Source organism: Nicotiana tabacum, chromosome 5 (assembly GCF_000715075.1).
Source record: "Nicotiana tabacum cultivar K326 chromosome 5, ASM71507v2, whole genome shotgun sequence".
NCBI classification, from domain to species: Eukaryota; Viridiplantae; Streptophyta; class Magnoliopsida; order Solanales; family Solanaceae; genus Nicotiana; species Nicotiana tabacum.
Genome location: NC_134084.1, coordinates 138,616,847 through 138,761,025, shown reverse-complemented (window position 1 = coordinate 138,761,025; position 144,179 = coordinate 138,616,847). Strand labels below are relative to the sequence as shown.

General features: G+C 39.2%; 5 protein-coding genes across 18 annotated transcripts; 2 read left to right on the top strand and 3 right to left on the bottom strand.

Moving 5' to 3' along the window:
• Nucleotides 1–66,740: 66,740 nt before the first annotated feature.
• Nucleotides 66,741–69,896, bottom strand: LOC107786886 (uncharacterized). Of its 3 annotated transcripts, none has more exons than XM_075254117.1 (3): nt 69,698–69,896; nt 69,299–69,357; nt 66,741–69,195 (listed from the first exon to the last, which is right to left on the bottom strand). In XM_075254117.1, the coding sequence occupies exon 3, from the start codon at nt 67,521–67,523 to the stop codon at nt 66,819–66,821; it is 705 nt and encodes a 234-aa protein (XP_075110218.1). In that variant the 5' UTR covers nt 67,524–69,195; nt 69,299–69,357; nt 69,698–69,896; the 3' UTR covers nt 66,741–66,818. The 3 variants fall into 3 exon arrangements, with proteins under 3 accessions (XP_075110218.1, XP_016463880.1, XP_016463879.1); XM_016608394.2 differs by having other exon boundaries at nt 66,741–67,924; XM_016608393.2 differs by having other exon boundaries at nt 66,741–67,919.
• On the bottom strand, nt 67,636–68,804 carry LOC142180996 (uncharacterized). The gene is made up of 4 exons (XM_075253106.1): nt 68,719–68,804; nt 68,116–68,582; nt 67,813–68,007; nt 67,636–67,700 (listed from the first exon to the last, which is right to left on the bottom strand). The coding sequence occupies exons 1-4, from the start codon at nt 68,802–68,804 to the stop codon at nt 67,636–67,638; spliced, it is 813 nt and encodes a 270-aa protein (XP_075109207.1).
• Nucleotides 69,897–70,156: 260 nt separating the features above from the next.
• LOC107786885 (uncharacterized) lies at nt 70,157–74,258 on the top strand. 2 transcript variants are annotated; one of them, XM_016608392.2, is made up of 7 exons: nt 70,157–70,362; nt 71,790–72,237; nt 72,319–72,404; nt 72,584–72,730; nt 73,195–73,326; nt 73,461–73,709; nt 73,799–74,258. In XM_016608392.2, the coding sequence occupies exons 1-7, from the start codon at nt 70,333–70,335 to the stop codon at nt 74,111–74,113; spliced, it is 1,407 nt and encodes a 468-aa protein (XP_016463878.1). In that variant the 5' UTR covers nt 70,157–70,332; the 3' UTR covers nt 74,114–74,258. The 2 variants fall into 2 exon arrangements, with proteins under 2 accessions (XP_016463878.1, XP_016463877.1); XM_016608391.2 differs by having other exon boundaries at nt 70,162–70,362; nt 71,790–72,404.
• Nucleotides 74,234–84,312, bottom strand: LOC107786884 (MACPF domain-containing protein CAD1). 2 transcript variants are annotated; one of them, XM_016608390.2, is made up of 7 exons: nt 82,158–84,309; nt 79,496–79,734; nt 79,179–79,374; nt 78,911–78,994; nt 75,854–76,037; nt 75,572–75,735; nt 74,234–75,161 (listed from the first exon to the last, which is right to left on the bottom strand). In XM_016608390.2, the coding sequence occupies exons 1-7, from the start codon at nt 82,422–82,424 to the stop codon at nt 74,529–74,531; spliced, it is 1,767 nt and encodes a 588-aa protein (XP_016463876.1). In that variant the 5' UTR covers nt 82,425–84,309; the 3' UTR covers nt 74,234–74,528. The 2 variants fall into 2 exon arrangements, with proteins under 2 accessions (XP_016463876.1, XP_075110217.1); XM_075254116.1 differs by lacking the exon at nt 78,911–78,994 and having other exon boundaries at nt 82,158–84,312.
• Nucleotides 84,313–102,452: 18,140 nt separating this feature from the next.
• On the top strand, nt 102,453–111,350 carry LOC107786887 (putative disease resistance protein RGA3). Of its 10 annotated transcripts, none has more exons than XM_075254115.1 (8): nt 102,456–106,918; nt 107,513–107,577; nt 108,409–108,477; nt 109,052–109,098; nt 110,062–110,202; nt 110,296–110,431; nt 110,571–110,691; nt 110,873–111,350. In XM_075254115.1, exons 1-2 carry the CDS (start codon nt 103,180–103,182, stop codon nt 107,518–107,520), a joined length of 3,747 nt encoding a protein of 1,248 aa, XP_075110216.1. In that variant the 5' UTR covers nt 102,456–103,179; the 3' UTR covers nt 107,521–107,577; nt 108,409–108,477; nt 109,052–109,098; nt 110,062–110,202; nt 110,296–110,431; nt 110,571–110,691; nt 110,873–111,350. The 10 variants fall into 10 exon arrangements, with proteins under 10 accessions (XP_016463887.2, XP_016463885.2, XP_016463888.2 ...); XM_075254114.1 differs by having other exon boundaries at nt 109,787–110,202; XM_016608403.2 differs by having other exon boundaries at nt 109,627–110,202.
• The last annotated feature ends 32,829 nt before the right edge of the window (nt 111,351–144,179 follow it).

Here is a 144,179-nt window from a genome sequence, read left to right as displayed (position 1 = left end):
AAGAAATAGATGAAGAACAACTCATATTAATTAATTACTAAGATAAACAAGAAGATTCAATATTGAAATATAGATAAAATTGAACAAAATAGCTAAGGAATTCGAACCTACGAGCGCATCTCAGTACTTAAAATATTTGATGACCTAAAAATGGAAAAAGAAGCTATTTATACTATAAATCTGGACAAAAATACCCATGCAGGGTAGTGCGGACCGCACAAAATGAAATGTGGCCATACTAGGGATCTGAACTTGGATTATAGCTCTCTGAACTCGGGCAATATGCACCGCACAGAATGGACTGCGGCCGCAGAGGCTTCTAGTACAGTCCGCATAAAATGGAGTGTGGACTGCATTGGCTTGAAACTTCAAAACTGGCATCTCTCTGATTCTTGGGTCTGCGGACCGCACTAAATCGAGTGTGGCTGCATTAACTCCAGTGCGGACCGCATTAAATTTCATGCGGCCGCATTGCTTGGTGGCCTGAAAATCAACCTCTCCGAATCTCCTTGTGCGAACCGCACAGAATGGTGTGCGGCCGCACTGGGCCTGTTTTGCCTGAGATTTATCTTGTCTTGATACTTGAGAAAGTTTCACTCCTTTTGAGCTGATCTTTGAAATCTTGTCACCTTGTTGATCAAACCTGCAATCAAGCACAACTTGTGAGCCTTTGTGACTATTTCGTCCACATTTCTAGTCAAAATTTAAGCAAGAAGTAGTATAAATGTATCAAAATACCTAGTTATCAAGGACCGCCTCGAAAGTTCTTAGTTGTGGGTTTTATTGGCCAACTTTGTTCATAGATGCAGGTGATTTTATGAAGAGGTGTGAAAGAGCGGGTGGAATTTCGAAAAGAGATGAGATGCCTCTTAATACCATTCTTGAAGTGGATATCTTTGATGTATGGGGCATTGATTTCATGGGTCTATTTGTTAGCTCTTGTGGGAACACTTACATTCTTGTGCCAGTTGATTATGCCTTGAAGTGGGTTGAAGCCGTGGCTTTGCCTAGCAATGAAGCTCGGATTGTTGTTGCATTTCTCAAGAAGAGCATTTTCACAAGGTTTGGCACTCCTCGTGCGATTATAAGTGATGGGGGGTCCCACTTTTGTAATAGAGTTTTTGATTCCTTACTTGCAAAATATGGCGTCAATCACAAAGTCTCTACCCCTATCATCCTCAAGCAAGTGGTCAAGTGTCAGTCTCCAATACGGAAATTAAGAGCATATTGTCAAAGACGGTCAATGCTAATAGGACCTATTGGTCAAAGAAGTTGGATGACGCTCTATGGGCTTATATGACTGCTTACAAGACTCCGATTGGTATGTCTCCGTATTAGTTGGTGTTTGGGAAAGCTTGCCATCTATCGGTTGAGTTAGAGTACAAGGTCATGTGGGCTTTGAGGAAGCTAAATTTTGAATGGGATGTTGCAGCTAATCTTCATGTGGAGCAGCTCAAGGAACTTGATGAATTCAGATTCCATGCCTACTCCAGCTCATCCTTGTATAAGGACAAGATGAAGTACCTTCATGATAAATATGCTTGTGGAAAAGAGTTCAAAGTAGGTGATTTTGTTCTCTTGTTCAACTCTTGGTTACGTCTGTTTCCGGGAAACATTAAATCATAATGGAGTGGACCGACTGAAGTGGTGTTGGTGACCCCTTTTGGTGCTCTTGATTTGAAAAACAAAAATGGAGGGGTCTTCAGAGTTAATGAGCACCAGGTCAAGCATTATCTTGGAAAGTTTGATGACAACCACATGGTGGCGCTTCATCTCAAATGATGTGAAGGTTGTGAGCACGTGATATTTGCTTCACGGAAACTACTCCAAAAGAAATCAATAAAACAAATGTCCTTTAGGTACAATTTTAAGAATTTGCCTGGCATCTTTGGATAATTATTTGTATTTTTGTCTGTGAATGTTTATCTTGTTTTAATTAATTAAAAATATAAAAATATATGTTGCATGCACATTTGGGATTTAATTGTGCACTTAGGAATTAACTGAACCATGTTTTGTTTCTAAAAGAAAGAAAATCACAAAATATGTATTTGTTGCATTTTTGTCGTTTTATTGTCCAACTGTGTGATTTTTTTTAATTAATATTTAATCTTGTGTGTCAATTATTATTTAGGTTTAATTAATATTTTTAATTTAATTTTGGTTTTACAACTTATTTTAGAATTTTTGGTAATTAGGAATTAAAAAGGAAAATAATAGAAAAGAAAAACAAGTGCAATAAGAAACACATTCGGAACTGGGCCATTTTTTTTGGACCCAAAATTAGGCCCAAAACACCCCATTTACCCGGTCCAATATGCCTGATCTCTCAGATGACTCAAACGACGCCGTTTAGGCATCTCAAGTCTGAACCGTTGATCAAACAAATCAAACGGTCCAGTTCAGCCCCAACATTGGTTCAAACGACACCATTTCAGGTGATTAAATCTGAACCATCCGTTCCTTTTGATCTAACGGTCCCAGGCTTCCCCCATAACCTGGTCCATTTCACCCCGGGTCGACCCAGTCTCGTAGCATGGCCAAACGATGTCGTTTCCTATTAGTAAAATGATCCAGGCCGTTGATCGTGATTGATCCAACGGCCAAGATCAAATGCCCCCTCCCGTATCTAACCCTAATCCCTTACCCCACGCCCCCAAACCAAACCCCCCTCACCCCATCGTCTCTCTCTCAAGCTCAGAGACGAACCAGACCAAACCCTAGCCGCCATTGTTACACCTTCGCCTGAAACCCGGCGGCAACAACGCCGCCGGTCACTAAATTAACACCCCTAAGACATCTGACCACCCTCGTTACGAATCCGTTAACCGTTGGCCTCGAATCAACCTCTAGCTTCTCGAATCTTCAATCGAAGATTCGAGCAAAACCTAAACCTACCCCAACTAGTCCCAAACTCACACCATGACACCTCCTGACCTCCCTCGTGCCCAAAATACCTTTGGCCTGGTTCGAATCTTGCTAGAACCATTCGAACCCCAAATGGAACCAAGACCCCTATAAACACCAAACCTGGGTTTTGTCCGAAATTAAAGGAATTTGGGCGTCTAATCGACCTTAGTCGAAGTGTTCTCCGTTGAGAATACTCAATTAAGGTCCGTTCGACCTCAAAAAGTTTGAGTCAAGAGTTCGACCTGGGTTTGTCTAGTTTCTGTTTTGTTAAGGTATTTTTTTCTCCTTTCTTTCTTGTTCTATTTTTGTTACGGTTAATTGTGTTTAGTTTAGTTATAATCCAGTTTTTGTTCATTGCTTCTTCTTTTTCTCCAATCACACCTTTTTATTTGGTCGAGTCTGCTTCTGTTCATGGTCGATTATATGTTATCAGCCATGTAATTTTTTAGTTTATAAGTTCCCTTTTTTTGTCAATACCACTCGAATCACTTGTTGGTCTGTTTATTCTGATTGTTTGTTGTTAACTGCTAAATATTATAGCCTGTGTAATCAATTGAATAAGCATCGTCGATTAGTCTTTTAGGCTTGAATGTTATGTTAACATGATAATAGTTCAACCTTTGGTTCATACCAGTATGTTTACCATCGTGCATCTTGTATATACTTGAATTACAGTTGTGTTTGCTCGTTCCTTGTATTTGGTTTGACCTCATATTCTTTATAGTTGTTCGCATGAACCTCCTTCCTTGATTCATACTGCTTCAATTTTGGCTTGTATTATTGAATCCCTGCTCAATCACTGGGTTTGATTTGATCAGGATTGGTTCCCAATATGATCAACTCATTCCCTTTGATTGATGCCATGTTTGAAATGATCTGGTCTTCTGCTTTGAATCATTGTGTGAATTTGATAGTGGGAATTGGTTTATAGCTGTAGTAATTTAGTGATCAATTAGAAATTAGTTGTTAGGGTTACAACTTATAGAGTTTTAATGACAGATCAATGAAGCTTAGGGCAGGGCAGTAATACACAGAGGTTTCAGGGGTAGTTTTGGGATTTAAAAGTTGGCAAAATGGTCTTGCTAAGTGGGCTGTAAGTAAAGCACTTAATTAATATTAAACTAATGCATTCGTTTAGTGCTAATGGGGAACAAAACATAATGGTAGGGGAAGGCTTAAAAGGGATTGATTAAAATATGTGGTCCATGCCTGTTTGAACATTAAATAAAGGAAAAGACATACTCTAGTGGAATAAAAAGAAGATCATGGGCAGAATTAATGGAAGGATTCTGCCTGAGTGCTTTTGAGAGGGGGGCAAGGTCAGTGTTTGGTATAAATAGGGGTCTGGACAGAGTTAAAGGGGGGATCCTTTTTTAGTCTGGGCTGGCTTTTCTTTTGGGCAGACCTTAGAAAAGGGAAAAAATCTGAGGAGAAGGAGAGAGTTTTTATTGTTGCCTTAATTAATTTTTCAAGATTCTCAGCCAGTAGTCCAGCTCCCTGAGAATCATAAAGAGTTTTAAAACTCTCTGCTTTAAGTTTCAGAGATCACTTTTGAGAGTCTTTAATCAGTTAGAGATGGTCTTGAAAATCAGTTCCTAAAGCTTAAAGACTGGAAAGCTTGAATCTTGGCTTGACTCTAGCTCGGTTGAGTCTGTTTGTGGCTGTTTGGAACTTCAAATTATTGCTGTGAACTGCTGTTGTATTACTGCTCGTATTACTGCTACGGCTGATCTTTCTTCTACTTTATTTCTGTTCTAATTCCAGGTACACTTCCTTGATTTGCTTCCATGTAACTCCAAGTTGAAGTTGAAATGAAAATTGATACCAGATCTCTGCACTTTGGATGCTATCTGATATAGTTTAAGTTGTTTAAATTATTACTTGTTTCTAGTTGATTAAGATGGTATTGATTTGAGCATTGGATTGGGTTGTAATAATATGGACTGTTAATTGAGATTGCCCTAGGTTAATCTGAATTATATGTTGCAACTGACTGTCAGTCAGCTTAAGGATCTCGTGTTTGTTAATTGGTTAGATTGATGAGTGTGGAATGAAATTAGCTGTAGCTAACTTAGTTTGTATGTTTAGTATAGAGTTCTCGAACTGTAGTAATGTGAGCTGAAATTATCCTTAAGTTTTGGCTAGTTTAATTTTGTTCATGATAATTTGATTATTAAAGTCAGAAGGCAGTTGAAATAGGAAACCACTTTGAGTCCTTGAATTCTCATGTGTACTGACAGTAAACTTGCATGAAACCCTGAATCATTTGAGCATTGATTTAACATTCTCAATATATATTTTCTTTCACCTTAATAGTATCCAATAGCTTCCCACCTGGAGAATGAAGGTATTATATTTTAAGAAGTTGTTGAAGTCAGGAGCCCGCCTGGAGAATGGAGGTATTATCTTGTTAAGTCATAGCAGAAGTCAGGAGCCCGCCAGGAGAGCGGAGGGTTGCAACAAATATCCCCAGCATAAATTAAAGTTCAGAAGTCGGAAGGAAGACAACACTAGTCAGAAGAAGGCAGTTCAAGCTACGAAGGAAAAATAATGCGAAGCTCACAAAAAGGAAATAAGCAGTTCAAGTTCGGCAATCAGAGAGAATACAAGTCAAGTCAGAAGTAAAGAAACATCGGAGGAAACACAAGGCAACAAGACAGTGAGGCAACAAGGCAACAACAGTCACAGAACCAAGTTTGAGAATAAACCTTTGTAATTCATAGACTATAGTTTAGTTTAATTTCTTGTTCTCTTTTAGCATGGTGTAATAAGGAAGTCAGTAAGTAGCGGCAGCAGAAGCAACAGCAGTTCCAGTAAACCCACAGCTCTGTGGTAGTCCCAGCTACCAAAACTTCCTGAAGTAGATTAACCCGATTCCCTTTTAGCCAGGGATATGTAGGAAACCTTAGAAGCAAAAGTTCGGTTAAATCTTTCAAAAAATTCTTCACACGGAGTAGTCCAACGGGCAAAAATCGCTCGTATCTGCTCACTTTGTCTTTGCACGAAAACCCTTCGTGTTTTTGGACAAAGAGGGGCAGCTGTGAGTACGTGATTTTTGCTTCACGGAAACTACTCCAAAAGAAATCAAAAAATAAAACAAATGTCCTTTAGGTACAATATTAAGAATTTGCGTGGCATCTTTGGATAACTGTTTGTATTTTTGTCTGTGAATGTTTATCTTGTTTTAATTAATTAAAAATACAAAAATATATGTTGCATGCACATTTGGGATTTAATTGTGCACTTAGGAATTAACTGAACCATGTTTTGTTTCTAAAAGAAAAAAAATCACAAAATATGTGTTTGTTGCATTTTTGTCGTTTTATTGTCCAATTGTGTGATTTTGTTTTTTTTTAATTAATATTTAATCTTGTGTGTCAATTATTATTTAGGTTTAATTAATATTTTTAATTTAATTTTGGTTTTACAACTTATTTTAGAATTTTTGGTAAATTAGGAATTAAAAAGGAAAATAATAGAAAAGAAAAACAAGTGCAATAAGAAACACATTTGGAACCGTTTACTCGGTCCAATATGCCTGATCTCTCAGATGACTCAAACGACGCTGTTTAGGCATCTCAAGTCTGAACCGTTGATCAAACAAATCAAACGGTCTAGTTCAGCCCCAGCATTGGTTCAAACGACACCGTTTCAGGTGATTAAATCTGAACCATCCGTTCCTTTTGATCTAACGGTCCCAGGCTTCCCCCATAACCCGGTCCATTTCACCCCGGGTCGACCCAGTCTCGTAGCATGGCCAAACGATGTCGTTTCCTATTAGTAAAATGATCCAGGCCGTTGATCGTGATTGATCCAACGGCCAAGATCAAACGCCCCCTCCCGTATATAACCCTAATCCCTTACCCCACGCCCCAAACCAAACCCCCTCTCTCCCCATCGTCTCTTCTCTCAAGCTCAGAGATGAACCAGACCAAACTCTAGCCGCCATTGTTACACCTTCGCCTGAAACCCGATGGAAACAACGCCGCTGGTCACCAAATTAACACCCCTAAGCCATCTGACCACCCTCGTTACGAATCCGTTAACCGTTGGCCTCGAATCAACCTCTAGCTTCTCGAATCTTCAATCGAAGATTCGAGCAAAACCTAAACCCACCCCAACCAGTCCCAAACTCACACCACGGCACCCCCTGACCTCCCTCGTGCCCAAAATATCTTTGGCCTGGTTCGAATCTTGCTAGAACCATTCGAACCCCAAATGGAACCAAAACCCCTATAAAGACCAAACCTTGGTTTTGTCCGAAATTAAAGGAATTTGGGCATCTAATCGACCTTAGTCGAAGTGTTCTCCATTGAGAACACTCGATTAAGATCCGTTCGACCTCAAAGAGGTCGAGTCAAGAGTTCGACCTGGTTTTGTCTAGTTTCTGTTTTGTTAAGGTATTTTTTTCTCCTTTCTTTCTTGTTCTATTTTTGTTACGGTTTATTGTGTTTAGTTTAGTTATAATCCAGTTTTTGTTCATTTCTTCTTCTTCTTCTCCAATAAGACCTTTTTATTTGGTCGAGTCTGCTTCTGTTCATGGTCGAATATATGTTATCAGCCATATAATTTGTTAGTTTATAAGTTCCCTGTTTTTGTCAATACCACTCGAATCACTTGTTGGTCTCTTTATTCTGATTGTTTGTTGTTAACTGCTAAATGTTATAGCCCGTGTAATCAATTGAATAAGCGTTGTCGATTAGTCTTTTAGGCTTGAATGTTATGTTAACATGATAATAGTTCAACCTTTGGTTCATACCAGTATGTTTACCATCGTGCATCTTGTATATACTTGAATTAGAGTTGTGTTTGCTCGTTCCCTGTATTTGGTTTGACCTCCTGTTCTTTATAGTTGTTCGCATGAACCTCCTTCCTTGATTCATACTTCTTCAATTTTGGCTTGTATTATTGAATCCCTGCTCAATCACTGGGTCTGAGTTGATCAGGATTGGTTCCCAATATGATCAACTCATTCCCTTTGATTGATGCCATGTTTGAAATGATCTGGTCTTTTGCTTTGAATCACTGTGTGAATTTGATAGTGGGAATTGGTTTATAGCTGTAGTAATTTAGTGATCAAGTAGAAATTAGTTGTTAGGGTTACAACTTATAGAGTTTTAATAACAGATCAATGAAGCTTAGGGCAGGGCAGTAATACACAGGGGTTTCATGGGTAGTTTTGGGATTTAAAATTGGCAAAATGGTCTTGCTAAGTGGGCTGTCAGTAAATAACTTAATTAACATTAAAATAATGCATTTTTTTAGTGCTAATGGGGAACAAAACATAATGGTAGGGTAAGGCTTAAAAGGGATTGATTAAAATATGTGGCCCATGCTTGTTTGAACATTAAATAAAGGAAAAGACATACTCTAGTGGAATAAAAAGAAGATCATGGGCAGAATTAATGGGAGGATTCTGCCTGAGTGCTTTTGAGAGGGGGGCAAGGTCAGTGTTTGGTATAAATAGGGGTCTGGACAGAGTTAAAGGGAGGGGGGATCCTTTTTTAGTCTGGGCTGGCTTTTCTTTTGGGCAGACCTTAGAAGAGGGAAAAAATCTGAAGAGAAGGAGAGTGTTTTTATTGTTGCCTTAATTAATTCTTCAAGATTCTCAGCCAGTATTCCAGCTCCCTGAGAATCATAAGCAGTTTTAAAACTCTCTGCTTCAAGTTTCAGAGATCACTTTTGAGAGTCTTTAATCAGTTAGAGATGGTCTTGAAAATCAGTTCCTAAAGCTTAAAGACTGGAAAGCTTGAATCTTGGCTTGACTCTAGCTCGGTTGAGTCTGTTTGTGGCTGTTTGGAACTTTAAATTGCCGTTGTGAACTGCTGTTGTATTGCTGCTCGTATTACTGCTACGGCTGATCTTTCTTCTACTTTATTTCTGTTCCAATTCCAGGTACACTTCCTTGATTTGCTTCCATGTAACTCCAAGTTGAAGTTGAAATGAAAATTGATACCAGATCTCTGCACTTTGGATGCTATCTGATATAGTTTAAGTTGTTTAAATTATTACTTGTTGCTAGTTGATTAAGATGGTATTGATTTGAGCATTGGATTGGGTTGTAATAATATGGACTGTTAATTGAGATTGCCCTAGGTTAATCTGAATTATATGTTGCAACTGACTGTCAGTCAGCTTAAGGATCTCGTGTTTGTTAATTGGTTAGATTGATGAGTGTGGAATGAAATTATCTGTAGCTAACTTAGTTTGTATGTTTAGTATAGAGTTTTCGAACTTTAGTAATGTGAGCTAAAATTATCCTTAAGTATTGGCTAGTTTAATTTTGTTCATGATAATTTGATTATTAAAGTCAGAAGACAGTTGAAATAGGAAACCACTTTGAGTCCTTGAATTCTCATGTGTACTGACAGTAAACTTGCATGAAACCCTGAATCATTTGAGCATTGATTTAACATTCTCAATATATGTTTTCTTTCACCTTAATAATATCCAATAACTCATCAAAAGATAAGTAGAAATAATCTGAGCTTTAAGCTGAAATCAGAAAGGTTAGTTGTTTCATCAATCTGAATAGGTGAATCACGTTTTTCCTTTGTTGTAAATGGTGAAATACGAGTAATTTGAAGCTGTCCACGAATACTTGAAATTCATTTTGAATGGGCGATCAAGGCTTAACAGCCTATCTCGGATGGACTGGGCTCCGATGCATTTCAGGCAGCCCAAGTTTGGTTTTAATTAAACGCCCGTATAAACCTGGGCTCAAGCCTAAGACTGGTTTGCTCTCGTGTGTGCCTGGATTTTGGTCCACTTAAACGGGTTGTGCTTCAGGCCCAAGCTGGCTGACAGTTCAAGTAGCATGAATCCATTGACCTCAAATATAGTCGTTATTAATTAGGATTTCTTTTCTTTGTTTTAGAGACAAGAATAATTAGAAAAATCATAGTCGCTTTAGGATCAGTCCTTAAAATAAACGAGGTGCGCCGCGCCAAATAAAATCACAAATTACGCGGCCCTCTTTAACTACTTCTTTAAAAATGTTAGACCTCGGGACGTGCCCTTTTGCGAATTTCGTGGCTTTCCTCAAAGTTAATAAAACGCTAGATTGTTTCAGACACGCTTTTAATAATTTACTTTCTTAAACTCGGGTGCACATTTATGTGACCCAAATCTAAATCTCATCGGAGTCGAAATGTGTCAATAACCAAGGGTGCATTGATGTGACATGGTTCGAGATGTGTTTTCACGACGTCGCAATTCTCGTTAAAAAATAATAATAATAAAAGAGGTAAAAAGTTAAAATTTGCACATAGGTTCAACATGTATTAAAATCAGATAAATAAGCCGAATATGACATTTGAGCGACCGTGCTAGAACCACGGAACTCGGGAATGCCTAACACCTTCTCCCGGGTTAACAGAATTCCTTATCCGGGTTTCTGGTTCGCGGACTGTAATACAGAGTCAATCTTTTCCTCAATTCGGAATTCAACCGGTGACTTGGGACACCATAAATCTTCCAAGTGGCGACTCTGAATTAGACAATAAATCCCGTTTCGATTGTCCTTTAATTGGAAAAACTCCCTCTACGCCCCGGCAAGCGCAGGTGAAAAAGGAGGTGTGACAGCTCTGGAAGTTGAGAGAAATAAAATGAGAGAGTCTTATTGGTGAAAACCTTCACAGGCACCATAAGGCGACGAAAGTTGAAAGAAATAAAATGAGAGAGTATTATCGGTGAAAACCTTCACAAGCACCATAAGGCAACGGGAGTTGAGAGAAACGAGAGAGTCTTATTAGTGAAAACCCCTCGAAGGGCACTATAAGACGACAAGGAATTGAAAGTGGACAAACAAGGTAAGGTTTACGGAAATGATCCGTCGAGGCATCAAGCAGAACAAAGATGTTGATTCGGCAAAAGAGTTGGGTTGCGGGACCTTTTGAAATGCAAAGTAAGACCATCAGAAAGATTGAATGATATAATAGACTGGGTTGATTAATCAGAAATGCACGACATGATCATTGAGATCGGTTATACCATTCAGATAAATCCTTTTCCTTTTCTTCTCTTCAAACAATTCTTTAGGAAGATTTTTCTTTTTATCTTTTGAAGTCATCATCTTTCATTTCTTTTGGTTAAAGATTTTTTATAGTAGTTTGTTTTTAAGAAGGATTTTCAAAGCCAACTACCAGTCGCCAACATGGGGCAAGGTAAATGGGGATAAGACAGGCCGAAGATAATGTGACAGGACAAGAAAGACGTCATTATAAGACCAAATGATGGATTGCTCTAAGATGTCGTGGAAAGTATGGAGTACAAGTGGAAAACAACGGTTGAGGAGTTGGAAAATAACAGAAGCATCAAGAAGGTCGAAAGTTATCGGCCAAGTTTCAAGATGGTCGAACAACGCAGAGCATGGAAAAAAGGAAAAAGGGAAAACCATCCCCAGCAGGAACGTCCCCCACGTTTTAAACTAACAAATTTTCTTTGCTTTGAAACAGGGACAGGAAATGCTATTGATGATGGAAAGACATGCCACAAGAAAGATTGTCAAACTGGGGCAGAAAATTTTCTTTCATTTCGAAATTTTTTTGGAAGTCTAACACAAGTTTGTTTAAAAGCGGTATCCCCAGCAACTTTTAGGAGAAGGCAAAACAAGTTTTAAAGAAAGCAATATCAGGGGGAAGATAACACAAGTCTTAAGGGAAGTAGTTTCAGAGGAAGGAAAACACCAGCTTTAAGGAAAGTAGTCTTTGAAGGAGGAGAATAACATATTTTTGAATGAAACACCGGAGTTATCCCCAGCAGTTTTCAGAGGAATGAAACACCAGTTTTGAGGGAAGCAGTTCCGAAAGAAGATTATTCAAGTTAGAAGGAAAATGGTTCAGGAGGCAGGAAAGAACAACGACAATATAACATATTTTTAAGTAGTAGTTGAAGTCAGGAGCCCGCCTGGAGAATGGAGGTATTATATGTTAAGTCATAATAGAAGTCAGGAGCCCGCCTGGAGAATGGAGGTGTTGTATTTTTAGGAAGTTGTAGTTGAAGTCAGGAGCCCGCCTGGAGCATGGAGGTATTATATCTTTAAGTTGTAGTTGAAGTCAGGAGCCCGCCTGGAGAATGGAGGTATTATATGTTAAGTCATAATAGAAGTCAGGAGCCTGCCTGGAGAATGGAGGTGTTGTATTTTTAGGAAGTTGTAGTTGAAGTCAGGAGCCCGCCTGGAGAACGGAGGTATTATATCTTTAAGTTTTAGTTGAAGTCAGAATCCCGCCTGGAGAATGGAGGTATTATATCTTTAAGTTGTAGTTGAAGTCAGGAGCCCGCTTGGAGAATGGAGGTATTATATGTTAAGTCATAATAGAAGTCAGGAGCCCCCCTGGAGAATGGAGGTGTTATATCTTTAAGTTGTAGTTGAAGTCAGGAGCCCGCCTGGAGAATGGAGGTGTTGTATTTTTAAGTTGTAGTTGAAGTCAGGAGCCCTCCTGGAGAATGGAGGTGTTATATCTTTAAGTCATAATTGAAGTCAGGAGCCCGCCTGGAGAATGAAGGTGTTATATTTTATCGAAAGTCAGGAGCCCGCCTGGAGAATGGAGGTATTATCTTGTTAAGTCATAGCAGAAGTCAGGAGCCCGCCCGAAGAGCGGAGGGTTGCAACAAAGATCCCCAGCATAAATTAAAGTTCAGAAGTCGGAAGGAAGGCAACACTAGTCAAAAGAAGGCAGTTCAAGCTTCGAAGGAAAAATAATGCGAAGCTCACAAAAAGGAAATAAGCAGTTCAAGTTCAGCAATCAAGAGAGAATACAAGTCAAGTCAAAAGTAAAGAAACACCGGAGGAAACACAAGGCAACAAGATAGTGAGGCAACAAGGCAACAACAGTCACATGACCAAGTTTGAGAATAAACCTTTGTAATTCATAGACTATAGTTTAGTTTAACTTCTTGTTCTCTTTTAGCATGGTGTAATAAGGAAGTCAGTAAGTAGCGGCAGCAGCAACAACAACAGTACCAGTAAACCCACAGCTCCGTGGCAGTCCCAGCTACCAAAACTTCTCAAACTACATTAACCTGATTCCATTTTAGCCAGGGATATGTAGAAAACCTTCGAAGCAAAGGTTCGGTTAGATCTTTCAAAAAATTCTTCACACAGAGTAGTCCAACGGGCAAAAATCGCTCGTATCCTCTCACTTTATCTTTGCACGAAAACCTTTCGTGTTTTTGAACAAAGAGGGGCAGCTGTGAGCACGTGATTTTTGCTTCACGGAAACTACTCCAAAAGAAATCAAAAAAATAAAACAAATGTCCTTTAGGTACAATTTTAAGAATTTGCGTGGCATCTTTGGATAATTATTTGTATTTTTGTCTGTGAATATTTATCTTGTTTTAATTAATTAAAAATACAAAAATATATGTTGCATGCAAAGTCAGGAGCCAAGTTTCAAGATGGTCGAACAACGCAGAGCATGGAAAAAAGGAAAAAAGGGAAAATCATCCCCAGCAGAGTCGCCAGAGCTGTCACACCTCCTTTTTCACCTGCGCCCGCAGGGGCGTAGAGGGAGTTTTTCCAATTAAAGGACAATCGAAACGGGATTTATTATTTAATTCAGAGTCGCCACTTGGAAGATTTATGGTATCCCAAGTCACCGGTTGAATCCCGAATCGAGGAAAAGATTGACTCTGTATTACAGTCCGTGAATCAGAAACACGGATAAGGAATTCTGTTAACCCGGGAGAAGGTGTTAGGCATTCCCGAGTTCCGTGGTTCTAGCACGGTCGCTCAAATGTCATATTCGGCTTATTTATCTGATTTTAATACATGTTGAACCTATGTGCAAACTTTAACTTTTTACTTCTTTTATTATTATTATTTTTAACGAGAATTGCGACGTCGTGAAAACACATCTCGAACCACGTCACATCAATGCAACTGTGGTTATTGACACATTTCGACTCTGATGAGATTTAGATTTGGGTCACATAAATGTGCACCCGAGTTTAAGAAAGTAAATTATTAAAAGCGCGTTTGAAACAATCTAGCATTTTATTAACTTTGAGGAAAGCCACGAAATTCGCTAAAGGCGCGTCCCGAGGTCTAATATTTTTAAAAAAGTAGTTAAAGAGGGCCGCGCAATTTGTGATTTTATTTGGCGCGGCGCACCTCGTTTATTTTAAGGACTGATCCTAAAGCGACTATGATTTTTCTAATTATTCTTGTCTGTAAAATAAAGAAAAGAAATCCTAATTAATAACGACTATATTTGAGGTCAATGGATTCACGCTACTTGAACTGTTAGCCAGCTTGGGCCTGAAGCACAACCCGTTTAAATGGACCAAAATCCAGGCACACACGAGAGCAAACCAGTCTTAGGCCTGAGCCCAGGTTTACACAGGCGTTTAATTAAAACCAAACTTGGGCCGCCTGAAATGCATCGTAGCCCAGTCCATCCGAGATAGGTTGTTAAACCTTGATCGCCCATTCAAAATGAATTTCAAGTATTCGTGGACATCTTCAAATTACTCGTATTTCACCATTTACAACAAAGGAAAAACGTGATTCACCTATTCAAATTGATGAAACAACTGACCTTTTCTGATTTCAGCTTAAAGCTCAGATTATTTCTACTTATCCTTTGATGAGCTATTGGATACTATTAAGGTGAAAGAAAATATATATTGAGAATGTTAAATCAATGCTCAAATGATTCAGGGTTTCATGCAAGTTTACTGTCAGTACACATGAGAATTCAAGGACTCAAAGTGGTTTCCTATTTCAACTGCCTTCTGACTTTAATAATCAAATTATCATGAACAAAATTAAACTAGCCAAAACTTAAGGATAATTTCAGCTCACATTACTACAGTTCGAGAACTCTATACTAAACATACAAACTAAGTTAGCTACAGCTAATTTCATTCCGCACTCATCAATCTAACCAATTAACAAACACGAGATACTTAAGCTGACTAACAGTCAGTTGCAACATATAATTCAGATTAACCTAGGGCAATCCCAATTAACAGTCCATATTATTACAACCCAGTCTATTGCTCAAATCAATACCATCTTAATCAACTAGCAACAAGTAATAATTTAAACAACTTAAACTATATCAGATAGTATCCAAAGTGCAGAGATCTAGTATCAATTTATTTTTGGACTGACTGGTTGTGAGATGTTACAGGATTGTGTTGGTGTAGTGTAGGACATAGTGGAAAATGTTTTCAGGTCTTTGAAGCTGTCAATGTGGACGCACTACATTTAGTGCGGACCACACTGGTGAAGGATGAAATGTCCAACTCTCTGAAGTTTGCTACCGCGGCCACATTACATTTTGTGCGGTCCGCGGTGGACCACTGCGGCCGCATGACATTTTGTGCGGACCGTAGTGGTTTGCCTTCTCAAAGATGAAACAAGCTGTGTCGTGCGGACCACGGTCAATTCTGTGAGGTCCGAACTGGGTTGGTAAGACTGGGCCCCAGGTCCTTTTCTATAAATAGGGCCTGAGGCCCTCCTGTTACACTTCTTCGATCGTTTACTCTCAGAGCCCCTAAAACACTATTCATCATTTCTTTACTCGCAATTAACTGCTTGGAATTGTTCATCTTCATTGCTTCTCACATCTTGTAACATTACCTTCTTTTTGTGGCTTTAATTTTGTTATTTTTCCTTTACTTTTTGTTTTCTTGTCTATTACTCTTTTCTTCCCGTATTTCTTTCAATTTGGTAGGATTGGGTTAGTTGTTTTCTTGTTTAATATGGACTTAAGTAGTTAAATCACTGGGCAAACACTTAGGTGTTAGATTGGACTTAAAATCAAATTATTTTGAACCCTAAGATTAGTGCCACAATTGGGCACTCAGTACGGTCCGCAATGGTTTTTGTGTAGTCCGCGGTGCCCTTGTGAGGTCCGCAATAACATTTTATGCGGATCGCATTGCTGAAAGTCCTGCAGCCTAATCTTTGAGGACCGCGACCGCATTGCATTTTATGTGGTCCGCGGTGCCTCAATGCGGACCGCATTGCCATTTTATGCGGTCCGCGGAGCAAATGTTCAGAGAGTGGGTAGTTTGAACCCCACCTCTATGTGGACCGCATTGCATTTTGTGCAGTCCGCATTGACCTCTGTACGACCGTACTGCTTAATTTCTGCAACTGTCTGCAAGTTCTTCTTTTCTGTAACTCTGCTCTTAAGTGCTTCTATTGATACTAACAAGCCTAATGGATGATTTTTGCAGACAATGGTGAAAAAAAGAGGCAAGGTTTCTAAACAAGCAGGAAGGGGAGAGTCCTCCCATGGTAGCAAAGGCAAGAAAATGATAAGACTGACTCCTCAAGCCCGACAAAACATTAAAAATGCAAGGAAGCTGATTAAAGCTGTTGATAGAGTCATTGACATGTTTGGGAGTGAGTAAGAGTCCTCCCGGGAGATTTCTTCATACTCCATGCCAGAGCACGTTGAAGACTGGCCGGAGAGAAACAGACTAAGAGACACACCTCCAGCATCACCCACTGGCCAAGCGTCAGTGAATGTATCTTCTGGGTCATTTGAGGGCTCAGTGATCACTGCCAACTCAACGCTACACTAAGGTAGGAAGAGCGGGTTGCAATAGCTTTTACCCGATATGAAGGTCGAGATCGAATTCCTCAAGGAGCTAGTAGTGGAGTTGGATTGTCTATCTATCCTAGAGATGTGTTTGTACTCCTAATGTCACTTCAAACATTTTTGGGTTTTCAAATTATAACTATTTTTGTAAAACTATTAATTAACACTAAATTATGCTACGAGAATATTGCTAGGTTGTATCTAATGGGAAGAAGGGCACTAGGGTCATGACACTACCTAGGTGGCTAATTGACGGGTATATATTACTAGGTTCGATTGACATAATTGGGGCTTATGCTATAACCATTGCACAATTTTACCCGCTCTCACACCTCTCGGGAGAGAAAGTGACTTTGCCCAATTGACTCTCTCGAGACCAAATGGGTAGGCAAATTAGACCAAGCAACTAGGGTTCAAGTAGGGTAATTACTCTCTCGAGGTTTAACCCGTTAATTGAGACTATCATTTTTCAGGAGTCCATCCCAATTCCTTGTTGGGTCAATTTTGGGGTTATACACTCTCTTTATCAAGAAGAGTTAAACTCACAAAGCTTGAATCAGTATTTGCAACCACCAATTCTAGATTAAAATATAAAATCAATCCAAATAGCAAACACCCATAGTCAATCTAACACTAGATGGCAACACCCATCAATTACCCACACTAGGGTTGAGCCACAACCCTAGCTAATGGGTTTAGCTACTCATGCTAGATAAAGAAATTGAAGAAATAGATGAAGAACTAAGCATATTAATTAATTGCTAAAATTTAATTGCAAGAATTTATCATAAATGTAAAGCAAAAGTGCCAAAAATGGCTACAAAATACGTTCTCATGAGCGCAGCTCTCTACTGATGTATCTGATTGCCTAAAAATGGTAAAATGTTCTATTTATACTAAGCTGGAAAAACCGGACAACAATACCCCTGCGGGATCAGTGCGGGCCACATTAAATGGACCGCGTCCGCACAGGGCTGACTCCTGCTTCTCTAAACTTGGACTCCGCGGATCGCGTAGAACGGACCACGGCCGAGGAGGGAGTTGGCGCGGTCCATGCAACCACGACCGCGGACCGCACGACACTAGCTTTGCAAACTCAATCTCTCTGAACCTCATGACCGCGGACCGCACAAAAGAGTAGTGCGGCCGCGGAGCCTTCACCGCGGACCGCGAGATGTGTACCGCGGCCGCGCTTCTTCTAGTACTGATTCACCAACTCTCTGAACCACCTAGTGCGGTCGCATTCCACTTTGCGCGGTCCGCACTAGGCCTTCTTTTCTTAATATTTCTTGGTCTTTGATACTTGAGCAGGTTTCACTTCTTCCTGAGCCGATCTTTGACATTTCGTCACTTTGTCGATCAAACCTGTGATCAAGCTCAACTTGTGAGCCTTTTAGGACTATTTTGTAACAATATATGATCAAAGCATAGGCAAGTAGGGGCATAAAACATGTTAAAATCCTAACTTATCAACTCCCCCCAACTTAAACCTTTGCTTGTCCTCAAGCAAACAAAATAAGACACACCCCTTAAAGGAAAATCCAAGTAATTCTAGATGTTCTAAAGTAACCTCAACAAGCATCAATTGAGACTAGCAATTGCCCTCAATACGATTAGATCATTAACAGAATTCAAACTTTGAAAAACTATGGATCAAGCATGACACAAGAGCATCAAGAATCGACTCATTACATCAAAGAAATCTCTTAATTACTTTGGTCGTTGTGGACCCCAAACTCACACATCCTCAACTCTTCCTAAGCAAACCTCACCTTTTTAGAGTATAAGCACGCAAACTAAGGTTAATGGGAAGACACTCGTCTCTCTCAAGGAAAGGTCACAAGTCCGGCTCTAAGTACCATATGCTTGACCCTCATGTAAGTATCCACTAATGCGAGCGTCATCCAACTCAAGATCATATAGGGCTTTTATGGAGTCAATGTGAAGGCTTTTGGTTCAGGGTAGGAAAAGTTGTTGGTCTATATGGGTTCCATCTTCCCTTAAGCACTTCTTTTGATTCATTCTGGCACAATTCTCTTTGACTCTTTGAGTATTCCACTTCTTTTCAAGGGGTTAGAGAGACACATTGTCACTCTTTCTTATGCAATTCAAAGCATTTCTCCTTTTTCTACTTTTTTCCATAGCTTTTTCACTTTTGTTTTCTTGAATCCTATTTTATTCTTTGCACATTGGGCTTTCTTTTAGTCTTTTTCTTTTCTTTCTTTTTCATCTCCTTCCTTTCCTTCTGCTTTTGTTCCTTTTACCCCTTTGTTTCCTTTCTTGTCTCTCCCCCCCCAAACTTAGACTTTTTCCATTACTTAAGGGACTATTTGGGTGCCAAGAGAGGGTATAATTTAGAATAGGTATAGGCATGTATCATTGGTTCTTGAAAGAAAAAGGTTTAAGGCTCAAAAGGGTTAGCTAAGGATTATATCATTGGTAGGCTATGGAATTGTTCGACTATTGTTTGGATCAAGGAGAGCCATAATCACTTCTCAAATCGAATTTCACTCAAAATTTTGCCTCAACAAACAACCAGGGCAAGTTCTAGACCATTGGCTCGGGACTTGGACTCACAATTCGATTTCTCACCACACACACTCAAGGATTGCTAAAGACATAGAGTCGGGGGCCCACAACAACCTTTGACACGATTGAGCACACAATAGTCCCGAAAGATCACATGATGTTTGTTTGTTCAAAACAAGAGTCTCAAGGTCACTACTTTCACCATCCTAAACACAACCACTTGTATTTGACCATGGGATCAAAGGCAAATGTGTTAGGACCAAGTGAAGCTTCGCTTGAGGTACCCTTAACTATAAACTACTAAAAACGAGGGAAAAATAAAAAATGGACTCAAACCCTTAAGAAGGTTTCACGCCATCCATCATCGGGAAGAGCCACCTGGTTCGCACAATACTCCACCCTTGGAAAGAACCGTGGCATTAAGATAACCAAGGATTTATTAAAAGCACCAAAACCGAAACAAAAAGGCTGTGAGCCTATCTACTAAGCTAAGAATGAAAAATTTGTATGAAAATAGAAAATAGAATGAATATTTACAATAGGGGATTAGAATATACAACGAGGGATGAATATATATACAAAAATGTAACTTTATATACAGACCAAAGAGAAGATAAAAAGTGCGATAAAAGTAACTAAATATAAAGTTATACACAAACCAAAAAAATAAAAAAATCAACAGAAACATAAACTAAGTCAACTAATATATACAATCATCTGGATAAAAAGTAAGGTGCACCCCCACAAATAAAAGTTGGCATTGTCCCCAATGCCAACTAAACAAATAAGCATAAAAAAATCAAGAGGGAAGGATATAGGAGCTCCCTAAGCTTCGTCTGTCTACATGGGAACATGAATGGTCCCCTGGTCCTCTGTATGTATGGGAACCTCAGACTGGTTCCCGGTCTCCTGCTGCTCAGCTGCTGGGACTGGGGCCTAGACCTGTATGGGCTGAATATCAGGAACATCCTGTGGCTGACTGGAGGAAGCCTCTGGTGGATCCGCCAACTGGATGATCGCCTCATCTGTACTGGGGAGCTTCCTCTTCTTCTTTGGAAGTTGTTGTGTCTCTGCTACTGGTGCTGCTGCTGGGGCTGGGTCCTCGAATAGCAAGTCTAAAGGCAGCTGGTCTACCTTCAGTTTGTCAACATCCTCCCTCAGCGCGTTCACAGACTCCTTGGAAGCCCGTATTTTACGCAGTTTCTTGTGATCCCTGGCAAGCTCCTTCAGGGCCTTGCCATTTGAATCCACCGCCTTAGCCAAGGTAGCGTGAGAATCGAGGATCTTTTGCTGGTTGGCAAGAATCTCCTTAAGTGAATCCTCGAGAGACTGGGGCACTTGCACTGGCTGTGGTGCCGACTGAGCCGTAATGGTAGAAGTCAAGGTGGATAACTTGGATGAAGCAGTCGCCATCCAGTTGTTCAAGATATGAAGTGTTTGGCTCAGCTGGTGGGCGGTGATAGGATGGGCCCGGGAAGATGGAATCCCCGGGCCAGCTGAAGTAGAGGGACCAATAGTAGTGGAAGGTCCGGGAGGCATGTGAGCAACTGTGGAAGTAGGCTCACCGCAACCGGCTCTTCAAATTGGACGGTTGGGGCAGAAGCAAGCGACTTGTAATTTTTGTCCTTGGGGTTGTCTGACCCCTTCAAACTGTACCATGAGAATGGAGCCACAGGTTTGAACTTTACGTCAAAAGGTATCGTCTCCACCTCCAGGTCCCGGAAATAGATAGTGAGGGTGCTGGGAAAAGGATAGTTCCGGTCATGCTCAACCCCCACTGCAGAAATGACGCGGTACATCACATTGCCCACGTTGATAGGATATCCTGCCATAATAGAAGCAACAAGAACAACCCGGGCAAGTGGAATAGTCTGATCATGGGTAGTGGGGTCGAGCCGACTGCACACAAAAGTCAACCACCCTCTAGCCTCAAAGTTGAAAGTTCTCCGAAGTATTTTGGCCCCTGCTTACAACCACTCTGGAACTATACCCGGGATTGCCTGGTATAAAGATAACCACGGATGAACCTCCTCGCCCATTGCCAACTTTTCATTATAAAGGGACTCATCTTCATCATTGAACCCCAGGTATTCATTTATTGCCTTCCCGGTAAATACCACATTTTTGTTTCTCACTTTGGTCACCTTAGTGCCCTTCAAGATGTGGGCCACATTCTATAGAACTCCTTGACCATATGCTCATTCGCCTTCACACAATTATCTTTAAAGAACTCCTAACCCGCTCGAGCCTAAAACTGTCTATGTACATTGGGATGTAGGGGTAGGAGGTCTCTATCAATGAAACTCCTCTCAAGAATCAATTTCCGTGCCGGCCACCATTCCCTAAACTTGTGGAACGCCACCTGACTGGTGAATCTATCCTCCCAAACAGCGGGATTCCTAGTCCGGTCAACACCCCCAACCTGCGGCACACCACCCCCGGTAACTCCCCATCTCCCTCATCACCTCTAGCACCCTCTCCAGATATTGATGCTGTGGGAGAGGTAGAGCATTCATCCCCACTACCTACTGCTGAGCCCTCAAACGACCTAGAAGAAATGTTGATTGAGGCTCGAGCATCGAGGGAAGATGGGGGAGTGTCTTTATATATGGCGTTCTCCGGATATGGGATGTATAGAGGGACTGAATCTTAAGAGATCTCCCGGGCTCACTACCCGAGGTGTCAATGGCTCTATCAGCCACTTTGATTGCTTTCCTCATGTCCTTTATGTTTTGTCTAGCCTGGGGAGTGAGTTTTACCATCCGTTGCTTCCCTCCCCGGGAAAAATTACCTCGACCGGGTTGTTTGGCACCTTTACCTCGTTGTTTGACCATTATCTGCAAGCATACACATCTAACATGGTTAGTATCAGCACAGGCAGTGAAACAAGTCTTGAAATTGAATTGCAGACAACAGGTTAAATGTTCCAGAAATAGTTGCAGAACATGGAACTGCGGCCCGCACAAACAGAAGTGCGGCCGCACTAGGGGCACTGCGGACCGCGCAAAGGTGACCACGATTCGCATTGGGACAAGGTCGTGGACACCACCTCTCTGAATCCAACCACCGCGGCCCGCACAAAGTAGCAACGCGGCCGCGATGGACCAGCGCGGACCGCATAAAGTGCAGTGCGGCCGCGCTAGGCATAGGTTCAATTTCAATCACATGGGCACCGCGGTCCGCGCAAAATGGTAATGCAGACCGCGTCAGGGCACCGCAGACCACACAAAGGCGACCGCGAGCCGCGGGGAGTACTTTGAATAGGCACTAAGTTAGGGTTTAAGTTTTTGCTATTTTTGTTCAAGTTTTCCACCTAACTTGTCCCTACTCATTTTACCCAGTTCACAAAGGTCTCTAAACACACAATATCCCACCATTACACTTTCCGAGGCTAACAAATGAAATAAAAACGAGAAGAAGAATAGACTCTAGCTACTGGGCATGAAAAAAAAAATGAAATTATAATATAAAACAAAGAAAGACGATGAAATATTACCAGATTGTGATGATGAGATGCAATTAATCAGGCTAAACAAGAATTACTATCAGAAGAGAGAGTGAACAGTAGCTTTTAGGGGTCTGAGTGTTAAAATTTCGAAAAGTGTAAGTTGTGACCCTTGGGCTCTATTTATAGAAAAATAGTGGGGCCCAGCCTTACCTACCAGCGGGTCCGCACAAAATAAACCGCGGCCGCGGAGGTCCACCGCGATTCCGCACTATATGAAATGCGGCCGCGGTGGCAAACTTCAGAGAGTACCACTTTTCACCATCACCAGTGCGGACCGCACAAAAGCAACCGTGGTCGCACTGGCAATCTTCAAAGACTGTTCAACTCTTTTTTTCAAACTATTTTGCACTGCATCAACTCAATCCCTGCAACATATCACAATCAGTTAGCTTAAAAATCAAACCTACACTACCAAGAAAACACAAAAAACAACAAAAAGGAAAAGATATGGGTTGCCTCCCACACAACACCTGATTTAACGTCGCGGCACGACGCATGTTACCAGCACATTACTTTAGATGAGAAGTGCCACCACGTGGCTATCATCAAATTTCCTAAGATAATGCTTGACCCGATGTCCATTGACTCTGAATACTTCACCATTCTTGTTCCTTAGATCAAGAACACCAAATGGGGTCACGAACACAACTTCAAACGGCCCACTCCACTTTGACTTGAGCTTACCCGGAAACAGACGTAACCGAGAATTGAACAAGAGAACCATATCTCCAATCTTGAACTCCTTGTCCCGAGCATATTTGTCGTGAAGGTACTTCATTTATCCTTGTACAAGGACGAGCCGGAGTAGGCATGGAATCTAAACTCATCAAGCTCATTAAGTTGTTCAACCCGCAGATTTGCCGCAACATCCCATTCTAAGTTCAACTTTCTCAAAGCCCACATGACCTTGTGCTCTAATTCCACCGGAAGATGACAAGCTTTCCCAAACACCAACCGATACGGTGACATACCAATTGGAGTTTTGTAAGCCGTCCGATAAGCCCAAAGAGTGTCATCCAACTTTTTCTACCAATTGGTCCTATTAGCATTGATAGTTTTAGACAAGAAACTCTTAATTTCTCTGTTGGAGACTTCCACTTGGCCACTAGCTTGAGGATGATAGGGGGTCGAAACCTTATGATTGACACCGTACTTGGAAAACAACGTGTCGAAAGCCTTGTTGCAAAAGTGAGACCCCCCATCACTAATGATAGCACGAGGAGTACCAAACCTTGTGAAGATACTCTATTTCAAAAATGCCACAACACTTCGGGCTTCATTGTTGGGCAAAGCCACGACTTCAACCCATTTTGAGACATAGTCTACCTCCACGAGAATGTAATTGTTCCCACAAGAGCTCACAAAAGGAACCATGAAATCGATGCCCCAAACATAAAAAATATCCACTTCGAGAATTGTATTGAGGGGCATCTCAACCCTTTTAGAAATTTCGCCGACTCTTTGGCACTCATCACATCTCTTCACCAAATCGCCCGCATCTTTAAACAAGGCAGGCCAGTAAAATCCACAACTAGGCACTTTAGAAGCCGTTCTCTCCCCACCATGATGGCCACCATAGGGAGAGGAATGGCAAGCCTCCAAAATACCCTATTGTTCCTCCTCCGGGACACATCATCGAATCACACCATCCGTGCAAATATTGAACAAGTATGGTTCATCCCAATAGAAATCCAAAGTATCCCGCTTGAGCTTCTACCTTTGGTTAGAAGAGAGCTCACACGGGATTATTCCGGTCACAAGGTAATTGGAAACATCGGCAAACCATGGTATATCTTTCATTGACACCGCAAGGAGTTGTTCATCGGGAAATGAATGATTGATCTCAAGGCTATCACAAGGCCTCCCCTCGTCCTCCAAACGGGACAAGTGGTCCGCCACTTGATTCTCACTACCCTTCTGGTCAACAATTTCTAGATCAAACTCTTGAAGAAGTAACACCCATCTCATCAATCTCGCCTTGGAGTCTTTCTTGGTCATCAAATACCTAAGGGCGGCGTGATCGGTGTGCACTATAACTTTGTCCCCCATAAGGTAAGGTCGAAACTTTTCCATAGCAAACACAATAGCCAACAATTCTTTCTCGGTGACTGTATAGTTTCTTTGAGCCTCATTCATGGTCTTGTTTGCGTAGTACACTAGATGAAACATCTTGTTGATTATTTGGCCCAAAACAACCCCAACCGTAATATCACTAGCATCACACATGAGCTCAAAAGTCAAGCTCCAATTTAGTGCGGCAATGATGGGGGTAGAAGTCAACTTGAGCTTAAGAAGCTCGAACAACTCTCATTGAACAAGAACTTTGCATCTTTCTCTAGCAACTTGCACAACGGATGTACCACTTTAGAAAAATCTTTTATGAACCTCCGGTAGAAACCCGCGTGCCCAAGGAAACTCCTCACCCCTTTGACAGAAGTAGGGGGAGGGAGCCTCTAAATAACCTCAATCTTGGCCTTATCAACTTCAATTCCTCGCTTCGAGATCTTGTGACCCAATACTATACCTTCTTCTACCATAAAATGACACTTTTCCCAATTGAGAACAAGGTTGGTATCTTCACATCGGGCCAACACTCTATCCAAGTTTACCAAGCACTCCTCAAAAGAATCCCCAACCATGCTGAAATCATCCATGAAGACCTATAAGATATCCTCCACCATGTCGGTGAAAATAGCCATCATGCAACGTTGGAAGGTCGCCGGAGCATTACACAATCCAAATGGCATTCTAGAGAAGGCGAATGTTCTATAAGGACATGTAAAGGTGGTGTTCTCTTGGTACTCTAGGGCAATTAGAATTTGATTGTACCCCGAGTAACCATCCAGGAAACAATAGAAAGCCCGGCCCACAAGACGATCAAACATTTGGTCAAGGAATGACAATGGGAAATAATCTTTTCTAGTCACCTTGTTTAGCTTCCGGTAATCCATACAAACTCTCCACCCGGTGACCGTTCTAGTGGGAATGAGATCATTGTTGTCATTGGTCACCACAGTCATACCACCCTTCTTCGGCACACATTGCACCGGAGAGGTCCACGCACTGTCAGAAATAGGATAAACCACCCCTTCATCTAGCTACTTGCTAACCTCTTTCTTCACCACCTCTTGCATCGCCTCATTTAGTCTTCTTTGATGCTCCAAGGAAGGCTTTGCATCCTCTTCCAAGATGATTTTGTGCATGCAAAATGTGGGGCTTATTCCCCGAATATCAGCTAGAGTCCATCCGATTTCCCTTTTCCGCTTTTGAAGAACTGCCAAGGTGGCCTCAACTTGCATGCTAGTAAGGCAAGAAGAAAAAATAACAAGTAAAGTAGAATTTGAACCCAAGAATTCATACATGAGGTGTGGAGGAAGTGGCTTCAACTCTAACACCGGTGGCTCCTCAATCGATGGCTTTGTTGGTGGAATTTTGTGGTTTTTAAGATCCAAGGATAGCCTCCTAGGCTCATATGAATATGAACTCATACCATGCAATGCATTCACACACTCCACTCTACTAGCATCATCATTGACATCCATATTAAGAAGCACGACCTCAAGGGGATCTTCAACATGGATTATGGAACTTGTGTCATCCGCTATCACAGTTGTGACAATGTCTACAAATGAACACACCTCTGTGCTATTAGGTTGTCTCATTGATTTGCAAACATGAATACCACCTTCTCATCCCCCACTCGGAAAGTCAACTCACCCGCTTCAACATCAACTAATGCCTTCCCCGTAGCTAGGAATGGCCTACCAAGAATAATCGGCACTTCAAAGTCCACTTCACAATCCAGTATGACAAAGTCGGCCGACAGTATAAACTAATCCACCCGGACAAGTACATCATCGATTATGCCCAAAGGTCGCTTCATCGATCGATCCACCATTTGAAGTCTCATTTAAGTGGGTCGAGGTTGAATTCCCAAAGTCTTGAATACCGAGTATGACATCAAATTTATTCTAGCCCCCAAGTCACAAAGGGCCTTGGCAAAATCCGCACTTCCGATAGTATAAGGGATAATAAAAGCTCCGGGATCCTCAAGCTTGGGTTCCATTGAATGCACTATGGCACTCACTTGATGAGTCATTTTAATTTTTTCAAACTCTATCGACCTCTTTTTTGTTACCAAATCTTTCATGAACTTAGCGTACCCCGGCATTTGCTCAAGCGCCTCCACCAAAGGCACATTGATTGTAAGGATCTTCATTATTTCAATGAACTTTTTGAATTTATTGTCACTCTTTTGCTTTGCTAACCGTTGAGGATAAGGTGGAGGTGGCCTAGGCAAAGGTACCTTGGCCTTTTGTACAACCGGTGCGGGTATGTCAATCACGTGTTCCCTAGACGGGTTCACGGCATTTTGAGTCTCTACCTCGGCTTCATCATCAATATCAATCCGCACATCATTTTTCACATTTTGATTAACCACATCATCAACAATCAAAGGTACATCATCATCCCGCAATTCAACATCTTCTTCCATAATTTTCTTTTGCTTTGAGGCATTCACATCATCGCCTCTCCCACTTCTTGTTGTAACCTCCATCACATGATTATTATTTCCACCCATCGGGTTCACTACCGTATTACTTGGTAGCGCACCATTGGGACGAGTATTCAACGCTTGAGAAACTTGGCCTAATTGCACCTCCAAGTTCCGGATAGATGTATTATGAGAAGCTAATTGGGCATCAAAATCTTAGTTCTTTTTCATCATTTGCTTGATCATGCTTTCAATTCTCCCCATATCACTCCCGTAAGAATTAGTACCTTGAGAAGGAAAGGGGGGTGGATTATTCGGTTGTTGGTACATGGGGGGACTTTGAAAGCCTTGCCCCCGGTTGCCTTGGTTCCTGCTATTGTTCAACCCTCCTTGATTGTTGTTGTTGGCCCAATTATTGTTATTACCATTCCAGTTCCCTTAGTTTCTTTGATTACCCCAATTGTTGTTTTGGTTGTTATTATTCCAATTTCCACCACCTTGTTGTTGATTGTTGTTATTCCAATTACCTCCGCCTTGTTGTTGATTGCCCAAATTTCCTTGAGAACGCCATTGTTGATTCGAAGAGTTGCCTCTATTCCCTTGGTAGTTATTGACATATTGGACCTCTTCGCTTTGGTCATCATAGCACTCATTTAAATAACCACCACCATCATTGTTGTTGTCATATTGTTCACAATTACCTTGAGGATGTTGCCCTCTTTGCCTCCTTTTCAACATAGAAATACCTTCCATTGCATTGACTTGGCGCGGGTTTTGGAGTTGTTGCAATTGCGCCTTTGCCAATTGATTCATAGTTGTTGTAAGCTCGGCAATAGCTTGGCCATGATCGTGCAATTCCTTGTGCAAATGGATGACCATAGGGTCACCTTGGGGCACATTTGCTCGGCTTTGCCATACCGAAGAGGTGTCGGCCATTTCATCAAGTACATCATATGCCTCTTGGTAAGAAAGTTTCATAAAGTTCCCTCCAGCCAATTGGTTCACAATGCATTGATTCGTGGTGTTGATACCCCGATAAAAGGTTTGTTGAATCATAGCCTCGGTCATGTCGTTATTAGGGAACTCTTTCACCATTGTTCTATATCTTTCCTATATCTCGTGCAAAGGTTCTGTTGGCTCTTGCTTAAAGGCTAGAATTTCATCCCGAAGAGCCGCCATATGACTTGGAGAAAAGAACTTGGCAATAAATTTATCCACCAATTAATCTCATGTTGTAATAGAATGATTGGGGAGCCTTTCTAACCAATCCAATGCTTTACCTCGAAGAGAGAACGGGAAAAGCCTCAATCTCAACGCATCATCGGACACGTTTGTCTGCTTACTACCCCAGCATGTATCCACGAACCCCTTCAAGTGCTTGTAGGCATTTTAATCGGAGGTGCCCGTGAAATACCCTCTTTGCTCGAGCAAGGTCAGCATAACATTTGTGATTTGAAATTCCCCGCCCGGATTTGGGGAGGCACAATAGCATATGCGTATCTTTGATTTGGTAAAACTCTGGGAGCCACTCTCGGCGTTTGCGGAGGAGGGTCTGGAATATTGTTGTTCTCATTTGCATTTATATTGGCATTTCGGCCCCTCCGTGGAACTTGAGGTAAGACCTCATCTTGTTCTAGATCCTCTACCTCCACCCCTGCTATCACGTTGCCGAGAGGGTCATTTGCATTAAGAGCCATTTGTACCTGATTGATCGATACAAACAAAATTAGTAAACAAGAAGGAAAGAGAAACAAAACACAAAACTAAATAAACAGATAGTCAAAACCGTAAGCTCCCCGGCAACGACGCCAAAAATTGATCACTAGAAACTCAACGCTACACTAAGGTAGGAAGAGCGGGTCGCAATAGCTTTTACCCGATATGAAGGCCAGGATCGAATTTCTCAAGGAGCTAGTAGTGGCGTTGGATTGTTCGTCTATCCTAGAGATGTGTTTGTACTCCTAATGTCACTTCAAACATTTTTGGGTTTTCAAATTATAACTATTTTTGTAAAACTATTGATTAACACTAAATTATGCTATGAGAATATTGCTAAGTTGTATCTAATAGGAAGAAGGGCACTAGGGTCGTGACACTACCTAGGTGGCTAATTGACGGGTAGATGTTACTAAGGTTCGATTGACATAATTGGGGCTTATGCTATAACCGTTGCACAATTTTACCCACTCTCACACCTCTCGGTAGAGAAAGTGACTTTGCCCAATTGACTCTCTCGAGACCAAATGGGTAGGCAAATTAGACCAAGCAAATATGGTTTAAGTAGGGTAATTACTCTCTCAAGGTTTAACCCATTAATTGAGACTATCATTTCTCATGAGTCCATCCCAATTCCTTGTTGGGTCAATTTTGGAGTTATAGGCTCTCTTTCTCAAGAAGAGTTAAACCTACAAAGCTTGAATCAGTGTTTGTAACCACCAATTCTATATTAAAATATAAAATCAACCCAAATAGCAAACACCCATAGTCAATCTAACACTAGATGGCAACACCCATCAATTACCCACACTAGGGTTGAGCCACAACCCTAGATAATGGGTTTAGCTACTCATGCTAGATAAAGAAATTGAAGAAATAGATGAAGTACTAAGCATATTAATTAATTGCTAAAATTTAATTGCAAGAATTTATCGTAAATGTAAAGCAAAAGTGCCAAAAATGGCTACAAAATACGTTCTCACGAGCGCAACTCTCTACTGATGTATCTGATTGCCTAAAAAATGGTAAAATGTTCTATTTATACCTGACCGCAGATGCGGAAATCGCTGGGCAATGAGGTTCATTTAATACGAGTTCAACACCATTTCTATCACTTATACATTTTTCCATTGGCGATTTTGGGAGCTTTGGGAAGAAGACTTCCACTTAGCATTGTGAGGTAAGTTTATTCCACCCATCCTTAGTTTAATACTTGTATAGTAGGTAGATTAAACACTAGGAATTAGGTAAAATCAAGGGGCTAGAGTAAGACCTAGGGTTTTAATAAAACTTAGATTTAACCACAAAATTTGTTATGGGATAAATTAGAAATCATATATTATTGATCCTTAGGTTGTAGAGAACAACTTCCTTCAAAAATCTCGAAATCCGGGCACGTGGGCCCGGGGTCAGAATTTAGGAAACTTGTGTTAATGGGGGAAAATTGCGTAAATAGCTAGAATTCGATCTTGTGAGTCTATATTAACTCGTTCTTACTTCATTTAACTAGTTTGGGATTGTTCGGCTCCGAATTGAGGGCTTGGACTTGTTCTTGATATTTGAAAGTGCGCTTTGGAGCGAGGTGAGTCTCCTTTCTAATATTGTAAGAGGGAATTGTCCCCATAGGTGTAATAACTAAATTAACTGCCATTATATGCAGGGGTTACGTACGCACTAGGTTACGAGAGTCCGTGCGTAGCGATTATTATGTTAAGTCCCGGTAATCTAGGGCCCAAAAGCATGCTCTACGTGATATTCTTGTAACCTGATGCTAAATTCGGAGTTGTACATATTGTTGATTAAGGTAAATGAAACTAGTAAGGGAACTTATACTATTTGGTCCTTAAAGGAGAATTTGGGGATTTCCTGTGAACAACTACTCCTCATATGTACATTATTGTCTTCTTGTGATGATTTTATTTATGTTTGACCGCGTCGCACGGGTGATTCGCGAGCGGGGTAATAGATGTATCTATGGTTCGAGCCATTCGACCCTCGGCAGTGCACAATTTATATTTATGACGGATTGGGCCGTATGTTCCTCGGTATTATTTGTGCATGATTTGCTTAGCATTTCCTCTGTGGACTAGATTTCATATCTGCGTAATATATAGATGGACACTTATGATAATATTTGGAAAAGAGCTGTTATTCCATGCTTATCAATACTAATAACTTGTGTTATCCCTGCTTATTATAATTTCTTCTCATATTATTATTTGACCTTAGTAAGTATCGAATCGACCTCTCGTCTCTACTTCTTCCAGATTAGACGGGATACTTACTGGGTACATATTGTTTATGTACTCATACTACATTTCTGTACTTAATTGTACAGGATCTGAGGCAGGTGTATCTGGTTATCAGTCTGGTGCGCATCCTTGAGCGGACCCGAGGCTTCTACGGTGAGCTGCTTTCCTTTCATGCCATCCAGTAGCCTGAAGAAGTCTTTCTTATGTATTTACTTCTGCTGTCTATCCTGATTCAGACAGTAGGATAGTGTGATTCTTTTGTATATTCTACTAGTTGCCCATAGCTTGTGACACTAGGTCTTAGCATACACATTAGTAGACATTTATTTTGGGTTGTATAATCATTTTATGCACTATTGATCGCTTCTGGTCTTAACTTTAATTTGAGAAATCTGTTACACTTACTTTTTGGGTAAAAAGTAAAATAAGAATTCGATTATATTTCCACGTTGGCTTGCCTGGCAATGGTGTCGGGCGGCATCATGACCTATTATGGAAATAGGTCGTGACACCGACTGTGCAAAAGCTATTTCGTCTCAGAAAAATTTAATATGTAAAGAGTGGTATAATACTACGTTTTGTGTGATGTCTTGTCGGTCTGAAAAAAGCTGAACCGACTGTGTAAAAGCTGTTTCGTCTCAGAAAAATTTAATATGTAAAGCGTGGTATAAAACTACGTTTTGTGCGTTGTCTTGTCGGTCTGAAAAAAGCTGAACCGACTACGCAAAAGCTGTTTCGTTTCAGAAAAATTTACTATGTGTAGCGCGGTATAATACTACATTTTGTGTGAAATCTTGCCTATAAATAACGGACGCATTCTAGTTATTTTCTGCGCTTAACAATAACCAATAGCAAATATTTCCATAAAATCAAGTGGTCTCTTTACGCTATAACAAATGTCTCAACAACCCCTTTATGTCCCAAGGTGCGAGTGTGACAAAAGATGCATGATACACGATTGTTGGAAAGAAGCTGGACGCCGCTACTGGGCGTGTATGAACAAGTTTTATAGGCAACCCGACGAACCTACATGCAATTTTGAGGTATGGATTGATGAACCCTGTCAGCAGGAATACTATAAAGACAAGCTCCAAGATCTTCATAATTTGTGTTTGAAGCAGTGAGAAAGAGAGCGGCAATCCAAACAAGAAGTTGCGGAGTTAAAGGCGAAACTCAAGGAGGTGGAAGAAGGAAAAAAAAAAGTTGGAAGACCAACTTAAGTGGTTGGAGCAGAGAATACTAGGTGGTGGTTACTAAACAATGACATGTACGTGTTGAGCATAGTAGTGTATCTTTATGTTTCCCTTGTCATGTGTTATCATTAGTTGTACTGAATTTATGTTATGTTAGGTTTGCTATGTTTGTGTTTGTGTTGTACTGTTAAAATAAAATTGTTGTTCAAATTGTGTTAAAATAAAATTGTTGTTAAAATACAATTCTTGCCATTATTACATAATGTAGTATTTGTGAGCACGTAATTTTTGCCCTATATGAATTAATCCCATAAATTCAAAACAAAATAATTTTTCATTATTTGCAATTTTGTGAATTTTTGTGGCATTTTTTTGTTACTATTTGCATATTGTCTATGCATGTTAATTTTGTTTAATTAATGAAAAATACAAAAAATACGTGGCATTTGCATTTAGTATTTAATTCTACATTTTAGGATTAATTAGTAAATTAGTTATTTTATAAAAATGAAAAACAAAATCACAAAATAGTTTAATTTGCACTTTGTAATATTAATTTTGACTTTGGCGTAGTTTTTCTTTTAATTTGTTTTTTTAAATTAATTGTGATATTTGTCATTTAGGTTTAATTAGTGTTTTTAGATTAATTAGGTTCTAGGGAAATTTAGATTTTAACTTAATGTTGAAAAAAAAAGAGAAAAATTAGAATGAAGAAAATTGAAAGGAGATATAAAAAGAAATGAGAGTTCAGTTTTTTGGGCTGTTTTAATTTAACTCCCAAGCCCAATGCCCTTTTACCCGTTCAAAATCCAACCCGATTCTCCCAATACCCGGTCCAATTCCGTCTCCCAACCAAACGACGCCACTTTATCTCGGCAAATATGGGTCTTTCAATTTGTTTCATCCAACGGCCCCAGAACTGTCTCTCTTCGTGATTAAAAATGTCTGAAAAATGTCAGAGACACTCAGTTCACTCCAAATCCCTCGACACTTCGTCTCTTCCACACCAAAGCCCTAATCTGCCATTGTTACGGTGTTCCAGCTCCAAATCACCCCAAACTCTTCCTCCACAACACCCACTCACCCTTGACCCCTAAGTTATCACCATAATCCCTCAAATCTCCACCAAATCGGGTTAGTTCCAGATCTAAAAGGGGAAAAAGAAGAAAGATAAAACCTCCCCAAATCTTCAAGCTTCAAAGAACGATTAGGGCTGAAATTGTCATTGGTCGCTTGTTCTCGACGAGAACACTCGATTGATGCCGATTTCGGGACAAATTGAAGTCCGCTTGAGGCTTTTCAAGCCCGTCCTCTTGCAAATAGGTATTTCAGATCCTTCTTCTGTTTCTCTTAGTCATTCAGTTCCAGTTCATGCCCTGTTTGCTCCATCTCTTCTGCTCTCTATCATTTTCTTCCTCGTTCTGAGTCAGCTATGCCTGCATGCTTAAAAACTTGAGAGTTATTTGTTCATGTTTGTTTTATGTTTATTAGTTCTGCCGTTTTTATTTCATTATGTTTCTCTCTTATTTAAGTAAATTTTGAGTTTGTGGGGGGTAATTTCCTTTAACCCATTAGTCTTTTGAGTTTGATTTGGTTTGGGCCTTGTTGATCCGAGGCCTAAAAGGAAAGGGGAAGAACTGGTTTGGTAAAACCCAGGTTGGCTGGATATTTAGGTCAGCTTGACCAAGTTTGTTTTATTGGTAAATGTCAAGGGTGTGGAGGTTAGTTTAAGAATTTGTCTTGAGGAATCTTTAGTGTAACTGAAAAGGAAGCTTCCTAGAAGCTGGGGAGGGGGACTATCTTGGAAATTCGATAATTAACTAAGGTTAGTTAAGCTAAAATGAAAATTGGGGAAGGGCTGAAATAAAAATCTGATTTCTCTATTGTTGCCCTATTGCCTTGCCTATAAAGGCTCATTTCCTTGCCATTAAAGGCAGAGTTTAGGAGATAAGAACTTCAGAGAATAAGAGATAAAAATAGAGAAAAAACAAAAAGCGGCTGGATTTCCAAAATAAATCACTGTTCCATTGAACATTTTCTTTGATTTTTGAGTTTTTGATTTCTGAAATGGTATCTGATTCTGGGGTTTGAAGTGATATGAATTTGAGTCTTGGAAAGAGTTTTAGCTTAAAATTTCCATTGGCTGAACATTGTTTCATTGGTTTCATCTTGGGTTAATTTCACTCTTTCAAGTGATTGAATTTGAGGTCATATGCTGTGTTGTTTACTGCTACTACTCTCACTCCCTCTGTTATTTTGCTTTTCAGGTATTCCCTGACTCTATGAAAGATGAGATGCAAGTGTGAAAGTTGTAATTGCCTGATGATTCTATAAATGAATATTGTTCCCTTAATCATAAATGTTAGCTATTTTCTTAGTATTTCTGAAGTTAGTGTTGTAGTGTGACAATGATTAGCTTACCTATTCATTTTTGATATAGTAGTAATGTAATGTTTCCTAGGAAATCCATGTTGCATCCTGTCTTAATGGGAAACATGAGGTCTAATAGTCTGTTGAGGTGTAAGTAATTCAGAACATTTGAGACCATTTTGTGTATGTGGACTATTGGTTATGCTATCCATATCTAATAGTATAAATGTATTCATTTCATGTGATTAAGCTCTGTTTCTTTCAACTCTTAAGTTATCATGTGGGTTTTTAAAGGGTTGAGGTGTGTTCGATTGAAAATGGTGATTATTTATTCCTGAAACTGAAGTCTTAGGATTGATATTCTAATTGGTGCACGTCCATTGATGCTTAATAATTAAGTATATGTATTTGCTTGAAAAATAAAGTTTGGCTTGATTGAACATGCAAAGGTCTGGTTGTAAGTTTGAGTCGAAAGCATATGGATCATTGTAGTAGGAATCACAAATTAAACCAAGTTTGCTTTCATGCTGGCTCAGTTTGTCAATTCACGTTTACACTGCCAATATGATTTCATGTTAAACAGAAGCCATAGTTTATTTTTAAATTAACTTGTGGTCATTTGAATTGGGTGGATTAAGCATTGAGTTTGTTTGAGGTAATTGTGAATTAAGTCATATGTGCAATGTTGTTTGGGGCCAAATGGATCGATTGGTCAAGTAAAGGCATAGTGGGCTTCGAATTAGCTTTATAAAACTTGGGAATTGGATTCACTCGGCTTGCTTTAAATAATCCGATGTTTGCAAGTTTAAGGACTCGATCTGGAGTCCTTCCTCTCGCTGGTGCCCAGTTTTCCCGAGGATTTGGGCTCATGATTGGGCCTAAGTTGGAAATCAGTTGCTTCTCTTTATAGGGCTGGTGGCTCGAGCCCAAGAGAATCCATTCTCCCGATTGATCTGTTAATTTAAAGTTAGTTCAATTTCTTAAGCCAAATCTTTGATAAGTCTTCCCCTTCAATTAATTAGATTCCCTATATGAATTGGAGGTGAGCCATACTAGGTGACACACACAGTGTATGGCCCTCGTAATTTAATATAGAAGCCTCTTGATTAAAATAAGTCGAGGCGCGCCGTGCAAAACAAAAATGACAATTGCATGGCCCTCGTTCAATTAATTTTATTTTAATCTTTAGAATCTGAGGCATGTCATTTAGTTAAACTTTCGTGGACCTCGCAAAGTTGCAAATGCGTAGTTGCTTTAGGCACGTCATAAAATTAATTTCCTAAACTCAGGTGCGCATTTATGTGACCCAAATCCAAAACTCAATGTTAGATAAAAAGTATTGAGGACTGCGGGTGCATTTATGTGATGTGGTTCAAGACATATTTTAAATGACGTTGCAATCTTCCTTTAAAAATAAATAGAAGCGGTTAAAAAGTTAAAATTTCACATAGGATTAAACATGTTTAAAATCAGGTAATTAGGCCAATAATAACAATTGAGCGACCGTGCTAGAACCACGGAACTCGGGAATGCCTAACACCTTCTCCCGGGTTAACAAAATTCCTTACCCGAATTTCAGGTTCGCGGACTGTAATACAGAGTCAACCTTTTCTCGACTTGGGATTTGAACCTTTGACTTGGGACACCATGATTATCCCAGGTGGCGACTCTGAATCTTTTAATAATAAACCCGTTTCGATTGTCCTTTAATTGAAAAAACTCTCTTATATGCCCCTTCCGGGGATGTAGGTAAAAAGGAGGTGTGACAGCTCTGGCGACTCTGCTGGGGAACCGAACCCAAAATCTCTAGTTTAGGGTTCAGAATTCGAGCTAAGATGAATTGTTATATTTGGCTTTATCTGTTATCTGATTTTATTATATGTTTGGGCCTAATGTGCTAAATGATGCTTTTACCGCTTTGATATTATCTGAACTGTATATAAACTGCTACGAAGCCCTTCTCTTCTCATTTTCGGGGATGTGCTCGCTGGTCGAGACTCCCTATTTTGTTAGTGTCATACCTTGAAATAAGAAAGAGGCTCGAACAAGTTACTAAGCCGGATGGCCTTTTGGTTCTCGGTACGTAGCCCCCTCCTCGATTCGAGTTGTTCGCTCGGGTACACAGTCTAGAACACATACCCAGGTTTTGGACCTAGAATAACTCAGCCGCATGCCGGATCCCTAGTAGGAACGTTTGTTTGCATCATGTTCATTTGACTTTGGAGACTCAACACAGGGGTTGGGTCTGTCTAGGACAGGTGTATCCGAAATGAAAAGACCATCCTGATGCATCCTAATATGCTACATGTTGCATTTCTTCAAGGGTAAAAGGGTCATTTGGCGGACCAATGATAGTTGAGGAAAAATGAAAAGAAAAAAGAGAAAAATAAAAAAAGAGGGTGAAGTGTGAAGATAAAGCAAGTAGGACCTGGTTATGTTTTTTGTTACATTTTTATTAAGAAAAAAAAACATGAAAAATTCAAAAAAGATTTTGCACTTTTTATCTTTTTTGAAAAATCAAAAAAAAAAAAAATCAAAAAAGATTTTACATGTTTCATCATTTTTCAAGAAAAAGCAAAAGAAAAAAATATGTTTTCTCTAAATTAGTTGTTTTTTTAATTCTCGCCCGTATCCAATCTGCCCGAACTACGCATACCTGATTCTTGTCTTTCGGGGCGTGCTACATAGGCAACCCACATAAGGTCCGGTCTTCCTAGTAAATCTTAGGTTCTTGGCTTTGTGGGGTCTTAGCCAAATTTTACATTTCTAGCCACCTTTTGGCCAAATAAGCCATTTTGCGAAAATAGCCTCAATCATGTCTTACATGTGTCTAGTAGGGAATGTTTTTGTCTAACATAGTGTTGGTTTAAATTTTCTCATACAAGTGTGGATCTATTTAGCGGAGTGTGAGCATGATAGATACCCAGTATCACTGCATTCGTGAGTTGCCTGAGGAGCTTTTTATGTTTTAGAGTCTTTTGTTCATGTTTTACTTTCTAGTCATGTACAGTAGTATTCAGTCATTTAGTTGATTTTTAAGTTTGTAATAATCTAGTTAAGTTTGCCGAGTCTTTTGTTATTGTATTTCGAAATGTGTTACAAGTCAAAAATCCAAAAAAAAAGCAAAAAAAAAGAAAGAAATTTTGCATTTTTATATTTCCGTTATAAGTTTCTTTAGAATACTAACTGTAGAAATGAAAAAAAATTTGGAGGTGGTTTTTCCTTTAGGCAATTAATATCTAGGACTTAAAATAAAAATTGTTTTTATATTTCCTTTACTATATTAGGACCAAAAATTCAAAAAAAAAAAGAAGAATATTTGTTTTTTTTAGTACCTCTTTAAAGGTTTTCTCTAAGATATTAATTCCAAAAATCCAAAAAAAAAAGAGATTTTCTTTAGAGAAATTGAAATCAAAAAACAGTTTTTTTGTTTATCTTTTTCATTTTAAAATCTTTCTTCAAGGATATCAATTGAAAATTTGAATATTATTTCTTTGGTTTATTGTTTAGATTTCCTTCTGTCACGACCCAATCCCCGAACCCGGTCATGATGGCGCCTCTCGCGGAGACAAGGCCAGCCAGACCAAAACGGAACACCTCTTTTAAACAGTTAATCATCATAAACAGTAGTAACATATAATATAATATTCATAAATTGCGGAATTTAACGATAATAACAGCAGGAACCATCTCGACACAGCCCAAACCGGGGTATCACAAGTCATGAGCTACTACAGAATCTGTTATAGGTCAACAAAGTACGGAATCCGATACAACATTCTGAAGAAAACATAAATGATAGAGGATAAGAGAGACAAGGCGCTGCGGACATCAACAGCTACCTCGTAACTCCAAATCCTTGCCTAGCCTGGAAGGATTCAGCGCTCAGGTGCGGACTCTGCTATACCTGAATCTGCACACACGGCGCAGGGAGTAATGTGAGTACTCCGACTCAGTGAGTAATAATTACAAATAATGGCTGAAAGTATAAAAACACGTAAAGGCACAAAGCAATTCCATATCAAGCAGTAAAATCACTTAAAGCAGTAAATCAGTGAAGAAATCAAATGATATTCCTTTTTAACACAAGTAAAACAGGTAATTAACAAGTAGAAATCCGCCCCTCAGGCACAGTATCAATCGCTCAGCATAGTATCAGCCCCTCGGGCTACCTCACAATCACTTAGCATAATGGCCATCCATTGTTACCTGACCAAATTGCATCATACAGTATCATTGTTACCATTGTTTCAAATCACATGGGTACCCGCGCTCACTGTGGGTGTGCAGACTCCGGAAGGGACCCTTACGGCCCAAGCGCTATATCAAGCCACCTCGTGGCATCATCACTTAGCATATCCTCACATCACTCAAGCCACCGCATGGCATAAATAGTATCTCGGGCCCTCGGCCTCATATCACTTCGCATATCTTCACATATGGCCATCGGCCTCACTCAGTCCAGAAATCATCATAAGCCCCTTGGGCATTAGTAAAATAGTAGTTCTCAACCCAAAGCATGATGTAGAAATATCATTTAAGTTTCGAATCTGAGTAAAAGTGGCTGAGTTTATAAAACAGTAGATATCAACAGGACTGAGTTCAAATAATAAGTCAAGCAGTAAGAAAACAGTGATAAAAATCCCCGAAGGGTTCAAATAGTTGGCATGAAGCCCAAATATGGCAATCAGTCCAAATCATGATGATAACAAATGAATTTCAGTCAAATATTCAGTAAAGTCATCAATCGGGATGGACCAAGTCACAATCCCCAGTAGTGAAAGACCCCACGCTCATCATCCAGCGCATATCTTGCCTCAATATAGCACTACGATGTGCAATCCGGGGTTTCAAACCCTCAGGACATCATTTACAACCTTTATTCACCTCGAACTGGCTAATTCTCTAGCTCGCGACGCCCTTTGCCCCTCGAATTCGCCTCCACACGCGTCGAATCTATCCAAAATCAAAATGAATACGTCACAATATGCTATGGGAACAAATCCCAAGCGGAAACATTCGAAAAATATCAAAAATCCCGAAATTAGCAAAATCCGAGCCCCAGGCCCACGTCTCGGAATCGGGTAAAATTTACATTTTCAGAATCCTCATACCCTCACGAGTCTAACCATACCAAAATTATCCAATTTCGATACCATTTGGTCCTTCAAATCATCATTTTACATTTTTGAAAAGTTTCATAATTTTCTTCCCAAATTCCATCTCAAATCACGAATTAAATGATGAATTCAGTGATAGATTCATGTATTCTAGCCAAATCTGAGTTAAAATCACTTACCCCGATGAATTTCTTGAAATACCTTCGAAAAATCATCAAAATCCGAGCTCTCTAGGTCAAAATATTAAATAAAACCCAAAACCTCATATTTATAGGTACCCCTCAGGTTTCATCTACCGTGGGCCGCACCAAAACGACCGCGGTCCGCGCAAGCCAGTGCGGTCCGTGCAAAGGCAACCGCGGCCGCACAGGCCTCCCTCTGCAGTGATAGGCTTTAGTGTTTTGGCCATAACGTTTGCTACAGACGTCCACATTGTGATATCTTTACCTTTCTGGAAACTAGACACGAAGGGCTACAACTTTCATTTTTGAATCACCTCAAAATTCCTTGTAGATCAAAAGATATGAGCTTCCGAAGTAGGACCAGCGGGAGCGTTCTTCACCGCGGCCGCGCCCACTTTTGTGCGGTCCGCGCGACGCCTACTGCGGCCGCGACTGCTTTTGTGCGGTCCGGACAGCACTCACCACGGGCGCACTCATTTTTGTGCGGACCGCGTGAGTGAGTTCCGGGGCCTGCAACCGCTGTAGACCTGCTACAACTATAATTTTTGCACAAAAATATCCCGGAACCTACTCAGAACTTCAAACCAATTGTACCAACACATCTCATGACATCGTTCAAACTTGCTCAAAACTTCAGAATGCTCACAACAACATTAAATCACCAATTTAACATAGGATTAAGGCCTAAAAACTCCAATAACTCTTAAATTATGCTTTCGATCAAAAGGTCTATCAAATCTCGTCCGAATGACCTGAAATTTTGCACACACATCCCAAATGTCACAATGAAGCTAATGCAACTCTTAGAATTCCATTCCGACCCCTATATCAAAATCTCGCCTATCAACCGGAATTTGCCAAAATATCAATTTTGCCAATTCAAGCCTAAATCTTCTCTACAACTCCAAAACCCATTCCGATCGCGCTCCTAAGTCACAAATCACCTCCCGAAGCTAACCGAACCATCGGAATTCACTTCTGAGCCTTCTAACACATAAGTCAACATCCGGTTGACTTTTCCAACTTAAGCCTTCTTAAAAGAGACTAAGTGTCTCATTTCTTACCAAATCCTCTCCGAACTCGAACTAATAAACTCGATCACATAAAACACGAATAACGAAGCGTAAAGAAGCTGAAATGGGGGAAATGGAGAAGTAACTCATGAGACGAATGGCCGGGTCGTCACATCCTCCCCAACTTAAACAAACGTTCGTCCTCGAATGAGTCAAGAAACATACCTGAAGCCTCAAACATATGAGGATATTTGCTCCATATCTCCCACTCGGTCTCCCAGGTAGCCTCCTCCACGGGCCGACCTCTCCACTGCACCTTCACTGAAGCTATATCCTTTGACCTCAACTTCCGAACCTGGCGACCCAAAATAGCTACTGGCTCCACATCAAAGGTCAAATCATCATCCAACCGAACCGTGTTGTAGTCCAAAGCCTGAGACGGATCCCCACTATACTTCCGGAGCATAGAAACATGAAATACCGGATGCACACTCGACAGGCTGGGTGGCAAAGCAAGCTCATAAGCCACCTCCCCAATCCTCCGAAGCACCTCAAAAGGCCCAATGAACCGAGGACTCAACTTGCCTTTCTTCCCAAATCTCATAACACCCTTCATGGGCGAAACCTTCAGCAAGACCTTCTCACCGACCATGTAGGACACATCTTGAACCTTCCGGTCCGCATAACTCTTCTGACGGGACTGCGCTGTATGAAGCCTCTCCTGAATCACCTTTACCTTCTCTAAGGCATCCTGAACCAAATCTATCCCCAATAGTCTAGCCTCGACGGGCTCGAACCAACCAACCGGAGATCTACACCGCCTCCCGTACAAAGCCTCATATGGAGACATCTGAATACTCGACTGGTAGCTGTTGTTGTAAGCAAACTCTGCAAGTGGTAGAAACTTATCCCATGAACCTCTAAAGTCAATAACACAAGCATGCAACATGTCCTCCAATATTTGAATAGTACGCTCGGACTGTCCGTCTGTCTGAGGATGAAACGATGTGCTTAACTCTACCTGAGTACCCAACTCTCTCTGCACGGCTCTCCAAAACTGCGAAGTAAACTGAGTACCTCTATCTGAGATAATGGAAACAGGAACACCATGCAACCAAACAATCTTTCGTATATAAATCCCTACCAACCGCTCTGAAGAATAGGTAGTACACACAGGAATGAAGTGCGCAGACTTGGTCAACCGATACACAATCACCCAAATAGCATCGAACTTCTTCAAAGTCCAAGGAAGTCCAACCACAAAGTCCATAGCGATTCTCTCCCACTTCCACTCGGGAATAACCATCTGCTGAAACAAGCCACCCGGTCTCTGATGCTCATACTTCACCTGCTGACAGTTGAGAAACCGAGCTACAAATCTCACAATATCTTTCTTCATTCTTCTCCACCAATAGTGCTGCCTCAAATCCTGATACATTTTCGCGGCACCCGGATGAATGGAATACCGCGAGCTACGGGCCTCCTCCAGAATCAGCTCTCTAAGCCCATCCATATTGGGCACACAAATCCGGCCCTGCATCCTCAACACACCATCATCACCGATGGTCACATCTCTGGCATCACTATGCTGAACTTTATCCTTAAGGACAAGCAAATGTGGATCATCATACTGGCGCTCTTTGATGCGATCATATAAGGAAGATCGAGAAACCACACAAGCCAACACCTGACTGGGCTCCGAAATATCCAACCTCACGAACCGATTAGCCAAGGCCTGAACATCAACCGCAAGAGGTCTCTCTCCAACTGAAATATATGCCAAACTCCCCATACTCACTGCCTTTCGGCTCAAAGCATCGGCCACCACATTAGCCTTTCCCGGATAGTACAATATAGTAATATCATAATCCTTAAGCAACTCCAACCATCTCCGCTGCCTCAAATTAAGATCCTTTTGCTTGAACAAATGCTAAAGACTGCGATGATCAGTGAACACCTCACAAGATATGCCATACAAGTAATGCCTCCAAATCTTCAATGCGTGAACTATGGCAGCCAACTCCAAATCATGAACGGGGCATGGGGCTTCAACTGCCGAGAAGCATAAGCAATAACTCTACCCTCATGCATCAACACACAACCAATCCCAACTCTTGAAGCATCACAATTCACAGTATATGAACCTGAAGCTAATGGCAAAACCAACACTAGAGTTGTGGTCAAGGCTGTCTTGAGCTTCTGAAAGCTCTCCTCACACTCGTCCGACCATACGAATGGAGCACCCTTCTGAGTCAACTTGGTCAAGGGCGATGCAATGGATGAAAATCCCTGAACAAACCGGCGATAATAGCCTACTAACCCAAGAAATCTACGAATCTCTGTGGCTGAGGACGGTCTGGGCCAACTCTGAACCACCTCTATCTTCTTCGGATCAACCTGTATACCCTCGCTGGACACCACGTGCCCCAAGAAATCCACTGAACTGAGCCAAAACTCACACTTGGAGAATTTTGCATAAAGCTTCCCTCAGTCTCTGCAACACAACTCTCAAATGCTCTGCGTGCCTCCTGACTACGCGAGTACACCAGAATATCATCAATGAATACAATAACGAACGAATCCAGATAAGGCCGAAATACATTGTTCATCAAATGCATGAATGTTGTTGGGGCATTGGTTAGCCCGAAGGACATAACAAGAAACTCATAATGACCATATCTGGTCTTGAAAGCAGTTTTAAGTATATCCGAATCCCTGATCTTCAACTGGTGATAACCCGAACGGAGATCAATCTTGGAGAACACCCTCGCTCCCTGAAGCTGATCAAATAAATCATCAATGTGAGGTAAATGATACTTGTTCTTGATTGTTACTTTGTTCAATTGCCTATAATCAATGCACATTCTCATCGTGTCATTCTTCTTCTTCACAAACAAAACTGGTGCACCCCAAGGGGACACACTAGGCCTAATGAACCCCTTATCTAGGAGTTCCTGAAGCTGTTCTTTCAATTCCTTCAACTCTGCTGGTGCCATACGATATGGTGGAATAGAAATGGGCTGAGTGCCCGGCACTAGGTCAATATCAAAATCAATATCCCTGTGCAGTGGCATGCTCGGCAGGTCTGCAGGAAAAACATCGGGAAAATCCCTCACAACTGGGACAGAATCAATACTAGGAGTCTCAGCTCCAACATCCCTCACAAATGCTAGATATGAAAGGCAACCCTTCCCAACCATACGTTGGGCCTTCAATAAAGAGATCACTCTACTAGGGATATAATCAGTCACACCACGTCACTCGATCCGCGGTACACCCGGCATAGCCAAAGTGACTGTCTTAGCATGACAGTCTAGAATAGTACGACACGGAGATAGCTAATCCATGCCCAAAATGACATCAAAATCCATTATGCTCAATAGCAATAGATCCACTCAGGTCTCCAGACCCCCAATAGTCACCACACATGACCGGTACACACGGTCTACAACAACAGTATCGCCCACTGGGGTAGATACATGAACAGGTAAAGCAAGAAACTCACGAGGAGTACCCAAATAACGAGCAAAGTATGATGACACGTAAGAAAAGGTGGAATCGGGATCAAATAATACAGAGGCATTTCTGTGGCAGACTGAAACAATACCTGTAATGACAGCATCTGAAGTAATAGCATTTGGCCTGCTAGGAAGTGCATAGAAATGGGCCTGACCACCCCCTGATCGACCTCCCCCTCTAGGGCGACCCCTAGCTGCATGGCCTCCACCCCTAGCTGGCTGGGCGGGTGGTGAGGTAACTGGAGTAGTAATCGAGGGCTGACCACTCTGCTGAGATGAACTAGCCATACTATGAGGACACTTCCTCCACATATGTCCAAACTCTCCACACTCATAACAACTCCCAGATGTTGGAGAAGGGGACTGAAGGGAACCCCTCACACCGGAGTGACCAGCTGATGCACGCGGCATAGAAGAACCCTGAGCTGACGGGGCATAAGATGAACTCTGGGCTGGAAGGGAACTAAGTGATGACTGGCCCCGCTGAGATCCTTGATGACCATGGCCCGAAGATGCTCCGCGATACTCTGGGTGGGTTGACTGAGCATGCCTGAAAGAACGGCCTTTACCAGGCTGAAACTGGCCCCACGAAGAAGCACCACTATAACTGCCAGATCCTCGAGGCTTCTTGGCCTCCCTCTCCTCTCGATCCTGACAGCAAACCGTCTCAATCTCGCGAGCGATATCGACCACCTCCTCGAACGTAGCACCCAACACCCTCTCTCGGGTCATAATAATACGGAGGTAATAGTTAAGGCCATCAACAAATCTCCTGATCCTCTCACGATCTGTCGGAACTATCCAAATGGCATGATGAGCCAACTCAGAAAACCTCGACTCATACTGTGACATAGTCATATCCCCCTATTGCAACCACTCAAACTATCTACGCAGCTCCTCTCTACGGGACTGCAGCACATACTTCTTCAAGAAGAGAGTGGAGAACTGCTGTCAAGTAAGGGGTGCTGCTCCAACCGGCCTACACCTCTCATACGCTTCCCACCATGTGAAGGAAGCCCCAATAAACTGAAAGGTGGTAAATGCCACACCACTAGTCTTAAGAATCCCTATTGTACGGAGCATCCGCTAACACTTATCAAGAAAACCCTGGGCATCCTCGCCCTCAGTGCCACTGAATAACGGAGGTTGGAGTCTACCAAACCTCTCAAGACGATGTTGCTCATCATCCGGCATAACTAGCACAATAAACTCCTGAGCTGGTGCAATCGACTGAGCTGGAGGTGCCCCCGGTGTCTGTAGTCCCTGCACTACTTGCTCAGGTGTGCGAGCAGTGGGGGTCTGATTGCCTCCCCCGGCCTGTGAAGTAGCTGCTGCTGTAGTGGCTGAAACTGCCTGAGCCAGGCCAGTGCAAACTGATAAGATCTGTGCCTAGGCCTCCTGAAGACCAGGAACCACGATAGGCACAGCTGGTGCCTAAACTGGTGCTACTGGAGCATCCATAGCGGGAGCCTGATCCAGAGCCGGAGCAGCCGGTGCATCAATAGGTGCTGCCCTCGTTGCTCTGCCTCTGTCACGTCCATGACCGCATCCACGGCCTTTGGTGGCCTCAGTGGGTGGCAATGGTGGTCGTCCACCTCGTCTGGTAGCTCGCGTCCTCACCATCTGTGAGAGAATGGAATATCAGAAGTTTAGTACTCGGACCAACAAATTCGCACGACAAGAGTTTCAAGAATATGAAATTTTTCCCAAAGGTTCTGCAGCCTCTCGAGGATAAATACAGACGTCTCCGTACCGATCCACGTGACTCTACTAAACCTGCTCATGACTCATGAGACCTAAGTAACCTAGACTCTGATACCAACTTGTCACAACCCAATCCCCGAACCTGATCGTGATGGCGCCTCTCGTGGAGACAAGACCAGCCAAACCAAAACAGAACACCTCTTTTAAACAGTTAATCATCATAAACAGTAGTAACATATAATATAATATTCATAAATTGCGAAATTTAACGATAATAATAGCATGAACCATCCCGACACAACCCAAACCGGGGTGTCACAAGTCATGAGCTACTACAGAATCTGCTATAGGTCAATAAAGTACGGAATCTGATACAACAGTCTGAAGAAAACATCAATGATAGAGGATAAGAGATACAAGGGGCTGCGGACGTCAACAGCTACCTCGTAACTCCAAACACTGCCTAGCCTGGAAGGAATCAGCGCTCAGGTGCGGACTCTGCTATACCTGAATCTGCACACACGGTGCAGGGGGTAATATGAGTACTCCAACTCAGTGAGTAATAATTACAAATAATGGCTAAAAGTATGAAAACACGTAAAGGCACAAAGCAATTCCATATCAGTAAAATCATTTAAAGTAGTAAATCAGTGAAGAAATCAAATGATATTCCTTTTTTAAAACAAATAAAACAGGTAATTTAACAGGTAATTAACAAGTAGAAATCCGCCCCTCGGGCACAGTATCAATCGCTCAGCATAGTATCAGCCCCTCGGGCTCACTCTCAGTACAGTATCAGCCCCTCGGGCTACCTCACAATCACTCAGCATAATGGTCAGCCATTGTTACCTAACCAAATTGCATCATACAGTGTCATTGTTACCACTGTTTCAAATCACATGGGTACCCGCGCTCATTGTGGGTGTGCAGACTCCGTAGGGACCCCTTACGGCCCAAGAGCTATATCAAGCCACCGCGTGGCATCATCACTCAGCATATCCTCACATCACTCAAGCCACCGCATGGCATAAATAGTATCTCAGGCCCTCGGCCTCATATCACTCTGCATATCCTCACATATGGCCCTCGGCCTCACTCAGTCCAGAAATCATCATAAGCCCCTTGGGCATTAGTAAAACAGTAGTTCTCAGCCCAAAACATGATGTAGAAATATCATTTAAGTTTCAAATCTGAGTAAAAGTGGCTGAGTTTGTAAAATAGTAGATATCAACAGGACTGAGTTCAAATAATAAGTCAAGCAGTAAGGAAACAATGATAAAAATCCCCGAAGGGTTCAAATAGTTGGCACGAAGCCCAAATATGGCAATCAGCCCAAATCATGATGATAACAAATGAATTTCAGTCAAATATTCAGTAAAGTCATCAATCGGGATGGACCAAGTCACAATCCCCAGTAGTGAAAGACCCCACGCTCATCATCCAGCGCGTATCTTGCTTCAATATAGCACTACGATGTGCAATCCGGGGTTTCAAACCCTCAGGACATCATTTACAACCATTACTCACCTCGAACTGGCTAATTTTCTAGCTCGCGACGCCCTTTGCCCCTCGAATTGGCCTCCACGCGTGTCGAATCTATCCAAAATCAGAACGAATACGTCACAATATGCTATGGGAACAAATCCCAAGCGGAAACATTCGAAAATATATCAAAAATCCCGAAATTAGCAAAATCCAAGCCCCGGGCCCACATCTCGGAATCGGGTATAATTTACATTTTCAGAATCCTCACACCCTCACGAGTCTAACCATACCAAAATTATCCAATTCTGATACCATTTGGTCCTTCAAATCATCATTTTACATTTTTGAAAGGTTTCACAATTTTCTTCCCAAATTCCATCTCAAATCACGAATTAAACGATGAATTCAGTGATAGATTCATGTATTCTAGCCAAATCTGAGTTAAAATCACTTACCCCGATGAATTTCTTGAAAAACCTTCGAAATATTGCCAAAATCCGAGCTCTCTAGGTCAAAATATTAAATAAAATCCAAAACCTCATATTTATAGACACCCCTCATGTTTCAGCTACCGCGGGCCGCACCAAAACAACCGCGGTCCGCGCAAGCCAGTGCGGTACGCGCAAAGGCAATCGCGGCCGCACAGGCCTCATCCTGCAGTAATAGGCTTTAGTGTTTTTGAAATAGCTTTTGCTACAGATATCCAAATTGGGATATCTTTACCTTTCTGGAAACTAGACACAAAGGGCTACAACTTTTATTTTTGAATCACCTCAAAATTCCTTGTAGATCAAACGATATGAGCTTCCGAAGTAGGACCAGCGGGAGGGTTCTTCACCGCGGCCGCGCCCACTTTTGTGCGGTCCGCGCGACGCCTACCGCGGCCGCGCCCGCTTTTGTGCGGTCCGCACAGCACTCACCGTGGGAGCACTCATTTTTGTGCGGACCGCGTGAGTGAGTTCCGGTGCCTACAACCCTTGTAGACCTGCTACAGTTATGATTTTTGCACTAAAACATCCCGGAACCTACCCGGAACTCCCGGAACTTCAAACCAATTATACCAACACATATCATGACATTGTTCAAACTTGCTCAAAACTTTGGAACGCTCACAACAACATCAAATCACCAATTTAACATAGGATTCAGGCCTAAGAACTCCAAGATCTCTTAAATTATGCTTTCGATCAAAAGGTCTATCAAATCTCGTCCGAATGACCTGAAATTTTGCACACATATCCCAAATGACACAATAAAGCTACTGCAACTCTCGGAATTCCATTTCGACCCCTATATCAAAATCTCGCCTATCAACCGAAATTTGCCAAAATATCAATTTCGCCAATTCAAGCCTAAATCTTCTCTACAACTCCAAAACTCATTCCGATCGCGCTCCTAAGTCACAAATCACCTCCCGAAGATAACCAAACCATCGAAACTCACTTCCGAGCCTTCTAACACATAAGTCAACATCTGGTTGACTTTTCCAACTTAAGCCTTCTTAAAAGAGACTAAGTGTCTCATTTCTTACCAAATCCTCTCCGAACTCGAACTAATAAACTCGATCACATAAAACACGGATAACGAAGCATAAAGAAGCTGAAATGGGGGAAATAGAGCGGTAACTCATGAGATGATTAGCCGGGTTGTCACACCTTCCTAAAAAAAAGAATCAAAAAATGTTTTTATAGAGTTTTTTCCTTAATAAGTTCCCTTAGAGTATTTGTTTCAAAAAGAAGAAAAAAAGAGAACAAAAATATTTGCTCGTTAAGCTTGAGTTTAGAATAGGTCATAGATCGTTGAGGCTAGAAAATTCCAAAAAAAGGGGTTTTGCTTCTGCTATTTCTCTTTTCGCATCAGAGTAGTCATTAAGGTAAAAAAAAGAAGAAAAAGAAAAAAAAGAGAACGTTGGCTTGTTTACTTTATTCCCAATCTTCCAGAACTACGCAAAAATCTGATTCATGTGGCGTTATGATACGTGGAAACCTACATAGGGTTCGATCGAATCATTTTTTTTATTTATTAAAAGAAAAAAAAAAGAAAAAAAGAAAAAAAAATATAGAGAAAAAAGGAAAAAAAAAAGAGAAATCATAGGATGTGAGAAATGAGAGGAAAGAAAAGAGTGATAATTAAAAGGAAAAAGAGGAAGGAAAATGAGCAAGCAAGTGTTGGAAAAGCAAAGAAAAGAGAGGTTGAAATGAACAAATTGGGATGATACCAACTAACCTTTGTACCCTCGAAGTCATTTTAGAACCGATAACTCTGGCTAGGTGCATTGCACATAAAGTGAGATTATCTTATGTTAAAATACCCTAACTCTAACGTGATGGCTTCATTTTGTTATATTCATAGCAGAAAGGTGGTTGGTTGGTGGTTCTCGAAGTAGTAACTCCTCTCCATAACATAAAGTCAAAAGGCAATGGCAAACAACAACAGAACCGAGTTGGTTGATACCGGGGCCCAAAAGCAGTTGGCTGAACAGGACACTGGTTTGGCTGACGAGGTAAAGATGTTAAGACAACACATGGCAGACATGTATCAGGCTTGGATGACTGGGAAGGCACCACCCCCGCCACCACCTAGCTTCCTAGATGTCGCCCTTACCCAAGCTCCGGACACAATGCCAGATGATCCTCCATACTCTCCAGATCCACCCACATATCTCCAAGCTCATGATGCCCAATATTGCCCCTTAGAGGTTGCCCACAAGGTTACCTACCCATACAAACAGGGCCCGTGGAATGAGCCTCATGTTGAAAATAAAAGGTTCACAGGAAGAGAAGGAAAGATGGGATACCCAGGAGGCTGAAAGGCGAACAATCCTTCAAGAACAAGCAAGGAAGGGGAGGCCATGGTAGCACGGTTTACAAATAACTGTCTTTGTCCCCTGGTGTTCGCCTGCCTGCGGGGTTCAAAGTGCCAAAATTTAACTTGTATGATAGGTGTGGAGATCTGGTAGCCCACCTGAGGGTTTACTGCAGTGAAATGCAAATTGTTGGAGAGAAAGATGACTTGATGATGGCGTATTTCAGTGAGAGCCTGACTGGGGCAGCTCTGGACTGGCATATTCGTCAAGATGTTGGTAAGTGGCCTACATTGGGTGACATGGCTCAAGATTTTGTTCGATACTTTCAATACATATCAGGTGTTATCACAGACCGCTCCTCCCTATCTAAAATGGAAAAGAAGCCGGAAGAAAGCTTTAGGGAGTTTGGGCTCAGATGGAGGGAGCAAGTTGCTCGAGCCAATACCCCGATTGGTGAAGAAGAAATGGTTGAGTTTTTCCTACAAGCCCAGGGGCCCACCTACTTCAATCATTTGATCCCGGCCCTGGGAAAGCCTTTCACTGATGTGTTAAAAATGGGGGAGCTAGTAGAAGAGGGAATCAAGTCAGACAAAATCATGAGTTGTTCGAAAGACATTCAGAACATCCCAGTAAGCTTGGGTGAAAGAAAGAAAAACAGAAAAGATGATCCGATGGGCCTTCCTGCTCAACACTTCCAGTCCCGACATCGTCCCCGTGGATATCCTTGTGCACCAGATGACCCTCCCCCATGCTACATGTCTCCACAGAATTCCCAAAGTCGTACATCACTTTCCCAGTACCCAGCTCCACAAAATGCCTATTTATCCCCACGAGCCTATCGAAAAATCCCTAGATCAGGTTTCCGGCTCAATCAAGCATTTAAGAACGAGAGGTTACGGAAGAAGAGAACCTTCACTCCATTGGGAGAGTCATATGCCAGTCTATTCCAGAGGCTAAGGAAATTGGACATGTTGAAGTCGACCCAGAAAAAAATGCCAAACCCTCTTCCAAAGAAGTTTGATTTTTCTCAAAGGTGCGCATATTGCTCAGATGCCTCGGGTCATGACATAGAGAAGTGTTGGAATCTAAAGAATGCGATTCAGAGGCTTATTGATGCAGGCGACATTGTCGTGCAAAATCCAGATGCAGCAGACACCAGCCAAAGTCCATTGCATGTGCACAATGAGACGCACATGGTGGGTATGATTTATTTGGAAAGATAATGTGAGAATTCTTCTGGGAGCTTCAAAGGTCCATGTGCTACTAAGCTTTCAGTGTTATCAGAGTTGATCTTAAGAACGAGCCGGCAAAAGGAACCCAAAAGCAATTTGTTAAAAATAATGTGATGAAGACTTGTGAAGGTCCTAGTATTGTTGATGTAGAATTCAGTGGCTAAGATACCGTTCTTGGTAATTGGAACGACGCTCCATTTCTTGGTCGGCCGGAGAAGAGTTTTGGTGGTTTAGTTTGTTGTTTGTTGTCCGGGTTATTTCAGGGTTGTAATCCGGATATTGTCTTGTGACTCAAACCCTTCTATCCTTTTATTTTGTCTAGTTCCTTTAGTCGTAGTATCTCATTTAGTGTTATCTAGGTTTGTTTTAGGGTTTTACCCCAGTTTATTTTGCTTGCTTTGTTGTTCAAACCCTTTCACCGTCTGTCTAATGCAATTCTCTGTTTTCTGCTATTTCTAGTCATTTTTTTCTAGTTCTCTTCTCCTTTTACAGTTTTTTCATGATGGTTCTAGTGACATGACATGCACAGCATAATTCTCAGCCTGATCTTTAAAAGTCAGCTTAGTCGGGAAGCAATGAAATAATTTTGAAGATGATGGGGACATTTGAGGGAAATAAGTAAAGGCATTGTGAGATCATTTCAAGCCCAAATTGTGTGAAACTAGGGCAGATAGAACATAAAGAAACCTTATTAAAATGCATTATGCCACATCGTATTGAAGCTAAAGGCAAGTTTGCCCAAATTGACAGAGGTCGTTCGTGGTAATGAGAGTGAGGGTATTGTCCAAAGGTGCTTTATAGTTAACAGATGTAGAAGGCGAATGTGTGGATATGGTTATCAAATCTAGTACAATCAAAAGATGTTACAAATGTTTTCCTTGGTTTGCTTAATTGTATAGTTTGCACTTGGCATGTTTTGGAGATTGGAATGACGAAGACATTTTGTTCTGCTATCTAAACACTTTATCCTTCGTTACCCCTTTGAGCCTTATTTATTTTCTTTCATACCCCTGCTTCGGAATCAGTAGCAAAGATCAGAAACGCAAGCGTGAAAGATAAGTAAAGGAAAAAGAGAAAAGAAAAAGAAGAAAAGAGAGAAAAAGAAGAAGAAAAGGAAAAAAAAGAAGAAAAAGAGAAGAAAAAGAAAAGAAAGGAAAAAAAACAACAAAACAACAAAAAGAGAAAAAGAAGAAAGAAAAGAAAAGAGGAGAAAAAGGAAAGAGAAATTACAACAACAAAGTAATTCCTATGACATGAACTACGTTCGACCTGATTCCTTTTAAGGATACGTAAGCAGCCTCACGGTTCGGTCCCATCAAAAATAAAAATCCAAAAGTCCCCAAGCAAGAAACTGGGGCAGAAGTTGTGGTTCTTGTAAGAAATTTGATTCCGAAAGTTGTAATCTTGAACCCAAATGAGTTGTTTTGAGCCTTTTGATACCCTTTCCTTCTAACCCCATCCAAAAGCCCACATTACGGTCCAAAGAAAGACCTTCCGATCAGTCTTCGAGAGATGCCAAGGCAAGCAAGTAGAGGTGAATCATATCAGGGGAAACACTCCGATCCAAACAAGGGAAATGAAAAACGAGAGTCTTAGTGATGAAAACCCTCAGGGGTACCGCAAGGCGATGAAAGCTGAGAAAATCAAAATGAGAGAGTCTTATGGGTGAAAACCTTCACGGGCACCTTGAGGCGACTGTAAGTTGAGAGAAAGAACAAAATGAGAGAGGCTTGATGGTGAAAACCCTTTGGGCAATACAAGTCGAATAAGGATTGTGAGTCAGATTGGATAATCGAAGCATTAAAGCACAGTTTCACGGTTTAAGGGTACAACAAGAGTTGAACATCAGACTTGCTTAACAGAATAGGCCTCAGGTTCATGTCATGGTCATTAGAGTTGGTATCCACATCTGATAGGTTTCTATTTTGTAGTTTTCTTGTTAGGAATCATCTCTTTCCATTGTTCTTTACTCTATCCCTTTTGTCTTGTTTACTTCCTCTTCATGAGTCTGTTTGGTAGGAACAAGTAAGAAATGACTTCAAAATCTACCACCAGCTTTCCAATTGCACAAAACGAGATCTGGCTAGCACGTCACAGTGTCATAAGTCAGGAAAGAACAACAAACGCACTGAGTTGGTAACGATCAACATGCTTCGGGGTCCATGAGAAATACAAAGGTTTGGTATATTTCAATTTGTGAACAATGCAACAAATAGAGGATGTTGGGTGAACGGGCCAAACGTATTCTCTTTGATGAGATCAACAAATAAAGTGGTTAACCAATGACAAGCGAGGTCTTCCAAGCAGAAATCAAAGTTATCGTGATAGGTGAGGGAACAATAGACTTCAAGGCCAAGGCCAGTGATTTAAGTCAGGAAAGAACAGCATGCACACTAAGTGGATGGCATTAACGTGCTTTGGAATTCATGAGAAACACAAAGGTGCAGTACATGTCAACACAAGAGCACGATGCAACAGATGGAGGGTGTTAGGTGGACGGATCAAAGGTATTTTTGGTGAAACACAAAGGTTGGTAAATGTCAGTTCATGAGCAATGCAACAGATAGAGGGAATTGGGTCTGAACGGAGAAGGGGTATTTTCTGTGATAAGGACGACAGAGAAAGTGGTTAGTCCATAAACAAGCAAAGTCCTCGAGTGGAAATCAGTTATCATGGGAAGTGAAGGAGCAATCGCCCTCAAAGTCAAGGCCACAAACAAACCACCACATTATAAACTGACAAGATTTTTCTTTGATTGAAACAGGGGCAGAAAATTTCGTTTGTTTCGGAGAAACCCACCGTAAGGAAAGGCAAGCGCCAGACAGGTTTGACTATAAATTTTCAGGACTCTCCTGGAAAATGGGACTTAGTTTAAAAAATCGAAACAATCATAAGTAGCAAAATCTAGCATAAATGTACCCCAAGGAATATAAGTTGGTTTCAAAGTTGGCATGTTTAAGATAGGATTCAATTAGGAGTTTACGGGACCCTCCTAAATAGTGGGACTTAGCCTTAAGATTGTTGTTAGATAACAAGATATAGCGGAAATAATACCTTTAGAAGATATAACTTAGATTTAAAATTTTCGTTTAATTAAGAGTTGTCAGGACCCTCTGGATAATGGGACCTAGCTTTCAAATTCTTAGTAATATTTGGTAATATGATTCAGTTTAACACTCACATATATGCCCAGCTACCAAACTGGGGCAGAAAATTTTTCTTTGTTTTGTCTATTTTTATTGAAATCAGGTACCCACTTGGAGAACAGGGAGAAGCAGTTCAAGTTCAGCAGTCAGGCACCCACCTGGAGAGCACGGGAATACAATTCAAGTTCAGCAGTCAGGCGCCCACCTGTAGATCACGGGAATACAGTTCATGTTCAGCAGTCAGGCGCCCACCTGGATAGCACGGGAATCCAATTCAAGTTCAGCAGTCAGGCGCCCACCTAGAGAGCACGAGAATACAATTCAAGTTCAGCAATCAGGCGCCCACCTGGAGAGCACGGGAATACAATTCAAGTTCAGCAATCAAGAGCCCACCTGGAGAGCACGGAAATACAATTCAAGTTCAGCAATCAGGCGCCTACCTGGAGAGCACAGGAATACAATTCAAGTTTAGCAGTCAGGCGCCCACCTGAAGAGCACGGGAATACAATTCAAGTTCAGCAGTCAGGTGCCCACCTGGAGAGCATGGGAATACAGTTCAAGTTCAGCAATCAGGCGTCCACCTAAAGAAAGGGAAAACATCTCAGATTACAATTCAAGTTGGCAACAAATCAACATGGCAACAAGAGCTGCAAGATCAAGTTTGAAGATATAGATAGGATTCTTGTAATGCGTAGATCATAGTCTAGTCTAGTTTCTTTTTATTTTGACATGGTGTATAACGAGTTCAGTAAGCAGTAGCAACTGCAGCAACAACAGTGAAATCACAGATTCATGGTAGTCCTAGCTACCAAACATTCCCGAACTATATTGACTTGATTCCTTTATAGCCAAAGATATGTAGGCAATCTCGGAAGTAGGGTGCGGTCAAATCTTTCAAAAATGCTTCCCATGGAGTATTCAAACGGGCAAAAATCTCTCGTATACGCTCACTTTATTTTTGCACAAAAACTGTTCGTGTTTTCGAGCAAAGAGGGGCAGCTGTGAGCACATGATTTTTGCCCTATGTGAATTACTCCCATAAATTCAAAACAAAATAATTTTCCATTATTTGTAATTTTGTGGATTTTTCTAGTATTTTTTTGTTACTATTTGCATATTGTTTGTGCATGTTAATTTTGCTTAATTAATGAAAAATACAAAATATACGTGGCATTTGCATTTAGGATTTAATTCAACATTTTCTGATTAATTAGTAAATTAGTTGTTTTATTAAAATGGAAAAAAAATCACAAAATAGTTTAATTTGCACTTTGTAATATTAATTTTGACTTTTGTGTAGTTTTTCTTTTAATTTGTTTTTTTAAATTAATTGTGATAATTATCATTTAGGTTTAATTAGTAATTTTTTTAGGTTAATTAGGTTCTAGGGATTAATTTAGATTTTAACTTAATGTTGAAAAAAAAGAGAAAAATTAGAATGAAGAAAATTGAAAGGAGATATAAAAAGAAATGAGAGTTTAGTTTTTTGGGCTGTTTTAATTTAACTCCCAAGCCCAATTCCCTTTTACCCGTTCAAAATCCAGCCTGATTCTCCCAATACCCGGTCCAATTCCGTCTCCCAACCAAACGACGCCGCTTTAACTCGGCAAATCTGGGCCTTTCAATTTGTTTCATCCAACGGCCCCAGAACTGTCTTTCTTCCTGATTAAAAATGTCTGAAAACCCTCAGAGACACTCAGTTCACTCCAAATCCCTCGACACTTCGTCTCTTCCACAACAAAGCCCTAATCCGCCATTGTTACGGTGTTCCAGCTCCAAATTACCCCAAACTCTTCCTCCACAACACTCACTCACCCTTGACCCCTAAGCCATCACCATAATCCCTCAAATCCCCACCAAATCGGGTCAATTCTAGATCTAAAAGGAGGAAAAGAAGAAAGATAAAACCTCCCCAAATCTTCGAGCTTCAAAGAACGATTAGGGATGAAATTGCCATTGGTCGCTTGTTCTCGACGAGAACACTCGATTGATGCCGATTTCGGGTCAAATCGAAGTCCGCTTGAGGTTTTTCAAGCCCGTCCACTTGCAAATAGGTATTTCAGATCCTTCTTATGTTTCTCTTAGTCGTTCAGTTCCAGTTCATGCCCTGTTTGTCACATCTCTTCTGCTCTCTATCATTTTCTTCCTCGTTCTGAGTCAGTTATGCATGCATGCTTAAAAACTTGAGAGTTATTAGTTCATGTTTGTTTTAAGTTTATTAGTTCTGTCGTCTTTATTTCATTATGTTTCTCTCTTGTTTAAGTAAATTCTGAGTTTGTGGGGGAGTAATTTCCTTTAACCCATTAGTCTTTTGAGTTTGATTTTGGTTTGGGCCTTGTTGATCCGAGGCCCAAAGGGAAGGGGAAGAACTGGTTTGGTAAAACCCAGGTAGGCCTGGGTATTTGGGTCAGCTTGTCCCAGTTGGTTTTAATGGTAAATGTCAAGGGCATGGAGGATAGTTTAGGAATTTGGATTAAGGAATCTTTAGTGTAACTGAAAAGGAAGCATCCTAGAAGCTCGGGAGGGGGACTGTCTTGCAAATCCGATAATTAACTAAGGTTAGTTAAGCTAAAATGAAAATTGGGGAAGGGCTGAAATGAAAATCTGATTTCTCTATTGTTGCCCTATTGCCTTGCCTATAAAGGCTCATTTCCTTGCCATTCAAGGCAGAGTTTAGGAGATAATAACTTCAGAGATTAAGAGATAAAAATAGAGAAAAAACAAAAAGCGGCTGGATTTCCAAAATAAATCATTGTTCCATTGAACATTTTCTTTGATTTTTGAGTTTTTGATTTCTGAAATGGTGTCTGATTCTGGGGTTTGAAGTGATCTGAATTTGAGTCTTGGAAAGAGTTTTAGCTTAAAATTTCTGCTGGTTGAATATTGTTTCATTGGTTTCATCTTGGGTTAATTTCACTCTTTCAAGTGATTGAATCTGAGGTCATATGTTGTGCTGTTTACTGCTACTACTCTCACTCCCTCTGTTATTTGGCTTTTCAGGTATTCCCTGACTCTATGAAAGATGAGATGCAAGTATGAAAGTTGTAATTGCCTGAAGATTCTATAAATGAATATTGTTCCCTTAATCATAAATGTTAGTTATTTTCTTAGTATTTCTGAAGTTAGTGTTGTAATGTAACAATGATTAGCTTACCTGTTCATTTTTGATATAGTAGTAATATAATGTTTCCTAGGAAATCCATGCTGCATCCTGTCTTAATAGGAAACATGAGGTCTAATAGTCTGTTGAGGTGTAAGTAATTCAGAACATTTGAAACCATTTTGTGTATGTGGATTGTTGGTTATGCTATCCATATCTAATAGTATAAATGTATCCATTCATATGGTTAAGCTCTGTTGCTTTCAACTCTTAAGTTATCATGTGGGTTTTTAAAGGGTTGAGGTGTGTTCGATTGAAAAGGGTGATTATTTATTCCTGAAACTGAAGTCTTAGGATTGATATTCTAATTGGTGCACGTCCATTGATGCTTAATTATTAAGTATATGTATTTGCTTGAAAAATGAATTTTGGCTTGGTTGAACATGCAAAGGTCTGGTTGTAAGTTTGAGTCGAAAGCATATGGATCATTGTGGTAGGAATCACAAATTAAACCACGTTTGCTTTCATGCTGGCTCAGTTTGTCAATTCACCTTTACATTACCAATATGATTTCATGTTAAACAGAAGCCATAGTTTATTTTTAAATTAACTTGTGGTCATTTGAATTGGCTAGATTAGGCATTGAGTTCTTTTCAGGTAATTGTGAATTAAGTCATATGTGCAATGTCGTTTGGGGCCAAATGGATTGATTGGTCAAGTAAAGGCATAGTGGCCTTCGAATTAGCTTTATAAAACTTGGGAATTGGATTCACTCGGCTTGCTTTAAATAATCCGATGCTTGCAAGTTTAAGGACTCGATCTGGAGTCCTGCCTCCCACTGGTGCCCAGGTTTTCCGAGGATTTGGGCTCATGATTGGGCCTGAGTTGGAAATCAGTTGCTTCTCTTTATAGGGTTGGTGGCTCGAGCCCAAGAGAATCTATTCTCCCGATTGATCTGTTAATTTAAAGTTAGTTCAATTTCTTAGGCCAAAGCTTTGATAAGTCTTCCCCTTCAATTAATTAGATTCCCTATATGAATTGGAGGTGAGCCATACTAGGTGACACACACAGTGTATGGCCCTCGTAATTTAATATAGAAGCCTCTTGATTAGAATAAGTCGAGGCGCGCCGTGCCAAACAAAAATGACAATTGTATGGCCTTCGTTCAATTAATTTTATTTTAATCCTTAGAATCCGAGGCGTGCCATTTAGTTGAACTTCCGTGGCCCTCGCAAAGTTGCAAATGCGTAGTTGATTTAGGCACGTCATAAAATTAATTTCCTAAACTCGGATGCGCATTTATGTGACCCAAATCCAAATCTCAACGTTAGATTAAATGTGTTGCAGACTGCGGGTGCATTTATGTGACGTGGTTCGAGACATATTTTAAATGACGTTGCAATCTTCCTTTAAAAATGAATAGAAGCGGTTAAAAAGTTAAAATTGCACATAGGATTAAACATGTTTAAAATCAGATAATTAGGCCAATAATAACAATTGAGCGACCGTGCTAGAACTACGGAACTTGGGAATGCCTAACACCTTCTCCCGGGTTAACAGAATTCATTACCTGGATTTCTGGTTCGCGGACTGTAATACAGAGTCAACCTTTTCCTCGACTCGGGATTTGAACCGGTGACTTGGGACACCATACTTATCCCAGGTGGCGACTCTGAATCTTTTAATAATAAATTTCATTTAGATTGTCCTTTAATTGGAAAAACTCTCTCATATGCCCCTTCCGGGGGTGTAGGTAAAAAGGAGGTGTGACAGTATTTACACAAAATACAAATAAAAATAAATCAATGAGTCTCACAGCCTGTGTGCTTCAGTGCAGCCGCTGGCCTGAGGCGCATACCCTGTCGCCCGGGTATACTATCAGGATCATCCTCATCAAGTCACCTCTTTATGTGAGGATGCGCAGTAGCATCGTTAGTACAGTTAGCAGGATCGGTAGAAGGGGTTGTCGGGCCGTCAGTAACCTACAAAAATATTTTCTCACCATGGTCTCGTCGGGCTCCTAAGTATAAGCATCTGTGGTGTCCTCATCATCGCATACAGTGGCCTCCGTGATGGGCTGGGATGAAGCCTTAATAAGAAAATTAAAAATTAATTATGGAAAATTATTAAGGAAAAGAAAACAAATTAAAATTTTACAGTAATACATACCTGCGCTTGTGATAGATCTGCATCAACCGCCGGGGATTAACCAAAACTCAACCTTCGCCTGCCATCCACGTCTCGGGTCGGCCGATCCTCAGTTGCGATAGATGGTCCTGAAAAGAATTGGTCTACATCTTTGTCGAATGTACCCGTGATCAACAATGGATTTGACGGGGTGACCTGCGATGCTGGTAGATCCAGCTGAAGGTTGTACGACGGCATGTTGCTGGAAGGCTCGTCTAGCTGAGGGAAATAACCCGGTTGATCATCTCCAAGATCCTCATCAGGTGCCTCAACAGGTGAGTCGACAAGTGCCTCAACGCTCCCTTGCTGGGGACCACCTCCTCACCGTCCCCTGCGACCTCGTGGGGCACCCCTGCCTCGTGGGGCAGCCCTCGCTCGTGCCTGACCCCTGCCTCGTGGGATAGGCCTACCCCGATGGTGCTCCTCTGGTGCCGTATACTCAGCCTCGTGATCTAACCTCTCGTCCTCTCTGGCTCGCTGCAGTGTCCGGAGAGCCAACTCTACCACCCGCCAGCCATACTCAACGATTTCAAGATTGTCGGCATGCTGTTGCATCTCCTATCCCAACTGGTAGACCATGTGATGCCCAATAGCCTGCATAACATTTAAAATATTTATTACATAACGCTATATCACATTTATAAGTATGGGTTCCAACAAAAACATACCAGTGCCTCATTCCTCCCGGCGTATGGTCTGAACCGACCGCCAGGTACATGAACGGGGTTCCCGATCATCAGTCAGGTGTGACGGCAGTACCATGATGTATAGAACTCAATAGTTGCCGCCTGGATCTGTGAAGGTGGTGGCGGAATCAAGTCCTCTCGCTGCTCCCAAGTATGAACCTGCGCCTCTAGCCATCCTACAAATGCGTTGTCCACCCTCGAACGATCCTCCCGTTGATAATTTATAGCCACCTATGCAGGCTCCCTCGGTATAGTCTGGGGATGGTCAAACTGGCGACGTACCCGCTCTGTGGCATGATGCTCCACAACATTAAGGCACATCAGCAGGACGGAAGTGCTCTAAAGCTATCGATCGATCGAGCAATAATCGGGCAGATCAACTATCAACTCGTCGTTGTATGGCGTCCAGATGAACTATCAAATAATAACATAAAAGTGGGTATGTGCAACACAAGTGAATTTATAACAAGTAAGTTTAGGTACATATTTACCTGTGCCGCCTCCAGCATATCCAACACATCCCAGACAAGAGGGAGATTATAATGAGCATCACTACCTCGGTAGTTCCCACGCCGGAGAACCCACCTCCTAGCTAGAGGGAGAAACAGAGGTGATACATCCGGCTCTAATGGTGGTAGAGATGGCTGCAACGGCAGTACCCGCTCCCAGGCCCAAACCTAAGATAAAAGGTTGACGTAAAATTTAAGAGTCATTTTGACTATATAGAATTCGAAGTAATGAACAGAGTATTTGAATATGTTGTCACTTGTAGAAGCGGCAGAAAACCACATATGTCGACCTGGGTGCCCATGCTAGCCTGGCACATACTCCTGTACAGGTAAGCGAGAACAGCATCACCCCAGCTGTACTGGGGTAACTCATCTAGCTGTTGAAGATGATGTAGAAAGCGCAGACTCACTAGATTTCCTGAAATGTTCGAGAACAAGACACCCCCAAAAAGAAGGAACAATGCCAACTGATAAGTAGAGATTTTAACGAGTTTTATGCTCCTTCTTGTTTATGTTTTGATTATAAATCATTACAAAATAGTCCCAAAAGGCTCATAAGTTGTGCTTGATTGCAGGTTTGATTGACAAAGTGACGAAATGTCAAAGATCGGCTCAAACAGAGTGAAACCTACTCAAGTATCAAAGACAAAGTAAACTGAGGGCAAACAAGCCTAGTGCGGACCGCACAAAATAAAATGCGGTTGTACTAGGTGATTCAGGGAGATGGCAAGATCAGGCTTCAAGCAACGCAGTCGCAGTCCACACTGCACGACCCACGGTGAAAGTTTCGAGGCCGCACTGCCTTTTTGTGCGGTTCGCAATAGAGATATTCAGAGAGATGACAAAAACAAGGCCTCAGGCAACGTGGCCGCAGTCCACAGTGCACGGTCCGCGGTGAAGGTTCCACGGCCGCAATGCCTTCTTGTGCGGTCCACGAAAGAGATATTTAGAGAGATGGAAAATGCTAACGTGGTCCGTGGTCATTGCTGTGCGGACCGCGACAGCTGCCTCCGCAGCCGTGGTCCATTTATGCGATCCGTGGAGCCCAAGTCAGAGAACCCAGAATTAAAGTCCAAGAGCCTAGCGCGGCTGCGGTCCATTTTACGCGGCCTGCGCTGACCCTGTAGGGGTATTTTTGTTCAGTTTTCCAGCCTAGTATAAATAGAACAATTTATCATTTTTAGGTCATTAGATATATCCAGGACTTAGCTGCGCTCGTGGGAACTTCATCTGTAGCCATTTTTGGCATCTTAGCTTCAAGTTAACGATAGATTCTTGTATTTTCATTTAGCATTTAATTAATATGCCTTGTTCTTCATCTATTTCTCTATTTTCTTCTTCAAGCATGAGTAGTTAAATCCATTAGCTAGGGTTGTGGCTCAACCCTAGTATGGGTAATTGATGAGTGTTGTCATCTATTGTTAGATTGACTATGGGTGTTTGTTATTTGGATCAATTTTATGGTTTAATCTATGAATTGGTGGTTGCAAACACTGGTTTGTGCTAAGAGACTTGGATCTTCTTGAGAAAGAGAGCCCAAGTCTCCAAAATTGACCCAACAAGGAATTGGGATGAACTCAAGAGAATTGATAGTCTCAATTAAAGGGTTAAACCTCGAGAGAGTAATTATCCCACTTGAACCCTAGTTGCTTGAGCTAATTTGCCTACCCGTTTGGTTTCGAGAGAGTCAATTAGGCAAAATCACTCTCTCTACCGAGAGGTGTAAGAGTGGGTAAAATTGTGCAACGGTTATAGCATAAGCCCCAATTATGTCAATCGAATTTTAGTAACTTCTACCCGTCAATTAGCCACCTAGGTAATGTCACGACCCTAGTGTCCTTCTTCCCATTAGATACAACTTAACAATTATCTCGTAGCATAATCTAGTTTCAATTAATGGCTTGGTAATAGTAGTTTATAATCCAAAAACCCAAAAATGTATGGAAATAACATTTGGAACAAATACACACTTCTAGTCTAGATAGATACTCGACTCCATTCCTAGCTCCCTGTGAAAATCGATCCCGACTCTCATATCGGGTAAAAGATATTGTGACCCTCTCTTCCTACTTTTTAGTAGTGTGGAGTTTGAAGCGATCACCAACCTCGTGTACCGGTGAATATGGAGATCATCTATAATGTTCGGGTGCAATACCTCCATATGTTGTCTGATAACTGTCACAGAAATGTGACTTCCCCTCTAGCTGTAGCCTCACCTTGTGGCCTGAAACCAGTATACTGCCCCAACAAATCCAAATACTGGGCACGCGTCATAGCTCTCATATACTGGGGTAGTGCAATGGTCAGTCCATCAACACGCAACCCATATAAAACCTGAACATCCTGAAGTGTAATGGTGGCCTCTCTAGTGGGCAGGTGAAAAGTATGCTCTCCGGTCGCCACCGCTCTATCAACGCCGTGATGAGAGACCAGTCGAGCTGCAGTCGCCCAATCTCAAAAATCCTAAGGAAGCTCGTAGCACGCAGGTGATGGACTACGCAGGGATGGAAATCTCTATGCCTCAAAAAGTCCCACAAGTCGTCCGGTCTCCTGGCGCAGAGAGTCTGATCCAATAGATGTCCCTCCCATACGTAGGCGGACCTATGGTCGCCTTGTAATACTAATATCTGATCCGAGGCTAGTCCAGGATGCACATGCAGTAAGTCCATGTCGTCTACTGTAAATTAAACAATATTAATTGTGTATTTGTGTTATAATAATTAATATTTAATTATTTAATAGGACAGAGTATATAACAATGGGTTCCAGGCTCGATATTTGAGGCCCAATAGCACCAAGCTATCATAAATTCTTATGTGTGTCAATTTCAATATTTTTAGAATTTTGTTTGTGTTATAATAATTAATGTTTATTATTTAATAGGACAGAGTATATAACTATGGGTTCCAAGCTCAATATTTGAGGCCCAGTAGCACCAAGCTATTCTGAATTCTTATGTGTGTCAATTTCAATATTTTTAGAATTTTGTTTGTGTTATAATAATTAATGTTTATTAGTTAATAGGACAGAGTATATAACTATGAGTTCCAGGCTCGATATTTGAGGCCCAGTAGCACCAAGCTCTCTTGAATTCTTATGTGTGTCAATTTCAATATTTTTAGAATTTTGTTTGTGTTATAATAATTAATATTTATTATTTAATAGGACAGAGTATATAACTATGGGTTCCAGACTCGATATTTAAGGCTTAGTAGCACCAAGCTATCCTGAATTCTTATGTATGTCAATTTCAATATTTTTAGAATTTTGTTTGTGTTATAATAATTAATGTTTAGTATTTAATAGGACAGAGTATATAACTATGGGTTCCAGGCTCGATATTTGAAGCCCAGTAGCACCAAGCTATCCTGAATTCTTATGTGTGTCAATTTCAATATTTTTAGAATTTTATTTGTGTTATAATAATTAATATTTAATTATTTAATTTGATTATGTGTGTCAATTTTAATATTTTTAAAATTTTGTTAGTTTTATAAATTAAATAATTAATTTTTAATTGGACATGGTATATAACTATGAGTTCCACGCTCGATATTTAATTTGACAACATATATTAATTTGTTAGTTCTGTAAGTTTATTTTATAAATTAAATAATTAATTTTTGTAAAGTGTAATTGGATAGAGTTTGTAGTTATTAGATATTTAAACTACAGAGACTCTACGCTAAAAGGCTCTATATTTTACTATGTTAAAAGTCTCTATATTTTACTACGCTATAAGGCTCTATATTCTACTACGCTAAAAGGCCACTATTCTTTTAAGTAAATAAATAATCTAAATTAAATAAAAACAACAAATATATAAACATAACATTCACAAAATTACATATAAAATAGTAAAAGATATTTATGAACAAATTTATTAACAATAAAAATTATTTCTCAACTTTTAACTATTTTTTTTAAACACTAATAGTTTAATCTGGGTAAAAATAACATACAAATTTAATCGCAAACATAACACAAATCAACGTGGAAACACATTTAAGAAAATAAATATGCATAATTATACGAGTTTCGACATAAACTAAATTGGAATACCTCGATTTATATTTTTGGAAATGTCAAAAATTTAAAATTTTGAGCCCGAAACAAAGAATCCACAACAATCGAAGGCTTGGGTTGTATGCGGGACCTACACTCTTCACTTTTTATGTGACGGGTGGGGCCCAATCGATTTTTTTTTAAAACGAGGGGGAACCGCTGAAGGGGGGTTTTTTTAATTTGAACCAGTGGGTTTCTGTCGTGGGAAGAAGATGGACTTTATAATTTAATAGGAAAATGCAGTATAATACTATGTTTTCTATGTTTTACATTAAAAATGAATTATTAATTAAAATGCATTATTATATTACGTTTTACATTAACGGCTAATTTTTCGTTAAACTAAAATGCAATATTATATTGCATTTTAGTTAGAAATATAATTATTTTTAACTGTATAAAGGTATTTTGAGTCCAAAATACCATTATTTAGGTTTCTGGACGCTGTGTAACAAAGTCCAGCAAGTCCACGACCAACGGATTGATAACTGTCTAATCACGCACGCATTTCCATCTCACGTGAGCTTCTGGGCCGCTAACTGAGTAGACGTTTGGCCATATTTATTCAAAAAAAATTCAAACATGCATTTGTTTATAGAATTAACCTAATTTTTGGGAGATTTAAAACCAAAACTTCAAATGCTTATGATAACCAAATCATGACCATTTGAACTTTCTAGCTGAAGAAAACAAAAAAACAAGGACGTTTTAACATGTTAAAATTAAACCCATAATTCGTGTCCAACACATTAAGGGGTCGTTTGGTAGAATGCATTAGATAAAATGATGCATGATTTAACTTTGTGTATTAATAATATCTTGTTTGGTAGATATTTTAAACATATGCATTAGTTATGCAGACATTAGTTACACATCCTATTTGGTATTATCCTATGCATAACTAATGCATAGAAAACAATGATATTAACAATGCAATGGGTTTTAATGCATGCATTAGCTTAGTTAAAGACAAAATTGGCCTTCAAAATTTATGCTTGATTAAAATATGCTAGTTAATATATTAATGCAAGTATAAAATAATCCAAATAGCGAGAAATAAAATTATATCTCTAGTAAATAAATAAATACTTAGCATATTTCTTTTTTTATAAATAAATATTTGGTTCTATATTACAATATACGTAGACAAATCAAATAATTTTTTTAAAACATTTTCATATAAAAACATTTCTCAACATATGTTTCTTTTAAAAAGTTAGAGTGATGGACTGGTTTTGAGGGCATTTTTGTAAACAAACAATTCTTTTAGAAATTGTGCAATGCTTTAATACATCAAACCAAACAATGGATAAGAAATATGTCAGCATAACCAATGCAAGCATAACTAATCAGAGGCGGACCCAGGATTTAAGCTTTACGGGGGCACCATTGTTTTTAGTATACCAATCACCAACAATAAAGTTCGGGTGTAACTCTTTGATATGACTATGATAATTTATCATCAAAATAAAAATATCAATATTATCAAATACCATTAACTTGATACTAATATAACAAAAGTATATTGTCCACTCATAGTTGAACTCGACGCGTTTTCATATTTTGAAAACTGTCAATAATAGCATCATTGCTTATATTTACAAACACTTCCTTCTCAAAGTAACAAACTAAACAATCATTTAAAAATGCATCACCAATACTACTATGCATTTCATCTTTGATGTACTTCATAGATGAGAATGCTCTTTCCACCGTTGCAGTTGTGACAGGTAAAATTAAAGTCAACTTCACAAGCAAATAAACAAGTGAATAAGTCTCCACAAGATTTGTCTCAACCAATGCTTTCGCCAAATCACCAATTCCTTTCAAATCAGAGAACATAGGGTCACCATGTTGCATATGCCATATGAAAGTGTCAAGTTGGCGACTAAGATCTCGAAGCTTCAATTCACCAAACTCATCGGGATAATGCTTGGCCAATGTCATTATTCTTTCCTTATCAAAATTAGCAAATGAGTTAGCCGGATTCAAGCTAGCCATACCAAGAAGCAGGTTACTACTCACAACATCAAAACGACTATTAAGCTCCAGAAGTTGCAAATCAATCACAGCATAAAAAAGCTCAACACGTAAGTAACGTGAATAAGTAACACTAGAAGGCCTACGCTTCGATTTTCCAGGAATATAGAATTCTTCCATCTTGGGCACCAAAATATCATGTTTTGCACAAAATAAATATACTTCATCCATCAATGGTTCCCATCCTTTATCTCTCATTTCTTGCAACCTTTCCTTTGTGATATCAAAAATACCATGGCATTGACAATATCTTGATTTTTCTTCTGTAATGCTTTGCTCAGCTCGTTTGACATTATCAACACTTTCAACATTAAGTGAAGCAAGATAACAAATTCAAATGCTTTAATTTTACTCGAAAAAGCTTCTGCTTGCAACCTATCATTAACATCACCTTCACATTCAATCACCCCAAGCACATGAACAATAGAAAAAAATAAAATAACAAAGTTATCCAATGTTTTACAATGTGATCCCCAACGAGTGTCACCTGGCTTTTGAAGCCCCCGCTCTTGATTTAATCCTTTCCCACTTTGAACTTCACCACTCTCTAATAATTGCTCCAACAATTCTGCTTGATGATCCCGAAGTTGATCTCTACACTTAAAAGAAACTCCAATTATATTCAACACGTTAGTAACAATAGCAAAGAAAGTCTCAACCTCCTTGTGTTTTTTAGCAACAGCTACAAGCGTCAATTGTAATTGATGTGCAAAACAATAAACAGAATATGCCTATGGAGTTTCTTGTAAAATTAAAGCTTTAAGGCCATTCATCTTTCCCTGCATATTACTAGCCCCATCATAGCCTTGTCCACATATTTTGGATGGACTTAATGAGTGTTTCATTAACAAAGAAAGTACTGCTTCTTTCAACGACTTTGCAAATGTATTACTAACACGAACAAGACTAATAAATGGCTCGTTCACTTGGCCTTTTTTGTCAACATACCGCAAAGCAAGGGCCATTTGTTCATGGTGTGAAATATCCTTGGACTCATCAACTAATATCTCAAAATAATCTCCATCAAAGTCATCAATTATAGCTTTCACGGTCTCTTGTGCACAAGCACTCACAATATCCTTTTGAATTTTTGGCGAAGTCATCATATCATTTTTTGGAGCATGTTTTAGTATAACTCTATCTACATCTGGAAGCCTATTTCCAAGCCATTCCAAAAGCCCTAGAAAAAGGCCTTTATTTTTTATAGATTCACTTTCATCGTGACCACGAAAAGGCAATCCAAAGTTCAAGAGAAACCTTGCAACATCAATTGAGGCATTTAAACGAATTTGATATTCAGTTTTTTATTGACCGGATTGCTTTTCAAAAGCAGCTTGAATTGATTTGACAAGTCTAGCATATTGTTGAAGCACTTATGGTGGAGATTACTTACTTCACCAACATGTAGATCAAATCTTTCGGTTGCTTTATTCCAAGTCTTAAAGCCGGTTTTTGTGAAAGAGTCATCTGTGCTTCCATTAACGTAATTATTTTTGAATAAATAACAACATAAACAAAATGCGGCATCTTTCTTCACACTATACTCTAATCATCTAGAATACGAACCTTTAAACCAACCCGAACTAAATTGGCGCATTTTCTTCCCAAATAAAGTTTTAGGAAATTTGTGATCTAGTTGGCAGGGCCCTCTTTGGATGTAGTTCTTCTCACTTCATCCCGTATTCTAGGGCTATATCTATCAATGGGTATTCTCTTTCCGGGGTCGATATTAAGTGATTTCACATCAAACTCTTCTACAAGATGGGAGGAATTGTCTCTACAACTAGAACTTGGTTGAGAAGAATTAAACTTCGTCAAAAATATGTCCATCTCAATTCACTTCAAGAGAACTTCCTACAAAGCAACAATGCTAAGCAAAACAATATTTTTAATATGATTAATCGCACTCCTTATTTTATTATAAGTCATAACTATATTATTATTATTTTATTAAAGATAGAAGAATCACTTACCAATTTCTGAAAGGTATCCTTGAATCCAAATACAATTTGGTCTCAAATCATCCACTTCACTGAAATAATATTTCAAATAGCATTAGCACAAATCTTCAAATACCTATGAAATTAATTTATTAAGATAAAAAATTAGCACACCAACTAGGTTAAGTCCGCTCAAATAATGAATTCAAAAACTAAAAGAAGTACACCTTTTGGGGCCTAAATCAAAGACTTTACTAGCCTCAACAAAATCAAGAAAAATTACAGAAAATTCAGAGATTCAATCAAAATAGAATAGCCAAAAGTGAGAACAAGACACAAATAAGAGGCAAGCAAAACCTTCTAGTTAAGCCCCTTCTCAATCGTATTTTAAAAGGGATTTTTTTAAACCCTAAATTCGAAACTGAAATTTGCCATTAGAAAAGTGGAAACAAGATGGAGAATTCCAAGTATAATTTTCAAAATCTTGCCAAGAAAAAGATTCGGCAGCTGCTTGATCCCTGAAGAAAGAAACGTGTGAAGGTGAAGGATGAAATTTGTTTTGGGTTTAGAGGAAATAACCTGATGTGAAAGAGAGAGAAAAGGGAGTAGGCGTGTATTTTTAACTGACCGAATGAGACCCAATCAAAAAATAAAAATTGATTGTTGGAGCTAAGTTTTTAACCTGGGTCTTGAAGAAGGCAGTTACTCCCACAAACCAACTCTTCTATCCAGTCTTTGTGACTGAGGGTTCGGCATAATATATTTATAGGGGTCCTCCCTGTATTAACTTATATGTAGAATATATATATACAATATTTTTACCGATGCCAACGAGTGCCCGTGACCCCCCACCCCCTAGCGTAGATCCGCCCCTGTACGGGTCCTAAATGAGCCCGCTTTCGTCTTCTTTTGTTTTTGGCGCCTTTTGGCAGCTTCTTCAGCAAGCTTCTCCTTCTGTAAAGTCTAAACCATTTCTCTATTTCTCATAGAGTAAAAAATTTCCCAGGCTACCTGTAATTCTGCCCGTTCTTCTTCATTGTGATTTCTGACATGATCCGAAGAGAAATATGAGACATTCATTGGTTCAGAATCCAGGGGTATGTCATCTTATCCACCATTAATTTATTCCTATTTTCCCGCATCAGAATTTCAGTTCACTTTTCATTGGTTTGGCATGGCGAAAAAATGTTTTTCTTTGGGAAAATCATTTTTAGGAGTTTTGTTTAGTGTAAAATTTGGTGAATAAGTGTATTTGTATTTACGTTCAATCAAATATTATCAAACGGTATTTGGCTGGTGAGTTGAAAATATTTTTCAGAAAAATTATAAGTAGAGATTAATAATATTATTAGCAAATTGGAGAGTTCTTTGATGAAATTGTTGGATACAAAAATATCTGAGTGCTTGTTCAACAAGGTAATATGAAGTTAAAAATTTAAGAAAATTGTAAGAAAACTCACTTTCGCCCATAATTGAGGAAAGTCATGTTTCGCTTTTGACGGAATTAGTTTACTCTCGTTTTACGATTTACATGTTATCTAATGTGTTTAGATTATTGCGTTCCAATACTTGAAAAATGGCTTCCGTTCTACATAACTTTCTCATGAAAAGCATTATATTGAAAATGATTTTAGTAGTACCAAACTACCAATCGCACCCATAAAATAAGATATGGAGATAGTTGACATATTTTTGAATACTACAGGTTACAACAATATCTGACTATCTAATGAAGTAAGTGATTTGGAATTGAAGTATGGATATTTGTTTAAAAAATGATTTCTACTCAGTACTCATAGGTGAAAGGCGTTTTCCTTAGAGAAAAGATTTTCCGCATTTTGATGTAACCACGCATAGGAAATTGTTTTTCTCAATATGAAAAAAGCATCTTCTGCGATATCAAAACCAAACACACGACCTCATTCATCGGATTATATTCAGTTGACTTAACAATTGTTATTTCGAGCTCCCTATTTGTAGTTGCCATGTCGCTCTGGTGTTTTTTTTTTCCCTAGAGAATAGATAACGAAAGAAGGAAGGAAAGGCTTGAGGCGTGATACGATTGCAATTGCATGTCTATGGGGTTAGCGGATAACGCTCCTTTGGGATACAACGAGCCTATTATCAGTTGAACTTGAAGTCTTTTATAAATATTTCACTCCATTATTACAAACTATATAGTAACATTTCTCTATGGGATATGTAGTCAAGAATATCCGATCATCAGTAATAACCATCTTAACAAGGACTTTCCAATTGTAGAGAATTAATTGGAGCTCCTTTAACTTTTTATCTCTTCATTTCTTTAGAATGTCCATGGATTTTAGGCCTATTATGTGCTTTAATAATAATAGGTCTATCAGGTATCCAAATACTGAGTATTCCTAATGCAACTCTAGCAGCGTCCTACTTTTCGTATGCTTCATACCAGTGGCTTTCAGATGTTCAATAAGTTTGTATACATTAATGTGAAAGACAATTGAGCACATTTCTACAAATTTAAAGAAAGTTGTATCCTTTTCAGGTCAGAAACTTCAGCACTAGGTTCTCTTTGCCATCCTTTATAAAGCGCGTTAACAAGTTGACCGATAGTCAGAAGGATGCTATAAGAAGGACTGGATTTGGCAGTTTGCTCCTCATTCCAGATCAAATGCTTTCTAAAAACCTATTAGTTGAACTGATGGAAAGATGGGATTATGAGAAGCATGCTTTTGTACTTTCTCCGGGTGAAATAACCATATCTCTCTTGGATGTTGCATTGATCTTGGGATTACGAGCCACAGGAAATCCAGTAGTTCTACGAGCAGATACACCTTTCTTGGATCTAGAAAGAGGATATGGTGTTGCCCTGTGGAATAGAAAAATCACTGTTGCATCATTAGAACAAAGACTTGATTCTCTTGCTGAGACCAACAATGAAGATTTTGTGAGGACATTCGTACTATTCATGTTTGGAACTTTTCTTTTCCCAAGTACGAGTGGTAAAATTGATTCCCGGTACCTTTATCTTCTTGAAAACCTTGATAACGTGAGTAAATTTGCATGGGGAGCAGCTGTTCTTGCAGATGTATTTCACTGGTTGTATAAGAGAAAGAAGGAAAAAGTTCAATATGTTGGAGGTTGTCTTATTTTTCTTCAAGTAAGTTTAACAATCTCTAATATTTACTTTAGTAAACTCAGCTAGTTTGTGTGTTACCTACGGAACAGCTCTGTTTCATTTGATGAATATTTGACAAGAAGTATTTATGACAAATATACATTGTATTCACTCTATTAACTCCAAACTGAAAACTCAAGTCCTCACTGTAATTTGAATAGGTATGGTGTCTTGAACACATTGACATTGCTCGTCCAAGTTTAATGGATTGCTGCTCTAAGTTCCCACGTGTCTGCAACTGGGGAAGTACTAAATCTCATCAGAGACACTGGTTCGCTAGCAAATTCAAAGAACTAGAGGCTAATCAGGTAATAAGGTTAACAGCAGTTGCGTTTTACTTTGTCTGATCCGGATTTAATTTCAATCTTTTTAGGGTCGTGAGAAATTGTGCTCTTGAAGAACAACATAACTTTCCTTGGCTATTTTGGCTCAGATATAAAAGCAAAAACAATCATTCTTTTGGCTATTTTAGCTCAGATATAAATTGAAGAGGACTCTGGTGTACAATAAGAGTTAGAGTTAGTACTAAACAGACAGTAGTAAATGGAAGGAAAGTTAGGAATATGAAGGAGATGTTTTCTGATATTTCTTCTTGAATGCATTGTTTTACTTTCTTTCCCTTTCCTTCTGTTGTTGTCCCCCTTATCTCCGTTCATAGCTTCTGAAATCCAAGTTTGTGGTCTCATCAATGCCAAACAGCGCTTTTGGAAACATGAAGAGTTTTATTATGCTTTGGAAAATTAACTTCTAGCGACTCTCGCTCAATCTCCAGATTATTTGGAGCCTTGAATTGACTTCTGATGAGTCAAATACTGACATAATCAAAGAGTTGATAGAGGCAGAAAAGAGAAAAACATGGCCTGACATGAACCAACAATCTTCACTAGCTACTTGCTCTCGTACTGTAAGTCTTTCTTCCTCTTTTGACATATATTTTTGTACTTCAAGCTCTTTTATCCAAATATATTATGATAGTGATCCATTATTTGCCATATTAATTGGAAAAAAGATTGTAGATTAACTTCTTTCTATTAACAGGACCGTACAGTGAAAAATGGATATCAACCAATTGTTCATTTGGTTGTTGACCTGGAAACTGAATCAGAGAGTGAAAGTAGCAGAGTGGCATATGGAATTCAAAGTCTTTCTTCTGATCCATCTGATAAATTTAGTTTACATGAAACTGTATCAAGATCTTCTGCATGCCACTATACGGGGAAAGAAAAAGAACGTAAAGAGTTTTCACAGTCTTCAGGAGCAGATATCCCTATAGTAATCAGCAGTGATGTGAGCTGATATTCTTTTTGTTTCTTGTTTATATGTTTATTTTGCTTGAATATCACTAAATGCAGGGGATTTAATGTCTGTTTATGAAGGACGATTTGGAGGATGATCTGAAGAAGAAAAACCAGACTCTGGAAAAGCAAATACTTCAACTAAAGAACAAAAATATTGATCTGATGAGAGAGAATGAAATCCTGAAATACCAACTCTCCTCGACCCTAAAGTTTAAAGAGCAGAACGTGAAACTACAGGAAGAAAATAAAAATCTGCAACAGGAGAACGTGAAACTACAGGAAGAAAATGAAAGTCTGCGACAGGAGAATCAAGCACTGAGCTTATCAACCAATACTCTGGTGAATCGATTAGACAACCTTGTATTTGATGTGATCAAGGAGGAATGTCAGTAGCATGAGATGTTTCTTTTGTTTGTTGAAATGTGAATGAAAGAAGTCAAAGTTTCTTTGCAATTCTTAAAACTAACAGTGGTATCGTGGAATGAACAAAAATCTTGTGGTATGCGAATTGGCTAGTCTATTAATAAGTGTTTCCGAAGGTTATTTTACTTAACTGCAGTTATTCTTGAATTGTTCTCTTATTAGACTGGAAGTGGCACTTCCTACATATTACTTCAGAAATGAAAAAAGATGATTGTGTCAAAATTTGTAGAAATTTACACATTGGAACTACCTAGATATACATCCTTCTCCGTAGCAATCTACCATCTACCAGAGATGGTAAACATATACCCAAAAAAAAAAACGAACCATATACACCAAAACACCTCACTTCCTTGTAATGCAGCAAGTTTAGAACCAGTATCAACTAATAATTTAACAAGGAATACTTCAATCTCAAAACAATTCTCCCTTTCTCAACACCAAGTTTTCCACCTGTCACTAACCAGTGACCAGGAGGATCTTGAGGCCCCTTACTCATCTCGGTCATGTCAACAAACTTTGCCAACTTATTACCTATAATATTCTCCCCTGTAAGAGAACTTGCATCGCCATGGTAATTCCCACAATTGACCTGTTTATTTGACTTATCATTTGGGGTGTGCTCCCACAGTGATCTTTGTATCGTGCATCCTGGTAGCCTTGAATATAGAAGCTTCATATACAACACATTTCTTGACCCAAAGTCCCAAACCCCAAGCTGAGCTCCCGTCACTATGTACACGCCAGAGTGATCATTACCAATAAAAGTTTCAGGGCACTCAATTGGTGCAGTACTCACGTGGGAGAAGTTCTTCCATTTCACCGGCTCAAACCACCTACTATCTTGCTCTTCAGGGCCCTGCCACTTTGGAGCGCCAATTGCTACATGAGTGTCCCAACATGGCAGAAGGATTCTAGGAAGGGAAGTCAGATGTTGAATATAGACACATAATCTATTCGACTTGGAACCTTCAAGAGCTAGCCGCATGCCAGTCACAGGCTTACGCCCCACCGACACCTGTAGTACAACATTCAAACAGCAGCTCAGGACATTGATACTTTATTAAATGGGAAAAAGTAGGCTTAGATGGATCAAAATAAGACTGTCATATGAATATACCATTTAGGTTTACACTAGCTAAATCGGTCTAAATGTGAGGGAAACATTAACAGCCAAAAATGGATGACTTTCATCAAGTCCCTGATCCTTGAATTCAAAATTATTCGAAGCTTTTATCGGATAGCCATCAAACCTGATGGATCCTCAGGTTGTAAAACTGGAACTAATTTGATTTACGATTGATAGCTTATTTGGAGGTAAGTTTGATTCTGACAAACTTTTTAGGAAGAAACATATCCTTTCCTTGATCAGTATAATAAATCAGCATTAACAAAAAACACTATTTTCAAATTCGGAAATCAGCATACTTGTTCTTGGCTAATATAGAGCTTTTGCCCCATCATGCTGAACTGCAGATGTGGGCAAACAGGTTCCTTCCGTTGTTGGCCTGGAAGTCTCGACTGTACAGGGGCCCATACCCTTGGGACCTGAAACTCCAGAAAATATCTCAGCTCTTCGATTTGAGGCTTGTCTGCAAGTATTCATACAACTAGAGTCATTTGTCACCATCATGAATCATAGAAATGACAAAGAACATCGATACAGAATATATATAGGAATAAATTTTTCCGTTAAACGAGATATCTTACATTCAAGATAGAGACTTATAGCGCGTGCCAGATGATCTTTCCCTTTGATCCCTTCAAGCAGAAGAGTTATAGGGAAGAATGACATCTCAATGACATCCGGAGATGATCTGACAGTTTTTGCCCATTGGGTGTGGCTTTGTTCCAGATCATCCCCTCCCCTTCTTCTGAAAATGACTGTGACATCCTGCATCAGATATGTTGAACAAAACCAATGTTTTAGGAATAACCAGCAAATGATGATATTGATTTTTGCATAACAGTCAACTGACAAAAATTACACTTATGACAAGAAATCATATAGAAGTACATAGTAGTAATTCCTTTGTCCGATTTAATTTGACAAAATTTACTGGGAGCATGGATTAAGATCTAATTTGAATTATTATTTTTTGTGACAGTAAGGGGAAGAAAAACTAAAATTGTTTTAGGCAAGTAGGTTTGACTGAAAAAACACTTGTAAATGACTTACTGTTAAAACTTTGGAAGTTGTATAGAACACTATTATTTCAGAACTCTCGAAGCATCTTGGGAGTTGGTCCCAAGACAGGAAGACCATCACATAAATGGGAATGGAGGCAATATCTAATAGTCTTTGTGGGTACTACAACATGACAAATCAATTATTAAGATAAGGCTTAATATACAGTTTACCCCCAACAACAACAACAACGACCCAGTATAATCCCACAAGTGGGGTCTGGGGAGGGTAATATGTACGCAGACCTTACCCCTACCCCGAAGGGTAGAGAGGCTGTTTCCAGGAGACCCTCGGCTCAAAAAAAGCAACAGGAGCCGATATATTAGTACCATAAAAAATGCATAATACAATAACAGCAATATAAGAGATATGAAATACAGAATATGAAATACGAAATAAATGGCTGGTATAGTAAAACTAGCAGGTAAAGCCCTGCATCAATAGACGACCAATTATATTCTCAGTCTAACTCCTAACTAGCTAGTCTCACTCTATTGTGCTGTAGAAATATTCACAACTTTCCCTTAACCTACAACTTTAATGCTCGACCTCCATAATTCCCTGTCAAGGGCCATGTCCTCAGTAATCCTAAGTCGCGTCATGTCCTGTCTGATCACCTCTCCCCAATACTTCTTAGGTCGCCCTCTACCTCTCCGCGTGCCCACTACAGCCAGTCGCTCACACCTCCTCACCGGTGCATCAGTGCTCTTCCTCTGAATGTGCCCGAACCATCTGAGTCTTACTTCTCGCATCTTGTCCTCCATGGGGGCCACACCCACCTTCTCTCGAATATCTTCATTCCTAATCTTATCCATCCTTGTATGCCCGCACATCCACCTCAACATCCTCATCTCTGCTACTTTCATCTTCTGGGTGTGCGAGTTCTTTACCGGCCAACATTCAGTTCCATATAACATGGCAGGCCTAACCACTGCTCTATAAAACTTACTTTTTAGTAACGGTGGCACTTTCTTGTCACACAAGACTCCCGACGCTAACCTTCACTTCATCCACCCCACCCCTATACGGTGTGTGACATCCTCGTCAATCTCCCCGATCCCCTGAATAACCAATCCAAGGTACTTGAAACTACCCCTCTTGGGAACGACTTGAGAGTCAAGCCTCACTTCAACTCCCGCTTCCGTCGGCTCAACTCCAAATTTGCACTCGAGGTATTCCGTCTTCGTCCTGCTCAACTTGAAACCTTTAGACTCAAGAGCATGTCTCCAAATCTCTAACCTCTCGTTGACGCCGCCTCGTGTCTCGTCAATTAGAATAATGTCATCAGCAAATAGCATGCACCATGGCACCTCCCTTTGAATATGATGAGTCAGTGCATCCATCACCAGGGCAAATAGGAATGGGCTGAGCGCAGACCCTTGGTGCAACCCCGTAATAACTGGAAAGTGTTCAGAGTCGCCTCCTACTGTCCTAACCCGAGTCTTAGCTCCAGCATACATGTCCTTAATCACCCTAATATAGTCAACCGAGACCCCTTTATCCTCTAAGCAGCTCCATAAGACCTTCCTAGGAACCTTATTGTACGCTTTCTCCAGATCAATAAACACCATGTGGAGATCCTTCTTCCTATCCCTGTACTGTTCCACCATCCTCCTAATAAGGTGGATAGCTTTTGTGGTAGATCGCCCCGGCATGAACCCGAACTGGTTGTCTGAAATAGACACCGTCCTTCGCACTCTCATTTCTACCACTCTCTCCCAAACTTTCATGGTATGACTTAGTAATTTGATGCCCCTATAGTTGTTACCGCTCTGGACATCACCTTTGTTCTTATACAACGGGACCATTGTACTCCACCTCCACTCTTCAGGTATCCTATTAGTCTTGAATATAACACTAAACAATGCAGTAAGCCATTTCAAGCCTGCTCTACCCACACACCTCCACAGTTCAACCGGAATTTCGTCTGGCCCGGTAGCTCTGCCCCTTCTCATCTTACGCATTGCCTCCATGACTTCATCGATCTCAATGTCCCTACAATTACTTAATTCATGGTGACTGTCGGCATTCCTCAATTCCCCAAGTATAATATCCTGATCCCCTTCTTCACTTAAAAGTTTATGAAAGTAGGTTTGTCACCTCCTCTTAATCTGGTCATCTCCCATCAAAACTTTGGCGTCATCATCTTTTATGCACCTCACTTGGTCCAGGTCCCGAGTTGTCCTCTCTCTCGCCTCAGCAAGTCGGAATAACTTCTCCCCACCTTTGTTCCTTAGTTCCTCATACAGTTTACCCCCGAGTAGCCAAATCCTTTTTACACACCCCTCCTTCACGGGCAACCTTTTATACACCAAATGTTTCACAAAGTGTGTCTAATACACACCACTTTGGGAAATGTTTGGTGTGTAAAAGGGATTTTGCTACATGCTCAGGGAGGTAAACTATGTATTAAGCCTTAAGAGAAAGAAGAATCTTCCTTCTTGATATTCAAATGAGCATTACTTTTATGACATTTCTCTCGTGAATTACCCCTTAGTAGTGGAATAGATCACACATAACTTTTGCTCCTATTCAAAAAGTAATAAAAACCAGAAGGAAAGAAAAGGAATGTCACAAACCTCTTTTCCATTCCCAGCAATATATGGAGCATTTGTGGGTTGGGGATATATTCCTTGGCTATTGAATATCGATGGATCGCTAGACTGCAAAATTAAATTGAGGAAAGGATGGGAAATTTGTGGATAGCGAAGGCGTCAGAAGACAAAAGATAAGCAATTTATTTGAAAGGAAACAGTCTAGAATAACCATTTCTTAAATAAGTAAAAAACAGCAAACCATACAAAATGGTACTTAAAGTTTGAAAACAAAGAAAATAATGGAACTAGCCTTATCCTTGTATTTCAATAGACCTGAACTTGTAAGGCTTTCTGTGCTGGAGAACCTCTGATTTCCGATATCATGAACATAACTTTTTACTTCCATTGTGGACAGGCGTGATGAAAGGTGCTGTTTAACGTAAATTACATCTTTACCACCGATAGTTATGGATGTAATTATGTGAGTCCCAAAAGTTTCAATGAAGCTGTAACAGACAGAGGTAGCCCCTTTTTAGCGAATGATAGAGGTTCTACCAAAAGTTTTTAGCATGTCAACTATATAAACAAATTTCACTTGTCGAAAGAAAAGCAATGAGAGATTCTAACCTCGCTAATGCGGGTGGGTCCCATGATGCTGGGACAGCTCTTCTAACACTTTCCTGTAAGGCTAGCGGTGAATTCATGAGTTGAAGTCTAGAAAGTGGTATGAAATAGCCATCCATACAAAGTGTCTTTGTAGTGGTAGCATCTAAATGCTTCGCACCAGTGAAACTGAATGCTACATTGAAGCTACCAAGAGGAGAATGGCTTGAAATATCAGCCTTTCTGTTAAAAAATTCCACCATCTGCAGTCAAAAGCACTAGGATAAGTTATAAGAGAAATGATAAAATTATTTTTTAAATAAAATTAGGAAAAGCAAAAGGTTAACCAAAAGTACAGAAACTTGCACCAGCATTAGAACACACAGACCAACGAAGACCCTTTACCAAAAAAACAGATGAACAAAGACATGGAAGATATCACTGTGAAGTGTGAACTAAATACTAATTATACATTTGAAAACTACCAAGTAAAATAATGCAAACGTACAAAAAGGCGTCGAAACATTATAATCCAGCAAATATTTGCAAGATTTGTTGCATTTAAATTTAATGGTTGTTTCAAAAGAAAAAAAAACGGATGGTGATGTTTGGCAGGGTTCAGAAGGGAGAACCATTTCTAAAAACAGGAACTACATTTGGAAACCAGTTGATGGAGAAGACTTGGCAAGTACTTGCATATGGTGAAAATAGAATGAAAAAGAGAGAACTTCTTATTGTGCTGGTCAACACTCTACAAGATGGGCACATTTATCTGCAACTTTTTTAATTAAGTAATAATATTTTTGTTATGGAAAAAACCTAGTATACAAATGGTTTCCGGAAAGCTGAAAACCTACACAAAAATATGTTTCTCTACAAAAGACGTCCAATCATCTATACTAACAAGAAGGGCCTTACAAACAAGGAGATTGGCTAATCCTGCCGACAAGAGAAAAAGAAGGTCAACAACACATCTTTATTTCGATTGAAACCAACCGTATCCCCCCACTACCAAACCTGAAATGATGACTAGCACAGAACGGGAGAATGGAATTTGGGCCCTGCAATGGTAGAACCCCATAAACCAAGCATACTACTTGAGTTTCTTTTCTTCTCTTTTGCACCAAAACTTAACAGAAAGAAAAACGTTCCCTCGACAAGAAAATTTTGGTCTCTGCCCCTTCAAAAACTCTCCTATCCCTCTTCCTCCAAAGCACTATATCTTACGTTTCCTTCTCTCTCTATAAAAGTCCTGTTAAACATCACATCCTTACCTGTAGTCAACGTTGACTGCTGTATTACAAATAGATTCAGTACCGCCACAACTAGCTTGCAACCGGGCAATGCCCTAATGATCCATGTTTGTACATGGAGCAAGACCTATGCCTTCTTTTCATTAGAATTTCAGTTGTTAGGGCTGCCCCTTTTGCTACCAGCCAAAGCCCACATGAACACACATACCTTTCTAAATGATTTGGGCATCCAAATTGATAGGTGAAGAGCCCAGCATTTCTCTTTTCAATACTCGTAAATATTTAAGCTTTTACTAACGTATTTGCATTCCGTCTCTTCACTCATCTCGCTTCTCATCCCCATCTCAACTTTCGTTTTGTTTTCTATTATTTTCTCATGTGATCTAATTTTTCTATAGTTTTATATAAATTTTGGATATATTATAAATTCCTTCATACATTCAAGCCAAGCACGATTTTATAACACAAGGGATATTCTTATCACAAAAATTTTGTGCCAGCTCTAATCTTACCCTCCAGCAAATGTAGATCTTCAAACTCTGTACTACGATTAGCATATTACAGTTCACCTCCATCCCTTCATATCTCTATCCCCAATGTGCAGTCTCTTCATGCTAAAAAAAGTTTAGACTTTAAGAGGGAATGATCTGGTCTAGCTTAGAGTAAAGACGGCACACTCAGAGCTTAATAATTCAAACAAGAAAAATGGAGAAACCGCCACAATTGGCACACCATTCGTCAAAAACCAGTCAATTGTTCTCGAGTCCTCTCACAGAGAGGCCCTCCCCAATAACCTCCATCATACTCCCTGCTCATATAAAACTGTAAAACTTGTAGGTATTCCTTTCCTTTGATAGCTTTGGTACCCACTCCTCCCAAATTCCAGCACTGGAATACTAACAATATGTTGAGGATTGCTTCACGTACTCCAGACTCAGCATTTTCCTATGCGGCAACAAGCACAATCCAGCCCCAGCACAAAGTTTCTCGGACTATTCCTTCAAAACAAAAGGTTTTAGGCTTGTAGCTAGAGTCATTGCAACTCTTACCATTTTGACCCTTCTTTTCTTCTTCCTCCCGCTTATAGATACCCAATTAATTACTCCAATTTCCTTTTTAGTTTGTCCAAAATAATAACGCTATTCCGCATTTAGAAACAATATAACTTTAAAATTCTCGTTTCACCCTTAATGAGATATGTTTCAAAAGTCTTTTCTTTCATAAATAACGTATCCAATCAAACAACAACAAACCCAGTAAATTCCCACAAGTGGGGTGTGGAACGTATCCAATCAAACAATGTCACATAAAATGGAAGGAAAAGAAACTAGCAGAAAGCATCACTAGATTGATATAACAAAACAGTAAAACCAACAATTCTCTAACTTAATAAATTCAAACACTAAAAACAGCCATTTGGTGAGCAGACATACCTCATTATAATTGCAAACACTAGAACCATCTCGACCACCAGGCTCCTGAAAATTCTTAATATCCCTTGAAATATTAGGCAGCACTACGTTATCATATAAACAAAGATCCCTTGTATGCTGCTGTTCTTCATCAATCTCTACAACCCTAGACCCACCCACCCCCTTACAATATAGCAATCTTGTATCATAATTCACATCAAATCCCCTTCCTAATGATTGCACTGCATTTATAGCTGTATGAATTGCTGCTGTGTTATTTTCTTCCATTACATCCCAAAAATATAAACTCAACCCAAATCCGAACCAAAAAAAATAAAAAAATAAAAATCTGAACCAAAACTAGTACTTAATGAGTCAACACAAGTATATGACCGAGATAGATTTAGCCAGATATGGAGGAAAAGTCCAGTTTCACTGTATATATATACACTAGATCTTTGAATCTATCAAAGCAGATTTTTTTTTCAGATTTTGTGATTGCTGCTGTATCTAACTGGGTCTATTTTCTTTCCCCTGTACCTAAACATGTGTGTAACGACTTTGGGTAAATTAATTTTTTTTTTAAAAAGCTTTATTTACTGTGTAGTGTACATTGTATGTAATTTTTTGCTTTCGTTATCTAACCATTGTTGTCCAAAACTTGCATCGACTCTTCTGACATTTTTTACTGTATTTTCTGTTTGGTTATTAGGGAAATGTACACGTGGTTTACCTGATTTGTACGTTTGGGTAAATTGGTTAAAGACAAATTATACAAGGATTAGTACTAGTTTATAATTTTTTCAGAAAATGTTTTTCATGTACTAAACAAACACCAGATATTTTTTAAATATTTTTCATCAGTATTAAAATAGTAAAATGTAATAACTATCCTGTGTAGTCAAAATGACAATTACAGAATATGGCAGAACGTATTTGGAATAAGTTTTGAGAGATTTGAGGGGCAATTATGTCTTTACCGTTGTTAGGCAAGTATTAAAATCCTTGCCTTGCTAATATCATAATTTACTATGTGTTAGTTATACTTAGGATAATACTACATAGAATGTATAACTAATATAAATATTAATTATGCGTAGGTTGAAAAAATATACCAAATAGGGAATTAATAATGCACAACACTAATATTTGCATTATGTTTTTTAATACCTCTAAGAAAACAAATTATTTTGTTGTGGAATGTTTAATTTGGCATATTATAAATTTGTATTTAATGTATGGAGTAATGTATATGTTTAAAGTTTGTTACAACCATGAGGGTTAGCTTTGGTTCTCGCATAACATATACATGTTATCTATGAAAAAAATAAAAGTAACAATCAAATTTTGTATAAATTAATACTGAGTATTATATGGAGATTAAGTTATTTTTAATTAAAAGAATTTTTTACCTCCTATAGCAAAGGTTAACACCTTATTTATTTTAAATAAATACCATTTAAAAAAAATATATTCTATAGATACCTTTTAATGTTTATAGCAAAATATCTAATTTTGGTTACCTCCTACCCTTAAGCCACTAAATACACTATTCAGTTACACTATTTCTTTCTCTCTCTACTTTGATACATGCCATTCTCTTTCCCCATTCCCTGAAAACATGATGCTCAATCTCAAAATTTCTCTCACCCACATCACCTACCATTAGTCACAGACGGTGATTTTGCCTGGATTCCATGTGAGATTCAGTGAAGAATTTCACAATTTATCTGCAGTGAAGAATTGATGATCAAGAAAGCTGTGGAAAATTCAAAAGAAAAAGAAATCAGAGACTAAAAGGAAATATCTTCCGCTGCCGCTTCCGATTGGTCTCCAGATTTTTCCTCTGCTTTGTACGGGGTCGATGGGTGGGGAGCTCCTTATTTCTGTGTTAACTCTAACGGAGATATCTCCGTCCGACCACATGGTATGGACACTCTCCCTCACAAGGAAGTTGACCTTCTCAAGGTTGTGAAAATGGCCTCCGACCCGAATACTTCAAACCAGAAAAAGAAAGAAGAGGAAGATAAAGAAAAGGCTAAAAGGGAAAAGAAGAAAGGTGAAAAGGAACGTTATTGTTAGAGTTGCATCCCCAGTGATTCAGGGTTTTTGCTCGACGGCGGATTCGTCGGAAATTAGGGTTTGTTCTTGAACAAAGACGACGGAGTTTGGGGCTGAGCAACTTGATTTTCTGTTAATATATTTCAATGTATTTCATTGTATTCATTATCTTTTTTTTTTCATTGTAATTCAATGTATCTCGCTGTATTCCATGTATTTCATTGTATTCACTGTCTTTTTTTCATTGTATTTCAATATATCCGGTTATATTCTATGTATTTCATTGTATTCACTGTCTCGTTATATGCCATGAATGTATTCATATGTTTTTTTTTTAATTAATATAATTTATGTATTCAGATGTATTATATAATTTCTTTGAAGATTGCTATGCTTTTGGGATATTTTTCGGTTGAGAATCTTTTTTATAACTGAAAATACAAAAATTGTGTGTTATAATTGAGTTTGTTGAGTTATATTAGGAGTCTATTATGTTAATTGATTTACTTTCCTTTTAAAAATTGTGTAATCCCCTATTTCAAGCCGTAAATACGGTCGAATACAATAATCTGTCCAGCTGTAATCTCATGTTTGAAGCCATGAATACAATCGAATACCTCGAATACAACAACTGATTAGTTGGACTTCCTTGATTCACGCCTATTTTTGCTACTGTATTCATGAATACAGTAGTTTAAATACATCTAATACATCTTATAACAACAGAAAACGTATCTACAATCCCTAATATAGCAAATGGTATCTATAGAAAGCTAATTATCACTAAAAGATAGTGCTTTATGAAATTTCTCTTTTTAAAACCCAATCAAAACGACCCTTAGAGTTTTAGAGGTCATTTGGTTTGAAGACAAGTCATGTAGGCATTAATGCTGGAATTACTAATGCAACAACAACAACAACCCAGTATAATCCCACTTCATGGGGTCTGGGGAGGGTAGTGTGTACGCAGACCTTACCCCTACCCTGGGATAGAGAGGCTGTTTCCAAATAGACCCCCGACATCCTTCCCTCCAAGAACTTCCTACCTTGCTCTTGGGGAGACTCGAACTCACGACCTCTTGGTTGGAATTACTAATGCAGATAATAATAATGTATTGACAAGTAATGCAAAAATTATTTAGGTGTTTGGTATTGTACTAAACATTAGATATATAAAATACTATTTAAACTATGTGATTATTCTGTAAACTAAAAAAATGAGTTTACGTTTAAACGCTAAAAATCTACGGAAAAGACAAGGGAAATTTTTGTTCTTTTGGATGTTTTATACATATATAAGTTATACATGCATTATTATTCCATGTAGCCGGAGGTATAAGAAAATATTAAAATTGATATATAACTGTATATAAGTAATAGCTATACATGAATAGAAAACATAAACCAAACATTAGATACCTAATAGTACAACTTTTATACCATGATTATTTCTTTCTATACTTCAAATCAAACGTCCTCTAAACTTCTAAATTAAGTTTTATAAACTTGAAATTTGGTAAGTTGACCTATCTTTTGAGTCAAGTAGTCCATCCTCTTTCCATTTATAGCCGTTAGATTACTTCAACGTTTCATTTGGACGTAATAAAGGGATTAGATGTAAATAGTTATTATATATATAGTATAAATAATTTCAGGTACTTATACCGTCAAATATAGCAACATAATCTCATATTTATTTGGGGATTATTATCTTATCCCTTCAAACAAACAACCCCTTGAAATATAGGATTGTAATACTGGAAAATTAATATTTACGCTTGTGACGACCCGACAAGTCATCTCATGAGTTACCGCTCCGTTTTTCCTCATTTCTGCTTCTTTATGCTTTGGTTATCCGTGTTATGTGGTATCGGGTTGGTCAGATCGAAACCGGAATGGTTTTGGTAAGGTTTGAGACACTTAATCTCTAAAAGTAGCTTTAGAGTTAAAAAAAAAAGTCAACCGAGAGTTGATTTATTGGTAAATGACCTGAGAATGCTGATTTTATAGATTGGATAGCTTCGTTAGGTGATTTGGGACTTAGAAGTATGTCCGGAATATTTTTGTGATGTCCGGTGTAGAATTAGGCTTGAATTGGCGAAAGTTAGTTTTTGGCGATTTCCGGTCGGTAGTGGAAAATAGGTTATTGGGGTCGGAATAGAGTTCCAATAGTTGGAACAGGTTCGTAATGTCATTTTGGATATGTCTGCAAAATTTCAGGTCAATCAGAGTTGTTTTGGATAGTTTTGGCGTCGTTGGTGGAATTTAGGAATTTCAAAGTTCATAGGCTTGAATTTGATGCGATTTTGGCTTGAATTTCAAAGTTCATAGTTTCGATGTTATATCATGCTTTATATGTGTGTGAGAATCACTAAATGTCTTGAGTTGTTGTTGATAAAGAATGCTCGGTGCATAGAAAAGAAAGTGGCTTGGTTGCATCAAGGTAAGGTTACATGCTGCAGTGTCAGAAGTGCTAATGAGGCACAGGTTGTTCGGTTCTGTTGATCGGGATAGTTGCTGTTCGAGTAGAGTGGATGACTCTCGGGAATGGTTCTAATGTGCTCAAGATTTTGCATGTAGTTATTGGAGTTTTTCAGGTTGTATTTTTGGCTAGAAACTGAGGTTTGCATTTGGAGAGTGTCAAGATTTGTGGCATTTCTATATCAATTATGGGCTTGTATATATCAGTATCAGGAAGGTGAAGGTAATGGCTCGGAATTCGTAGGAGATCCCTTCAGGGTAAGTATTTTGAACGTGATGCTTTTGGGGAATATATAAGAAAGTATTCAGTGGCTTATGAGCCTTAGACGGCGTGATTTTATGCTTGGGTCTCGTGTGGTGAGTCGGGGGTGAGGAATTGTAGTGTTATAGCAAGAAGGAGTATCAAATTGAAGGTAAATCATAAGGAAGCCTGGATGGATGGTATAGTTTGCTAGTAGACCGAACCGGTATGGTAAGGATATGATTAATTCCTTGGGTGTGTACGGGGTAATGAGTTTCTACAGGTGTTTCGCGGCGATGCCCTTGGGTTCTAGTGGTCTGCATAGCTTAGTTGTGTTAGAAGGATTCAGTCCTGACGGTTCAGTCTTGTGCGAGAGGAATTCAGAGAGTTTTGATGATTTCTACCACCGATAGAGGTGTATATTTTCCACGAGCGTGAGGAGCATGTGATGTATAGTGATTTTCTTCCAGATGGGCACAATGGAAAGTTCTTGGTTGGTGGAGTACATAATTGCTTGTGGCTAGGAAGGAATATGAAGTTCTTATGTTATCCTAAGATGGCAGGGTATATGCGGTACGTTGTGGAGGATTGAGATTGCGCGTGTAAGGTTACAGTTCAGTTCTGAAAGGAATGTCATAAAACTCTTAGGCAACGAGCAGCTTCAAATAATTAGAGGAATGAGCTTCAGATGATTAGGAAAATGATCTTCAGATGATTAAGGAAATAGTATTACTAATTGGAGTGATTTGGCGAGGGTATATATATTTCAGAAAAGGCAATGTGATTAAGTTGATGGTACTTCGGTAGTATTGCGGCACTTTCTTATTAGATCGACTACTGATATTTAAGTTTGCATGGCAGCACAGAAGAATTTTAGAGTATCTCTTGTGGAATGATTGGGTATTGGAGGTGTGGTATGTATTCGGACGGCGGAATTGGGATGGATATGGTGATTCATGTGCCAATTTAGAGATGGAAAGTTCTCATATTTAGGCTATGTTGTGGTTGTGGGTCGTGTGTATCGGCACTATTTAGTGACTATCGGGGTTTGGAGATCTGAGTGGATCTTTTGTTGCCTGGTATGTTAGATTTTAGATGTGATATCGAGTATAGACTGGTTGTCTCAGCATTGTGTCATTCTAGGCGATTGCGCTAAGGCGGCGATGTTGGCTATAACGGGAATGCCACAGATTGAGTGGCGAGATTCGATGATTTTTATGTTCTAGTAGGGTGGTTTTATATTTCGAAGGCCCGGCGAGTGGCTGGGAAGAATTGTCTTCCTTATTTGGGCTCTCGTGATGGATGTCAGTGCAGAGGCTCCTCATATTGATTCAGTTCTAATAATGAGGAACTTTTCTGGATGTGTTTCCTGCTGCCAGGCATGTCGCTGGGCAAAGTTGTTGATTTTGGTATTGATTTGGTACTGGGCACCGTATCATATGGCACCAGCAGAGTTAAAGGAGTTGAAGGAGCAACTTCAGGGTTTCCTTGATAAGGGATTCGTTGGTAGGCCAGAGTGGATGCGTGTTCTAACTTGAGTCGACTTGGTTGGCTCTGAATTGTATCGTTGAGGGATGTGTTGATTCGATTGTTATTGAGATTATTAGTGTTCTGAGGTGATCTATGAGTTACTTTTCAGTTTTGCGAGGCGTTATGAATTGTTGTTTATAGGCACGTATGGTGCAGATCCATTGGGGTTCATAGTGGAAGTCGAGTGGGAAGAGTACTGGATATTACTCGGTAGATGGCGTATCGGTTATGTCCTTTCGGGTTTATGTGGTGTTATGTATTTGCTTCACCGTGGTTATGATGATTTGCTTTGGTTCTAGACATTAATTGCGCGTGGTCGTCAATTTCGAGCAGAGTGACTTGAGGTGTTTCATGTGGAGCAGCGTTTGGATAGGATCACGCATTGCAGTGAAGTTATGTGGAGGTATGACCTTGCGGGTTAGATTCGTGTGTTCTGTTTCTATGATGTGAGACGGGTTCTCAGCCTTGTGTTGTGGTGGTACTGGTGAGCTTGCGGTACAACTCTTTTATTTGAGTCATTTCCATGATTTGAGTATGTTCGGATTGTTGCTTATTGGTGCGCGGATTTCACAAGTTGTGGCTTTAGCCTGTATTGATGTGTCATGTCACCAGAGTAGTGTGTTGAATTAGATGAGATCAAACAGATTCGATTTCAACATGTTGGAAGGATAATATCGAGATTCGGCTCAGAAATTTTGCTATAGTCTTTGCCAAAGGAGAAGAGGCTTTATGAATGGTTGATCTGAGAGAAGGTTATGGTTTACTGCGTGCTTCACTTATCATTGGCAGTATATGGAAGCGTTGGAATGAGACTCTAGTTGATAAGAGGTTTTCTATCGGTATTCGGGTGTTTGTGTAGCTGCTGTGATTAGAAGTTATCGCTACAAGTGTTTGAGTTATGTGGTATATCATGTAATTGCACCCGAGGTTGCAGGTATGGGTTATTACAGCTTGTTCGGACTTATTCAGAGTATAGACGTGCGATTCTGATCTTGTGGATGATTTCAGAAGTGGAAATGTGGTTCTAATATTTATGGGCTAGGTTGGATTGTGAAAAATTTCAGTTACATTGTGTTATCGGACCTATATGAGATAGGGTGATGTGGGATCACCCCCGAGTATGCGCATGGTAAGGTTATTCAGCAGTTGGTTAGCTTTTGAAACAACTCTGGGCACGTTCGAGGACGAACATTTGTTTAAGTTGGGGAGGATGTGACGACTCAGCCAGTCATCTCATGAGTTACTGCTCCGTTTTCCCCCATTTCTGCTTCTTTATACTTTGGTTATTCATGTTATGTGGTATCGGGTTGGTCGTATCGAATCCAGAATGGTTTTAGTAAGGTTTGAGACACTTAGTCTCTAAAAGTAGCTTTAGAGTTAAAAAAAAAGTCAATCGAGAGTTGACTTATTGGTAAATGACCTCAGAATGCGGATTTTATGGCTTGGATAGCTTCGTTAGGTGATTTGGGACTTAAGAGTGTGTCAAGAATATTTTTTTTGATGTCCGGTGTAGAATTAGGCTTGAATTGGTGAAAGTTAGTTTTTGGTGATTTCCGGCCGACAATGGAAAATAGGCTATCAGAGTCGAAATGGAGTTCCGATAGTTGGAACAGGTTCGCAATGTCATTTTGGATATGTCTGCAAAATTTCAAGTCAATCGGAGTTGTTTTGGATAGTTTCGGCGTCGTTGGTGGAATATAGGAATTTCAAAGTTCATAGGCTTGAATTTGATGTGATTTTGGCATTTTGTTGTTGATTTTTTGGTGTTTCGAAGGCTCGACTAAGTTCGAAATTCGAATGATGTTATGGGACGTGTTGGTATATTTGTTGAGATTTCTGAGGGCCTCGGGTGGATCTCGAAAGGTTAACGGACCAATTTAGACTAGAAGAAAAGCTGCTGCATTTTTCACAACAGCATGAACAGTACTCGGGTGAACAGTAACTCGGGTGAACAGTAAAATATGTGAACAGTATTTAAATAAACCCTCCGTGACCATTAAACCCTTTTACACTATTTTTGAACGGGAAAAGAGCTTTGAACGATTTTGAAGAGAGAGAATCATTGTTCTTCATTGAGGTAAGGATTTTGGACCCTAAAACTCGATTATTTGTGATTAAGTAACAAAATATCAGTGTTTAATTCATGAAAATCAATAGAAAAAGGTGGAGTTAGGGCTTGAGATTATGAGACCTTCTAGGGATGATTTGAGGGGTCAAACGAACTCCGATTTTCGAGTTCTTTATATGTACGGACTCGTGAGATGATGAAGAACATTTTGGTATAAAGTTTGTCCAGTTTCAGGGCGCAGGCCTGGGGGTCAGGTTTTGACGGATTTCGGGTTTTGTACTTAAAATCGATATTTTTCAATTGGAATTCATTCGTTTAGCATAATTTGATGATAAAAATCTGAACTTGGTAGATTTGGAGCACTTAAAAGTTGGTTTTGAGAGACAAGCGTGTTGCAGAGTATCTTTTCGGGCTAGTTCGAGGTGAGTAATGATTTTAAATGTTGTTCTGAGGGTATGAAACCCCGGATTACACAACGTTCGACTGTGTTGAGGTGACGCACACGCTAGATGACGAGCGTGGGGTCGTGCACCGTTGGAGATTGTGACTTAGCCCATCCCGAATGACTATTTTTCTATATATTTGGTAGCTAATTGTTTGATATTATTATACTTTGGGCTAAATGCCATATTTGGGCTTCGTGCCAACTGTTTGAACCCTTAGGGGATTGTTAATGATATTTTCCTCACTGTTTGATTTCGTACTTGTGCTCAGTCATGCCACATCTTTCAATGTTTTCAAAACTCAGCTATGTTAATCTGTTTTAGAAACCTTAAATGATGTTTTAAAGATATTTTGAGCTGAGCTGCATATTTTTACTATTGCCCGAAGGGCTTATGAGATTCTGACTGAGTAAAACCGAGGGCCTGTATTGTGAGGATACTTTTGGGTCGGGCTGCATGCCGCAGCAGTGATACACTAATTATAATAATGAGATCGAGGGTCTGAGATTGTACGCCACGAGGTGGCTTGATATTGATATGAGGCCGAGAGCCTGTTTATGATGCCACGAGATGGCTTGATATTGCGCTTGGGCCGTAAGGGGCCCCTCCAGGAGTCTACATACCCCCAGTGAGCGCGGGTACCTATTATTACATGAGATATAGCCCGAGGGACTGGTAATTTTCTGTGATATTGCCGAGGGGCTGATTTGATGTTATTGTGCCCGAGGGGCAGTTCTTATGTGTTTACCATTTCTAGTTGTTTTTCCTATCTATTGTTGACTGCTTAAAAAGGTGTTTTTATGAGATTTCATTGTTAAATTGTATTACTGATTTTGTTATGCCTCTGATAGCTAAATGTTGTGTTTAACATGATTTTGTATCGTTCAGTCTTCATTTATTCTTATTACTCACTGAGTTGGAAGTACTCACGTTACTCCCTGCACCTCTATATGCAAATTCGGGCGCTACAGGTCCTGCTACTGAGGGTTGACAGTTCCAGCAGATCTTCGGAGGTTTACTAGGTAGTTGCTTGGCGATTCGCAGCCCAGTGCAACCTCCCTCTATCTTATTTCTTTTCTGATTCAGTTATTTAGTAGTGGAGTAGACTTTCAGACTGGTAGTATTGTTTTAGATGCTCATGACTGGTGACACCCCGATGTCGGGCTGTGTTGGCTTTTATTTCCGTAAATTATACTGTTAAATGCTTATTTTGGGATTTTATTTCTGATTAAAGACTTAGTAGTTATTATTTTAATTGCTTAAAGTGAATTGGAAGTGAGTCGACTGGCCTTGTCTTCACGAGATGCGCCATCATGATCGGATTGGATTTAGGGTCGTGACAACGCTCCATATTTCTCCAAATCGTACATTATATCTTCCTTAATTCACTAGCGACTAGCTATTGTCCATAGATGTAAATAGTTACTATATAGTATTGTCCATAACCAAAATCTAAGATATATACATTAAGTGAAAATGTGAAGTTCTTCCAATTAATGCCTCAATATATTACTCCCTCTATCTCGATTTATGTGGCGGAGTTTGGATTTTGAGAGTCAAACAAGTTTATATTTGACTGTAATTTTTTCATATGTCTTTTAGATACTTTGAATTATTAATTATTGTGACTTATAATACTTTTACTTAGTTTTCAAATGTATATATTTTGTTTCAAAAAATTTAGAGATTTTATGTCTTAATTTACAGTCAGAATTAAAAAATTAACTCTTGAAATTTATGCTCCGCCACTTAAATTGGGACATTGGGAGTATTTTTAAGGTAAAAATCAATATGTGACGCATGAGGTATAAGATAAAAGTTTTAAGGTTGTTTCTTGGTGGTTACCTATTCAAAATGAAATCGGAGAATTTTGAAATTTTCTTGTAAGCATTTATTGTCAATAAATGGGTGACAATTTGAGCACAAATTTATTTGACCCGTCAAACCCGCCCAAGATTTAATGGGTTTGCCAAATTTATTTTATTGATGGGCTAAGATGGGCAATGCCCACGTTGACCCACCATTAAGCCAGTAGCCCAAGTTGACCCGTGTCACAGCCCAAACATAACTCCGTGACTACAGTAAAAATTGCACGGGGTGCCTTATTTGGTCGCCCCCATTTAACCTACACTCATTTTTTAAAAAAGTCTTAACTTGTATCCACTTTTTAAATAACTTCAGCCCCATTTCTCCTCCTTCGTTTTCTTCTTCTTTCTTCTGCTGCTATTGGTGCTGCTATGAAACTTTAGTTCATGAGATGATTGTCATAAATATGTTTATCAGATTATTTTAAAATAAATTATAAATAATTACGTAAGTTAGTAGACAATAATTTGAGAATATTTCCACGTACGTAAGTTAGTAAACAATGATAATTCTGTTCTTTTCACGTTTATTGTTTCCAAAATTTATGATTTAGATATTGTTGGCAATCTGATTATTTATCTAGTACGTTAGAAAGCTTTTTAAAAAACTTCAGCTTATATAGTGCTGAAGTTTTTACAAATGAACTAAAAAACTTCAGCATCTTCTGCTGAAGTTTTTGAAAAAGCTTTATGACAAAACTAAAAAAACTTCAGTTTTCAGTGCAGAAGTTTTTACAAATGAACTAAATAATTTCAGCATCTTCTGCTCAAGTTTTTGAAAAAGCTTATTCAGGACAAAAAACTACGGTTTATTTAGTACTAAAGTTTTTATAAATGAACTAAATAATTTCAGCAACTTCTGCTACAAGGTTGTTGCAGCAGTCTCTCCTGAGCATGGAATCTGCGGTGAGTTGTCTAATTTGTGGTGCGCTCTGGTCTGAATTTTGTTGAGGACAGAATCTTTTGCCTTGTAGAATTATTACTGGACTCTTTCATGAGTATTTGGTAAAGACTACAGAATCTCTCATATCTCTCATATGAAAGGAACAATCTCGTCTCTTTATGGTTCAAAAACCTCCTTTTGTCTTTGGCTAGTTGGTCTTCTTTTCTATCTTCTCTCTTTTCTGTTAGGCAACTGCTTTTATTCCTTGGGTTAATTTCATAAATTGTAATATAACTAAGATAATTTTTCATTAAAGTCATATAACTTTGTTTTTTCACACAAAAGTCATATAACTTTGTAAGATAATTACAAAGTTATAAATCAACTGGTGCTCAACAATGACTCAAATGCATTGCAAAAGGTCGCTCTAAAGTCTAAAGTTTGGATAGGGATTGTTTATTGCAATCTCACAATATTTAAACTCCACCTAGTTTTCTCATTTCTTTTGTTGTATTAATGTCTGACCCTCCTCTCTCTCAACCTGTACAAAAGAAGAATCTCAGTATTTAGTCTATCTATTCAAGTGCTATGGTGAAGATAATAAAGGATATGGATGGTCGGTGCCTACTCTGCTTATTGGACCAAGATTTCCATGTAAGCTCCCTTTAGATTAATCTCCTTTGCTTTGTTTTTGTTGCTCACTTACCTGTGTAAAGTTAGTCCTGATCAATCTATCCTAAACGATTCAAAAGTTTTGTTTGCTGTGACACCCTTGGCGAATCTCACATCCACGAAACACAGAAGAGGTGCTGAGTATATAAGTATACAAGCGTTAGATCCTAATCCCATATGTTGTAGAAATCTATATAAGTTTCTTTATACTCAAAAAGAATAATTTAATATGTCTTTGCAATGCTGGTTCTATTTTCATGCTTTAGACAGTAGAACTTTATTTTTAATGTATGACACACTTCTCGTTACTTTCACTGCACAGAATAACTGCTCCGATCCTCTCATTAAAACCTTCGCAATTGAAGGATTTCAACAAAGAAAGTTACAAAAGACTGCTATGTCATGAATCTTATAGCAAAGAGTGCCTCATTGGCTCTTAAAATGTCCTTAACAGTATCTGTTCATCTTAACAGGTTTGGCTTTATCCTAAAATTCTCCTTTCTTTTTTTTGCGGTTACTTGTAATGAGCTTCTTCTCCATTCTGCGAGGATGAGGTGTGTGCCAAAACTGACTTTTTACTGTTTCCTATGTTTCAGCTCCATGGATGAAACAACGGCGCGGACCTTGTTGAAATGGTAGACTGGAAAAGACCTCTCTTAATGTGTTTCAGTGTCATGATTGGCAAGGGAATTTGTATTTCTTAAACTCATTTGCACTTGGCTGAAGCGGGATTAGAGACATTATTTCTTTGTACATGTGGAAAATCCTGGACTAAGGATTGACATCAGAGGCCTTTCCTGCACAGTTACATGCTACTCTTCTTATAAACAGAATTTTTGTCTCCAGCAAACAGTTTAAACTTGCAGAACTTATCATTGCATAGTTGATAGTTCTAAACTTAATGAACTGACAGTGTTAGTACCATTAAAAGGCAGTCCCCCTTCAAAGAAAGAGGGAAGAATTGCAACTTATCCCAGTCATTTTAGTAGCCTTCTCTACACCGTGCTATGAAAATTTAATGCGCTCGAGTGTGAACCCGTTACGGAAAGAGTGGCAAAATTTGGAGTTCAGTTTTTCCCTTTTTAGAGGTGCCGTTGTATTGAGTATCGGCCTACTAGATCTGGATAAAGATTTTCATACAAGTTATCCATTGGTGTTATGATATAGTTGACCCGCTAAGGAGAAAACATAGACAATAATTGGAATATATTCCTTTAGCTATCCTTATGCGTGTCGCACTGAATCTTTAAGTTCAAAATTGTCTTTTACGTGAACCTTTGCTGATTTATCATATTGGTGAAATCAATTTTTAATCATATTGTGAAGAGTTGTACTGAGATAAGGCAATGAAAAGGGGGGAAAAGTTATGGAGTTACTATAAACTGATAATCATCTATCATTTGACTTCAACTTCATGAAAAAACAAAACTTTAGGCCTCATCTTTGATATATTGGTATATTGCGGGATATATGGGGTAGGCAAAATATAAGAAAATTTGAGTGTCCAATAACATAATTAAGTAAATAAAAGTGTACTCACACTTCAAAACGCCATTTCACTCTTTGATTGATTCAATGAGGTGATCTTTGATTCCTATGACAAAAAGGCGACGGTGATGAATTACAGTTGTATCGAGGATCATCGAAATAAGCAAGAATACTATTTCGACAAAAAATATCATTTATGGGGATTTCAATAGGATAGGAGAATTGATAAGGTGAATTAAGATGATGATAGAGATCGTAATGAGAAACAGAAGAATTCTGTACGGGTACAACTATTATTTGAACGAAGTGAAAAAATGCTTAAGATAGAAAATGAGAAGATGAAGAAAATGTGTTTTAATTGTAATTTCTAATATTATTTTTCCTTTTTAAATTCAACGACATGTGTCACAACCCTATTAGGGCGTGACTTTCACCTTATCTGAAAAATTGGTCAAACACAAAAGTGATGTGTCTTAGACACACTTTTGAAAGGTTGAGTGCGTAAAAGGTTTTCCGTGAACATGAGGTGTGTAACAGGGATTTCGCTGCAAGGTCGATGGGTAAATTATGTATTTTGCCTATTAAATATCTACTTACTATCTAACTTTAAACAACAAAATATATAGTCGTTTTTCATGACATGTCTCAAAATATGCCAATTAAGAAATAATCTTAGAACGGTGGCCGCGTCACTTTACCCTTTTGATTATTAAGTTATTCTCTTATATGTGCGATGTATATAGCGAGCCAAAAGTTCAATTTCATACAACTTATGTTAGTGGCGGCGAACATATACTATTTGAGAGATTGCGACAAAAAGTGAGGAAAGAGACGGGTTAAATGTATAGAATTTTAAACTAACGAGAAAATATCCATAACCATAAGAATAAAAATAATAAGAAAAATAGAAAAATCAAACAAAAGAAAACTTGACAGTCTAGACTCATTTACTAAGTTGTAGTAAGCTTCATATACAGTTAATAAGAGCACGAATGCTCTTACCTTGAGAATCATCCTGTGGTCCAAGCTAGTCAAAAGGTTTTGGAAAATCACATTCTATTGTAGAAATTACGAAGCAAAATTTAACAAACTCATACTTAAGTGACAAATATAACTTAAAGCTTCTCCTTAGAATTTAATTAGGTCAATAAATATACTCACGAGACCCATGAATTCCGATCAAATTGAGAGTCAATAAAAGTTTCCTTTGCAAATAATAAAAAGAAAGTAGAATATTGTCACGACCCAAAATCAGCCGTCGTGATGACGCCTATCGTGGAACTAGGCCAACCTCTACTTAACAACTCATCACAATAAGAATAACTTTGAAAATAACAACGGAAACATTTAACATTAAAGAAACCTTTTGAACTCCTATTGATAACTCCAATCAATTGGGACAACACCCAATCCAAACAACTACAAGTCAAAAAATAAAATTTCTGAAATCGAAGTTTTGAAACACCTTTAATGGTGACTTCTATTTTTCAAGTTTTTAATCAACCATCGGAATGAGAATTATGCATGGAATGAGGATAAGACTGAGACCATGCCAATACCTTCTTTCTAGTTTGGTGATCCAACAACCTACCAAGTGAATCTCTTTAGTGCAAACACAGTTCTTTCCACTCCATCGAAGGAAGTGATTTCATGACTCCAAAAAACTACTTCTTTTATGTATTATTTTTTTTCTAATAGGTGAATAGTAATTTTTACATTATATACAACTTGGGCCATACTGGGTAAGGGCTTCAAACGTGGGCTATTTTTTGATGGGCTATTGAGCCAAGTGATAAGGAGTGTAATTCTCCCTATAAAATATGGCGGAAAGTATTTGGAATAGGTTTTGAGGGATTTGAGGGGCAATTATGTCTTTACTATGTTTATGCAAGTATTAAAAATCCTTGCATTGCTAATATCATGATTTACTATGTGTTAGTTATACCTAGGATAATACCGCATAGAATGTATAACTAATATAAATATTAGTAATACGCAAATTGGAAAAATATACCAAATAAGGAATTAATAATACGCAAAGCTAATGTTTACATTATGTTTTCTAATACCTCCTACCAAACAACCTCTAAAAATTAATAATGCAAGGTATTATAATATAGTGATGAAGGATTATAGTACACAAATTATTTCATGTGGAATGTTTAATTTGGCATATTATAAATTTGTATTTAATGTATGGAGTAATATATATGTTTAAAGTTTGTTACAATCATAAGGGTTAACTTTAGTTCTTGCATAACATATACATGTTATCTATGAAAAAAAATAAAAGTAACAATCAAATATTGTATAAATTAATATTGAGTATGTTAGATTGTATGGATCCACCAAATCGTAAAGTACCTGGTCCTCTACAAAATTCTTCTGAGAGCACTTAGTAAAGCAGTAAGTAAATGACGTAGAGGATTTTTACGTGAAAAAATCCCACACAAGGGGATCAAAAAACCACGACCTACCTTGTAGGTTTTTAACTTCACTAACTTGTAATCTTACCTATTACAAGCCACTTTACAATACTTCCTATTGCAAATAATTTACTCAACTAACTTGTGGTACCTTTACCACAAGTCACTTTGTGACTATCCTAGTTACAGAGACTTTTTCTAACTTGTGATGCTATCACCACAAGCGGCCACTTTGTAATAACTACGATTACAAAGACTTTTTCTTATGACTAAATCTAGTCACAACATAAACTCAACGAGTTTACGGATTTACAAGAGGATTCCTAATCAGTATGCTTCTAGATAAGCGATTTAGGAGATATGGTAAGTACAATAACAAGGTTACAACTCAACTAGGACATCAATCATCAATCTTTTAGGAACTGGTCTGTAGGGGAGTAATAGGATTCCCGCAAAGAAAAAGTATGTAGTTGGAATTCCGGGTATAAATCAGGGGTACTTATCCATTTTCCCCTTGCCACACTTATATATTAACTTCATAATTCCACAACTCTATTGCAAAATTATAAAAGATAAAAAGGAATATGTCACATTGATATTAACCTGACTTTCCTCATGATCATATCTTAAATTAATATAAAATTTGTTGATCATACCTAATCTATGGAATATAAAGTCAAATAATAGATTAGCTTGATTTATGTCAATTTATTCATTTAAGCTTGGGCCCGTGCATAGCTTTACTTTCGCTAGTTTTGTTAGGTGTTTGGTATTGTACTATACATTAGATACATAAAATACTATTTAAATTAAAATATGTGTAATTCTATAAACTAAAAAATGAGTTTACGTTTATACCCTAACAATCTAGCAAAAAGATAAGGGTAGTTTTGTCCTTTTGGATGTTTTATATATATAAGTTATTCATGCCTTATTATTCCATGTAGCCGGAGGTATAAGACAATATTAAAATTGATATATAACTTTATATAAGTAATAGCTATACATGAATAGAAAACATAAACCAAACATTAGATAACTAATACAACTTTTATACGATGATTATTTCTTTCTATACTTCAAATCAAACGTCCTCTAAACTTCTAAATTAAGTTTTATAAACTGGAAATTTGGTAAATTGACCTATCTCCTAAGTCAAGTAGTCTATCCTCTTTCCATTTATAGCCGTATGATTACTTCAACGTTTCATTTGGTCGTAATAAAGGGATTAATGTAAATAGTTAATATATATATATAGTATAAATAATCTCGGGTACTTATACATATATATATATATATATATATATATAATGTCGGGTTGGTTACCGTAGCCAAAAGTTTTAACCAAACATAATATAACATAATCCCACATTTTATCTGGGGATTATTATCTTATCCCTTCAAACAAACAACCCCTTAAAATATAGGATTGTAATATTGGCAAATTAATATTTAAGCTCCATATTTCTCCAAATTGTACATTGTATCTTCCTTAATTCACTAGCGACTAGGCATTGTCCACAGATGTAAATAGTTATATAGTATTGTCCATAACCAAGATCTAAGATGTACACATTGAATGAAAATGTAAAGTTCTGCCCATTAATGCCTCAATATATTACTCCCTCCGTCCCAATTTATGTGACGGAGTTTGTATTTCGAGAGTCAAACAAGTTTATATTTGGCTGTAATTTTTTCATATGTCTTTTAGATATTTTGAATTGTTAATTATTGTAACTTATAATACTTTTACGTAGTTTTCAAATGTATATATTTTGTTTCAAAAAATTTAAAGATTTTATGTCTTAATTTACAGTCAAAATTAAGAAATTGACTTTTGAAATTCAAGCTCCGCACTTAAGTTGGGACATAGGGAGTATTTTTCAGGTAAAAATCAATATTTGACGCATGATGTATAATATAAAAGTCTTAAGGTTATTTCTTGGTGGTTACCTATTTAAAATGAAATCGGAGAATTTCAAAATTTTCTTGTAAACATTTATTGTCAATATATGGGGTGATAATTTGAGCACAAACTCATTTGATCTGTCCAACCCATCCAAAATTTAATGGGTTGACCAAATCTATTTTATTGATGGGCTAAGATGGGCAATGCCCAAGTTGACCCACCATTAAGCCAGTAGCTCAAGTTGACCCGTGACACAGCCCAAACATAACCCCGTGACTACAACATCCTATTTAACGAGCAAATTCACAATTTCTGCAACTTTTCCTTTGGAAATTGTATCATCGAAATATAGCAAATGGTATCTACAATCCGTAATACAGTAATACAGTAAAGATATCTATAGATAACTAATTACTACTAAAAGATAGTGTTTTATGAAAATTTCCCTATCTTTAAGAGTAATAATTGTTGAAAGAAGCAATCCAAGTATTCTAAAAGACCCTTGGATGGGAGCGCTTTCTCCGAATGGGGCCTATGCAGTGCGAATCCGAATATAGTCGGGCTCTAATGTGGGTACCGAATACCGAATGAGAAACAAAAAAAAATTCTAAAAGACAACAGTAATATGAAATAAAGCGTAAAAGATGAAAACTTTGAGTAAAAGGTCTAAACGACCTGTGTATAACTTTTATAGTTTTGGTCAGCTTTGTTTTCCAATTCATCTTTCTTTTTCTTTTTCTCGATTTGCATTTCATCCTTTTCCTTTTGTCTTTTTTTTTACTTTTTTTTTTTTTTAATTTTTTGAGTAGGTGGTTTTGGTTATAAATATTTTATTATGGACCAGATGAGTAAAGTTTTACTCCCTCCATTCACTTTTAGCTGTCCACTTTTGATTTTGTACTCTCTTTAAGAAAAATTAAATGAAGTATGTAATTTATAATTTTACTCATAATAATGATAGCATTTCCAAAAGTCTAAAAAATAATTTGGGGATGAGTAGTAAATGATAAGGGTACAACAGAAGAAAAAAATTGTCTTTATCTTAATTTAGTATAATAGACAAGTAAATGTGAAAATATAATTTTAATATAGTCGAGTATGATTTTTCAAACAACTATTAAGTAGTAGCAGTAAACATTTGTTTTTCTTTCCTTTTACTAATAGTCATTAAAAATAAAATTTATATATTCAAAAAATTGAAGCAAAATTTTGGACATAAAATGACATAAAGAAAACTAGAGTTATTATAAAATTTATTTCATGGTACTCCACTGGTACAAAAAAGTACACAGCATATGTACATATTACGTAATATATATACATCTTACACTTTGAAGACTTATTTAAAAAAAAATTGATTGAGAATGTTTACGACAGATATCTTCAAAAATAAAGAATAGAAAGTTGGGTTAAGTTAGACGGGTTAAGCTATGACCGATAATTTGGTTAATCTTGACCCAGCCTATCTTAGCCAGGTAAATTTTGGGCTAGGTTTAAATTTTCATAAAGCACTATCTTTTAATAGTAATTAGCCATTTATAGATACCATTTGCTATATTACGGATTATAGATACCTTTTATGTGGTATACGATGTATTTGATATATTTAAGCTATTGTATTCATGAATATAGTAGCAAAAATAAGCGTGAATCAGGGAAGTCCAACTAATCAGTTGTTGTATTCGAGTGTATTTGACTGTATTCATGGAGTAAAACATGGGATTACAGCTGGACAAATTATTGTATTCGACTGTATTCACGGCGTGAAATAGGGGATTACACTGTTTTTAAAACGGAAAATGAATCAATTAGCATAATAGACTCCTAATATAACTCAACAAACTCAATTATAACACACAAAATTTGTATTTTCAGTTATAAAAAAGATTCTCAACTGAAAAATACCCCAAAAAATATAGCAATCTTCAGAGAAATTATATAATACATCTGAATACATAAATTATATTAATTAAAAAAACTTATGAATACATTCATGGCATATATCGAGACAGTCAATACAATTAAATACATAGAATACAGCGGGATGCATTGAAATACAATGAGAAAAAAAGACAGTGAATACAATAAAATACATGAAATACAACGAGATATATTGAATTACAATGGAAAAAAAGACAATGAATACATTGAAATACATGAAAATACATTGAAGTATATTAACAGAAAATCAAGTTACTCAGCCCCAAACTCCATCGTCTTTGTTCAAGAACAAACCCTAATTTCCGACGAATCCGCCGGAAGCCGGTAGTAAAAACGCGCCGCCTTCGTGGAAATTTCACTCTGAGTTGTTTGGCAATAAAAATTCCTTTAAATTATTAGATTTTTTTCTCTGGGGTTGAATTGAAATTTCGGATGCAGATTTTTTTTATCTACAGTTATGCATAGCCGATGCAGTGAACAAGAAGAACCCCAGCAATCCATGGGGAAATTCAGAGGAAGATGCTCAGAGGGAGCAAATATATAAAAGCTTTCTTCTTTCAAAATTTTGGCGCTTTAACCAACTCTTTCCTCTTTTTTCTTTCTTGAAATAACTGGAAATTGACGTACTGAATCTTTAAACAAAAACCTAGATTTACAATTCGAAACCAGCATCTCTTATGTGGACTTTGCACAAATTCGGTGGAAGGAGGAGGATATCGGAAATTTTAATGGGACGAGGGAAGAAAATGGAATGTATCAAAGTAGAGAGAGAAATAAAAAATTGTAACTGATTAGGATATTGATTAGAATATTTAATGGCTTAGGACTAGGAGGTAACCATATTTAAATGATATTTATTTAAAATAAATAAAGTGTTAATCATTGCTACAAAAACTGTTTGAATTATTGCCTATGAATTATATTGGAGTATCTTTATTTGAGTGGTTTACAAGCAACTAGCAAAGCAGATTTCAGAATAACTTTGTGAAGGCTTTGGTATAGAGGAAGAAAATTTTGTGAAAGAGCAAAGCAACAATGGCGGATCCTGTAATTGGTGCTACTGTTCAAGTTTTTCTTGAGAAGCTGCTTTCTCTCACTATTGAGGAAGTCAAAAGTTTAAGGAACTGCAAGAATGATCTCAAAATGCTGAAAAAAACTGTAACGATGATACAAGCTTTCATTCATGATGCTGAAAAACGACAAGTTGAGGATCAGACTGTGGAAGAATGGCTCAAGAGGCTTGAGAGAGTTGCTGAAGATGCTGAAAATGTGTTTGACGAATTCAGATATGAATCTCTCAAAGCAGAAGTGATGAAGATCCGGAACAAACCGATGAAAAAGGTCTGTAACTTCGTTTCTAATACAGTTTTACAATGCAAAATGTCTCGAAAAATCAACAACATCAATGAAGAGTTGAGTGCTATCAATAAGTTAGCCAAAGACCACGGTCTCCAACCCCCAACAGGTCCTTCTCGGCAAATACTACCAATTCGAGAAACAGATTCTGTGGTAGTTGCTTCTGATGTTGTTGGTAGAGACAAGGATGTTGCTGAAATAAAGGAGAAGATGTTGAACATGAGAGAGGATGTTGTTCTGTGCACCATTCCCATAGTCGGTATGGGAGGTTCAGGCAAAACAACTGTCGCTAAGATAATTTTTAATGATGAACAGATCAAGCAACAGTTTGAAAAGAGAGTTTGGTTGTGTCTACCTGAAATGTTAGAAACTAAGAGCTTTCTTGAATTGATGCTCGAATCATTGACAGAAAGGACACTTGAGGTCCGAAGCAGGGATATAATAGTCAAGAAGCTACAAGATGAATTGAGAGGGAAGAAGTATTTGCTTGTCCTGGATGATTTGTGGCGTGTCGACCCTACAATGTGGCATGATTTTGGGGACACTCTGAGTGGAATAAATACATTCAGAGGAAACTGCATTCTCGTGACTACTCGTAGGGATGAGGTGGCATCCTCAGTAGGCGCAACAGATCCTTATATGTTGGAAATATTAGCAGATAATCATTGTTGGTCCATTTTCAAACAAAGAGCATTTGTTGATGGGAAGGTTACAGAGCATTTGTTGGGCAACAGGATTGTTGAAATGTGTAAAGGTCTACCATTGGCAGCAAGTGTGTTGGGAGGCCTATTACGCAATAAGGAGAAACATGAATGGCAGACAATTCTTGATGGCAACCCCCTTGTTGCAGGTGAAGATGATACTGGGGAAAATAGGATAAAGAAAATCCTAAAACTCAGCTATGATTATCTACCATTTCCACATTTGAAAAAATGTTTTGCTTACTTTGCAATGTTTCCAAAAAAATTTGAGTTTGAAAAGGACCAACTAATCCAACTCTGGATGGCAGAAGGTTTTCTTCGTCCATGTCAAAAGACCACTGTGATGGAAGATGCTGGTAACAAGTTTTTTGAACTTTTGTTGCAAAATTCCTTGCTGCAAGATGTTAAGCTAGATGAGCACAACAATATAACACATTGTAAGATGCATGATCTTGTGCATGATTTGGCTAAAGATATTTTAAAATCTAAACTATTTGATGCGAAGACGGATGGTGGAGATAATCTTTCTCAAGTTCGATACTTTGGATGGAACTCACCAAGAGATCAAATAGAGAAGATTAATGAGCCTGGACGTTTATGCACGTTGTTCTGGAAAAGCAGTGATATGTCTGAAGATATGCTATTGAGATTTCAGTTCTTGAGAGTTTTAAATTTGTCCAAGTCAGGCATCAAGGAGTTGTCAGCCTCAATAGGCAATTTAATATACTTGAGATATCTCGATCTCTCCGACACTAAGATCAAAGCCTTGCCCAACTCCATTTGCAAGCTCTACAATTTGCAAACACTTAGAGTCAATGACTGCTATGGCCTCAAGGGATTTCCATATGAGATGGAACACATGATAAGTTTGCGACATATATATTACAACTCTAATCGCTCTCAGATACTTAACATAGGGAAATTGACTTGTCTTCAAACGCTACAGCATTTCAATGTGGGTGTAGAGAAAGGTCGCCGAATAGAAGAATTAGGTCATTTGAAAAACCTTAGAGGTAAATTGACGATCAAGGGTCTACATTTGGTCCGTAATAGAGAAGAAGCTGAAAGAGCATACCTACTAGAGAAACCAAATATCTACAAGCTGGCATATTTATGGTCCCATCGTGGATGTGAAATCAGTGATGAGTATGTTTTGGATGGTCTTCGACCGCATCCTAACTTGAAATCCTTTGAAGTGAGGAGTTATTTGGGGAGTAGATTTCCTTCATTGTTCAATGAAGAATTTCTACCAAATTTGGTCAAGTTGAAATTAATTGGTTGCAGAAAGTGCATAGAAATTCCATCACTTGGCCAACTGAAACTCCTTCGGCATCTCGAGCTGGCAGAGTTCGATCAGCTGGAATGCATTGGGCCTACATTTTATGGTGTTGAGCTTAACAATAATGGATCAAGCAGCAATAACGCCAATATCCAAGTGTTCCCATCACTTAAAGAGCTAGTATTGGAGGATATGCCTAGCCTCACTGAGTGGAAGGGAGTAGAATTGATGCCAACAAGAGTTGGAGTAAGAATGTTTCCTGCGCTTGAGAAGTTGAGCATTAGCAACTGTCAACGGTTAAAAAGTACTCCAAATCAATTTGAAGTCCTACGTGAATTAAGCATTGAAGGAGTTCACAGTGAAATGCCATTGTTTAGCTTGTGCAGCAACTTGACATCTCTCGTAAAGCTTACTGTCCGTAATGTGAAAGAGCTCACTTGTCTTCCAGATGAGATGTTACACAACAACAGTTTTTCTCTTCAGCATCTATCGGTCTTAAATTGCTATGTGTTTCGTGAATTGCCACAAAGTTTGTACAATCTCCATTCTCTTAAGAGCTTAGAGATTGAAGGGTGCACCAATTTCAGTTCCGTTCCTGTTCCCAGTGGAGAGAATCATTTGACTTCCCTCCGAAATCTTCAGTTTGAGGGTTGTGATAGATTGACCAGTTTACCAAGTGGAATGCTAGAGCATTGTCGGTCTCTGGAATTTTTGCGGGTCAACTACTGTGGCAACTTAGTTTCCTTGCCTTTACATTTGTGGGAAATGCCTTTACTTTCATATTTAAATATATTACAGTGTTCCAAATTGAATAGTGTACCCGCAGGGGATCTTCATCATCTCACTGGGTTAAGGGCATTGTTTATTGGTCCTTTGTCAGAGTTGGTGGATTTCGAGGCATTCCAATTGATGTTTAATGGCATTCAGCAGCTATCGTCCCTTCGTACATTGACGGTGTACGGACGTGTGAAGTGGGATTCTCTGCCCTATCAGCTTATGCAACTCTCTGCCCTAACAGAGATGGTAATAAGTAATTTCGGAATCCAGTCCCTTCCTCGTAGTCTTGACAACCTTACTTCTCTTGAAATGTTAACACTACGGAGCTGCGAACGGCTACAACATGTGGACTTCTCAGGTGTCATGCCCAAATTACGGAAACTGAAGATCAGTAATTGTCCATTGTTAGAAGCTCTGTCGGGTCGGCTCGTCAACCTTGTTTCTTTGGAAGAGTTATATTTATCAAACTGCAAAAAACTACAGCATCTGCCATCCGGAGATGACATGCGACGCCTCACCAAATTATGGCGCCTGAGAATTGAAGGCTGCCCACAGTTAGAAGAAAGTTGCACCAATCGGAGTGGCCCAAACTCCCAATGGTCCAATATTTCCCATATTCCAAAAATTATCTTTAGTAGGAAGAGGGCCAGTCAGAACTTACGTAAGTTTCTGTTTTTCTTTCAGTTTCTGAGTCAATTTTTCTTCTTCTTTGTCAATTGTTTCTCTCACCATTCTCCTTTGCTCCTTTATTCTTTTTAAAACTATTCATTCCCCAAAGCATTCCAGAATTTAATCCTTTTTCTTACAAATATTTGACATCAAAAAAAATGCAAAAGTTATTAGTGAATTGCATTTGTGCTTTCCTTTCAGCATTTTGCCCTCTCACTTGAAACCAATTGTTGTTCTTCTAACTCTTTCATCAAATCAGGAATATCTACATTTCCAGACCAGTGTTACCTTACTTCAATCCTTTTTCTTCCGTATAAAAAAAATAAAAAAAATCAATCCTTTTTCTTCCTTGTCAAATTTTTTTCCAAAAAGAAATCAAGCATTTTTCTTGTAATTAGTTGACATCAAGCAAAATGCAAAATTATCAGTGAATTGGATCTGTGCTTTCCCTTCAGCATTCTTCTTCTTTAAACTGTTGGACCAGTTCGGACCAATTGTCGTTCTTCAAATTCTTCATCAAACAAAGAATATCTATATTTCTTTAAAGTTGCGGTTTAATTATGAAAATTTATGTTCTTTCTCATAGTTGACTAGATCAAATATCATGCTAAAAGGTTGCTGCAGCAGTCTCTCCTGAGCATGGAATCTGTGGTGAGTTGTCTAATTTGTGGTGCGCTCTGGTCTGAATTTTGTTGAGGACAGAATCTTTGCCTTGTAGAATCTCTCAAATGAAAGGAACAATCTCGTCTCTTTATGGTTCAAAGAGCTCCATATATGCATACTTGTCTCCCTCCTATTTTAAGTATTTCTGCTAAAGAATGCATCAAATGATGAATATGTCCTCATGTGATACTTCAACTGCTTGTCGCAAAATAAAAACCTCTTTTTGTTTTTGGGTCATTGGTTTTCTTTTCTATCTTTTCTCTTTTTTTTTAGGCAACTGCTTTTATTCCTTGTAATAGGAAATTAGCTTGTTTTTGAAGTTATTTTATGCACAGATAATCCGTGTAGCATTTTAAAGCTTATAAATGAGTATTGGCATTTGGACCAGATAAATTATTTACTTCTTCAGTTTATCATTTAGTCTGACCCTCCTCTCTCTCAACCTGTACAAAAGAAGAATCTCAGTATTTAGTCTATCTATTCAAGTGGTATGGGGAAGATAATAAAGGGTATGGTTGGTTGGTGCCATTGAAATCTGTTTATGAGCTATTCATGAGTTGCAGCTCAAATAAATTGTCACTGATGGTGCTATATTTAGATGTCATGACTGGTATAGTCAGTTTCTTCTGCATAAGAGAAGGAGAAATGTAGATAGGGAAAAAATGACCCTCTTGTCACTTGAAAACGGTGACATGGAATTCTTGGATGCAAGACAACTTTCATTTTGGACCGACTTGTGATTTCCATTGATAGTAGAGACTTCTCCATATTTTGCCGACTGTCTTCAACAGTATTTCCTTTTTCCTATTTAATTTTCAGGGCACAGATTGGAAGATTATGCACAGTGGTGCCTTTGGAGACTATGATGGCACAAAGCTCAAATTCAAGGTAAGTTTTTGTTCATAAAAGATTGCAAATGGTGGCTTTAGATCAATACTTTTTTCTCTGAAATAGTTCTTCTTTTTTACCCTAAATGCTGCTTTAAAATCATCCTCCTTACCTATCTCTTTTACCTTTCTCAAGGAACAATCCCAAGTCTCATATGTTGTAGAAATCCATATAAAGTTTCTTAATATACTCATAAAAGAATAATCTTTATGTTGGATTTTTTTTCATGCTTTAGACAGTAGAACTATATATGTATGGCAAATGCTTGTTGTTACTATAATTTCTCCTTTCGTTAAAACCTTCATGATCGAAGGATTTCAACAAAGAAAGTTACAAAAGACAGCTATTCCATGAATTAACAATTAAAAAAGAAAGACTGCTACATCATGAATCTTACAGCAAAGAGTGCTTTATTGGCTCTTAAAACGCCCTTAGCAGTATCTGTTCATCTTAACAGGTCTTGCTTCTCCTATAGCGTCTTTTTTTCGGTTGCCACTTGTAATGATCTGCTTCTCCATTCTCCTAGAATGAAATGTTTGCCAAAACTAACTTTTTATCATTTCCTGTGTTTCAGATTCATGGTTGAAACAACAGCATGGACTTTGTCAAAATGGTAGACTGGTAAAGACTTCTCTTAGATGTGATTTAGTGTCATGATTGGGAAGGGAAATTGCATTTCTTATAGGGTGCGGCCCTTCTTCGGATCCTGCGTGATCGTGAGCACCGGGCTGTTTCCCCCCCCCCCTTAAATTTGCACTTGGCTGAAGCTGGATTAGAGACATTATTTCTTTGTATGTGGAAAATCCTGGACTAGGATTTGATATCAGAGGCCTTTCCTGCACAGTGTACATGCTACACCTGCCTCTTCTTATAAACAGAAATTTTTGTCTCCACCAAACAGTTTAAACTTTTAGCACTTATTTACTCACACTTCAGAATGCCATTTCACTCTTAGATTGATTCGATGAGCTGATCTTTGATTCCTATGACGAAACGTCAAAGGTGATGATTTGCAGTTGTGTTAACTATGGTGCTTTTTTGGGTATGTGAAAAGGAAAAGGAAGTGGATTTAGGTTACTTTGATAATCAACTTGATTATTTTCAAACCATTGATTTAAGTGTATTTTGATTTTAAGTTTCTTGTATCAGTGAGCTTTTTCGAGTTTTTATTAGTAAACATGATAAAATTGGACTAGTGAAGTGCAAACGGCTACAGCATCTGGACTTCTTAGATGACATGCCCAAATTACGGAATCTGGAGATCGATGATTGTCCATTGTTAAGTTCTTTTTGGCATTCCTTTCCACAGAGGAACCACCACGTTTGTTTTGTATACGAGCCGATGTGGCAGCCTTTCCTGAGCAAAATTGGAATCCGTGGTTGTTGAAGTGCACTCTGGCCTGAATTTTGTTGAAGGATATGATCTTCAGCTGTAGACTCATTACTGAACTCTTTCAGCTCTAAGTTCTTACTCTCTTCAACTAGTGCTCAATAATGACTCAAATGCATTGCAAAAGGTTGCTCTAAAGTTTAGAATTTCAATCAAGTTTACTGGAAGTCCAAAAAGAGAATATTCCCATTCAGGCCTTGGTTGGTCACTGAGCTATCTCTGAAGTCTACATACAAATGATCAAAAAACTCAAAGCTTATAGGGTGCTCAATGAGAAACTAAACGTGTCTGTTCTCCGTCTTTGGATGGCTGTGGTTACATTTTTTATTTCCTAGGTAAGTATCCCGATTTCTTTTGTTGTATTAATATCTGACCCTCCTTTCTCCCAACCTGTACAAAAGAATCTCAGTATTTGTCTATCTATTCAGGTGCTATGGTGAAGATAATAAAGGTTGTGGATTATCGGTGCCGTTGAAATCTGTTCATGAGTTGCAGCTCAAATAATTCTCACTGATGGCGCTAAATGTAGATAGTTTGAATGGATGCAGCTAGGAGGTTACTGTGGTAAAAAGACAAATTTTGTGTGCACTATTAGCTGCACCTTGCTCTCATGTTGTGTTGAAGAATGCTTAAGAACAATTTCGTCGATTTTTATTTTATTTTTCAACTCCTATTCTCATGAAAATGCTATACTACTTACCAGGGATGCTATTCTAGCAGTCTCCCTTAGGAAAGACCTGGGACTTGAATGGATTAAACAGTTTGAGGGATATTCATCCATTTGGTTGAAGGATTCTCTACTCTTATTGGACCAAGATTTCCATGTAAGCTTCTTCCAAGTTGTTAATCTCCTAGGTCCTTTGATTTGCATTGTTTTTAATCGCTTACCTTACCTCTACTGAGTTAGTCCCTATGCATCAAATGATTCAAAAGTTTTGTTTGCTTTGTTCAATAAACCAGACTTATATCTTAATTCCTCATATATTATTATACTCTTCATTACAGGGTGTAGTGGAAGATACAAAATGGTGGATAAAGACAACTGTTCATTCTCTTCAGGAAAGTGAAGTATTTGATTGGTCTAATCAGTTTCTTTTGCATAAGAGGGAGAAATGTAGAGCAGCAAAAACAGACCCTCTACAACGTGAATGTTCATATTCTAGTGGGCGAGGCGCCTTTATTATCGACTGCTGGTGTAATGGTAGAGGTAATAAAGCCATTTCATCGGAAGCCACGGACATGGGATACTTTGATGCAAAGACAGTTACCATTTTGGACCGAATTGTGACTCCAGTTGGTAGTAGAGGCTTCTCCAAATTTTGTGTACTATCTTCAACAGTATTTCCTATTTAACTTTCAGGGGACAGATTGAAACAATTGTGCACAGGGGAAGTTTTTCACAAGCTTTAGTCATTCCCAATACTAGTCAATTAATATTCTGAGCTTATTTGAAATTGAAATCAATTGGTGTGATGTAATTACACTGCTTCTCAGTGCAGTCCAATAACGTTTTATTTCTTCATGGTTCAAGAAGAAAACGTGAAAGGAGCACATAGAGTTATGGAAGAAAGATATTTTAAAAACCCCTATATACAAAATCCAACATAATCATATTTTATTAGTTTACCAAATTTCCAGTATATATAAATCAATACTGAGACACTTAGTGTTAACAACAAGTTGCATGACTTAGTACAATATATTTTGAAATAATGAGTATTTCTAATTTACCACTTTAATTATTTACTGTAGTGGGTTTCTTCTAACTTTACCAACTTTAAGTATTTTTAAGTTCTGACTTAACTTTCTTGATAAAAAGTGAGTATCTTTATAGCCTTGTGAAAAGGAGCACTTACAACTTTTTTGAAATATGGTGCAAAGTAAAGAGATGATTGAAACTACTTTCATGAAGAGTTTGATAGAATATAAGGGTCCACCAAACTCTATAAAGAACCAGATTATCTATCAGTTCCACTAGAATATACGCACACATCAGTAAGTAAATGACAAGCGGAATTTTACGTGGAAAATTCCCAGCTCAACGGGATTAAAAACTACAACCTACCCTTGTAGGATTTTAACTTCACTACTAAGCAACTTTTATATTACAACCTATGCAACCTAGGAATTAATCTCTTAATTCCCCACTAACTTGTAATACTCTATCACAAGCCACTTTGTAATAACTCTATTACAAAGACTTTACAACTCGACTAACTTTAGCCAAGACTCAAACACACACGGGTTTAAGATTTACAAAAGGGTTTCCTACTCACTGCTTCTATGTAAGCTAAGTAGGAGTTACACTTGAAGAACTATTACAAAGTTACAACTCAACTAAGGACATACAATAACTTGATATAGAAACTGGTGCGTAGTTGTTTTGTTCTTTGTTCTTGAAGCACTTGTGACTTGCTTGCTAGATGATCACGTGATAGAGATTGAGTAAAATCTCTAAATGTTCAAGTCATTGTTTTACCTTCCTTGACGTTAATAATACATGTGTGACATCACTTACAATGATGTAAGCAAGGTAGGCAAAAAGCCTTCCACAGAAAGTTAACTGCTACACTGTTTCTGTAGAGTAGCGTGTGCAAGCAGCAACTTTCCAGCTAGAGAGTTGACTTTGTACAGTCATCTCAGGGACTGGTAGGGACCTGTCCCTTAGCTGTTACTTCGATTCTGAAGAGTTGAGCCATATCCCAAGCTAGATACCAACCTGGAACCTTGTGATCTTACAGTATTGTGAATGTGTAACAGATTTCTTATCTGGTTCTGGATAGTAAGTTTGTTAGATCATCAAAACATAAAATAAAGCACTTATGACCTATAGAACAAAGTACTTGTAAACATATCAATTTTCCCCTTTTTGATGATGACAAACTCATGTCACACCTCCTTTTTGCGCGCCCGGCCCCGGAGGGTTAGAAATGCGCGGGTGGAGTTTTTCCAATTTAAGTGACAATATTCGAAATGGGATTATTTATTTAATTCAGAGTCGCCACTTGGGAAAGGTTTGGCTTTTGGTGTCCCAAGTCACCGGTTTATCTTGAATCCCAAATCGAGGAAATTTTTGACTTTTCCAAATGAAGTCTGCGAACCAGAAATTCTAAGTAAGGAATTCTGTTGACCCGAGGGAAGGTGTTAGGCACCCTCGAATCCCGTGGTTCTAGCACGGTCGCTTAAATTGTTATAATGGCTAAATATCTGATTTAAATACATGTTATGACTTACGTGCTTTTATTAAGTTTAAACCGCTTTTATTATTATCATTTATTTTTATAGAATTGCAACGTCGTAAAAATGCATCTCGAACCACGTCACAATCAATGCACCCGTGGTCGTCGACACATTTTGACTCCGTCGAGATTTGGATTTGGGTCACATCAATGTGCACCCGTGTTTAAGAATATGATTTAATTATGCCGCGCCTAAAGAGTCTAACGCGTTATTATTTTTGAGAAGGCCATGAGATTCGCTAAACGGCCTAGCCTGAATTCTAAATATTATGATTAGTTGTTGAGGGCCCCGCAACTTGCATTTTTTATTTAGCGAGGCTCGTCTCATTATTTTAGAAGAGGATACCCTAAAGTGACTACATTTCTATTATTTCGTTTCCAGAAATAGAAGAAAGAAAGATGTATGCTAATCGAAGTATATGCTTTGGCCTAAACCGGACTCCTATCAATTTCTGATTAGTTACTTATAAAGTGAAAAGACGTCATGCCTTACGAAAAGGGTTCAGTTAAACAAAGAAATTACATATGAGATTGATGAAATGCAATACTTAATCCGACAACATCCTTAAGTTAAATCTAAATCAAATCGCTTAAACAGGATTAATAGAGTTCCTTATAAAAAGGTGTTACTGGTGATGTTCAAAACTAGTCTTATAAACTAACTAAAGAAGTCAAAACTGGATGATTCGAAACTGTATTACATTTGGCTAGATTTAACAGCCATTTGCCCTTACCTATTTAAACATGCTAAAAGAATGAGTTTAAGTTTAACAATTGTATAAATAGTGTCACATTCCATGGATCGTATTTACATCCTGTATGCTAACTAAACGAATCAAATACCGCAGTTTCAGATTAACATAAAATTTACTTAAATACAAACTTGCCAATGTATTCTCTATTAGCTATGAACTAAAATTCACACAACTTAACAACATTTATGAAGAGGCAGTCAGTAAATAACAGGTGATTATAACTCCTTCAACTCTTTCTATTCATGCTTTTCAACGTTACAATCAGCTACACCAATGTGAGACTTGAGATGTGTACCTGGAAATACTGAAAATGCAAAGGAGAAGAGGAAGAAGATGGGGAAATCAGCAGCAGCAAGAAACAAAATTAACAGTAGCAGCAGGACAGAATAACAGCAGCAACAGGAAACAGAATAGCAGCAGGGCAAATTGAACAAAAACCCAGTGCAAGAGGCAAAATGGCAGAATGACAGCAATGACCAGTAGTCTAGAAACAGAAATCCAGACAATCCAATTCCAAGAGGATCAACCAATGCAAACCAAACTAACACACTTAGCTGATACTTTGACAGAAAACAGAACTGAATGAATAGGTTGAGCAGACTGAGAATCGAACAAAAGCAGGAAGAAAACCAGTTTCTGATTTCTGTATTTTTATCCCTCTCACTATCTTTTTCCTTCCAAAAATCCAATGTCAATTTTCAGTCTTGAAATCTATTTGGGCTATCAAAAAGAATTCTTTTCCAGTTTCTGTTTTTCAGAATTTAAACTCTCAGATGTTCCCTCTCAGTGTATCTCTCTCTGTGTATTATCAATCTCCCTCCTTAAAAATTCCTCCTTCTCAGAACTGATGGAAGTCTGTGTCTATGCCTAATCCCCTTTCCCTCTGTGTTCACTTTCCCTAGTATCATGTGGTATCCTTTTTCTTTTCCTACTCCCCTCTCTCTATCTGTCTATCAACTCTCCTTTATAAGCCTAAACCTCAGCCCTTTAACAGCCTGTTAGACCAAAAGAACACCCCTCCCATGTGCCCTCTTCTTTTCAGTTCCACTTAGCTATTTAAGTATTAACCCCCATCACATTCCCTGGCAGACTTATTCTTTAAAAAGGTTTAATACTTCTTAAACTAAAGCAAAGTATGGGCAGCAGAATATATCTGACAGCATATGCTGTCAAATCATTTTTAAATCAAAAGCCCTTTATGCATGAACCAGGCTGTGCACAAGTGCACCTGTGGTGCATAAATGCACATGCTGTGCCCAGTGCACATGCCCTCCAATTCAGAACTTTAAACAAAACATTCCTTTTACATTACTGATTCAAATTAACAACTATAAGTAAACAAACTCAATTCTTAATTGATTCAAACAAATGCTTAGCAGAAGTAAGTCGATTTGTTATTGCTCGGATAACTGAAACTAATCGACGACATATGTCGACTCGACTATACTAGTTATAACACATACAATCGTAACCAAAAATCAGACATTTAACTGTATCGACACACGATTCGAATTATACTGACTAAGCAAAGTGGTACTCGAAGAGCCAATTGATCAGTCAACATTTGAAGCTCAATTATTCGCACAGCACATACATACGCTTTATCAGAACAAGTAGGAGAAGAGATTTAATCAAACAACAAAGGCTCGGGCAAGGTGGACAGGACACAGTTAATAAAACTCAAAACAAAAGATTTCACCAAACATGAAACAGCTTTTAGAGCAATCTCATGGACTAAAACAAATAAAGAAAAGAAAGCAAACTCACCTTAAATCCCGAAGAATCAAAACCTTAACTCGGACTCGGACAGACCTTTCTTAAGGCTGAACGGACTTTAATCGAAGTGTTTCTCAGATGAGAAACACTTCGATTAAGGTCCATTAGACCTTAATTTCTTTGGCTCGAACGGATATGGACCAGTGACGAGGAACCTTATGGTTTCAAAAATCAGATCTGGGATTCATGCTTCCCTGGTCAGATTCGGACCAAACCAAGCATGGTTTGGTCACGAGGGGGGTCTGGGGAGTGTCTGGTGTGAGACTGGGGTCAAACGGTGCAAGTCAGGTTCCGACTCGAATCTTCAAATGAAGATTCGAGAAGGTGGGAAGGGATTCGAGCTAGGTGGTTAACAGATCTAGGTTCAGGATGGCAAGGGGGTTCTATGGTGTTAAGGGGAAGGTCACCGGCGTCCATGCCGCCGGGTTTCTGGTGAAGGGAGATGGGGGCGGCTCTAGAGTTCGGAGGGGAAGGGGATGAGGACGAAGGCGGGGTCTTGGATAGGGGGGCAGGGTATGGTAGGAGGCTTATATATGGAATGGGTGGGTTGATCTCAGCCGTTGGATCACTCGAGATTAACGGCTTGGATCTAAAGGCTTAGGGGAAACAGTGTCGTTCTATCTAAACAGGGTCTGGGTTGGTTCGGGTGGAAATGGGTCGGGTTCAACATAGGTTATGGGGAAGTGACCTTGACCGTTGGATGAGGAATGGATTAACGGCTATGATTAAAAGGCCTCATACGGCGTCGTTTAAGTAAAGGATTGGCCAGATCTGGGCCGTTCCTTTGAATCCATCAACGGCTCACAGAGATGGTGCTTGTACGACGTCGTTTAGGAGTCTTGCCGAGGGCCTGTTGGGACTGGGTCGTTTGGGCTGTTCATTTGGGCCTCCTGATTTTAAAAAATGGGAATTGGCCCAAGCTCTTTAAAACGAGTTTAACCTCTTTTCCTTTATTTCTAATTTTCCTAAACACAAACTAATTAAATAAAACTAAATACCATTAATTAATACTTTACGTATTTATTACACGCATACAAAAATGTTAGAAGTAGGTAAAATTAATCAAGGCAACAAATCAGGACAAAAAATGCGTATTTTGTGATTCTCGATTTAACAAATGGATTACGGTTTAAATTACGCATAACACATACATTTTTGTATTTTGTTTTTTTAATAAAAAAATAAAACATGGGCAAAAATCATAAATAATTAACAAAGTGCCATGTAAAATCCAAAGTTGTACAGCGGGACCATTTGTTATTATTTTTATTTCTTTTGGAGCGATTGTCGCGTAAAACAAAAATCACGTGCTCACAGCTGCCCCTCTTTGTTCGGAAACACGAAGAGTTTTCGTGCAAAGATAAAGTGAGCGTGTATGAGCGATATTTGCTTATGGACTACTCCGTGTGAAACATTTTTTTTGAAAGATCTGACCGAATCTTGCTTCAAAGATTTCCTACATATCCTGGGCTAAACAGGAATCAGGTCAATGTAGTTCGGGAAGTTTTGGTAGCTGGGACTACCATGGGATTGCAATGCTTGTTGCTACTGCTGTGGCTGTTGTCACTGCTGCCTCACTGACCGCCTTATTACAACCAAAGAAAATTGAAACTGAACTAAACACTTATATGCATGTCAACTGCTAGTTACAAGATTCCTATCTATGATTCTTTTGCGACTTGATCTTGGGTCTTAGCTGATTCTGCTTGTAGACTCTGATCTGAATCTTGATGCTTGCGAGTTGCGACGACTTGTTTAATCTCTGGGATACTGAGTGAGACGCGATTGGCAGGGTTCAGGACCTTAATCAAATGTTGGAGTCAATCTGCCTTCCATTTACTCCGACATCTCGGGACATCTTCTCTTTTCTTTTTTTCTTTTTTCTTTGATTCCGAGCTGGAACTCATCTCGTGGGTCATTTCGATCCATGTGGCTCGAGGTTAGACCTGCGGGAGAAAACAAACGAACGAAATTTTCTGCCCCAGTTTCACTAGGAAAATTTCGTTAATTATTCGCCAGGAAGTTCATAAAATTGATGAAGGAAGATAAAAATGCTTAGTTCAGGATTGGAGCCCTAATACTGACTAGCTGGGGAGAAGTTCACTTTTAGAGTTGAAACTCTAATACTGACCAACTGGGGAAAAGTTCAGTTTAGGGTTTTAAAACCCTAATGCTGATTAAAGGAAAAAGTTCAGTTTAGGGTTTAAAACCCTAACGCTGACTAAATGGAAAAAGTTCAGTTTTAGGGTTTAAAACCCTAATGCTGACTAAATGGAAAACTCAGTTTAGGGTTTAAAACCCTAATGCTGATTGCATGGAAAAGCTCAGTTTAGGGTTTAAAACCCTAATGCTGACTGGAAGGAAAAGCTCAGTTTAGGGTTTAAAACCCTAATGCTGGCTGAATGGAAAAAGTTCAGTTTAGGGTTTAAAACCCTAATGCTGGCTGAATGGAAAAAACTTCAGTTTAGGGTTTAAAACCCTAATGCTGACTACAAGAAAAATTCAGTTTAGGGTTTAAAACCCTAATGCTGATTGCATGGAAAAGCTCAGTTTAGGGTTTAAAACCCTAATGCTGGCTGAATGGAAAAAGTTCAGTTTAGGGTTTAAAACCCTAATGCTGACTAAAGGAAAAATTCAGTTTAGGGTTTAAAACCCTAATGCTGATTGCATGGAAAAGCTCAGTTTAGGGTTTAAAACCCTAATGCTGGCTGAATGGAAAAAGTTCAGTTTAGGGTTTAAAACCCTAATGCTGACTAAAGGAAAAATTCAGTTTAGGGTTTAAAACCCTAATGCTGATTGCATGGAAAAGCTCAGTTTAGGGTTTAAAACCCTAATGCTGGCTAAATGGAAAAAGTTCAGTTTAGGGTTTAAAACCCTAATGCTGACTAAAGGGAAAAATTCAGTTTAGGGTTTAAAACCCTAATGCTGATTGCATGAAAAAGCTCAGTTTAGGGTTTAAAACCCTAATGCTGGCTGAATGGAAAAAAGTTCAGTTTAGGGTTTAAAACCCTAATGCTGACTAAAGGAAAAATTCAGTTTAGGGTTTAAAACCCTAATGCTGATTGCATGGAAAAGCTCAGTTTAGGGTTTAAAACCCTAATGCTGGCTGAATGGAAAAAGTTCAGTTTAGGGTTTAAAACCCTAATGCTGACTAAAAGGAAAATTCAGTTTAGGGTTTAAAACCCTAATGCTGATTGCATGAAAAAGCTCAGTTTAGGGTTTAAAACCCTAATGCTGGCTGACTGGAAAAAAGTTCAGTTTAGGGTTTAAAACCCTAATGCTGACTAAAGGAAAAATTCAGTTTAGGGTTTAAAACCCTAATGCTGATTGCATGGAAAAGCTCAGTTTAGGGTTTAAAACCCTAATGCTGGCTGAATGGAAAAAGTTCAGTTTAGGGTTTAAAACCCTAATGCTGACTAAAGGAAAAATTCAGTTTAGGGTTTAAAACCCTAATGCTGATTGCATGGAAAAGCTCAGTTTAGGGTTTAAAACCCTAATGCTGGCTGAATGGAAAAAGTTCAGTTTAGGGTTTAAAACCCTAATGCTGACTAAAAGGAAAATTCAGTTTAGGGTTTAAAACCCTAATGCTGATTGCATGAAAAAGCTCAGTTTAGGGTTTAAAACCCTAATGCTGGCTGAATGGAAAAAAGTTCAGTTTAGGGTTTAAAACCCTAATGCTGACTAAAGGAAAAATTCAGTTTAGGGTTTAAAACCCTAATGCTGATTGCATGGAAAAGCTTAGTTTAGGGTTTAAAACCCTAATGCTGGCTGAATGGAAAAAGTTCAGTTTAGGGTTTAAAACCCTAATGCTGACTAAAAGGAAAATTCAGTTTAGGGTTTAAAACCCTAATGCTGATTGCATGGAAAAGCTCAGTTTAGGGTTTAAAACCCTAATGCTGGCTAAATGGAAAAAGTTCAGTTTAGGGTTTAAAACCCTAATGCTGACTAAAAGGAAAATTCAGTTTAGGGTTTAAAACCCTAATGCTGATTGCATGAAAAAGCTCAGTTTAGGGTTTAAAACCCTAATGCTGGCTAAATGGAAAAAGTTCAGTTTAGGGTTTAAAACCCTAATGCTGACTAAAAGGAAAATTCAGTTTAGGGTTTAAAACCCTAACGCTGATGGCTGGGGAACAAAGTTCGAGAATACTAAACGATTTCTTTTTTTTTTTGTTTTAGTAGAATATAAAAGGGAGTTTCATGGAAACTTACCTTTCGGGTGAATTCATCATTGCCAAAGTACTTCTTGTACCAGTGTACCTTCTTCTTTAAGCGACACCTGCTTCTTGCACGGTTGTCTTGGATTAGACCTGTTTCAACCTTTCAGACAAAGAATCATTTGTTAGTTCGGAAATGACGGTCAGTTTGGTGACCTTGATCGTTCCCGGTTGCTTTGTCGCGTCTTCATTTCTGTTGCGAAGTCCCGCTATTGATTTGATTTATATGTCGGAACCTTTTAAACTGCTCAAGCTTTCATTTCCATATTCTGTGATGATTTGCCTCGTAAGGCTCCTTTTCTTTTCTCTTTTTTTTGTCCCGTTTTGATTGGAGGTTCTCAACGGGGATTTTATTGGAGGTATTCTGTGGGAATTTGTACAAAAGGAAGCTCTGTGGGGGAATATTTACGAAGTGGATTCTTTGTGTGGATTTTGTACAATGGGGCATGCTGGGTATTTGTTTCGAAACGAGTTTCCCAGGGTTTGTTGGGGTAAGCTTGTTGGGGAATATTTACAAAGGGACTCGCTGGGGATGTGCTGAGGAAATTCCAACGGGGATTTTTTTTTCTTTTTTTTTTTCATATTGGGGAGACTCTGTGGGAGATTGTACAAAAGGAGAGACTCTGTGGGGATTTGTACAGAGGGAGACTCTGTGGGGATTTATCTGAAAGTGGACTTGCTGGGGGGAAATTTCTCTTTTCCTCTTTACTTTAAACACCATCACACGTCATGATTCATCAGGCTCGGGCAATAGTAACAATGAAATGAGGCGTTTTCCTTCATGAGACAGGATTCCGTGCAAACGAACCTGCCACCTGCCCTTTCCGGTGTATCCTGAACTTGGGGTTAAAATATAAAGGGGATTCGAAAAGAAGCAAAGAAAAGAGAACACAAATTTTAGGAAGGGAGTGTCCCTTTCGGGACGAGAAAGACTTATCTGAGGAAGATAATGCTGGCTTTAAATGACATGACATGCTCTTTGGACTGGACGTCTGACCTCCTATGAACTTGCGTTTCCCTGAACCAGAACGGATCTGTGATTCCAAACCGGTGGCACTTTGCCGAGACCTCCTTGGGGTGGAGTCATTCTTTTTCGGCCAACAGCACCCTTTGCGGGTTTTCGCTGGCTGACCTCTCTCATTCCTCTTCCTGTCATCGCTTGATAGCACTCTTTGCGAGTTTTTACTAAACAAGCTCTCTCATTTTGGTTTCTCTACTCCCGTCGCCTCGTGGTGCCCGAAGGTTTTCACCGAAGAGACTCTCTCATTTTATCTCTATCAATTCAGAGTGTGCTGGTCTCCATTTGTGACGCTTATTGGTTTCCCACCATATTTGGTAACTGATCTGAAGGCTTGTGCTTGGTAAAGAGAGGTAGATGATACTAACTTCTTAACTGCTCGACGTGCCCCGGTTTCAATTTCAGGGTGAATGGGATTTTATTGTTGGTGTGACTGAACCTCAGGGAGAGGCTGCCTACGTATCCTTTCGGAATCAAGTCAAACGTAGTTCAGCCCTCAATCAATGTTTATGTTTTTTTTTTGTTTTGTCTTTTTTTTTTCTTTATTATTTTTTTTTTGTAGAGAGGATTGGGTAGTGTTTGGGAGTAGTGGGGAATAAGACCTTCGCCATTTTCAAATGTGTCAGGACCACTGGGGTATGATCTAGACGTAGTATCTCTTGACTGCATCTGCATTTATTGCTGTGTCGAGGTCATTTCCTTCGATGTCACCTAAATACAATGCTCCTCTCGGCAATATCTTCCTTATGATGTATGGGCCTTTCCAATTTGGAGCAAACTTCCCTTTTGCTTCCTCATGATGTGGCAGAATACGCCTTAGTACCAACTGACCTACTTCGAAATTCCTGGGCCGGACTTTCTTGTTGTAAGCATGGGCCATCCTTCGTTGGTATAACTGTCCGTGACAAACTGCGGCCATTCGCTTTTCATCAATCAAAGTCAATTGCTCTAGCCGAGTCTTGACCCACTCGCTGTCTTCGATTTCTGCTTCGACAATGATTCGAAGCGAAGGAATTTCTACCTCTGCCGGTATTACAGCCTCGGTCCCATAAACCAAAAGATAAGGAGTCGCTCCTACTGACGTGCGTACCGTAGTGCGATACCCCAACAATGCAAAAGGTAACTGCTCATGCCACTGTCGGGAACATTGGATCGTTTTCCTCAAAATCTTCTTGATGTTTTTGTTTGCTGCTTCCACAGCACCATTGGCCTTTGGCCGATAAGGCGTGGAATTCCTATGCGTTATCTTGAATTGCTCGCATACATATCGCATCAAGTGACTGTTCAAGTTTGCTGCGTTATCTGTAATAATAGTCACAGGAATACCGAAACGACAGATAAGATTCGAGTGTACAAAATCCAACACAAATTTCTTAGTGACCGACTTGAGGGTGACAGCCTCTACCCATTTTGTGAAGTAGTCTATGGCAACCAGTATAAACCTGTGTCCATTCGAAGCCTTTGGTTCGATTGGTCCAATGACGTCCATGCCCCAAGCGACAAATGGCCAAGGTGCAGACATGGGATGCAGCTCCGTGGGAGGTGCATGAATCAAATCACCGTGCACCTGATACTGATGACATTTCCGAACGAAACTAAAGCAATCCTTTTCCATGGTCATCCAGTAATAACCCGCTCGAAGGATTTTCTTTGCTAAGACATACCCGTTCATGTGAGGTCCGCACACACCTGCGTGTACTTCGTGCATGATCTTTCTTGCCTCCTCGATATCGACACATCTTAGAAGATTGAGGTCCGGGGTCCTCTTATACAACAATTCACTGCTCAGAAAGAAACCACTTGCATGTCGCCTAATGGTCCTCTTTTGATCTCCAGTAGCATGCTCGGGGTATTCTTGTGTCTTTAGGAACCTCTTGATGTCATGGTACCAAGGCTGCGTATTTGATCCCGCCTCGATTACACTGCAGTAACCGTGTCTTTCCTTGATTTGGATTTCCAAAGGATCGACGTGGGCGTTGCCCGGGTAGGGTAGCATTGAAGCCAAAGTAGCAAGTGCATCTGCCAGTTCATTGTGACACCTCGGAATATACCTGAACTCTATTGATGTAAAGAGTTTACTGAGGTCCTCCACATGCTGTCGGTAAGGGATAAGTTTGACATCCCGAGTTTCCCATTCGCCTTGAGCTTGCCGGATAATCAGGTCAGAATCTCCCATAATCAGTAAGTCTTCGACATCCTGATCGATTGCCATATGCATGCCCATAATGCAGGCTTCATACTCAGCTGTATTATTTGTGCAAAAGAAACGCAGTCTAGCTGTGGCGGGATAATGCTGACCGGAAGGCGAGATCAAAATTGCCCCAATCCCTACACCCTTGGCGTTCACGGCTCCGTCAAAGAACATCTTCCAAACATGAGCTTCCTCCGAGATCACTTCTACGGTGTTTACTTCTTCATCTGGAAAGTAGGTATCCAATGGCTGGTATTCCTCATCGATCGGATTTTCGGCCAAATGGTCTGCTAACGCCTGGGCTTTCATTGCCGTGCGAGTGACATAAACTATGTCGAATTCCGTAAGCAAGATTTGCCATTTAGCCAGTCTTCCAGTAGGCATTGGTTTCTGAAATATATACTTCAAAGGATCCAACCTGCTTATGAGGAACGTAGTGTGGGCTTGGAGATAATGTCTCAGCTTTTGAGCGACCCATGTGAGAGCGCAGCATGTCCTTTCCAGCAGAGTGTATTTGGCCTCGTAGCCGGTGAATTTCTTGCTCAAGTAGTAAATTGCTTGCTCCTTCTTTCTGGTTACGTCGTGTTGCCCGAGGACGCAACCGAAAGAGTTCTCCAAGACTGTTAGATACAAGAAAAGTGGCCTCCCCAGTTCTGGAGGGACCAAGACTGGGGGATTCGAAAGGTATTCTTTGACTTTATCAAAGGCTTCTTGACACTCAGCTGTCCATTTGATCGCCGCGTCTTTCCTTAACAGCTTGAATATGGGCTCACACGTGCTTGTCAGCTGGGCAATAAACCGACTGATGTAGTTCAACCTGCCCAACAGACTCATCACGTCTTTCTTTGTTCTCGGGGGAGGTAGATCTCTGATGGATTTTATCTTAGTTGGATCTAGCTCGATACCTCTCCTGCTTACGATGAAGCCCAAAAGTTTGTCTGACGGAACTCCGAAAGCGCATTTGGCTGGGTTCAGCTTCAAGTCATACTTCCTTAATCTCTCGAAGAATTTCCTCAAGTCTTGGATGTGATTATCCTGCGTCCCGGACTTGACTATCACATCGTCCACATACACCTCTATTTCCTGATGCATCATGTCATGGAAAAGGCAGTCATGGCCCTCATGTACGTAGCCCCCGCATTCTTCAAACCAAACGGCATGACCCGGTAGCAGTAGGTGCCCCAAGGCGTGGTGAAGGCAGTTTTCTCGGCGTCCTCTTCATCCATCAATACCTGATGATACCCAGCGTAACAATCTACAAAAGACTGTATCTCGTGTTTGGCACAATTATCAACGAGGATGTGGATGTTGGGCAGCGAGAAGTTATCTTTAGGACTTGCTCTGTTCAAATCTCGGTAATCTACACATACTCGAGTTTTCCCGCCCTTTTTTGGTACTAGAACCACATTCGCCAACCATGTTGTATATTGGACTACCCGAATCACTCCCGTTTTCAATTGTTTGGTGATCTCCTCTTTAATCTTGTCACTGACCTCAGTTTTGAACTTTCGTTGCTTTTGTTGAACTGGAGGACAATCAGGATGAATCGGCAATTTATGAACCACTAGATCAACACCTAGCCCCGGCATGTCATCATATGACCAAGCAAACACGTCTTTAAATTCAAGAAGAAGTTGAATTATCGCTTCTCGCATTTTCTTGTCCGTGTGAATGCTTATCTTGGTCTCCCGGATTTCTTCCGGGGTTCCTAAATTTACCGGTTCAGTGTCATTCAGATTCGGCTTAGGTTTATTCTCGAAATATTCCAACTCTCGGTTTATCTTCCTAAAAGCCTGTCCGCATCATATTCTGGTTCTGGGTTCATTAACTCGCAGTTAAATAACTCATTGTGATCTGGGCGTGAAGTCCGCAAGCATGTCATATTTAAAGTCGCATTATTAGGACTGAAAAGAAAGATAAAAAGGAAAAATAACAAAAATTAGAACAAAAGAAAGAATGGGAAAGCAATGATGATTTTTTTTATTTTTCTTTGGAAAGTTGGAAGACAACAATGTTCACAACTTAGGAATTCAAAACAACAATTGAAAGGAAGAAAACGCTCAAGTTGTGTCCTGGAGATAACTTGTGACACAGGAAAGGTGGCAGGACAGGTCTACCCGGACTTCCGTCTAGTCGGGAATGGCGTAGCCTCCCAGTTTTGGAGTTTGGCGTTTGGCCCCATGTACATCATCTCAGCAGTGCTTGTGCCTTCACCTGGTTGAACCATGTGGACCTCGTAGAGCATTTCCCTCATCGCTCCATATATCTCCTCGATTTCCTCAGCTGTGAAGACCTCATCATCTTCTTCTTCAGCGTACCTTGGCCTGATGAAAGTTGCATATAAATCCGGCAGTAGTTGAGGTAACTTCCAACCCTCATTTCTCCTTTTCTTTGCCCATTCTTCATCTGCTGGAGTAGGTTTGAAACCTAGTCCAAAAGGTTTCTTGGTGATTGGCAAGGTAATGGGTTCTGTTATTCCTTGAAGGGTTCGTCCAAGCCCCTTCCCTGGCCTAAATCCGTGCCGGATCATCTCTTTGGCCACCATGACCAAGGCGTTAGACAAGAAAGGCTGGGGGAAGGGTATTCCCTCTTCGTGCTGCTCTGCCAGTACAATATCGAAAGCTTGATAGACCGTATGTTCGCTCCCTTCTCTCTTTTCAAGATACGTGATGGATGGGTCCCGATAAATGGCATGCTCATCTTCCCCATGGACCACGATCTCTCGGTCTTCGTACTCGAACTTCACCATCTGGTGAAGAGTGGAAGGCACGGCTCCTGCCGCATGGATCCAAGGTCTGCCAAGGAGAAAATTGTAGGATGTGTCCATGTCGATCACCTGGAAGGTTACTCGAAATTCGACTGGTCCTATGACCAACAACAGGTCTATTTCTCCCATGGTATCTCTCTTGATGCCGTCGAAAGCTCTTACGCAGACATTGTTGGGTCGGATTCTTCCGGTCCCAATTTCCATTCTTTGTAGCGTGGAGAGCGGGCAAATGTCAACACCTGAGCCTCCATCCAACATTACCCGCTTGACATAATAGTCTTCGCATTTAACTATTAGATGCAAAGCCTTGTTGTGTGCCGCTCCTTCCGGGGGTAAATCATTTTTGCTGAAAGAGATTTGGTTAACGACGAAGAATCTTTCTGTCATCTGCTCTAGTTGTTCCACCGAGGTTTCAACTGGTACATATGCTTCATTCAGGGTTTTCAGCAGGATCTTTTGATGCTCGGTTGACCTCATCAATAATGACAGCATGGATACTTGCTCAGGGTACTTGCGCAGCTGATCTATTACTTCGTAATCCGGCATTTTCATTTGTTGGAAGAACACTTCCGCTTCTTCAACACTCACGGGCTTCTTTGGAGGGAAGCGCCTTTGTGTGGCGTTGTTCAGTTCTTGGGTATTTGAATACCTTCCAATGAAAGTATTTTCTGGAAGTTCTCCCATGACCTCTTTACCTTTGTACATCACCAAAGTCTTTTGATAATTCCACGACACTGTGGACGGGTTGGTCATTGGCTTTTGTGGCACGCGTCCGATAACCACTGGCTCATTCAGCCGAGGTGGTTGAATCGTCCCCCGGACCACATAGGCCCCTTTCGGCACGTACATAGGTTTTGTCCTTTTGATTCCGAAGTTCTGCGTCTTCTCAGCTTTACCTTGTGGTATGTAAAGAACTCCATTTTTTACAGGTACCACTTTCTTCTCCACCTTCTTTTCAGGCTTGTTCTTTATAGCCTTGGCCTCCTCCCCCTTTTCTGGTTTCTGGTCTATTTCGGGCCTCTTCCCCGTGTCGACAATGGCAATTATAGCTTTCAAAGCAGGATCGAACTCTTTGTCTTCACAAATCATTCCGATCAGCGGCCCATTATTATGAGCAGGTAATGGATTGTTAGTTACGTTCGGGATCTCCTCGTCCCTTAGCACTATTTTCCCTTGCTCTATCAAATTTTCGACCACTCTTTTCAACGACCAGCAGTCATTTGTATCATGTCCCTCGGCCCCTGAATGATAGGTGCATCTGACTCCGGCTTTGTAAGAAGGTGATGTTGGGTTTTGCCTCGTTTGGGGAATTGGTTGCAAGAAACCCAACTGGACTAGCTTAGGGAACAAAGTAGAGTATTGTTCACCGATGGGCGTGAAAGTCCGCCGTCGAGGTGGCTCCTGGGGGCGGAAGTTATTCTGCGGGGGTTGTGGGTTATAGTGGTTGCGGTAAGGAGGCTGATTTCTGGGAGGTGGAGCTGGGCCTCGGTTGGCTTGTTGTGGTGGATGGTTATAAGGTTGGGCATTCATGACCATATAAGGTTGATGAGCATATGCCAAATTTGAGTGGGGGTAGTAGTGTTGTGGGGCTCTTTCCGGAAAATGGGGCCTGGGATGACGATACTCCCTTGCTTCAGAGGCTGCCATAGTCGTTTCTTCCTTCTTCTTCCCCCTTGTCGTTCCTCCGGACCCGCTTTGGACGGCCTGGGAGGTCGCCCTTATGGCTGCTTGACTCAGAATCCTACCCGTTTTCAAGCCATTTTCCACCATTTCTCCAATCTTGATCGCTTCCGCGAATGGCTTACCCATGGCTAACATCATGTTTTGAAAATAGTCAGACTCTTGAGCCTGGAGAAAGGTAGTGACCATTTCCACTTCATCCATAGGAGGCTTCACTCTCGATGCCTGTTCACGCCACTTAATAGCATATTCTCTGAAGCTTTCCGAAGGTTTCTTCTTCAAATTTGACAGAGAGTTTCGGTCTGGCGCAATGTCGATGTTATACTGGAATTGTTTTACAAAATCTCTGGCGAGATCATCCCATATATGCCATCGGGACATTTCCTGATCCATATACCATTCCGAAGCTATCCCTACTAGACTTTCCCCAAAATACGCCATCAGCAGTTCTTCTTTTCCGCCGGCTCCCCGTAATTGGTTGCAGTATTTCTTAAGATGTGCAATGGGGTCACCGTGCCCATCGTATTTCTCGAACTTCGGGGTCTTGAAACCCGTTGGCAGGTGCACGTGAGGGAACATGCACAGGTCGGCGTAAGAGACGCTCTTTTGTCCGCTCAACCCTTGCATATTCTTCAAACTTTGTTCAAGGCTTCTCATTCTCTTGGCAATCTCATTTTGTTCTGAAATTCTGGGGTTCTGATCCTGCCCAGGTGCAAGCTCGCACTTAGGTGGTAGAGGATTAGTACTGGTAGCGAACCTAGTTGGTTCCATTGCAAACGATGGTGCTTGGAATGTAAAAGAGGATGAGTCAAAGCTTGGCTTGTACGTGGTAGGCTGTGCCGTAACCGGGCAAGGCGATGCAGTAAAGATGTTCATGCTTGCATCAGTGGATGACATTCGGGGATGAGGCTCGGAAGGCGATCCAGCAGAGAAGGCTGAGGTGGCTGGGTACCCGAATGGGGTAGCAGGATAATTTATGGGGACATTAGAAGTCCCACTTGACCTGGAGAATAATTCAGGGAATCCGGGGACGACACTTGGCGGCTCTTTCCCATTATTCCAATCGTCCAGCATTTCCAACATGCGGAGCCGTAGGATTCTATTTTCCTCCGCAGTTGCGGATTCAGGTGTGAGGACTGCTGAGATCGAGCTTTCCTCGGAAACAGGGATTGTTTGTAATGGAATTTCTGAAGACATTTCTACACTTCCTTTTGACCTGGTGAAGTAAGTGTGAGTACTGCTTCTGGTCCTAACAACAGGTAGTTGAACACTTCTCCTTGACCTCGTGAAGTATGAGTGCGAGTCCAGACTTTCACCAAACCAACCGTCTTTTCAAAAACCCTGGATATACTCAACGACAAACGCACGGTTAATTTGTAGCAAATAACAGATAGTTAATCTCACGTTGGGCATGATGCACCTATACAGTTAAGTGGATTACTATATGTTTGCTACGAGAGCATGCGTCATTCCGGCATTTTTCCTCTTATTAGTTTTTTTTTCTTTCTTTTTTTTTTTGTTTTTGTTTTTCTTTTATGTTTTTTTTTATTTTGCAGTAAAAAAAATGCGACCGGATCCGATGAGGATTGCCTACGTATCACGATGCCTACGTGAATCAGATCATTACGTAGTTTGAAAAACAAAAATGAGCGTAAAAGAAGCAACCTTTTTATTGTTGAAGTGGTCTATTACAAACTACATTTTGCAAAAGAAAAAGCAAACTTCGAAAATAAACCTAGACTCAACATAGACTAAAATCACCCTGATGGGAAAAACAGGCAGAAAATGCTAAGATACAGATTTGACTTATGAGTGCATTATGGTTTTGAAAATTGGTGTCCGCGGGGCATCGTTCGGCCTCGCCGCGGTCCTAGGCGTGAGATCCCTCTCAAGTTGCTCCAGCTCGTGCATAGTCAGCTTGACATAACCCATTACTGCCGAGAGGACGGTAACGCTGGACATGTTCTCACATCGTAGACATCGTCTGGTGATGGCATGGGCAATGGCCTTGATCCTATCTCTGGTTTGCTTCTTCTCCACGAGTAGGCGTTTTATCTGATCGCTGCATGTCTTGAATACTTGAGCATCCTGTATATGCTGATGCTTCAGTCGCCGTACTTCCAACCTCATCTGGGCTATTGAGTCGTACCAGTATCTGCTCTCAATTTGGAAAACCTTGGCCTGATTAACTGCTTTGATCTCAGATGCAACCATCTCTCTCTTTATTTTAGCAACAGTTTTCTCGTGGTCGCCTTCCAATTGATTCAAGTATCGGCGATGCTCATCTGTTCTCGTATCCCACTGTGCCCTGAGCTCTGCTATGACGTTTTCAGATTTCTCCAAACCATCTTGCCATTCCCTGATTTCACTTTTTAACCTTTTTATCAGCTGCTCGTCTGATCGACGCCTTGGCTGTTTATCTGCATCCAACCTTATCTGTTTGATCTGGGCTCTGAGCATTTCATTTTCTTGAATTAACCTGTTCCGCTCTCCCAGATCGGTAGCAATTTGCACGTTGTGCTCGTATTTCATGCCTTCTACTTGTTGCTTTAACCTGCTGATTTCGGCGCAATAGCCTCTTTCCTTTGCTAACCATTCCCACTGCCTTTGTGATGATTCGGTAAAATTCTGGATGTGGGGTCTCTTAGCCGGCCTTTCATGCTCGAATTCCCTTCTGTACCATGCAAGGTAACCTGGCGCCGTCTCTCTTTTGGCTCGATCCCGCACGCGAGTATCTGATTTCAAATATTGACACTCACTCCAGTTTTGGCGAATCTTTGCTTCTGGGAATTGTCCGTTGGGACTTATTTCAACTGCTTGAGTGCTAAGATCTTCCTCATGAGGTACTGTCTGGCATCTTCCGAACTGTCTCAAAACTCGGCAGGGTGCGTAAGGTTGAATGCTCTTAAGTCCCATTAGTAAGAAATGAGTTTTAGCTGCAGACATATATAGGATCTCGTCAACAGGCAACCATCCCAACGTCTATTGTATTTGGCTGGCAGTAAGGGCCTGAAAGAACGAGGTCCATGCCAGGACTCCTTTGGGCAAAATGATCTCTTTGGTTCTCGTGTAAGATTCTTCTATGCAGGTCTTTTCCGGGGAACCATGGCTCAAAATCTCGGAATGATGGCAGAGGTGCTCGGTCATCCATATCTGTAGGAGCAAGTTACAACCTTCGAAGAAATTTCCCCCAGCTTTACAAGCTGTAAGAGCTCGAAAGATGTCAGATACCACCATTGGCGCGAGAGTACTGTCACTTTGCGTGAGTAAAGTGCTGACGACCCCAGATATCTTCAAATCAATGTTTCCGTCTTTCCTTGGAAATACCAGAAGGCCCAGGAACATCATTATGAACGCTACCCGTCTGTGCTTGTCCCATTTCTGACGGACTCCTTTGCTGCACAGTTTGTTGATTGGATTATTGAATCCCCCCTCATGACCGTACCTATCATATATGAAGCATGGAGTACAAAATCCGGCTGCCAGATCCGGGTTGTGGACTGTCCTAGGTATCTTCAATGAATCTAGGAACCGATGTACCGTGACGACTCTTGGGGCGACCAAGTATTTTTCCCTCAAGGGAAGTTCAGTATTCCCGATGTATCCGGCCATTTCTTCCAAAGTCGGGGTGAGTTCAAAATCAGAGAAATGGAAAACATTGTGCGCCGGGTCCCAATAGGTAACCAAAGCTCTTATGATATCTCCCCGAGGCTGGATTTCCAATAAACCCACAAGACCTTTCAGATATTTCTTAACCTCATTTTGTCCTTCAACACCTAGATCATTCCACCATAGCCGTAACTTGACAGGGATTTTGGTCATTATTGAAAAATGTTCATTTTGCATCGTGCTCATCCTGCACATTTATTAAGGTGATTTTAACAAAATGACTTGACTCAAAATATTTTACAGAGGGGATCAAGTTTTGAACACGGCCTTTAAACACTTCGGGGATGAAGATTTTAAGGCTGTGTGGGTCTACTGGATAAAAATGCTAAACAAGACCCAAAGGTGGCTATTTATGCAAAGTCAGCCTTCCGGCGTCCCTTTCGGGAACATTCAGCTATTTATGACAAAACAGCGTCACCCGATTTATTTACGACTCTTTTAAAATTTGACACATTTTTATTTATTTATTTATTGATTTTGGCTATTTTAGCAAAAATGGGGTTGAACCCGACGAGGGTTGCCTACGTATCTCACATCCGGTGAGAATCAAACCGGCGTAGTTCGGGCATACCGTAAATAGGGAAAATCGAATAAATCTAGAAATCAAGAATACGTATTTTTATTATTTTTGAAAAGAGATAAAGACTAAAGAAAAGATTTATTATTATTATTTTTTAGGAAAAATTTGGACTATTAGTCTGAATTCATAAAAGGGGTACTACGAAAGAAACAACATTTTTTTTTGAATTATGAATTTTCCGTTTTTTTTACTTTTAAAATAAATACCTTTTTTTATTTTATTTTTGAAAGTGATAAAAAAAAGATTTTTTTTAATAACTCTCAATAAAAAGACAAATTTTGTTTTCATTTTTTTTAGAAAAATTCCGGCGAGGTTTTGACACTACTTGGACATTGGTTTTATTTTTCCAACATAAGTAATTATCTCCCCTACGCTGCTATTTTTCCTTTTTTAGGAACCGGTCGACATGCGGAACCGAAGCAAATAAATGCACAACAGAGATAGGAATGCAGCATGATGGTCCTTTCATTTCAGGTTGCCTGTCCTAGACGGACCCAACCCCTGTGTTGAGTCCCCTAAGTCAAATGCAACATGATGCAAATAAGCGTTCCTACTAGGGATCCGGCATGAAGTCAAGTTATTCTAGGTTCGTAACCTGGGTATTTGTTCTAGACTGTGTACCCGAGCGGACAACTCGAGTCGAGGAGGGGGCTACGTACCGGGGACCTGCGAGATCGTCCGGCTTTGTAACTTGTCCGACCTCTTTCTTATTTCAGGTATTGACACTAACAGAATAGGGAGTCTCGACCAGCGAGCTTCTCCCCGGAGGTAAGAAGAGAAGGGTTTCAGCACAGTTTATATACAGTTCAGATAATATTAAAGCGGTAAAAGACAACATTTAACACGTTATGCCAAAACATGTAATAAAGATCAGATAATAAAGCCAAATATAACAATTATTCTAAGCTCGAATTCTTGAACCCTGAACCGGAGGTTCTGTGTCAAAAATCCCCAGCAGAGTCGCCAGAGCTGTCACACCTCCTTTTTGCGCGCCCGGCCCCGGAGGGTTAGAAATGCACGGGTGGAGTTTTTCCAATTTAAGTGACAATATTCGAAATGAGATTATTTATTTAATTCAGAGTCGCCACTTGGGAAAGGTTTGGCTTTTGGTGTCCCAAGTCACCGGTTTATCTTGAATCCCAAATCGAGGAAATTTTCGACTTTTCCAAATGAAGTCTGCGAACCAGAAATTCTAAGTAAGGAATTCTGTTGACCCGAGGGAAGGTGTTAGGCACCCTCGAATCCCGTGGTTCTAGCACGGTCGCTTAAATTGTTATAATGGCTAAATATCTAATTTAAATACATGTTATGACTTACGTGCTTTTATTAAGTTTAAACCGCTTTTATTATTATCATTTATTTTTATAGAATTGCAACATCGTAAAAATGCATCTCGAACCACGTCACAATCAATGCACCCGTGGTCGTCGACACATTTTGACTCCGTCGAGATTTGGATTTGGGTCACATCAATGTGCACCCGTGTTTAAGAATATGATTTAATTATGTCGCGCCTAAAGAGTCTAACGCGTTATTATTTTTGAGAAGGCCATGAGATTCGCTAAACGGCCTAGCCTGAATTCTAAATATTATGATTAGTTGTTGAGGGCCCCGCAACTTGCATTTTTTATTTAGCGAGGCTCGTCTCATTATTTTAGAAGAGGATACCCTAAAGTGACTACATTTCTATTATTTCGTTTCCAGAAATAGAAGAAAGAAAGATGTATGCTAATCGAAGTATATGCTTTGGCCTAAACCGGACTCCTATCAATTTCTGATTAGTTACTTATAAAGTGAAAAGACGTCATGCCTTACGAAAAGGGTTCAGTTAAACAAAGAAATTACATATGAGATTGATGAAATGCAATACTTAATCCGACAACATCCTTAAATTAAATCTAAATCAAATTGCTTAAACAGGATTAATAGAGTTCCTTATAAAAAGGTGTTACTGGTGATGTTCAAAACTAGTCTTATAAACTAACTAAAGAAGTCAAAACTGGATGATTCGAAACTGTATTACATTTGGCTAGATTTAGCAGCCATTTGCCCTTACCTATTTAAACATGCTAAAAGAATGAGTTTAAGTTTAACAATTGTATAAATAGTGTCACATTCCATGGATCGTATTTACATCCTGTATGCTAACTAAACGAATCAAATACCGCAGTTTCAGATTAACATAAAATTTACTTAAATACAAACTTGCCAATGTATTCTCTATTAGCTATGAACTAAAATTCACACAACTTAACAACATTTATGAAGAGGCAGTCAGTAAATAACAGGTGATTATAACTCCTTCAACTCTTTCTATTCATGCTTTTCAACGTTACAATCAGCTACACCAATGTGAGACTTGAGATGTGTACCTGGAAATACTGAAAATGCAAAGGAGAAGAGGAAGAAGATGGGGAAATCAGCAGCAGCAAGAAACAGAATTAACAGTAGCAGCAGGACAGAATAGCAGCAGCAACAGGAAACAGAATAGCAGCAGGGCAAATTGAACAAAAACCCAGTGCAAGAGGCAAAATGGCAGAATGACAGCAATGACCAGTAGTCTAGAAACAGAAATCCAGACAATCCAATTCCAAGAGGATCAACCAATGCAAACCAAACTAACACACTTAGCTGATACTTTGACAGAAAACAGAACTGAATGAATAGGTTGAGCAGACTGAGAATCGAACAAAAGCAGGAAGAAAACCAGTTTCTGATTTCTGTATTTTTATCCCTCTCACTATCTTTTTCCTTCCAAAAATCCAATGTCAATTTTCAGTCTTGAAATCTATTTGGGCTATCAAAAAGAATTCTTTTCCAGTTTCTGTTTTTCAGAATTTAAACTCTCAGATGTTCCCTCTCAGTGTATCTCTCTCTGTGTATTATCAATCTCCCTCCTTAAAAATTCCTCCTTCTCAGAACTGATGGAAGTCTGTGTCTATGCCTAATCCCCTTTCCCTCTGTGTTCACTTTCCCTAGTATCAGGTGGTATCCTTTTTCTTTTCCTACTCCCCTCTCTCTATCTGTCTATCAACTCTCCTTTATAAGCCTAAACCTCAGCCCTTTAACAGCCTGTTAGACCAAAAGAACACCCCTCCCATGTGCACTCTTCTTTTCAGTTCCACTTAGTTATTTAAGTATTAACCCCCATCACATTCCCTGGAAGACTTATTCTTTAAAAAGGTTTAATACTTCTTAAACTAAAGCAAAGTATGGTCAGCAGAATATATCTGACAGCATATGCTGTCAAACCATTTTTAAATCAAAAGCCCTTTATGCATGAACCAGGCTGTGCACAAGTGCACCTGTGGTGCATAAATGCACATGCTGTGCCCAGTGCACATGCCCTCCAATTCAGAACTTTAAACAAAACATTCCTTTTACATTACTGATTCAAATTAACAACTATAAGTAAACAAACTCAGTTCTTAATTGATTCAAACAAATGCTTAGCAGAAGTAAGTCGATTTGTTATTGCTCGGATAACTGAAACTAATCGACGACATATGTCGACTCGACTATACTAGTTATAACACATACAATCGTAACCAAAAATCAGACATTTAACTGTATCGACACACGATTCGAATTATACTGACTAAGCAAAGTGGTACTCGAGGAGCCAATTGATCAGTCAACATTTGAAGCTCAATTATTCGCACAGCACATACATACGCATTATAAGAACAAGTAGGAGAAAAGACTTAATCAAACAACAAAGGCTCGGGCAAGGTGGACAGGACATAGTTAATAAAACTCAAAACAAAAGATTTCACCAAACATGAAACAGCTTTTAGAGCAATCTCATGGACTAAAACAAATAAAGAAAAGAAAGCAAACTCACCTTAAATCCCGAAGAATCAAAACCTTAACTCGGACTCGGACAGACCTTTCTTAAGGCTGAACGGACTTTAATCGAAGTGTTTCTCAGATGAGAAACACTTCGATTAAGGTCCATTAGACCTTAATTTCTTTGGCTCGAACGGATATGGACCAGTGACGAGGAACCTTATGGTTTCAAAAATCAGATCTGGGATTCATGCTTCCCTGGTCAGATTCGGACCAAACCAAGCATGGTTTGGTCACGAGGGGGGTCTGGGGAGTGTCTGGTGTGAGACTGGGGTCAAACGGTGCAAGTCAGGTTCCGACTCGAATCTTCAAATGAAGATTCGAGAAGGTGGGAAGGGATTCGAGCTAGGTGGTTAACAGATCCAGGTTCAGGATGGCAAGGGGGTTCTATGGTGTTAAGGGGAAGGTCACCGGCGTCCATGCCGCCGGGTTTCTGGTGAAGGGAGATGGGGGCGGCTCTAGGGTTCGGAGGGGAAGGGGATGAGGACGAAGGCGGGGTCTTGGATAGGGGGCAGGGTATGGTAGGAGGCTTATATATGGAATGGGTGGGTTGATCTCAGCCGTTGGATCACTCGAGATTAACGGCTTGGATCTAAAGGCTTAGGGGAAACGGTGTCGTTCTATCTAAACGGGGTCTGGGTTGGTTCGGGTGGAAATGGGTCGGGTTCAACATAGGTTATGGGGAAGTGACCTTGACCGTTGGATGAGGAATGGATTAACAGCTATGATTAAAAGGCCTCATACGGCGTCGTTTAAGTAAAGGATTGGCCAGATCTGGACCGTTCCTTTGAATCCATCAACGGCTCACAGAGATGGTGCTTGTACGACGTCGTTTAGGAGTCTTGCCGAGGGCCTGTTGGGACTGGGTCGTTTGGGCTGTTCATTTGGGCCTCCTGATTTTTAAAAATGGGAATTGGCCCAAGCTCTTTAAAACGAGTTTAACCTCTTTTCCTTTATTTCTAATTTTCCTAAACACAAACTAATTAAATAAAACTAAATACCATTAATTAATACTTTACGTATTTATTACACGCATACAAAAATGTTAGAAGTAGGTAAAATTAAACAAGGCAACAAATCAGGACAGAAAATGTGTATTTTGTGATTCTCGATTTAACAAACGGATTACGGTTTAAATTACGCATAACACATACATTTTTGTATTTTGTTTTTTTAATAAAAAAATAAAACATGGGCAAAAATCATAAATAATTAACAAAGTGCCATGTAAAATCCAAAGTTGTACAGCGGGACCATTTGTTATTATTTTTATTTCTTTTGGAGCGATTGTCGCGTAAAACAAAAATCACGTGCTCACAACTCATAATTGAAAATCACATAAATAGCCACATAGAACCAGACAACGAACCAGAAAGACCTTAAATTTCCCCCTGAATCTCTGCATTCCCCCTTAATTAGTGCAAGTCACAATGCAATTATTCTTCCCCTTTTTGGCATCATAAAAAGAGTAGTAATAGGCATTTAAGCAAGAAGGAAGTGTAGCTTTAAGTTAACTCATGCCACTTATGTGCACACAGTCATGACTAAAAACAGAGCATAAAAGCAAGTGATAAACAACAAAATGGGAATAGCTTGCATTAACATAGTTTGGATTTTACAGCAGCAGCAGAGTCAATGTTACTAACACATCCACAATTCAGAACAATCAACAAAAATACAATAAATTTTCATCATAAGAACTGACACTGAGGGACTTGACCACAAACTAGATTAGGGACTTGACCACAAACTAGATTATAGACTTGACACAGAGGGGACAATATTTAAGGAGCACTGGAAGGAGAAGGCTTGAAGGCAGAGGCAATGGTCTGGAGGACTAAATTCATTCGAGCATTGGCTGACATTTGCTCACTGAGCAGTCTCTCTTTTAGGTCCTCTACTTGTTTACTGAGTTCAGCGTTCTCCTTTGTCAGGCGAGCAACCTCTTTGCTTTGAGAGCTATGGGAACCAAGTGTCTCTTGTAGCTTACTTAACTGAGTCTCAAGGATAGCATTTCTTGCTTTCAATTGCCTTATCTCAGCAGTAGCAATGTTTTGAGCATTTATCAACTGAGATATGGTAGAAGTGTTTCCAACCCCTCCAACTTTCTCTATACACTCACATTCTTCAAGCTTGACTTTGGAAATAGTTTGCTTCTTAGAGCCCACTTTAGCTGGTCCGAGAGAAACCTTGAAGTGCTCAAAGACCTTGGTGAGAAGGAACCCATATGGCAGCCCATGATTTCCATCTTTAAGTTTTGCCACTTTATTTATGTGCTCTATCATGATCGCAGGCTGATTGATGGTAGTGAAGTTGTCCAGTGCTTCCATGAGGAACATGTATGTGCGAGAAGTGATAGATCTTCTCTCAGCTTGAGGCAGCAATACTTTGTTCACTATCTCAAATAACAGTTGGTGTACAGGAAGAATGAACTTCTTCCGAACTTGTTCCCCCTGCTGAACTGCTTTGTCCTTCAAGATTGCATTTTTGAAATTTTGGGTACAAGCTCCATGAACACTAGATATCCCTTCAGAGGGCACACCAAGAATAGATCCTAACAAGGCAGAGTCCATTACCATATCAACTCCTTTCACCAAGGCACAAATATGGCCATCCTCAACTTTGAAAAAGTAGGCATAAAAACTTTGAACTTCCTCCTCATATACCTTAGCAGCATCACTTGTGAACAAGTGTGTCCATTATTGGAACTCACAGATCTTAACCAGCTATCACATACCAGCCTCCTCCAAGACATCAAGGGCAAATGTGCATTCCTACAGCACCTTTTGACTTCTCAATCTCTCTTTCTCAGCACTACCCGGATTACCAACTCTACCTTCTTTGAGTAACCAAGTTCCTCATCAGTTTTAGCCTTTCTCTTAGCAGTCTTGCGAACACTCTTCTCCTTTTTATCAGACTTTATAGATTTTTCACCTAATTCATTCAGCACATTCTTAGTAGCAACAACATCATCAGACTTAGTCAGACTTTTAGCAGACACAGAGGATCCCCCTTTTGTCTTGAGGAGAGACCATGCTTCTATGATAACTTCCTAGTCAAAGTACTAGGTTCCTCGGCTTCTTCCTCATCCACATTCATAACAAGCACTATCTTCTCATTTACAACTTTGCCATCTTTCATTAATTTTCTTCTCTTTGACTTAGCTTGACTATTCTTAAGCGCAGACTCAAGAGCCTCATTCTTTTGCAACCTTGTTGAGGGTCGCTTAGGAGTTGGCTCTTCATCAACAACAAATCTACGCCTAAGCAGACTGGCAATTGGTAAATCATCAAAATATGCTTCACTATCATCCTTTTGTTCTTCAGACACAGATCTTATCTCAGGCACAATTACACTCAGAGGCTCAACATATAAATGAGGAGAGGGACCAGGGTCAGCACTGACCTGGGGTTCCTGAGAGAGACCCTGAGTTGGATCCTCCAAAGGAGGATCAGGTCCTCCAGCAGGTTCCCCAGTAGCACCTTCCTGTGCCGAAGGTTCAATAGCCACAAGCTCATTACCTTCTCCAGCAGGCTTAGACTCTTCCCTTGAGTCTTAAAACCATCCTTACTTCATCCGACAAAAACCCCTTTCTTGGCGATGGACAACATTTTTTCTATGGCTTCCTTTTCTTGTAGGCCCATGTGAAACTCGGGAGAAGTAGGAATGGGATCAGGAGCAGTCTTTGTTGAGTCGACAATTTCGTTCCCCTCAGTTTGATCTACCTTTTACCCTTCTTCTAAAGGAGAACTCGAGATTTCTTGATTTTCTTCATTCTCAAAAATACTGGTTTCATCCCCCTTTTCTGGCAAGGTAAGAGAAGAACTCTGGGCGACATTTCTTTTGGGAGTTGATGCTTTGCGACTCTTTTAAGAACTAGAACTCGAATGGGTAAGAGAGGAGACGAAATGTGGGGGTGACTCTTGATAACTACGGATTCTAGTCTATCTTATGCTCTCTTTTGCTTAGGTTTTGGATAAAAAATGTGTAAAAGTATTCCCGAAAACTGACTTATTGTGCTTGTTTGGAGGGTTTGGTCAAAATGAGGAAAGAAAGCCATAACCAACTCAGGAAGGAGTTAAATTTGCACAAGTTCAAAGCTAATATAAAAGCGCTGACCACGATAAAATAGCGCGGCAGCAGAATACCTGATGCAGACACTGAGAGCGTCGATCAAGGTTCAGAGACCCTGCAAAGTGAACCTAACTGAGGAGCGCGGTGTAAGCACGTGATTTTTGCCCTATATGAGAATTACTCCCAAAAAAATCAAAAATAAAATGATTTTTCTTTGGTGTGCAATTTTGTGATATTTTGTGATTTTTTGAATAATTATTTGTATTTGTCTGTGCATGTTTATTTGCTAAATTAATAAAAAATACAAAAATATGTCACATTTTTGCATGTAGGATTTAATTCTACAATTGTTAGTAATTAAATTTGTTTTACAAAAATTAAAAATTACAAAAATAGGCATCGTTTGCATTTTTAGCATTTAATGTCCAAATATACAATTTTATGCTTAATTAATACTTAATTGTGCGTTAATTGTTATTGGGAGTTAATTTACGCTTTTATAACTTAATTTAGTTCTCAATAATAGTTTAAGTATTTTTATAATTTAGTTTTAGAAAAATAAAAGAAGAAAAGAAAGCGAAAATATAAAGAAAGTCGGAATTTGGCCTCTTCTTCAATTTCAAGCCACAGGCCCAAAAAATGGCCCAATCTTCCCTACGACCCAGTCCAATTCGAACTGGGTCGACCCAGTCCATAACCCAAAAGACCCAAACCCCTTTGTCTTACCTTTTACAACACAAAACAAAGGAAAAAACAAGAAAAAACCCTAAAAAATAAGAAAAAGACCCGCCCCCTATCTTCTTTCTTCTTCTATCTTCATCTTCCCAAAAGCTCCAAACTCCATCAATGGATGCCCTCAACTAACTGCTTTTGCCTTCTTCTTCCTCGACCAAACGACACAAGTCCCTCGATCTCCAACGACCCACCATAACACCGTCGCTACCATAGCTTCATCTCTTTTGTCAAGCTCAAAGCTTGATCGAGCATGGCTGCCCTTGCATCGTCTTCTTCAACCATCCAGCTGCGTTGGTGATCCAAACAAAAGCTAACGAACAGCTCATCGCCACTGTTGCTCCTTCTGCTTCACCATCCATCGCGACTTCATCTTCGTCGTTCGACGTCAAGCTCGAGTTTGAGCTCGACGTCCATGGCAGCCCTCAACCGCACGTCCAAAAGACCAGTTGTTCAAGCTTTTCCTTCTCCGACCATGGATGACCCTAGCTGCCTCATCTGCTGCTGCCCGCGCCAGCTTCTTGACGTAACCAAACACGTCGCCGCTACTTCTTCTCCTTCCTCCGAGCTGCTGTCACGGTGCTGCTTCCCGTTCCACCTTCTTGTTCACTTCCGGCTGCTGCTACTTCTGTGTCAACCTTGCTGTCCAGCTGCTGCCTCATCGAACAACCATGGCCAGTCTCCATCGTTGCTTCTTCTGCATTCAGTTTTCTCGCAAACAAATTAACTGCTTCCGTTCATCACTTCTGCCGTTGTTTGGTCGAGTTCTAGTCGAGGTTGTCGAGCGTAGTTTTGAGTTCGTCAAGTTTACAAGGAAGGTGAGTTCGTCGTTGAGTCCGAACAGACTTATGCCCATTCGAGGTTTGTCGAAACAGTCCAATTCGTCGTTGTTCATCTCCGGTTAGTAGTTTTTGCGTTTTATTTTGTCCGTATTTGGTTTTGATATTTTCGAATCTAAAATCGGCAAATGTTTGTTTTGTTTATCGTTTGAATTAATTTTTAGTTCATGTTCATGTGTTGTTTGTTAAATTAATTTTTCAGATTCCAAATGAAAGATTAATTAATTGTTTTTCATGTTTATTTCGTGTTCGTATTGTTGTTTAAGTGAATATTTGTTGTTGTTTAAGTGAATATTTGTTAGTTTAATATTTGTTAGATTCAAATTGAAATTTAATTAATTGTTTCTTCAATTTGTTTCATGTATTTGATGTATTTTCCGGAAATTGTTAATATTGTTAAGTTCAAGTTTAAATTCATAATTGTTTCTTCTTAGTTTTTGTTTTGTCATTTGCCTAAAAGAATTTAGTTGTAATAAGGGAAGTATGTTGGTTTTAGTCATTTGAATCCGACGTTTTTATTTTTAGATTTAATTCATGTTCATATTATGTTTGTTTGATTTTTGAATCCGAAATGTTTATAGTTTGATTTCTTGTTTACCATTTGTGATTATTTCTTGAATTGGTCTCATAATCTTGTTTAAAGTTTAATATAAGAATTGTTTGTTGTAATGTTGTTAGAGTGGATTTTAAGTTCAATATGATTGAATTTAGAAATCTAAATATACTTGTTTGATTGTTGTTGTTGTTTAAATCCGAAAATAGGTTTGTTGTTGCTAAAAATATTGTTCAATCAAATTTTAGTTGTTCTTGGTTGTTCAATTTGTGTTCATATGATTTGTGGTTGAAATCATGTTCATGTGATTTGTTATTGAAATGTTGAAGAAATCATGTTCATGAAATTTGTTGTTTGAACATTGTTAGAAATTAATAATATTGCCTATATTTTGGTTAAGTTTGATTAATTGATGTGTTATAGCTGATGGGTAGTTTGGTAATTTATAGTACTTTCGGGGGTAAAATAGTAATTTGCAATAGGGTCGGAGGGGTAGTTTAGGAATTGTACATTTTGTAATTGTTTATATGAAGCATGGGGGACAAAATGAAATGGGGTGGGTTGTGATATGGTTATTTAATATAAAGGGGGGACAAGACAAAATTTAGTGGGGGAATCTTGTATTATTTTATGTTAGGCATGGGGGACAAAATATAATGGGGTGGTGTGATATATTTATTTAATGTAATGGGGATGAGTGGGAAAATAATGGGTTTGGTAGAGAAAGGGATTGATTTTAATTGATTAAAGGGTGGGGATTATATATAGAGGTCTTAAAAATCAGAGAGGGGACAGAAAAAAAAGGAGAGAGTAGAGAAAAAAAGAGCTGAACATTTATTCCGAAAAAACATTGAAACTCTCAAGAAAAGAAAAAACATACAAAGAAAATAAAAAAAAAAGTTAAAAATTAGAAGAGAAAGTAGTACACACCTGATAAATATTCTGGTATACAGGTGTAGAAATTAAGGGTTGATGATTAACTAGCCTTTCAAAAATCTGAAAATTTCCCTTGGTTTCTGTCCGTTATTTTCGGCATTCCTGGATTTATTTTGAATTTTTCAAATCTGTCACTGGGATTTTCGTTGACTGATTATTGCTGGTTATTGTTGCTGTTGCTGTTTACGTATTACGTTGCTGACTTTCTTCTTCTTATATTGACAATATCAGGTACACAACTGTAATTTTGGCATTTTGTAAGCTGAAATGAAGAATGGAGTGTTAAATTTTTAATTTAGTTTAATTTTTTTTGTATTGTATTTAGGTTATTCATGTATTATTATTCTGTAAATCACTGTCATTTGGCATAACTAGGCATATTATAGCGACATATTAAATAACGCCTTAACCAGATTATTAGGAAATATATTTAAGTCTGATTACTAATTAAAACTGTTTGATAATAAAAATAGAAGAAATAACGTAAAAAATGGCGTTATTGAATCAGTTTGGCAAAAATTGACTAAGTTCCTTATTCATAAGGTTTTTCGTCAACGATAAGTTAATCGGAATCATGTAGTTAATTTCAGTTAAAACATGAATTAGTTTGCGAATCAAGTATTAGGACATGATGTGAATTAAAACGAAGTTAGTTAATGTTAAATTGTTTAATTTTTTAGAAATATGGTTTAGTAATCAAGTTTTTTTTTTCTTTCAATTTTCGGTATTTGTAAATAATTAGTTTCAATAAGCTTAAGTCTTACTAACAATTTGAATTTTAATCCAACTATGGGATAATTAGTTTTTTTTATTGTATTTTTTGACAATTCCATGTTGTATTTATGATTATAATTTTTATTACTTTCTGTTAATATTTGTTTTTCTCTTCTATTTAATATGTTATTTTCAAGAATGTAGATATTGATTTTATATTTATAGACAAACTTAGTAATAATAAAAGGTAGTCATTAAAGGATATTCTTAAAATAAGGAAGGATTTCGCTAAAAATAAATAGATGTAAATAATACAAAATTTAAAGGATTCCCCAATCTCATTTATTTATTTAATTATTTTAAAAAAAAATTACTTAGAATTTGGGACGGATTGTTTAGTGAATTTCACTTCCTTCCCCAAAGATAATGACGCGCTAAACTCTTTAGGCGCGATTTAATTAATTTACCTTCTTAAACTCGGATGCGCATTTCATGCGACCCAAATCTAAATCCTAAAACATTGAATAAAAATGTGTTCCGGATTGCGGGTGCATTTCATGTGACATAATCCAAAGACATGTTTTAAACGATGTTCACAATTTATTTATTTTTTTAAAAATAATAATAATAATAAAGTGGTAAAAAGTTAAAATTGGCACATCGGTTCATAATTGTATAAAAATCAGATAAATAAGCCAAATATGACAATTGAGCGACCGTGCTAGA

What these genes read in the sequence shown, in the direction of transcription:
- LOC107786886 (XM_075254117.1), bottom strand. Translation starts at nt 67,523, where the DNA reads ATGAGAGATAAAGGATGGGAACCATTGATGGATGAAGTATATTTATTT.
- LOC142180996 (XM_075253106.1), bottom strand. Translation starts at nt 68,804, where the DNA reads ATGGAAGCACAGATGACTCTTTCACAAAAACCGGCTTTAAGACTTGGA. An exon ending in TTGATCTACATGTTGGTGAA is followed by an intron (nt 68,583 to 68,718) that starts GTAAGTAATCTC and finishes TGATGTTGCAAG; the next exon opens with GTTTCTCTTGAACTTTGGAT. An exon ending in ACAAGGCTATGATGGGGCTA is followed by an intron (nt 68,008 to 68,115) that starts GTAATATGCAGG and finishes TGACGCTTGTAG; the next exon opens with CTGTTGCTAAAAAACACAAG.
- LOC107786885 (XM_016608391.2), top strand. Translation starts at nt 70,333, where the DNA reads ATGAGACATTCATTGGTTCAGAATCCAGGG. An exon ending in GTTGTCTTATTTTTCTTCAA is followed by an intron (nt 72,405 to 72,583) that starts GTAAGTTTAACA and finishes TAATTTGAATAG; the next exon opens with GTATGGTGTCTTGAACACAT. An exon ending in AAGAACTAGAGGCTAATCAG is followed by an intron (nt 72,731 to 73,194) that starts GTAATAAGGTTA and finishes CTCAATCTCCAG; the next exon opens with ATTATTTGGAGCCTTGAATT.
- LOC107786884 (XM_016608390.2), bottom strand. Translation starts at nt 82,424, where the DNA reads ATGGAAGAAAATAACACAGCAGCAATTCATACAGCTATAAATGCAGTG. An exon ending in GTGTTTGCAATTATAATGAG is followed by an intron (nt 79,735 to 82,157) that starts GTATGTCTGCTC and finishes TTTTGACTGCAG; the next exon opens with ATGGTGGAATTTTTTAACAG. An exon ending in TATAAGTCTCTATCTTGAAT is followed by an intron (nt 75,736 to 75,853) that starts GTAAGATATCTC and finishes GAATACTTGCAG; the next exon opens with ACAAGCCTCAAATCGAAGAG.
- LOC107786887 (XM_075254113.1), top strand. Translation starts at nt 103,180, where the DNA reads ATGGCGGATCCTGTAATTGGTGCTACTGTTCAAGTTTTTCTTGAGAAG.